The sequence below is a fragment of the Haemaphysalis longicornis genome, unplaced genomic scaffold, assembly GCF_048455015.1.
Source record: "Haemaphysalis longicornis isolate Haplotype H1 unplaced genomic scaffold, Haemaphysalis longicornis Haplotype H1 scaffold_7, whole genome shotgun sequence".
Classification (NCBI taxonomy): Eukaryota; Metazoa; Arthropoda; class Arachnida; order Ixodida; family Ixodidae; genus Haemaphysalis; species Haemaphysalis longicornis.
In genome coordinates this window covers 85,338,311-85,482,489 of record NW_027526422.1, presented here as the reverse complement: position 1 = coordinate 85,482,489, position 144,179 = coordinate 85,338,311, and the positions used below count along the sequence as shown (strand labels likewise).

The window sequence follows — 144,179 nt, the reverse complement described above, 5'->3', positions numbered from 1 at the left end:
AGCGAAGATTGGTTCATGTTAATCTTCATCCTGAATTTGCTTTGAATTCTGATCTCTTAATTGTTTATCTCATTCGTATGCCTTGTTCCCATAAAAAACTGGAAATTTCAATCGCCTGTACTCATGCCCTGCCAAAATAAATTTGTTGCTTTTGATTTCAACAGCACTGTAACTCACTTGCTGTGCTTCCGTTCCCGCCCTCGAACTCTCCTACCTATAAGTTTTACCTCCGCCGCCTCTTGAGACAATTTACAAGCTTTATTTACGATTGTAAAAACTTCCATGTCCTTGCATATTGTACACGAATTATCAATCGTCGGTAGAGGTGGTTTAAGCATTAAGAATCATCTAGGTGAACGATGATCGACCATTGAACAAGGTCAAAAGTACCAACTAAGTCCTTCAAAGGGAAACTAGTGTGCCTACGCCCGCAGTACGGGTGGAGGTAGAGTACTGCCACAGCGTAAACCTGCTGAAACCGAAAGAAAAAAATGAAAAAAAAAAGAACGAACGTGAAGACTTAGAGACAATAAAGACAACGTACCGTACTACTGAAAAGTTTGAAAGTTCTCATTGCGTTTTTCGGATTAGTAGGTGTTTCCAGGAGGTGTAAGTCAAAATTTGGACCTTTAAAACAAACAAAAAGAGGACTAAGCGAACTCACCTACGGCGACGAATGCGATGAAACGCTGGCTTTTTCTTGATGCACACATTGCTTACAGTCTTTTAAGCGTTGAGTACCTAACCTTGTCAGTCCGGTATTCAATACGCGCTCCACGAACTCGGACGACCTGGAAGCTCCCTGGCGCTCACCCTTTATGCCGAAAGCGCTCTGTTCTTGTCGTTCTTAAGGGCTGGCCTATCAACGAGAGGAAAGAGCCTCACGCTCGCGTCAACGACGCAACGCATTACACCTGGTAAGCGCTGTATGCATGTACAGTACCGCCAGCCAGAAGAAGCTCGATGGCCGTCTTCCAACTTCTAGTCTCATCGTCGGGCGCCGCGTCGTATACGAACAGCAGAGGAGGAGAAAGAACCCCTTGAGGCCGGGCAGCACGGCGTTGATCTACAATCGATTCTTCCTGGGCCTTCTTCCATATGCCGCTAGTAGGGTACACACAAGCGACGTCGGGGCCTGGAAGAGAAAGTGCCGGTGCGTAGCACGTCTACTACGTTCCGCATGACCTTTCTTGCGTGCCGTGATGGACGTCGCGGATCTAGCGCCGACGCCCAGCATTGAATGGGCCCCCACCGTCCGTATAGCTGGCTGCGTGGCCTGATGTCAACGGCAATCTATGTCAGTGTGTGGACCTTTTCCTATAACGCACTCGTATGGTGCGAGCGAGACGTGTGACTCAGTGGTGTGCGCAAGTTGCTCTTCACTTTCGTTCTCGGCTGGCAACAGCGGCGACGAAACGAACGTGGGCGCCGGCAAGAGTGCCTGGGCAGGCAGGCTCCTTTCGCTAACGTGATTTCCGCTTCTGCCGTGGAAAGGAGCTAACGGGACACAACAGAGTCACGTGTTCGCAGCTCATCCGTTGGCTCCTGAGAGGCGTGTTGACGTACCGAAAGTGGGGTTCTTTTATTGCCTTTCTTATTGAGCACGCGCATTGTCTAGCTATTGCTTTTGTTTCTTGCATGTCTCCGGTTATCCCTTTCAGTCACCGTGTCTCCATATGGAGACGCGACTTTCTTCGTCGTTTTCCTCGTGAAAACGAAAATAATTCATGCTGCAGAGCCGTGCGGCTGATGTTCGAAACCTACGGGAAGTGAAAGGTAGCACCGTGTGATGTGTAATGGCGGAACCGCACTCATAAACATCGTTTCAAAATGGACGCCACCAAGTTTTGTGGGAGCTCCGGTGTGTTGCCGCCCTAAGTTCTCTTTTACTGCGGCGTAAATCATTCATAAAGGCTAAAAACACCTCTTTCACGTGCAGAAATTTCATGTGCACCTCCTTGTTTGTAACCTGCCTCAGGATATTTATTATTTTAATAGAGAAAAGCAGGATTGGTTGATTGTAGGGTTTAACGCGCCGACGCAACGCTGGCGATGAGGCGCGCCGTAGTGGAGGGCTCCGGATTAATTTTGACCACCTGGGGATCTTTAACGTGCGCCGAAATCTCGAACACACGGGCGTTTTTGCTTTTCGCCTCCATCAGAAAAGCGGCCGCCGCGGCCGGGAATCGAACCCGCGACCTCGTGCTCAGCAGCGAGAAAAGCAGGATTGAGTAATGATGTTGTCGCCAAGGGAAGTGTCGGTAAATATTACAAAGACCAAGAAGACAAAAAGTCGTTTTATTCTCAAGCGAGCATGCAGGTTGCCATCTTTCACTCGAGCTTACATGAAATCAGTAGCAATTTGCACGCTTGATGCAAAATCTGAACTGTTACACTTGTCGTCTTAATGAAAATGTCCTCGCTACATGTGATTAAAATACGGTCAATGCACCATTGCGTTGACGATACCACGACTATTAGCATTCTTGCTGGATTCATAGGAACCATGAAGTCCAGCTGCGATATGTGCTCGACCTGTTCGTAGAGCAAAGCGGAAATGTCTTCCTTCAGCATGGCGAAGCGGCGAAAAGGACTCATAGGAGTGCAGGTGGCATAATCGTACAAGTTCACTCGAAAAAAAAAAAAAAACAAGAACGGCGACTTATGGTGCACCACATTGCGGTTGTACTTTGTCTTGACGTCACTAGGCTCCTCAAGCCAATCGCTGTCGTTGGTTTTATTAATTACACCCGCCGCGGTGGCTCATTAGCTGAGGCGTTGTGCTGCTTGAACCCAAGGACGCGGGTTCAATCCCGGCCGCTGTGGGTCCTTTTCTGTAACAGGCGAAAAGCGAAAACGACCATATGTCGAGATTTCGGCACACGTTACAGATCCCAAGGTGGTCAAAATTAATCCGGAGCCCTCCACTACGGCTCGCCTCATGGCCCGGGTGTAGCGTCGGTGCGTTAAACATCATAATCTGAATCTTTCGTCCGGTTTTGGGTTTGATTAGCACAGGCGCCTCAGGCCTTTTCAATGAAAGCTTAATCTCTTTTTTTTTTCTATTACGTCCCGAACATTTATCCCAAGCCATTTTTCGTAGTTAAGCGAATTTGTCGACTTAAACTTTGCTACCTCCTATGGGCTTTCCGTTAATGTCACGGATGAAAACAAGTATCTGTGCTGAATGTTTGCCGTAGGTACACCTACCCTACAAAAGAGAATAACAATATCAACATTTTAAAAAAGGAGGGGAAGAAATGAAAGTTTATTGAAGGAGCAAAACGAAGAATGGTTGAACTGTTTCTTTGCGTGAGTGACGTCCTTTGTCCAGAATGTCCTGGCCGCGTGCAGCCAGCTGCACTCATGCGATGCGTTAAGGCTGGTCCTCCCGGTGTAAGCTGGCCTGCGGCACCGACCTGCTGCACTTTATAAAGTCTTGGGAAGGAGGCAAACTTGGGGATTGAGAACACTTACATATTACGGGGTATAGGCTGCAGGGAAACAGGCAAAAGTGGAATAGCGCAATAGCGCTGTCGTGCAGCGATAAAAAAACTTGCAAACGCCTTTAGCTATAAATATTAGAGGAAAACAACAATAGCCTGGTGGCCAAAATTCAGGATGCAAGCTTGAGTGAATATTCTAACGCTTGCCACAACCGCAATCAAATGAAACATAAAATACCTCTTATCTAATCAAATCATACCAATACTTTATTCTTCTTCTAAAAAGAGAAATAAAGGGTACGGGAAATTGCTGCAAGATGGAAGCTCGTCAGAGAGTAGATTTATGCGTGCAGTTCAACCACATGAACTCTTCCACCCGAGAACTGACGACACTTGTGCAGCGACTAGCAACAACAATAAACAATTATGGTTGTCGCATACAGTCAGAGAAAACCGCAAGAAGACAATTGCCCGCGTATCTGCTCCTTTCGTTGCAAATATCGACGACAGACGATAGTCGACTGGCGCCCCTGGCAAGTACATGCCTCCTTTTCCTTTCCCGCTCACCTGTCATGCTGTTCCTCGCCCGTCTCGTTCGTCGCAAGATAACACGATAGAGGTTTGCTCAAGTCAATTTAAATTTACAGCGTTCCACTGCTACAAGTCGGGTGCCTTGATGCCAGCGCTGCCGTACGGCGGAGACGCGCGTGAATCGAGGCACCCTACTACAACGTTTATAGAACCACGTTGCCCTACTCCACGGGCGTTCCCAGCGGAACGTGGAACCTTTCGCTGCTGTTGCCGTTTGATTTTTTTTCAATGTCGCCAGGTAGCGCGGGCAATAGCAGGCGACAGTTTTCTGTAGTTGATGTATCATTTTATTCGCTATCGCAAAAACCAAGCACCGTGAATTTTTTAATAAAGGAACACTGCAAATATCACTCATATATTGATTTTCTGCCTTATATTTGCGTAATGTCTTCTTCTTCTGCAACAATGTTGACAAGTATAACATTAACATCGGACTTTGACGTTTAGATTTGGCTGTGGGTATATAATACTATTGCGCAGTTTTTGTTTCATTTAGCCGGGCGACTGAACAGACGGACAGACAGACAAACAAACCAAAATTTCTGCGTTGAAGTAGCCCAAGAAAGTCTATCGTCTTTAAAAAATTGACGCAGCTTGCTGTAGTGGTGCGAAGCTGGAGGAACAGCAGAGCTGGGGGTAAACCTAGCTTCTACCCACACTTACAGTGGAACCCAGGAGAGAGGGAGCAGCCGGACCGCAGTAGTGCAAAGCCTGTTTGGATGGCACTGTAAAGTAAAGACTATTAAAGTATGCACAGTGTTTTATTCAGTAGCAGTCGTCGTCGTCCCTTTCGTCGTCATTTTCCGACGGCACTGCCGCGTAAGGCAAATCCTCTTGTAGCGCCTCCTTGACTCGGTAGACCTCCACTTCTTCCTCAGCTGGTCCGGTGGCCGTGTCCACGTGTGAATTGTGAAGGGATGCCTTGATCTGCTCCATTACCTGGAGACGACCGGCCTCACGCAGCTGCTGTAGCCCGGAGTGCAGTGATTGACTGATGTGCCCGGACTGACAGCTTTCTAGGACTGACACTCTCTCTCTCTCTCTCTCTCACTCTCTCTCTCTCTCTCTCTCTCTCTCTCTCTCTCTCTATATATATATATATATATATATATATATATATATATATATATATATATATATATATATATATATATATATATATCTCCACTTAATCCTATCACTCCCCCTCTACTTCCCTTCCCCTGCACTGGGTTGTATGCAGGTGAGTTCCCTGCCAAGCTCAAAATATCCCCAGAACATTTCTTTTCCTTTTCCTGTCGCAAACCACAACCACCACCACCTTGACATTCATCGTCATGGTCTTCGGCGCGGCGGACCCGTGGAGCTGCGGTCGCTACACGACGACGTCGTCGAAGGCGGGAGCTCCTCATGTGGCACAAGCCTACGCGCAAGCCTGGACGACGCCGGGCGGTCGCAGCAATGCACGCACTCACGTGCGTTGCGTATTTTTTTTTTTTTTTTGCTAACGCCATTGCACGAAGGTCGTGCCGGGCGGCTCGCGCCGTGGTCGTCGGGCGGTCGCCGTGAGGCACGCACTCACAGTTTTGGGTTTGTGGGAGGATTTGTGTCGTCCTAGACAGCACTGTTGTTACAAAACGCCAAGGACCCCTATTAGCACTTCTCGTAAGTAGTGAGTTAAAAGTATTAATTTCCAATTGAACGCTGCAGAGTGACCTTTGTCGGCCCTGCAGCCAACAGCAACTGGTGAATCCGCCGTGAGCAGCGATACAATCCCCTTTAGTGGGCATATCAGAATTTTGCTTAATCATGTTGACGTCGCAGCGAAATGGGAATTCAAGAATCGGCCATGTGCTTCTGATGACAGATGTCGTTTTCATCGTCCAATCCGTTTCAGTGGGTATACGTTAGAGTTGTGGATAAGCATGTTTACGACGCAGCCAAATGGGATTTGGTTAGACGAGTCGCGAGCTTGTGACGACAGTTGTCATCGTCACTGGCCAATCCACTTTAGTGGGTACGTTGCGTTATTAGCCCTTACATGAGATAAACCTAACGTTTAGCCTAACGACGTGCTCAGTAACATCAAATCCGTTGGAGGCCGAGCTCCGCTTACGAGTTATCGATGCTTTTTTTTTTTAATTCGCCAGTTACAACGCATTGAATAGACCCACCTTCAATCAGCTAGAGCCATATATATACAGGCAAGCTAAAGCTAGCAAAAAATAAAGGCAGAAAGGGAGGGAGTGAGGGGATGAGGGGAATTAATCTCTTTGGAATCCCCAAACGCAGGCGGCACGATAATTTTAATGACGCAAGTATATGTAAAAACAGTTTCCGTGAAGGTGCATAACATCACGCTGACAATGGTCGTGCGCACAGAATCCGCTTGCGTATACTCGTATGTTCAGCTAACGAACGCGGGGCTGAGGATCTAGCGTCCGCTAGCGGTAGTGGTGAATCGATTCACTAGATGGCGAAGGCACAATTGAGCCGAGAGCCTTCCATCTCTTCTGTCTAGGTGAGCGTATATCCCAAGTGAGCAAGGTAATGCCTGAGTGATGCTTAGGCATCAAAAGCAAATTGAGCAGTTTCGCATGCTGGCCGTCAGGCTGCGTCATCGTGATCGGGAAGACAAAATGCCAGTTCCGCTCACGGAGGGCGCTACTTGTCTTAAGCTACCCGCCGCGGTGGCTCAGTGGCTAAGGCGTTGCGCTGCTGAGCACGAGGTCGCGGGTTCGATTCCCGGCCGCGGCGGCCGCTTTTCTGATGGAGGCGAAAAGCAAAAACGCCCGTGTGTACGAGATTTCGGCGCGCGATAAAGATCCCCAGGTGGTCAAAATTAATCCGGAGCCCTCCACTACGGCGCGCCTCATCGCCTGCGTTGCGTCGGCGCGTTAAACGCCACAATCAATCAAATCAACTTGTCTTAAGCTTTTGTAGGGTATGCGTCTAACGCTCAAACATGGCCGCATGAAGGGCTCTTTTATTTGTTATTTTGGGCTGATAATAACTGCTGCAAAGCAGCTGCGTATTTTATTTGCCCATAGAATTTCCGTTGCGGGAGCAGTTTTGTACTGCCCAGGAACTTCTCTCAGAACAACTCTGTACAGGCAAATTGATACATATTTTCTCAAAGTGGTGTTAAGCCCGTTCTCTATTATAATGTGGAGGGTTGGGATGATGATGGTCAACGGAAATTCGTCTAGAAGAGTGAGAAACACATTAGGCGCACTGGCTGCAAAAATGATTTCTATATTTGGAGTACGTCGGTTCGAAAAAGGTTAGAGAGCAAGCGAGACATAGAGAGAAGGGGGGAGAACAATCTTTAATGAAGTCTGGTGACGTTAGCGGGGCTAAAATGACTAACTTGCTATGCTCTAAGGTTCACATGCTTCAAAGTTAATATGTACATAAGAACAAATGAAAGAGGCCCAGAAAGTTTATTTTCGATATTTATTTCAGCCATTTAGATATTAAACGTTGTGCGGGATAGCAATGATGACCCTCCGCGGTCTCGAATGCACTATAAATGCAGTATAATTTTTCTCCGCTAATGACAGTGAGATTGCATTAGGCGTATAATTTGTAAACACCACATTACTTTTTAATGTCACGGATATGAGCTAACTTTTATTGGGCTTTGCTCGGGAGGAGCTAACGCATTCGTGTGTTCGCGTGTTAAGAAATACGCGCCGGTTTTCGTTGCGAGCGCACCGGAAGAGCGCAAAGGCTACCCGGTCGGATCAACCGACGCAAGCTTCGTGATATTGCTGGTGTCGTTGCTGAAGGTATTGTTGGCGATATTGATGAAATCAGGGTTGGATGTGTTCGTAGACAGCGGCTTGCGGGTGGAGTGGGGAAGCACAAGCAGGACAACGATGAGGATCACTACGAGAATTACCAGGACTGAGCAGCCCATTATTACCATGCGTAGCCTGCGAAAACAGAAAAGATGATGCAAGGGTATTAAAAATTTCGTTACAAGCACCTAACTAAAATTACAAAAATAGCTGCCATGAGATTATCGACCCGACTATCTCAATGAAGCGTGATGCGTTATTAAAAGTGTACCGCAAAATTCAAGGTTGCCGTTTATACAAATGACGATTCACCGCCAAACTATCTCGTAACTCCAGGGTGCGATATTGCCAGGGACACCACATGGAAGTCACCGTCTTACAAAAGCACACCAGACCGAATTTGTTCGCCCAAATTATACCCTTCTTGCGGTCTGGAAAAAACGGCAAATTACGACATGGCTAGTGAGGTGTGGGGTGCTTGCCGTAAATTGATACAAAAAATAAATTAACATGACAACTTTATACGCACCAAATGCATAGCAATTATTACAGGTGGCCGAGGCCTTGGCGTGATACTTCCGCACGCATAGTAATTAACGAGGTAGTTAGAATAATGCAACTTTTTAGCGAGTTACTCTGCCAGAACTTTTCGACTAGACCGAAAATGCGCCACCTGCAGAAGGTTCTGCGAGGAGAGTTCCCTGAACGGTGGAGAATCAATGGCATTCGAACGAAATGTGAAGAAATAGGAGACCACGCGCAAATGTGGTGGAATCTATGCGAAGCGAAGCTTTGCTCGTGCTTCAGAACTTATCAATGTTCGTGCTAGCGTAGGTGCACATGCTTACGACACGAGTACACCAGCTGTCCCTTCTCGCTCGCCGTTTACGAGCCGTGCCCGCGTACAAAGCCAACGGTCATAGGCGTCAACTACGTGGGGGCAACGGGGCGCGTGCCCCCACCGAGCTTCCCCGGTGGGGGCGTCGCCCCCACCGGGGAAGTTCGTGTGGAACTCTCCGTCCGTCCAGCCGGGGCCATCCTATTGATAGTTGGTGACGGCGTAACCGGCTCCGGTCTTTTCGGTACAGGACGTTTCGGTACAGGACGTTTCGGTACGGTCTTTTCGGTGCACGGGCGTTTCGGTACACGGGCGTTTCGGGACACGGGCGGTTCGAGGCACGGCCCTTTCGGGGCACGGGTGTTTCGGTACAAAGACGAATTTCGGCGAGCGCTTTAGGCTGCGGGCGTTGTCTACGGGGTGGTTACAAGCACGGAATTTGTACCTATTTATTACGGATGTTCTTGTTCGAAATTATGCGTTATTTTAGGCCAGCAGTTGGTTATGCGGCCTTCCCAAAAAAACCTCTGTTAATTTATTAAATATTATCTGCGATATTTGTAGCATTCAGACAACCTATAAGTGTTCATTATTTTGTTTCTTAGCGACCTATTATCACAAGAATGTTATATAACAAATCAGTGGCAGTATCATCGTGTTTTCTCACTCGTTTTTTTTACTACTTATTATCACCAGTTTATTTTTTCGAAAATCAGTGAGGTAAATATTTTCTTTTTGCACTTTGCGGAGACCCTTCGACAACGGCTGCGGGAGTGAGTCCCACCGCACGGGGAAGGAACCTGTCCCTTTATAACGTAATGACGAAGTTGCAATTTCTTGTGTTTCTGCATTTGTGTGCGTTGCTTTCTTCTGATAACGCAAGTACTTGAGGTGTTATTAGCAACGCATTACGGAAGGTACCTATTGTAGCTTGCCGCACGCTTCCGTACCGACTTATTCGTAGTTAGCAGGGACTGCGGCGGGTTTATTGTGTTTGTGAATCAAATTTGGAAATGCTGTGTAATGACGTTGAAAGCACTCTGTAATGTTTTATGCAGCATACATACAGTTATTCATCTTCGCAAGGACTGCTCATCCGTAATTCTTGACGTTTTGCTAATATGGTCGTGACCTGAGACCAATGCCACCTGCTGCTCCCCATAATCAGTACTTTTTTGAGCCGCACACCGTTAAAATGATGTTCGCAGAAGCAGGTGTCGGCACGACATTATACATGGCATATATATATATAAAAAACCAGTGCCGACTGCAACAGGCATGCTGCAGGTTAAGATGAGCCGCTGCAACTCAAATCGCGTTGAATGATTGTAATGATGACAGCGCCGATGACCCCCGTCTTGACGATGACCCCCCTCCCTTCTCGTGGCCTTGCTGGGTCTCCCCATCCCGTGGCGGAATGTTGGGGCGGCCTCCGCCGACGCCAGCGAGTCGCAACCCTTTGTTGGGCCTCGCCGGCGGCTTTTGTGCGGCGTCGGGGGAGGCTTTCCTTTCATCTTGACCTTCGGGGACGGCCGGGGGGGAGCGGAGGTCAAAACCCTTTTTGGCATGTGCGCTGCTCTGGGGGAGGCGGCATTGCTCGCGCCCTGCTCGCACACGCTTCGACGAGTTTGCCGAGAGCTGCGACTGCAAGCGGTCGCACGAAGACTTGCTCCCGTGGCGGTTTCTGGGCGCCAGAACCCCACGCATCTTTCCAGCCAACCGTGCGGCGGTTTGGCACCTTTTTGGCCTCCGGGCCCCCACGAGGAATCGTGCCACGATACCCCCTTGCGCGCTGCGGCGCCTTTTAATTTTAATCCAGTTTTCCTTGTCTTATGTTATGTTTCGTCGTCTCTTGTAAATACGTGTAAATAGACTTCTTTTTCTTCATCACCTACTGGCCTCGTCTCGTCATCGGGTCCTTCACCACCCTCCACGACGACACCAACCACCTTCAACAACGAACCTAACTTTACTATGATGTAAGTGAAAAACCCAGTGTAACACTTTAGCGCTATTATCCCGACGGATAATGTTTCCAACTGCACCGTTAAACCATTTCATTCGTATTTATAAGATATATGTTTAGTTAGTTTAACAGCCCGGAAGAGCGCTTAGTGCGTAAGAAATATTTCCCGCAGCAAACATGCACGTCAAAGCAGCGTCCCCGAATAGGAGCCACGTTGGATCGCGGCTCATTGGTACCTCTGAAGTTTACATACGGTACTTTTGTGACAAAGAACTTCGCTAAGTACTCAGAACAAAATTTGAAAGAATGTCTAAGTAATTGGATAATCGATTCAAAGAACATTTATGCGAAAAGTAAATAAAGGATCGAGGAACTATTCTCAACAAATATTTACAGGAGAAATCGCTTGAAAAGTATGCGGATTCATAAGTAGGCGTTAAATAATCACAATATGAGCTCAGAAGCCGCCTTAAAAAAAGAAATCCTAGAGACCCTGTGCAAAATCAAATCAAAACAAAAACAAAATAAAGAACTAACTGATATATGCATGCAGCGAAAACTCCTTAAACCCGTAAATTATTTATTCTGGACCAAAATTTTGGACCGAAGGGGCTGCGGAATCCCAATGGAGTTTCCCCGTGGAGTCAGTCACCTGTCTTCCCAGAATTTCTCTGGACGCAGGGGGAGTGGTGGAGGAGCGTGCATGGCTTGCGGCGGAGCTTCCTAAAACGCTCGCCCTAAGATCGGGCTCCCGCTGACATTCGTGCCTAACCATTCGGTGTACCAAGGCATGGTTTTTTTCGCAGAATGCGCCGAAGCGCAAGTGATCACGTGGGCGAGGACGGGATGGGAAACGCGAGGGTGCAAATAAAAAATTCAGCCCTGCGAGAGGACGAATATTTTGTATTTCTTTCTATTGCAGTGTTTAACGCGCCGACGCAACGCAGGCGATGAGGCGCGCCGTATTGGAGGGCTCCGGATTAATTTTGACCACCTGGGGATCCTTAACGTGCGCCGAAATCTCGTACACACGGGCGTTTTTGCCTTTCGCCTCCGTCAGAAAAGCGGCCGCCATGGCCAGGAATCAAACCCGCGACCTTATGCTCTGCAGCGCAATGCCTTAACCACTCAGCCACCGCGGCGGGTAGAAAATACATGATGATATTGTCGCTAAAGAAACGAAGTAATGATCAAGCTATACATTTTCTGGCTACGGTTACGCAAATAAGCATTTTTTTGGCAAGGCCGCATAAATTTCTACAGGCCTAAAATAAATCAGAAATACAAGCAACAACAGTTGTAATAAACAGGTTCGATTTGCGTGCTTGCAACTCCCATGTTAACAACGAACGCGAATTTGGCCGCCTCAAACGCTCGCTCGAATTCGTTTTCGCACCGAAACGACCTGTACCGAACCGCCCTGTACCGAAATATCCTGTACCGAAACGCCCGTGTCCCGAAACGCCCGTGTCCCGAAACGTCCGTGCACCGAAAAGACCGTACCGAAACGCCCTGTACCGAACCGCCCTGTACCTGTAATGACCTCGCAGCTAGTGTCACTATACCGACCAGTACGCACCCGCTCTTTGCACGCTCTAAAGCGGTAACTACCCCTGACAACTGACATTTCGCCGGCGTTACAAGAGAAACATCGACGTCTCTCAGGCCCCTTCGACGCAGTCGCACAGGAAAACGCGTCTTTCAATACTCCCATACAAATTATCGGCCTTTCTGCTGGCAAGACCGCAAAGGTGCGGCTCTCCGCCCGTTGTGCGCTTAATTAAATTTGCGACATCTCGGTTTTCCCAGAAAAACAATGAAAGCGTGAACGTCTTCCACACAACCCTGGCTGGGTGCATAAGCGGTCCCAGAGACTGATTTTTTTTCCTCTTTTTTTTTTTTTGGGGGGGGGGGGGGTGCGAATTTCGATACCGAAAAAACAGTAAAAAAAGGCAGTAAAAACAGTGAAAAAGCAGTAAAGAAGAAATAAGAGGGCACTCGTCGTTATTATTCGATGCTCCGCAGCATGCAGGTGTAGCGGTCCCGTTTTCCGAAATCAGTTTGGGGCGAAGAGGCTTTATTGCACATCTTTGACTTGTTCCCAAGCCTGCGCTCCGCGCATAAACGTGACGTCAAAGGTCGCACCCCCACTACAAATCAGTCGATGGCCTAAAACAGTTCGTCGTGACGCACGCGGAACGTCCCGAAATGCCGCATGCTGACAGGACCCTCCGATACCCAAACGGCAAACGAACACGCACCCGTGATGCCTCGGAAGCTGCCGGCGAACTGTTCTCGGAATGCGTCCTGAGCCGTGCGCGCACGCACACACACGGTTCGTAGAAACGGTGAGGAAGCTGGAAAGGAGGCGGCCGGTGGGGAAGCGTGCGGCCTTCAATCCAGTGGGACACAGGGAAGCCGCAGTAACCCAACGCTTCAGCCTCCACGCAGTGTAGGCATCGGCAAAGGCGGAAAATGGGGCGGCCGGCTGTTCTGCGGACCCCCCAGTCGTCGGCAACTAGTAAAGGAAGCGACTTCTTTGAAACAAGTGCACGTGGTTCGGCGGCCACGGTTGCAGCCTCGATAAAGAACCGCTCCCCTCCTTGCGCCACTTCTGCGGAGGAGGCGATAACCATGCCGGCGTGTGCGCGTATGCGGTGTAACCTTACTCGAGGGCCGCTAACCTCGCAACTACGAGGTTAGCGGCCCTCGTCTTAGAACTAAATTCATTTGAATTCAACAATGAGTACTTTCGGCAAGTTAGTGGAACCGCCATTGGAACCAAGATGGCACCAAGCTACGCCAACCTGTTTATGGGGAAGTTAGAGGCCACATTGCCGTCTGAACCCACTTAAAACCCCTCCTGTACAAAAGGTACATTGACGATATCTTTTTTTATTTGGACCTACAACGAGGACGAGCTCCTCCACTTCATCGACTGTTACAATTCTGCACACCTGAACATCAATTTTACTCACACCTACTCTCAAGAGAGCATAAACTTCCTGGATGTGACCGTGAAAATTGAAGACTGTGAACTCACGATAAAGCTGTATCGGAAGCCAACGGATCGCCAGCAATATCTGCATTACCGAAGCGACCACCCACGTCACTGTAAAAATAGCATTCCTTATAGCCAGGCCCACCGTTTCAAACGAATCTGCTCAAAATCGGAAGATTTCACTACCAACGCCAAAAATTTAAAAACCATGCTGGAGGGGCAGGGGTACCCAGCGCGTGTAACTGATGACGCCATAAAAAAGGCCGAAGCACTCAACCGCGTGGACCTAATTGCGAACCGTTCCCCACAACGCGACTTACAACGAACAGACCTATGCTTAACGTACAACACCAACTTTCCTAACGTAAAAAACATTCTCGAACAAAGTGAACGCCTCAAACGGGCGTTTCCGTCCGTTCCAGACGTCGTCTACCGACGATCCCGGAACCTCAAAGACACACTCGTGAACGCAAGGACAAATTCATTGTCCGCGCATAATGAATGCCGGCCATGCCTGAAACCGCGGTGCCTTGTCTGCAAGACAATGCAACAGACAAGCACTGCTCAAAGCTCCAACTCAGAGTATTCTTTAAAAATTCGCGGGAACATGACGTGTGACACTTCCAATGTGATTTATTTGATTGAATGCAATGTGTGTCGAATGCAATATATAGGGCAAACAGGGTCCTCTTTCAGGCTCCGGTTCAATAATCACAAAGCGCACGCCAAAACGCGCCCGACCCTGCCCCTCTCCAGACACCTCAGCCTTCCAGATCATTCTTTCGATAAACTAAGCGTCACGCTCTTAGAGACGGGGTTCAGGTCAAACCGGGAACGAAAACAACGTGAATCATACCTCATATACCGATTCAATATAATCAAAAAAGGTATAAATGAGGACCCAGGCACACTTGCAGCGATTAAAACATTGTCATCTACCTAACCGTATCAGTGGCGCTGTGTATGTAGCCGGAGCCGGACTCGAAATCACATGCACGTGAGCGTTTGTTCAGTGGATTTTTCCCACATTGCTGATGTCTTTCCGTTTTTGTTTTCATTTTTCTTCCTTCTCTCCTTTTCCGCTCTTCGTGTTGACTCCTATCCTTTTCTCGTTTTTTTTTAATTCTCTCTTTTATAATATTGTGTTATAACTTTGGAAACCTTTTCTAAATCTCCATCACAATCTTACAATTAAGTAATGTTGCTTAGTGCCGGTGCTGTTTCAGCAATAACTTCTGTTTACCTTCTCCCCAAAACTGTTCAAAAATTGGTTGGGAGATTTGAACGTTCAATTGGATATGGCGCATAACACGGAAAATAAGCAATACAATTATCTCGAGCGCACATATCTTTGCCGCGGTTATCACTATTCGCACCCGCAGACTGGTTACATTTTTGACGGCTTGCAAATCTATTTTTCCCTCCCTTGCACCTACAGTCGTCTTCTAAGCCGGGCTACCGAACCACGGCCGCTGAATGAGAGCGCACGCAGTGCGCCTTTCATCCAGCGGCCGTGACCGAACCATCGGGGTTTATTTTCTCCGTTTTCCCCTCCATCCCGTTGAGCAGCTTGCGTTCTGGTTTGGCTGTTTCCCCCCCATCCCCCACTCAGCGGAGGGGAGACACCGACGACGCACGGGTTGTCGCTGAGCTGCAAAGTGGCAGCTCTTAATAAAGACCTGAAAACTCGGCCTAGCGCCCCGTTCTCGGAAGGCGTCCGTCCGGCGAGGGAACGGTGGAATGGTGGCGGACCGTTTCCTTCTGCACGACCACAAAACGTCCTTTAATTGTCTCAGCTCCGGGAAAGGGCCCATAAACGGGCTGTAAAATGCCTTGTTCGCACTTTCCGAACATATGGCGGGACACTCGCTTTCAATCAACGGAAACGCGATCCCTCCGAGCGTCTGGGCGTTTGCATGGTGACGGCTAGCGGCGGAAGATATATTGCCTTCTCTTCTTTGTTCTACAACCCCACTTTCGGGCGCTGTTGATCTTTTCGCGTTTCCGCCACCACTCGAATTCCTGTTCAGTGCTCTTTCGTCTCCCTTCCTTCCTTTTTTTTTTTTCAACTATCTTGGCGTCTCTCTCTTCATTGTTTATTTTTTGTTCATTCTTATAATAAGGAAGATTCCCGCTTCGTGTTTGTGTTATTCACGTATGTTTGTGTGTGGTATCGTTTTCCATTCGTAAACCCGGTTTCCACTCTCGACATATATGCTCTCTTCCGAAGCGACCGAAGCCATCATTCCCGTAGAAGACTTGTCTCGATGTCGAAACGTCGAAATAAACCCTCCGCTCAGCGTTGCCAGATTGAAAATACCCATCGACACCATCTCCTGGCCCAAATTTCACCAGATTTCACCAGCACTAAATACAGCCACTATTACATTGTTTTGGATCCTTCACGTCTTCTGTGCATGCAATTCTCAAAAACACAGCCTTTTGATATGGCGTTTTGGTTGCTTATGGCAATCCACCCAGCCTACCCAGGGGATGATTTGATCATCTCATAATTAAAAATCGAAGAGTGTTACTCAGTTACATATATTATTAAATTGGCAAAGTAGTTTCAAAAGAAATGAAATATTACTTCGTATTCATATACATCGCAGTACCTGTCTAAGGAACCCTTATTCCAAGTTCTATGGGCACGCTCGCCGAGCAGGTTACTGCGCATCCAATGTAGTTGTCGCTATGCTTTTTCGCCTATATTGAAACACAAGACCTGGTACAACGTAAATTTCTCTTTAGTTAGTATGTGAGGATTTAACATTGCACTTTTTTTTATAATAAACATGCCATACAAAACTTGTGTAGCTGTAACCATTTAGAAAGGGAACCTCAGGACGCTTTTGGGTACACGCCCTCCGTTAAAAAATTCGGAGGTTGTGGTTCATTGTGGTGTATTTAAAATACAAAATGCACCATTTGAGCTTTCGTTACTTTCAAGCAGTATAGTGAAAACCCAATATACTTATCAAGCACATTAGAACCCGCATGCTCAGACAGTCCAGCGGCTTTTGGTGTTTATATGCTGAAGAAGCTTTCATTCAATAAATAAAACAGTCTAGTTCAAAGAAACAACAAGCTTTTTTCACCAGTTTTCACCAGATATTGTCTGGTGTAGCCGTATTGGTACCTCAACACCAGTAGCCCCCGAATTTCACCAGATTTTCACAATCTGGTGCCGTATTTCACCATCTGGCAACGCTGCCTCCGCTGTTGCTGTTACCGAGGTTTCTTACTTTGTGTTCACCACGCCTTCGGCCCCATCGCCAGCATGCCAGTTATATATATATATATATATACACCTGTGTATTTGCCCCCACCGGGAAATTGAAAACTCTACGCCTATGCCAACGGTGCTTTGAGTTCTTCCTCTGTATCTGTGGCAAACTTTGTTCCCTTAAAGCGGCATTAGCTTCCTGTACTTGAGAGGCCGATGTAGCAGCAGCCCCGGCTTGATGCCATCCATCTCCGGGCATAGCTGAGTGGCTGTCACTGTGCTGAGTTACTGCCGCCTGTTTCAATCTGGCTCCCCTTCTTTTCCAGCTCCTCGCACCGTGCGTTAGTGCACAAAGCGATGTGCACTTTCTACTAGTTCTAATACGAAGTTAAGGGTTAAAGATGACGTATGAAGCATCGCCCATCCTCTCTGCAAGCAGACCTATACTAGAGGCTTCCAGGTACTGAAGGCCAGAACAGGTACCCCCTTTAGAGGAGGCGCACCTCACAAACGAACGTTATAAGTGGACAAGGAAGTAACACAAGTACTGCTACAAATACCCACCCCTCCTCCCTTCGCAAGGATAACCCACACTTCAGGAAGCAAGATTCCGTTCTCCTGGAGGTACAAGCCCGCCACTTCCGGTACTCACCCACGCCGTCTACTACTGGCTTACTTCTGGCACTCCTCCTATAGTTTTGAGCAACTGCGAAGAGATCCCCATGGTTTGGCTCAGTAGCCTATGGCTGAAATCTCCGGTATTTTGTGGGAAAAACCTCGGTTCGAGCACCAGCGCTGCCATTAAAAAACGTTTTTAACGGTAAAGTGTTCTTTTGGCGTACTCGTACGCATTTTCTTTGTAAATAATGGCGATTTGGTACCATTTACGTCGGTTTAGGGGCGGGGCGTGGCATATCAACACTTCTAATTGGCATTCAGGATCTCAGCAAAAGTGTGTGGCTCGTACCCATCTCGGAACGGAATGTCGCCCTCAGGAGAACTCCTAATTAGATCCTCCTGGCTTCTTCTGTTGAGAACCGTCCCCACTTCCTTTCTAGGTAAACAAAATTCCGCATCCCCCCCTTTCTCACAACCAAAAAAGTTACTCTTGAAATTGAAATGGCAAGTCCGGGTGGCAATGGCAATCATCTTGCTTGTCATTAATGTCAATCCTCTTGAGGAAAAAAATCCAACCTTCATCTATACTCATGGACTGTTTGGGGTAATCCGCTTTCCGTTAACTTGAGCAGTCGATTTCTTCACCATCATCATCATCCTCACCTTGTTTGTGTCCACTGCAAGACGAAAGCTTCTCCCAAACCTGTATTTCTATTGTCAGTCAGCCGAGCACATTCTTAACCCGCGATTTTTTTCTTAGTTCGTCGCTCCATCGAGCCCTTGCTCTTCCCCTAGATCATTGAGCGTCCTTTGTTAGTCATTTCCTTAAACGCACGGTCTGCCTTTTGTCTCCCATTCGTATTACATGTTCTGCCCATTTCTACTTCTTTCAATCAATTTGAACCAAACGTTTTCAGATTTTCATCCCCAATTCATTCTACGGGTTTTTATCGCTAAGTATTGTGCCTATAATTATTATTTTCATGGGTCGTTGTGCTGATCAAAGCTTTGTTTAAAATTGCACATTGAGATTCAAAATGTCCACCCCACATTTCACCATGAAAGTTTACATTGGCTCTTACCAATACAAAAGTGTCATCCGGAAATGTTAAGTGTCTGAAAGTATTTACTCAACACCTTCAACAATGCAGGAAACACTTGTTAAGCACCTATAAATGGCATATATAGAGGTTGATGACATTCTGATAACTTTTCAATTACTTTGTTGATTTCACGAATATGATCTACCATAGATAAACACTTCTTAAAGCCAGCCCGTTGCCGTGGTAGTTAGAAGTCGAGGGTGTCACTTACTCAATCAATTTTTTTTTCTAGGACATTGTACAAAACAAACAGTAGGCTCGTCGGGCTATAGTTCTTAAGCGCTCTCCGTCCTTGTCGTTTTTGTGAAATAAGAACCGGGCTCGTGCTTTTTTATTCCGTCGGCACCTCCGACACCCTGAGGGTTTGCGAGAATAATTTCGCTAGCTTTTCTACCACAGTGTAAAAAAATTGTCGGGGCCCTTCAAAACGCGTTTTCAATAAACGTACTTGGCCTGCGTGTGAAGTAGAGAGGACGGCGTCACTTCGGAGGGGGCGGCCATCTTCAACGACGGCCGTGGATTCTCTGAGCCTAGTGACTGGGCCGGCGCTGGAGGCTCAGCCGCCGGAGCATCCGGGAGTGGCGGGAGTGGCAGCTCTTTACTTTTGGACTTGGTCGAGCGCTGTCAGAAATGGGATGCAGCGCTGCATGTTTTTTTTTCTGCACTGGGCCTAATAACAACTTTTGTCATACTGCCCCAGTTATCAACGTGGGTGTATTCACGAGAAGCAAGTCCAAAATGGATATTTTGTTCGGATTCCTTCAGAAACATACAACAATGATCTTGGCTGGTTAGGAGATTATGTTAAACTTTTTTGAAATTCATTTTTGCTTTTTTGCGAACAGTTGTATCTAGAAGGGGTGACTATACGGCGAGGATGTAACAAAAGTCGGTTAAATAAAAAATAAGGTTGGTTTAAGTGTTCCAACATTCGAGCTGTTGCTCTCAAACCACCCAGACCTAATCATTATTTTTTTATGTAAATTCACTCTAAATATGTCGATAAAACTTTATGCTGGCAGGAAAAAAATATCAAAGAAAGCAATTCTTGTTGCCTCTGATCCTTAGTTCTTTCGGAACAAGTTGTTTCTGAAATAGTTGTTTCTGAACCTTAAAATGTTAAATTGCCTTGTACGGGCTTTGGGGAAGTTTTGAGTCTCCGCAGGTATAAACTTCAAGAAAACCCAGTTTTGATGGGTTAGAAAGGTAAGCACGCGAGCGCGAAGTGACTGCACACACAGAGAAGCTGCAAGCAATGCAAAATAGAATGATATTGGGAGGTAAATGACCGATGGATAGGTAGGAGTTGTGCGTGAATTCTCGTGAGGATTTACACAGCGACAGCTGAGTATGCAAAGCTCCAGCCGCTGGCGTTTCCCGCTGTTCGTAGCATGCAGCCTTATTCCCACTCCTCAATTTTCTTCCACAGCGCTAGTTGTATTGAGCACGTTGCGCTTGGTGAACCTCGTAGTCATCACAATTGGACGGATCGGCCTGTAAAGGGTGCACCACCGCACGGGCGGAATTAATGCGGTAAAGCAAACTTGAGTACGGCACCATCATCTGTATTCGGCGTGCTGCCCTGGGTAAACCCCGTATCCAACAAAAGATTCAAGCCATTCCGCTCTGTTATTAGGGATGGATTGAACGCGCCGACGCTACACAGGCGATGAGGCGTGCCGTAGTGGAGGGCTCCGGATTAGTTTTGACCACCTGAGGGGGATCTTTAACGTGCGCCGAAATCTCGAACACACGGGAGTTTGCTTTTCGCCTCCATCAGAAAAGCGACCACTGCGGCCTGGAATCGAACCCGCGTCCTTGTTCTCAGCAGCATAGTGCCATAGCTACTGATCCACCACGGCCGGTACTATTGTAGGTGGTCAGCGGAGTTGTGTAGAACCCGGGGGATACACACATCCGTGCTCGGTGCCACAGTTCCGTGCAGAAAAGAATCCTTGCACGTCATACCCGTTGGACGGAGCCACGTCAGTGTGGTTTTTTTTTAGTTTTTGTGCGCAAATTTTCGACTAACCCTACGACTATCCCTAACCTAAGCTCGATCCTAAGACACGAATTTGAAACTCTCTATACTTCTTAAATAATTGCATGTCGTATGTAAATAATTGAGGTTGAGTTTTTCTTCCGTATTTTTTCGGGAGTTGGTCTTCTGACATTTTCCTTCAAAAAAGCCCTAAACGTCGTACGCAGCGTATGGGCATGGAACAGTTGTGTTGGATTTCGCGCTTATTATCGCATTTGCCCCCTCCATTTTTTTAACGTTAGGATAAATTTGCTTCCCACTTTTAAAGGTGATGCGCACGATACGCCAGAAAATTAGTATAAATACAAGCTACGACAATATCGTTTCCAATGTAAAGGGCACGGAAACACTGGCGCGGAAATACGCAATAATTGAGGCTATTACAAATGAGTTTTCCTTCGAATTTCCAATTTTTATTAATGCAGCTTTTCTCTCTATAGATGCCCAAAATTTTGTCTTTCCTTCACGATTAGTTAAGGGTGCCTACTAGTGAGTTTAATTACGTTTTTTTAAGAATTTATCTCGAAAACTTGAAATAATGCGCTATCATGGTTGAAAATTTTCAGAGTGTTTTAACAACCATTGTGCACAGAAAGTTTTCCTAGCGTGTTCCGAGGTGTTTTGGGGTGCTTTGTTAACTTACCATTTAAAATTAATAGTGTAATCTACCGTTATTTTTTTGTCTTTTATCTCTTATTTAAATGGCATCATTTCTCTTTTTTTCTGCTAAGGGGAACTGTTGTCATTTCAATGTGTTCATGAGTAATATCTCAACTAGATTGGCGATATTTTGCAGAGGCTGCGCTACTGTTTGATTGTTACTGTACGTTATTTTCGGATCGCTATGATCTCCAGCTAAGGGTCTCCTCTGTCTGTAAGTAGTGATGTAGCCAATTCCTTTTCCTTTGCCGATGCTGCGGTCAAACCATCAAGGGCCCGGGAGCTAGTCAAGCTTTTTCTCCTTTTTCTCTACTCAAGCTAGTCAAGCTTTCTCTCCTGGTGTACTCTGCTTTCTAAGTTGAAATAAAGTCATTATTATTAACAGGCGTTCTTTGGGACATTAAATGAGCTTACATGGTTTGAAAGCGACAGCCTTGCGATAGCTAACAAAGAGTTTTTTGTTGCTACCTCGGTGTTCGCGCTTATTTGCAGGCTTTCGTTACTTCGTGTTCTGGTGGTAATTACAACGACAGGCCGACTGGCCACACTTAACGCGACAGCCCTCCAGAATCAGAGCTTTCCGTGGATGGCTCGAACTTGTTCTACTCACGTGCCTTCACGTTCACCTGTCTATCGGCACGCAATGCTTTAACTTTTCTACCGGTACTGACAACGTGTCGAGGTAGAACCGTTCTTAGGCATGCGGCTAGCTGCTACTCTAGGTACCCGGGTTCAATTCTGGATAGTTTTGAGGCACTGGCATGAAAACATTTACCATGCCTTCGTAAGGAAAGTTTAGAGAAACGTGAAATATAAAAGTGTGTACAACCTTCGGTGAAAGTGCGTCCAATCGATCGCTCAACCTCCAAAGACCAAAATCGGGAAGGAAGAACAAACCAATCCGACGATTTTTCGCGCATTTAGTAAACGCATCTACGAACGATCTAAATAGACACCAATACGTGGTTTGTAAGGTAAAGGTAAACTGTTGTACTCCTTCTTGATCGATGCATGTATTGTTTTATCCAGAACGGTTCCCTTTTCGCACTTTTAAGTAGCCGTTTTGACACGATGGGAGCCCAGTTTCACTGACGCGACGTGTGTCAGGAGATCTCATCAGAGATTTTCGGTCGACCAGTCTGTGCGACCGCCCGGAATTATGCGACCGCCCGGCTCAGTCACCCGCTTTTTTTTTTTGCTTCCGGATTAAGTAAACGACTGCTCAGTGCTGTTGCTCGGTAAAAGCCCGCGCCTGAAGGAAAGGATGCCCAAGAGCAATCCGGAGTAAACAACGGCTTTTCGTAAGCTCACACGCGCCCGCATCAAGGAACGTCTGTAGTGAAGGAGGTGTTTAACATTAGGGCGCACTGTAGTCAGGATTTCAGCAACACTTGTTGACTTCTTTTATGCGCTAAATTGTTTCAAAACATAGCCAACAAACACACTCATACTCAGAATAAGCGGCCACAAAGTAACTCAGCCAGAAATGTCTGCTCTACGCCCATCAAATAATTTGGAAAACTTGTTTGAAGGAATTTTCTCTCTTTATCGGTCTTTCCATTGTTCGAGCGCTCCAATTACGACACTACAGCGGTGTAGCGGCTATTGGCGGACCTTCTTTCAGTCGCAGCAATAAACACATTCGCGGGTCGCTTCTCCTTGGTTATTCTTGTTCCAGGCCAGACGCAGTACCATAAAAATTTCCAGCCAGTTTAGCCCCTTCACTGACGTCATCTGATCATATGAATTTTTTTAGTACACGTGTTTCTTTTTTTTTTTGTCTTGGAAGGGTGACGTTCGACGGCGCGAAGGAAATAAATGCGCTTTATTACTTAAAAATACCGCACAAGAAGTTATTCAAGGTCCATACTGTGCTGCCCTCTCCGCTGCCTCAAAATCAGGATAAAAGGAACAAAGGCCTTTTTTTATTTCCTATTTTTTTCTTTGTACTTGTGCGCACACCGCAGAGAAAAAAGTGGATGCTCCAAACAGAAGCGCAACCAACCCTGCCGATGCTCCAGTCTCGCTTGACTTGTTAAACACACTGTGTCACACGTTGACGTAAATTTGATTTCTATCTGCCTCCTGCGTTCAATCTCCCATTGCCATGTTAACGTCCATCATCCAGAGGTAGTCTTTGTGAAAATTTTTTATGTCACGGCGACCGTTATCGGAGCAGACGCGCGTCCGAGCAGGGGCGCTGTGGTTGTCGCTGTTGGCTAATAAGCGCGGCTAAACAGAGCGAAGGGAACTTTCGCTCTTACTTCTTTCGTGGTGTGGCTGACGCAATCAGTGCAGCGCGCGGCCGGTTTCTCTGCACAGCCACTTAGGAGGCACTTCGCGCTGTACTTATCGTTCCAGCCACGCTACGAAAGTAAGAGCGAAAGCTCCCTTCGCTCTTTTTAGCCGCGCAATCACTCAACAGCGGCAACCGCAACGCCCGTGCTTGGCCGCGCTCCTTCTCCGGCAGCGGTCTCCGTGACCTAGAAAATTTTTACAAAGACTGGACGTGCACTTTGTCGAGCTAACAAGTGTGACTGAATTATTCAGCGTTGTAGAATTACCGCAAGTTTGAAGTCACAACCAAGTTTTCCTATTTTTTTCGCATTTTTTTCTTAAATGAAAATTAAAGGATATGGAGATAGAAAATTTCTAGACTAATCTGTACATTCGAAACCGCAGAGCTCACTGCGCAGCGCACTAACTTGGAGAGCCGAGGCGTCTGTGTAACGGAGCCGACTGCCGCGACACTAGCGATTTGCGTCAGAATTGTCAGTTGGGCTAGATAATACGAACTTATCTTGGTGTAACAAGCGGCCAGGTAACATGGGCGAAGTAAGAATCGCCCTTTTAAAGCGAAAGCTTTCGTAGTGGGACCAATGGCGTCCTGTCAGGAAACTAACGCATTTCCCCATAGACCGATTGGTCGATCGAAAAGCTCTGATACCATCTCTGAACACACGGCGCGTGCGCGAAGCGCGGCTGCCATTGTGTCAAACCAGCTACTTGAAAAACGCAAAGAAAGACGGTTCTAGATAATACACGCGTCGATCATGAAAATGGAGTACTAAAGTGTACCTTTATTTTATAATCGCCACGTGTCGGTGTGCATTTAGATCGTTCGTAGATGCGTTTACTTAGCTCGCGAAAAATTGCCGCATGGATTCGTTCTTCGTTTGCGATTTGGGACTTTGAAGGCATAGAGTTTCATACTAATATACACTAGAGGGAAATCTGGCGCCACTGTCTATGGGAGCCCGCGCTTCAGCGAGCGTTCCGTCATGTACCGGGCAGGCACGTTACACTTGTCCGTGACATGGTTCATTAACAGGCTGAAAAGTTGGCTCTGGATACAAAAAACCGACACTATTACCAGAGTTCTTCAATGCCTTTCTGGTCAAGAAACTTCGCCATCACGCTATGGGAGAGCTTCGTACGCTGCCGCGCCGCGGCGCTGGTGTTGAACGGAGAGCAGCCGGGGGCGTGGTCAGAACGCGTTTGGCAGGGAACGGACCACGGAGTAAGATAAAACAGACGCTCGCCGCCTTATCAGCAGTGCGCTTTCGCTTTACGTGTCGTGGGCCGCTCAAATGGGCTTGTCATTTTGTGAGTGGCGAAAAAATTTGGTGCGAACGGGCATGCTGCTACTGCGTTCCTGCCTGCCGGTCTGGCTACAGAGCAGCGGTGGCCGCCCGATGCCCTCCGATCTGCGGTGGCGCCCCTCGCGGTAGCCTTTGTCCCCGTACAAAACTTGGCCGGGAGTTTCATGACCAGAGAAGCATTGAAGGACTATGCTATTACTGTAGAACGTTCATCAAAATTGCTTTGTTATTATAAAATTGAGCCTTTAAAGAGAATAATTTGTCAGGGATTATGTAGAAGCTTCATGCACGATGAACAAGAAAAAAATGTTACCCTTTTTGGTTGATTTTGACTCCGAGACAAAAAAAAAAAGCCATATGGCTAGCTAAGCCTAGTAGGCGAGGAACGTCGCTAGTGGCAATGGCGCCACCCACGGCGGCCCGTGACTCCAGCGACAGATTTCCCTCCAGTATATATTAGTATGAAACTCTATGCTTGAAGGTTTGACGATCGATTGGATCCGCACTTTCAACGAAGGTTGGATGCACCTTTAGCTTTCGTGCTTGCCTCAACTTTCTTTAAGAAGGGAAGGTCATTTTTTTGTCTGCTTCTTTCTTCTTCACAGTAGCTTTCACCAAGAAAACTATTTGCGTGGCTTTCAACGCGAGCGGGGAGTTTCGATACACCATTCGGCAGGTTATGCGTGCATCAACTCACCGGGTTTTTCCTAGCATTAAACCGTAAAGTAAATCTGCTTAATTTATCTCTGCTCACTTTCGGGTACAGGGGGATTAAAAGAAATACGAACAACGAAGAACACCATCTCTCCGACGCATGCCGCACCATCTGCCTGCACTGTCAGTTAACAGCGCGTGCGTAGTTCTTTCAGAGCGTTTCATAGTGTGGGCTATACTATTACGGGAAATGCTTGATAAAGAAGCGACGCCGGTCATTTATTTGAGGCATCTTTTTATGCTGTGTCGCCACTGGGCATCCTGTTATCTACTACATTCGGGAGCCAAGTGCGCAGCAGGCTGATTGCAGCTAGCATGATGCCCTTCAACGATCATCGTGCTCAGTGGCTACACAGCGGTAAAGGGCTTCTCAAATAAAACGACACGCGTCGCTTCTTGCATGAAGTTGGGCAAGTTGGTTATATGACTGCATTTTACTAGCGAAAAATAGACACGGACGAAGAAGAAGCTAGTGTCCTGTGTACTTCTTCGTCCGTGTCTATTTTTCGCTAGTATAATGCAGTCGCTTCTTGATCAAGAATTTCTCATAAATGTAGGCCACACTCTCAAACGCTCTTTAAGAAATGCGCATCCGTGCAGTTTTCTGACTTTGCAGCCTGACGGTGCGGCATGCGTCGGAGGCTGCGCGCTCCATTGTTCGCATTTCTTGCCCGCGGCACTGCGGTATTTGCTCATCGCAACAGAACTATCCGCCCTCCGGTTCTGCTTTGCTTTGTGGGGACTCTTCTAAACTGGCTATCGAATGCGCTTATCACTGCAACAGAGAGGGAGTGGCCAATAGCCGCTAAATTGCTCTAATGACGTCATTCGAGTACTCAACATCAATAGTATTGGGAAAGAAAAATTTCTTGAGCAGGTTCCCAAGTTATGTGATTCGCATAGAGCAGTAATTTTTCACTGAGGTACTTTGTGACCCTTTATTGTAAGTATACTGAATGTGGTTGTAGACTACGTTCTGAAAGCACATACGATTGAGAAAAAAAGTTGCGAAAGCGTTTCAGATTCCCTTGACATGCATATGGTCCTGTTAAAAAGGTGGTACCTTGGAAATATGCATAAGCGTATCCTTCTCTGGCTCTACAGCAGGTGCCAGCGGGGCGATCCTGTTTGTCTCCTTGTGGGGGCTCGTCCACGAATTTGTGGTTGTCACGTTCAAAGACGGGCTCGCAACAATTCCCGTGGTTTTGGGTGACGTTGTCGCACCGTGCGCCCGTTTCTTGCTGGAACGCGGGGACTTCTTTTTTCGCCGCGAAGATTTGTCGGTAGAGGCACTAGCGGCGATTCTTGAAGCAGCAGCTTTGCTCGCCTCTTCCTCCGGAGGCATCGCTGGAAAGAAAAGTTCGAGAGAGCTGAATTTTGTTTCAGGCCTGAGCAGGTGTGGTAGAGATGTTTGTCTGCTTGGTTTGGTCACGTTGCGGAAATCTTGGGTGCCATGCCTCATCGCAGGCCTTCCCCTGTTATAGGCCCACCTAGTCCGGAGCCCGCTCTTTTCGTTTTTACTTATAAAATCTATAGTATCACTTTATATAACTACAGCCTTGATAGGGACCTGCCGCGGTGGCTCAGTGTCTAGGGCGTTGTGCTACTGAGAACGAGGACGCGGGTTCGATTCCCGGCCGCGGCGGCCGCTTTTCTGATGGAGGCGAACGAAAAGCAAAAACACCCGTGCAAACGAGATTTCGGCGCAGGTTAAAGATACCCAGGTGGTCAAAATTAATCCGGAGCCCTCCACTACGGCGCGCCTCATCGCCTGCGTTGCGTTGGCACGTTAAACCTTGTAATCAATCAATCAATCAATCAATAAATCAATCAATCAATCAATCAATCAATCAATCAATCAATCAATCAATCAATCAATAAATAAATAAATAAATAAATAAATAAATAAATAAATAAATAAATAAATAAATAAATAAATAAATAAATAAATAAATCACTCAATCAATCAATCACTCAATCAATCAATCAATAAATCAATCAATCAATCAATCAATCAATCAATCAAAGCTCTAATAGGGGGCTTGAGTATGCAGTAAGGCAAGCATTCCTTGTTTTTTATTCCGCTAGATACGTTTGAACATGCGCAGTCACGACAGACAACTTCGTTATGAACCCGCGCTGATCGCGCCCATGCTTAACAAAAAGAAACAAAAAAAAAGCCTAAAGGCTTGCGTCAGAACAAACGTCGAAATACTTGCGCTAGTACTATCATTGTGGGTGCGAAAACATCAGTTTCACGGCGTTTCGAGGGGACTCGAAAACAATTCTTGAGGAGCTCTTCGCATGAAAGGACACATGTCTTATCAGTGGGTAGTGTAGTAGTGGCTACAGGATCGTTCGCGCAATAAGTAAAAACAGCCATGGAATGTGGCATCAAAACAACTACATTACGGCGGGAACAGTGGAAAGGTGAAGAAATGACAGCTCGCGCACACACGAGTGTGACTGTGGTGGTGCACCGTTTTGGAAGGAACCCACGAAAAGAGTCACGAAAGAAAATAAGCCGGGGGATGACAGTAAAGTGTGCAGCACGCTGCGAGTCCCATTTGTGGGGCCACCGCAGTTGAATGTGTAGCTTTTTCACTGAAATAGTAGCATAATCTATCAGCACCCACTCGGCAGTTTAATTGTCATGAAACTACCGCCTTTGTTGATAAACCAAGTTTACTTTAACAGCTTCCCAGGACCAAAAGGCACTAAGAAACCTTTTTTTATAACACTGCGCAAGTGTGTTACCGTAACTTACTATTTTAAATTTATGGGCGCGAATGGTATCTCCAGAAACTCATCTCATAAACTCAACAAATCATCTGACTATCCTTGAGTTCTACGTAAAGCCACAAGTTATATCCCGCTGATATCTATATAAAAAACATTCCCCAGTATTGCAGAAGGTATTTCAAAAACCTTTCCACCGCCTTCTAGCCGCAAATAGGCTGACCGTTTTGTGCAGTTTTTATCGCAGTTGCAAACGATTGAATTAAAATAAGGTGAATGAGAACGCAATTGTTTCTAAATTTGTGGGCGACAGGTTTACATACACTGTGCTGCACGGTTAGTTGCTCACTAAGGTGGCTGCATTATTCGTGCTGCGTTCTCCGTGGTATAGACAAATCTTGCCGTATTACCATCCGAGCAAACCAGTATCTGGAAATTTGTGGGCTCCCGTTCATTCCACTACGTTCAGGTTTGAAGTTGGATTCGCTGTACTTCTTTAAGAAAGTACAAACGCGGCGAAGGGGGAACAGTCGCCTCCTCCCTGAAACCTACTCCTAATCTAACGCAGCTTGAGAGGACGCCACCTGACCAAACAGGCTCTTTTTTTTTAAACCGGAGGATAAACCCGTCACCTCCAGTAGTTTTGGCAAACCACAGACAAGAAGCAAACTTCGCGGGTTAGCCTGTAATACTGGCACAAGATATGATGGTTATGGGTGTTCAAAAATGCGGAAGTGTACCTGTGGTGAGCTGGTCCTTGGGTTCAGGGAGGTCCAGGCGCGACCGGGAGTGGTTTAGAGAGGACATCTAGGAAAGCACCGAGAAGACGGTTCGGCGTGGAGAATGAAGCTGCACCAGAGGCCTTCTCCTTCCTCTTCTTCTTCACCTTGAGTTGATGGTTGGTTGGTTGGTTGGTTGGTTGGTTGGTTGGTTGGTTGGTTGGTTGGTTGGTTGGATGATTGGTTGCCTCAGAGCATGGCATTTCATTTGATGGCGTGCCACAACAGGCGAGTGCGGGCGTCTTCGTCCTTTTTTGACACTCGTTGGCATTCTCATCCCCCTAGTTTTAAGGCCTCAGATATGTACCTTCTATGTGTGCTACAGCAGGGGTCAGCGAACTTTTGAGGGGGAGGCCCGACTAGCATGAAGCGGACACGGCGTAGGGCCGGGCGGCAAATCGGGTAGGGGTGTGGCGGGGGCTTTGCAGGCGAAGAGAAAATGACCGAAGCTCACAGTAACGCTTAAGACTTGAAGGTAGCGAAGCTCTACGCAACCTTCACGACCACCACGACGATTGCAGCAATTTGTGATTGCCGCTCATTTGCTTCTTCGTTGCCACAGTGACGTTTACTGCATCATTGTTGCTATAAGTGTAAACTTCTTTCATTTTTTCGAAAGTGATAATCATTTGACGTCACCTTAAAAGGGCGTACACTATGGTGTTTCTTTGTCTTTTAGAGCAAGTGTGGCCACGATTACGGCGAACGCTGGAGTTTTCATTGGCGTTGGAGGGGGGGGGGGGGAGGCAATTTCGGCAAATCTTTCTATGTGGATATGCTCGGCTTGACAAATGTGTGCACGGCATGCCGGGCGGTCGCCGCGAGGCCCGCGTTCACATGCGCGCGCTCGGCAATTTCTTGGTATTTTTGACTGCGGACACGAAAAAGTACCATTTGCTAAACAGCTTCGCTGTTGACAATAATCTGGACAAGCGTGAAGATAGGGGACAATGCCAACTGGAAACAATGAATTCTCTGTTCTTGTCTCCCGTTTAACTCTATTTGAGGTCAAAACTGGCGCGTCGGCCATCAGATAGGAAGGGACAATGGGAGGGGTAGGGGCTCTGTCGACGTGCTGTGGGCAGCATAATAGTGCCTCACGGGCCGCAGGTTGCCGGCCGACCCCAGTGCTAAAGAATACGAACACACATTCCTGGTGTGATTTAAAGCGCATACGATGCGTACATGTCAACAGTGCGGGCTTGTTTGCTCACCTTACTCAAGAGCTTCGACTCCTTCATCAAGCTGAATGTCAATGCTGCGCCATGCATGCGTGGAAGTAGATATCACCAGGGAAGAAAGGGACAAGCGCTACAACTCTTCCTACCGATCCGGTCGTTTCTGCTCAAGCGGCAGGCGATTCCGTAAAAGCTGATGCACCTCTTCCGCGAGGTGCACTTCCTCATGCAGTGCCTAAAGTGAAGTGAAGGTTCGTCGAGCATTCCACCATCATCGCGTGAATACTTAACTCCTCAGGAGACACCCCACAGCTCCCAGCTCCTCAACTCTGGCTCCCGCGAGATCCTCAGCCCTCGGCCTGGGCTTTTTTTGCGTGTGTGGACTAAAGTAGGAACATTCGCTCTGACTGTTGGGGGATGCCCGCTAAGGAAACATCAAGATAAGCGCAGCGTAACATTGTGAGCTGGTTATATGTAAGGCCTTCAATGGGCTCAGTTTTTTTTATTCACCTAGATGTAAACAAATCGCAGCGCATTTATATGAAATCAACAGCCATAAAAATAATGAATGCCCTTGACTGTCATTGGATCGTCTCGGAATTCAAGTCGCACTGAAGCCTATTCGGCAGGGGTCACATGGCCAACAATGTTGTGACACCGTAACACCAACGAAAAGTAAAGGCTGGTTTTAAACTTATGAGGACAATCCAGTCGAAAATTTTAGTGCCCATTTGCCGAACTGCCTACAGACAGCACACCTAAAGGTGGCTGTAGATTGCAAAAAAAGTGTCTAGTTTATTTTAGGAACGCGAGGTGGACCTATTTTCTTCACGTGCACGCCCTGTAGCGCACGTAAGCCTATATATGACTTCCACAGGAGCGGCAGGCTTTAGACGATATTTCCTGCCCAGTCTCCAACTAAACGCTAGCGTGGACACAATTCAATATGCTCACTTAAAGGCAAAACGAAACTCATTGTTACGCATTTTCCATCGGGGTGAAACGTCTGTAACAGCCCTGAGGTGCCGCCTCCATAAATTAAACTTTAATTTCAACATGTCAGGATTGGCTCCAAAACACGCTTGCCTGACTTTTAACCCACGAAAGACCCTAGAGCACAATTTCTTTGAATATCGCCGCTATTGTAACAAGAGATGAATTTATCTTACTGCCCCATTTGAAAGCCGTCCGTCTTGATTTGAAAACTACCGTTCTTTCATTCGGCACAGCACCCTCGGCCAGACAAAAGAAGAAATTTACTCTTACTTGACAATTTTATCTCGTCCGCCAGACGACTTTCGCTAATAAGTGCATTTTTTTCTCGCCCCTACTCTTCTATCTTGTTCTTTTTCTATCGGTCTTTCTTTTTTTCCACTATTATGTTAACTAAGTAGCCTGTTCCAAAGCCCTGACCAATCTTTTTACGGTAATATCAGCCACTACTGCAAAATAGACGAAGAAGAGCAGCCTGGTGGAGCTGACGCCAAGTATTTCGGGGATTGAAACAATATTGTTAACCCAAGGTAAGAATCGGCACGCACAGTGCGCCAAGGGCAGTCCGTTCTCTTCTCTCCCACCCAACGTCTGAAAACCAGCGTTAGAGCCAAAGAGTAGTAAAGTGAAGCGGTTGACTGGACCGACCAACAGGAGCTGACATATATGAAGGATTTATGTCACAACGCATACTTGTCGCAATAAAAAAGAACTGTGTGTTGGTGGAGCGTCTCACGGGGTGGAGACGCGGTATAGCTAAGAGCCACTACCAGTTAGTCGGCCATGGGCACGACGTTCACGATACGGCCCAGGGGCTCTGTATTGGAGTCTTTGTGCCCTGCCGCCTTCAGAGCCTCGAACACCGAGCATACCGTATTCACTCGATTCTAAGCACTCCCCTTTTTCCACGATCGCGGTGCCAAAAGTAAGGGAAGGGGGGGGGGGGTGCTTAGATTCGAAAAGCCCATATTACACCCCCTCCCTTTTTTCTTGGCAGTCGCATCTTGACGAGGCGGGTGCAAGTAATATTGTTTTATTCGGCAAACATTCTGATAAAAAGTAGATACAGACAGTGAACCTACCGCTTACGTCTGATACTCAGTCACCCTCACTGCCATTCGAGTCCGTCGTGCCGGTTGGGATGCCGCTCTCAGTATCCCCCTGTTGGTCGTCTTCTGTTCCGCTGAAGTGGTTTGTAGTTGAAAGTCTTCATAAATTACTTGGCCACAACGTCAACTCGGGCCTGCTTCCACACGCCTAAAATGCATTTTCTGATGGTTGCTTAGAAAGGGGGTGCTTAGATTCGTATGCAAGCTTTATTTCCAATTTTTTCCTAGCAGTGGGGAAGGATGCTTAGAAAGGCAAAAATACGGTGTTTGCTGCTGTAGCAGGTTTCTGGTGAAGTGGCTCCCAGTAACATACTTGTGCCAATGAGCGCACTCCTGAACAAGGTGCGTAACCGCGACCGGTCCATGGCTTTGATATCTGCCATTACCAGAAGTTTGGGGAAACGCATTGCAAAGGCCACTGCCGTGGCGCGGACTTCGAACATCACTTTTACTGCCTGGCGTGAAAGTGGACATCCACAGAGAAGGAAGGTTCAACATGCGCATTAACTACCATAAACAGCTGCTGTCGATCTGGTCGTTTTTTCCCAATGGGCAGATGATGCAGAGCAAGCTGAGTCACCTCTTCCGCGAGGTTTGCACAGTTATACAGACTGGAATGAACGGAAGGTCCGTCAAAAATAGCGCCTCAGACTGTACAATCTTGTGAATATTTTCCTACTTATGAGATTTCCCCCTCTCTGCGTTGCATGGTTCAACTCTGTCCGCCGCCAGTTCCAGAGACTCCGGCTTGCAACCTTTTGCGTGTGTGGACTGCTCTCTTTGACTGTTAGCGGACGCTCCCTGGTCAAACGTTATAGAATTGGTGTAATGTAGCTATATGTACAATTTAAATGTGATGAAATGATCTACGTTCTTTTTCGCTTAGATGTAAACTGAAGGCGTAAACTGAAAATCTTATTTATTTTTGTCTGTTACGGAATTCTAGCCGCATTGGAACCAAATCTGCGCGGTGAATATGCGCAAAGCTATCATGACACCGAGGGACCAAAAAGAAAGTTAAAGGCGGGTATGAGAGTTACAAGGTTGCCTGATGAAATACTAACTGCGAAAGCGTTATTGTCTTCTTCTCGGAAGGTGTGCTGTCCGATTACCGTTATCCGTTGTCTTTATATTGCGTCTTTTTCATCTCCTCTCGGTAACTTTGACACGCACATACTTGTGTTCCTTAAGCCAGGTAAAGAGGACATTTAGCGGGCACCTATTTTTCTATTCAACTAACTGCTATTTCTGTAACGCGCATGTTTGGCTTAATCGTGTCAGCCTCTGTACATGTCTCACGTGTTTCTAAGTCAAACGCTACGACGCATTCCCTCGGTCCACTAGAGTAGTCGAGCTGTGGCGGCTTGGGGATACGTGCTTTTTTCGCGTCTTGGAAGCCCCTGATTCAAATTCCTAATTTACCCCATTGACCTAATCTACTCCACTACTTAACGTCGTCTACCGGAGAAGCCCTAAGAAAGTTTGCATAAGTCACAGCATTAATTCTTATACACGCTTTTCATTCCTTAAGTGGTCGGCCATTCTGCGTGCCGTTGGTGTGCCGAGAACGCTTGAGTGTTGACCCCTCTGTTAGCTGATGCTTCCGCATGGAAATGAAGTTCTACTTTCGTCGGACGCCAACCTACCACATTTGAAGGTGCTACAGAGTTCTCACCAGAAGCTGGATGGTGCAAGAATTTTGCACGCCCATTATAGGCACCCATCCGGTTATCATTTCGCAGATATGATGGATAGAATAGGCCGGTTGATTCGCATGGGAGAAGTAGACACCGAGCAGCGTACTATTTTTCCTCGCTTCAGAGTTACCGGCAGTTGTGAGGAGTACCAAACTCAAGCGGAAAACTCGGGCGTTTTATTCATGATAATAGGAGGTCAGGTGTCAGGACGTAAGATTGTCAAGACGATCCTGCAGGAACTGAAAAAAAAAAATCCAGGGCCATCTCCACTAACGTGAAACAGTGTATAAATGTATTCTTGGCACCGTGGCGTTTTTGCCCACGGAGATGAAACCGGTGGGGGGTAAAGGTATACAGCTTTGCTGTAAACGTCTCGTGTGTTTGAAGCACAGACCGTTAGAAAACGAGTGTCGCGGTGTGTTTTTTTTAGTACGCATTTTCAACTACGGAGGTAAAACGTTCTAGCGCGAGGCGTTGGAAAACGAGTGTCCCGGTGTTTTAGTACCGTGACTACATGATACGAGATGCGACGACGACGACAGGACACGCCGACAGTCCGAGCCCCTAAGGGGCCTCGCCCGTAAAATGAAACGATAACGAAGTCACGTCGCTGCCGTAGGACTTGTCACACGTAGAATGAGATGGCCGAAACGATTTTTTCCCCTTTGCTGTTCTTGTGGAGTTCTCAGATGTGTTACTAATGCAGATCAGCTTGCCATCGTTTATTTTGTTTGTGGGCATAACCGGTTATCAGGTTTTAGGTATAGTACGAGTTCCCATAGTGAGTTCCTGTACTAACAGTCAAACCTCGATATATCGAACACGGGTATATCGAATTATTGCCTTTATCGAACACTTTCTATATCACGCGGAAAATCACATACATTTTTAATTTTTTATGTCGAACTGGGACGGACATGAAATGGATATATCGAACTCCGCCACCCCAGACTGCCCAGACCGCTCTCGCTCTGTTGACAGGAGGCGAGCTATCCCGCAGTACCCTCGAGGATAGCGGTGGCGCGATGGGCGTTCCCGACTGCGGAGCATCCGTTGCACGGAAGCAGAATTTGACGGTGCAGAAGAAGAATGCGAGCTTGAAGAAACCTGGGGCCAGCTGGAGCGCTTTGTTGATGCTGAGCCACGAAGCATGTGCATTGATGACTTTGTTGGCGGTGACGACAGCACCGCAACGACGGCGGAGGCGACGGATGCGTGAGATCCTAGCGGAGGTTACTACTGTGCGCACAAACGAAGACGCTGCCGAGGTTGTACCCGCAAGCGCTGATAGTGCCCCGCTCCCGACTTCGACCAAGGCTTCAGCGGTTTTGGCCCTACCGCACAGCTACTGCAGCGCTACTGCGACGCTACTATAGGCCTGTCGCTTGTGGAACGTTTGGACTACGTTGAGGAAGTCGTGAATAACACGCCATGCTACCCTGCTGCAGTACTTTAAGCCACAAGAATAAATACTTTGAAGCATCAAGTGAGTATTTACTGCACAATTCGTTCATTTCTACCAGTTTATGATGACGCGTATTTACGTGATTTTATATATCGAATTCTGGTTATATCGAACTATTTTGCGGGCACCGCGCTGTTCGATATATCGAGGTTTCACTGTATATGTATGTCACTGATTAATATCTGACCATTCTGTTTTAATTTGATTTAGGGGTGCTCTTTTCTATCCAGTAGAACGTTCGATCTTCAGTTGGGCAGCGGATATTGGCGAACGATGCTGCAGATTGGGGCGTGCATGCACTACAGGGCTTAAGCGAAGCCAGATAAAGAATTTACCGTTTGACTGAGCCCTGCATACGCATGTCCACGAACACCGACAGCGCGCACTGATAATCTGTGATCCGAAAAAAACTACCAAAAGATTCTTAGGTGCCTATAGAGTTTTCGATTTATCTTCCAGCACATGTTGCTTTTCTCTCCCACGGCCTTCGTTCGAATCACTTGGAAGTCGTCCATACCGTAATAACTTTAGAAGAGCTTGTTTCGTGCATGAAATTCGGCTTTGAATGTGTTTGGGGTAATATGGGGATACCGTGGGGGGAGGGTTTGCTATCCCTCCAATTGCCTGGGCCGGATTGAGATATACCACATGACAACTACATGTGACATAGTCTAATAACATGAATTATAGCCAGGAGAAAAAAAACGACACGCAAAAAAGGGGACACGGACATGTCCCTCTCCTCTTTCTTGTGTGTCGTTTATTTAGTGCTACAATCATGTCCTTCGACCGTAACCAACAAGCCCAGCAACAAGTTGTCCTGATATATGTGACAGACACAATTCACCCGCAATAATCTGGTTTATTCCGCCAAGTATACCAATAGAAGACGCTCGTTTTTATTACATATTCTTTTATCATGACGAAATGGTATATCAATCTGTAATCCAAATCTTGACGGGAACTAGCGTTCTGTGGCTGCTGACTCCTCTGTCGCACCGGCATGGAATAATTTCGAGCTGAAAGACACGTGCGCTGGAAGCACGCATACCTTCTTCGCCGCCTCTTTGCAGTCACTGCCATACTGGCACTTTGGGGAGCAAGCTTCCTCTCTGTGAGTCTCGGTGGAGAGAGAGAGAGACAGTGAGACGGAGAGAGAGAGAGACAGTGAGACGAGAGAGAGAGAGAGAGAGAGAGAGAGAGAGAGAGAGAGAGAGAGAGAGAGAGAGAGAGAGAGAGAGAGGGAGGGAGAGAGAGCAAAACTTTTTGGATGCGCGCTTAGACGGGCTGGCAAAGACGAGTTGTTGGCGGGTCGCCTGCCGCCAGCTGGCGCCGCAGTAATTGCGGCGTGTTAAACTTCAGGCTTCCGCAAGCGTTGCGTCGCAGACCTTCCGCCTAGCGGAAGACTCTGCGCCGAATTCTGTCCCGAGGAAGAGCAACGACACTCGCGATGACGAGTCGACGACGACACCCGGGCCCCTGGCGGGCTGAGGAAACATACCCCCGCGGCGTACTTCTTCTTTCCCTTTTAGACCACTCCGTTTGGTACAGGAAGAAAAAGGGTGGGGCAGCGTTCTACACCGCCATTGGTTCGTCCCAAGAGTCTAAAGTGACCAGTTATACCTGCAGCACTGCTAACATTGGGCTGCTGTTATTCAACCCGATCAGCAAGCCCAAGTGCAATGCACGTGCAAAATTGTTTATCTAGGTAGTAGTTGTGAAACATTCCATCGTAAGACCGCAATGTTCCTACTCACGCATTGAAAAAAAAAAAACTTCAAATTTATTCCTCCACCATTTCCTTCTGTTCGGATCAAACATCGTCAGCTGCTCTAGAGACGTGAAGAAAAGATGACACAGTCGCCTCACCTTATCCAGAGTAACGATGATCGTTGTGCGGGTGTACATTTTTACTCGTGTGACGCCTCCCTGAAAATACGTTTGGCCTTTCACGAATAAAATGAGGAGGATTGGCCAGTGCTGCGTGGATTTTTGTACTTTGATTGTGCATAGCCGTTGCCATAGGGGTAATCTGCAAAGCTAAAATATTGTCCCCACATTTCAGCGACAAAATTTTGTTCAATAAGCGGAAATGAATGACTATGCCACGGGATCAAATGCCGCTATGTTTTCTGTTGTCTGTCTTCTGAAGCTGTTATTAGGAAGGGAAATGAAACGGTGTGAGTGAGCATATTTAAATTCGGAGTCCGGAGTGGCCAAACATGGCAGGGTAACAAATACTGGTGGCGTATCGAGGAGCTTGCGTGGAGTTTGCTATGGGTAATTGGATAGGTTCGACTTTTGGGTGTTCTTACACACAAAGGACAAAATTGGTTTTAATTTTACAGCGTCGTTAGCCACTAGAAATCAGGTATTTCTTCGCTTGTTGCAATTGAAGATTATAAGAATATCTTTTTGTTGCTTGGAACGAGAGGACTTACTGCTGCTGTGAGACCGATAGCAGCCTAATGTGTGCGAATAGCGGCGTCAAGATGATGCATCCAATCCCTCCCGAGTGTTTCGAGATATTCCAGGTTGAGGGTAAAGCTTAAAGGGACCCTGCAACACTCACCATCGACTACTCTGAATGTATTTTAAAATAAAGTCTATTGTCCCAGCAATCTCCTCCCGCAAGAATTATGAAAATCCGTTCCCTATCACCGAAACTACGCGCGATGAGAAATCACGCATAATTGTTCCCTCTCAACTCGACCGCGGACAACGCGACGAAGACTGCGCGCTCTCTCCCGGAGAGGGGGGCGGCTCGCAGCGCCTTCTCCGGCGGCCTACGATATATGACAGGCCGGGGAGTTCTCCCCATTTTTCCGAAACGTGGAGGGGTCTATTTCCGGTGTGGTGCCACAAAAAAGCAGGCATGGCTGCCTTCTCGCAAGCAAGCGCTCAGGCTGGTAGGGCGTTTTTCAAGCAATAAACGTTTGTTGTCGAGTGGTCTCCTTGAAAGGGGAGTATTGAGTTCATCACTCAAACTGCACGCGCAAACAAAACACAAAAGAAAAGTGAAAACTCTGCGTACAGGCTCAGACATAGAAGAAGTTGGTACAAGCGCCGACGACGGCGGATCGTCACAGGAAATGCGAGAAATAAGCCGTGAAGCTCACCAGCGACAGCCAATAGGCAGACATGGCCTCAATGACGTCGTTTAGGCCATGCCAGGGGTGCATAATGAGGAAAACTGGAGGGAGCGCGGTTGTTTTTTCTGCGTCTTTCACAGCGATTTGCGCGCTCACCGCTTCACGTGCACGTGTAATAGTATTCCTGGCAGTGTAATCTAAGCGTCGCGCACGTTTACTTGCACTGCTCAGAGTGTTGTAGGGTCCCTTTAAACCACACTAGTAAAGATGCTTTCTAATTCGAGGTGTGGGTTAGAACAGAACTTGCGAACCTTCCGCAAGCTTAAGATAGGGATGCACTATAGGCCAAGCCAGCCTTTAGCCGCTACTGTAAGTGATCGAAATTGTGCAAGCAGGCAGCCAGCAAGCATGGTGTAGTGGAGACTCAGTTTCTCGTGCCTATATAGGTAAACTCTAATCCATATTATACACTGTAAGCCAATCGCTCGGTTTTCTATTAACGAAAAACTTGTCGCCATTTCACGTTTCCAATGGGGCTTCTTCTACAGAGACACTATAAAGAGAACTTTACCACAAGGCATCCTTCATGCCTCAATTATATAGCGGCTGGTGGGCAAGAGGTCCTATACGCTCCACAACGTGCTACTATTTCGTACAGGACAAGCCTGGTGGATATCCCGATATTCTTCGGAAAAAGCAGTCCTGGTTTCAAAATGAAACGGTGTTTATCCAAAATGAATAATATTGCGTGTATGCTATTTCTTATTGGTTAGTTATTTATACATGGTGCATCCAAGTGGAGTGATGGCACAGTCGCAACGTCGTGTCGTCTCCCCTGTTTCTAGAGGTGCGCCACATTTGAAAGAAAGTAGACGAGAAATAAACACACAACGACACACTTCTTTTCTTTAACAAAACTGTTCGGAAAGGTGTTTATTGGCAACAGCGCACCAATAATACATAACCAGCCTCGCCGCAGAACAGTGGATGATTGAACCGTGAAAAACAATAATAATAATAATAATAATAATAATACGGCAAAAAAATAATAATAACGGATGAAGAGTGTAAAAGACAAAACAGGATGCCACCAGATCCCCTGATTGTTCCCCGAAGCGAACCACCGCAGAAAGACGTCCAGCCGCCCTTGCCGCACTGAGCTAAAACCCTCCGCTACCGAACAGGGTTGTCTCGTCAATTGCACTTGGCGTTAAGGCATGTTCACTCGGCAACTTCACCCCCCACTGGCGCTATGATGCTCACATTCGATAAGTAGAATGCGCCGATGCGTTCGTGTTCCTCTGTTTCGCTTTTTTTACATCTTGCGGGAACAGAACGTCGTCGTTGTAAAACCATAGCCCCCGTTGCTGGCAAACCACGAAGGCTTCGAATATCGTCACCAGTAAAAAATAGTACGCTGATGTGTGTTGCATGGCTCCACTTTTTAGGTACGCAACAATCATTGATCTGTTGAATCTAGAAGTGAAGCCGTACCCTCTGTCCCCCGCAGGCATGCCTAGAGTGCTCTCCGACGATGTTCGAATATTAACACTAGGCTAGCACCGTCCGAGGCGTCTGCCGTTGTAGAATAGAGGATCCGTCTTAGCTTCTGGATCCCAAGGATGGTGATTCGAGACTGTTTTTTTTTTCACCTTTAAATTGAACTATAATTTTATGGTTTCGGTTAGTTCTGGTGTTTTAAAGGACCTCTTTGGGCGCGTTAGGTCATGTTGTGTTATGTTTAGGTTAGGTTGCCTAGCTTTATGTTATCTTCTAGAGCGATGTAGTGCCAGACGCGGCAATTTTGTTACAACACGCCGGTGGACGCCGTAATAGTCGGGTGCTTATAATACGGCCGGACGGCACTCTAGGCACGGCCGACATTTAAATTGTGAGTTCCTCTTCGCGAGGTGACGAATTAGCCATGAATTAAGTGCAGGTGCTCTAAAGGTGAGATCTTTTGCATTAAGATGCCTTTCAGCGCTCCTTTCTCCGAGCAAGTAGGGACCTTTTTTTTCTTTTAGATGGGTGTACAAAACGGTGGTATCTATACTCTCCCCGTACTCTTGCTTTTCTCCTTTGTCACTCGGTGGACATCTGGCGTTTCATCTTTCTGCGATGCAGAAGTGTAGCTGCCACCAGACCGAGACGCACGGCTGCGTCTCGGTATTTCCCCGCCGTTGACCCCGGCACCCCCCAGCGTTTTATGTACAGTGGATGGACGACAGTCAGGGCGCCGATGATGTTTACATCACAGTACCCCTAGCGGGTGCGTGGCGCCACCCCAAGCTTTCGGATATTCCCAGTTGCGAAATCCCTCACACCTCTGCATGAGGTTTATGTTGTAAAACTTTAGGAGGATTAAGGCCGCCCCTGAGTTTCAGCTTCGAAAAAAATCTCTGCACCAGATAAGGCTTCACTGTTTGACCTGGTTTAGCAGGAAGTTGTGTAGTCATGGACACCGTCGTTGTGCTCCCCGTAGAAGTTAACTAAGAAACCCAGCACAAATTTAAACATATTATTGCGGTGGTTGTAGTCTGCGTTTATATTTTGGAGTGACATTTGCCGCCTCTAAGTAGACAACGTCGCTCCACTTTTAGTTCATGGGAGACTTCCTGAAAAATTCTACAGGGGCAACCTTGTCCGCGCAAAATCTGCGTTTACGGAGTTTCGCGATCGGGGATATCCAAGAGCCCAGGCGTCACCAGCTCAGCCATCTCAGTGAGAGCGCCCGGAGCGCCTCCTGTCCCTGTGAGGCTCGGAGCCATCGAGGTGCAAGTCGGGGATGCCACTCTTCACCAGCTGCACAATAGGGTCGTGTGTCTTGGCAGCCGTGGTGTCTTCCGACTTGGTGACATCTGTGCCACAAGGGTCGCCCTTGGCTGGGTGGTGGTCACCGTGCGAGGATCCAGCGTCCGAGCCGGCTGCCCCGCCGTCGGGATGGTCATCGTCGCCGGGGGACGGAGCCTGCGTGGTTGTGTACCGCGTCGGGAACGTGGTAGGCTTCGGGGATTCGGTAACCTCGTTGGTATTAGTGTCGTCCTCGTCTCCCGAAGCCGGAGACGATGGCGGAGTGGTCGTCTCTTCGTGAGTCTTCTCGGTTGTAGAATCACCGCCTTGGTCCTTGTGATCGTCGCCACTTCCAGAAGGTCCGTAGCCGTCGCTCCCTGCCCCCGCATCGCTGTCATGGCTAGGCGTGGTCGTCTCTGGTTGGCTGTCTCCCCCTGGTGTGGACGGAGTGGCGTGATCACCGTCTGTTGGCTCCTTGTGTTCAGCGTCGTCACCAGCTCCTTCCCCCGGAGAAGCAGGTGCCGGCTCCGCTGTGGGCGGCCTGGAGCCCAGAAAGTCGCTATCGGAGCCGGCTCCTTCTCCGTCAACTGCAGGAGGCTCTTCCGTCGTGGTCGTTGTCTGCTCATGCCCCGAGTCACCTTCGGTTGAACCCGGGACGCTCGGAGCATCGGTGTCAGTCGGCTTGTCACCCTCCCCGTCCCCGTGTGTGGCTCCAGCGTCGCCATTTGTCGGTACTTCGGGTCCGCTGGGATGGACGATGCCGTGGTCCAGCTCGTACTGCCTTCTCGTGTCGGGGCTCAGCTGAGCAAGCAGCTGCTCAATGGTGGGGGGAACCCTGCCTCCATGGTCGTGGTGAGGCTTGTGCTCGTGGCTGGGAGTAGCCCCTCCATTACTGCCACTTGGATGCGCTCCCGCGGATCCGCCATTGTCGGCGTGGGGTGTCGAGTCACCTCCGTTCGAATCTCCGCCCGAGGAGCCAAGGCCTGGAGTTGCCCCATTGTCATGGGCTGCGCCATCATCATGAGGAGCAGCGTCATCGTGTGGAGTGGTATCTTCGTGAGGTGCCTCGGTAGTAGCTTCGGGTTTTTCTCCTTCGTTATCAGGGGATACAGTGTGGGCCTCTTCGGGAACAATAGGCGTCTCACTCGCGGGTGTCCTACTGTCGTCGTCCTCATCATGATGCGGCGCTTCCGTGGTTGCGTCGGCTGGGGTGCTTGTGGTTTCAGGTGTTCCTTCGGGATGTTCTTCGCGCTCAACGTTTTCAGACTGTGTGCTGTCCTCACTTTTAGGCGCCGCAGCAGCGGTGCTATCGGCTCCACTACCAGCCGCGGAAGCGTCGGAAGCTGGCGCCTGCTCCGTTGTAACATCTGCGTCAACGTGACCAGCATTTCCAGAGGCATCGCTTGTTTTATCGTCAGAACCTGAGGTGTCGAATTCGTTGCTGTCTTTCTTTGGCACGGCTTCGTTTTCTTCGGTTTTGGCATCTGGTGAGGTCGCAGCGTCTCCTTGAGGCTTCTCGTCGTCCGAACCGGCGGCGCCAGCGTCGTGAGAAGGCTCCTCTTTCTTCGCAGAAGCGTCGGAACTGTCATCCCCACTTGCACCTTGATGGGGCTCGTCAGCGAGAGGTTGTTCGCCTGCCGTGGCAGAAGGAGCGCCTGTTTCGTCAGACCCAGAAACCGAGTTCTCGGCAGAGGATGGCGTCGACGATTCAACAGCTTGAGTTGTTGAGCTGGCATCAGACGCGGTCAGTCCAGCAGTGGTCGTTTTGTCGTCCGCTCCTTCGACTGATGGCTTCTCAGAAGTAGGCTCACTATCGCCACTGGGCTCAGGAGCTTTCTCCGTAGAAGCAGCAGCGTCAGGGCCGGAGGTGACTGGAGTAGCCGACGGTGTAGCTGGTTCGGCAGCAGCTGATTCGGAACCAGTTTTGCTGTCCTGATCAGAGCTTCCAGCTCCTGATGTCGTCGAACCGGTTTCTGTGCTAGAAACAGCACTACCGGCGTCGCCCTTGTTTGTGTCCGCGCTTTCGGTGCCCGTGGAACCCTGCGTAACAGCAGATGACGCTTCACTAGAATCAGATGCACCTGCAGTAGACGCTGGAGCGGCGTCGCTTTCGTGGGCTGCCCCTGTTGCTGTCGCTTGGTCGTCATTCGCAGCGGTTGAAAGGCCTCCTGTCGTTACGTCAGATCCACTTGTGTGGTCGGCGGTAGCCCCAACGGTTGCGTCCGTAGCAGGGTGTCCAGTTTCGGCGGCATCAGAAACGCCAGCTGTTGCGGCGCTAGAAGAATCAGTGCCGGTGGAGGTGGTAGCATCTGTGGAAGGAGGGAGGGGTCTTCCTTCCCCGGCGCTTTCTTCCGCAGCTTTACCGGAAGCCGCATCAGAAGTTGGTCCTGTCGCAGCGCTGCTGTCGCCTCCAGAACCCGGAGCGTTCGTTGTTTCCTTCGGGATAGTGTCATCCGTAGTGGCTAGGGTGTGAGCGGAAGTGGTCGTGTGGTCGACAGAATCAGCGTGGGCGTCGCCTGCTTGTGTGGATCCTGAAGCGTCGCTAGGGTGTGCGTCTGGTGTTGCGGTTGACTGACCTGCACCGGCGGATGTAGATTCAGGCTGCGCAGCAGGATCCGCCTGGCCCCCGGTCGCCACTGTCGTATCAACGTGGGCATCTGTGGTTCCGCCTCCGTTACTGGGAACTCCGGCAGCTTGGGTTGTCGCTTGTTTAGAGTCGGTAACTGTACCAGTGCTGGAAGCATCGCTGGGAAGCCCGGATGTTGCGGTGCCAGCGGGTGCTGACGCGCCATCGTGACTGGCTGTACTCAGAGTTGCGGCGTCACTTCCGCCAACCGTGACCGTACTGCCCCCAGTCGCTGAGCCAGTAGTGCCGTCTGTATGCGTAGCCCCGCCTAAAGAAGGTTGATCGGCCTGGGCAGCCTCAGAAGCTACTGAGTGTCCAGCTCCTGCCGGAACAAGTCCTGGTGGGGTTACGGCGCCAGCTCCTGCACCGGTTATCAAAGTTGGTGGCACCGTCGCACCGGTACTGATCGTGTGCACAGCAGAGCCGGTGTCAACTCCATCGGTAAATGACGTTGTGGCCACTGGATGAATTGGAATGGCGGGTACAACATGCGTAGTCACTACTGGTGCTACCGCCGGAACCGTAACGTCTGGAACAGCAACCGCTGGAACATGAACAGCTGGAACATGAACAGCTGGAACATGAACAGCTGGAACGGTGTCGGCTGGAACGGCGGCATCCGGAACAATGGGTACGAGGGCCGCGCCAATGATGGTGGAGGCGTCCGCTGTATCCTTACTTGGCGTAGCCTTCAGCTTGTCGTCAACGTTTTGAGTCTGCACCCCGGCATCCAGGGGTTTAACGGTGTCTGTTTCTGTCGCTCGTACGGGTGTGCCATCGGCGCTTCTGGCTTCTGTTTCATCTGGCAGCGGCAAATGAGTGGTAAATCGCTTCACCGGGTTGGTGATGTCGGGAACAGGTTGCGGGGAAGACAGGTCGTCGTACAATGAAGGTGGGAAGGCCGTCTGGTCAGTAGAGAACTGCTCGGTGTGGCGGGTTGGATCTGTGACGGCTGGGAATTTAGTACGCTGAACCCCAACCGTAGCTTTTCTGGGAACATTGGTGGAGAAGCCGGCACCAGGGATAACCGTGGGCTCGAACCGGGTGGTGAAGAACCTGCCAGTTGTGCGTGGGCTGCTGGCTCGAGACCAGGGAAGCCTGGCGGGAGTCGTTGTAAATGGGCCTTCTGCGAATGTATTAAAAGAAATTGCGCCACCAGTGTGAGGACAACTGGGTGCCAATATTCATACACTACATTCGCTGCAATAAACCCCAACATAATGTTTGCGCAAAGCTTCAAACGCACTCCTGGTGGTCAAGAAGCTAGAACTTTCCAAATGCTTATGAGGAGGCGTCGCGTTCAAGTCACGGTAAATGCACTAACGGCCTTGATCGACGTGAACGCCTGCTCGTACATTTCAATAATTAAAAAATAACCTTAAATTGGTCTCAAATAATTAGTGGAATTAAATTGTATGATGTATATTGCTAGGTGGGTGCTTTAGAAGCAGTAGGAAATTTTCCCGTGCAAGCATGGTTAAGTATTTTATTGCTGCGCAGTTTATACATTTTATGACAGCATTGGTTGATGTGCGTCGGACTCCCATAAAAGTTATTCTTTCGTGCGTACTGACATCATGGCAAGTGCATAGTCATCATTATTGTCACTACACATTCGCATCAGCAACAGAAAAATGATTGTGTACACACTGAGCAGACACTAGCGGAAGCAGAAGCAGAAAAGCTGGATCATGCGTCATCGCACTCCTGTTCCATCTTTTTATACGAATGACGTTTATTTAAACAACCCGAGAATAATGCGCCGGCCAATTTCCTTCAACTTGTAACGGAGCTTGTGGCGCCCGCGGCTTCTTAAAATGCGCCATGATTGAACCCCTTCCGTCGTGTATTGTGAACGATACAAAATGAACCTTGCAAACCGGGGCACTAGGTGGCCTTGCTCGCTTTCTTGGCCTAGACTGCGCTGGGGCGGCGCTTATCTCTCGGTGTCCTCCCGGTATTCTAAACCGACTCAGGGTCAGATTTAAACAGGTCTGCATCACTTTGTTCTTCTTTCGCGCGCGACGTAGCGAACACTTCCGCCGCAGTACACGATGCATCGCCTGCCCCGCGGCCTTTGTGTCCTTGATGAGAGGTGTTTATTCGATATGCGCTGTGCAATGGCCACCCGGCACGTGTCGAAGGAATCAGTGACCGTTAATATGCATGCACGTTAAGAACTCGCCCCGATCGATCGGAATAGCGCGCGTACACGTACCGGTGGGCGGACAGTGGTCGTAGCGCGGGCAGCACTCGCCGTCCACGTATCGCGGCTCGCAGTCACCCCGGAACTGGCAGGCCACGAGGGAGCAAGTGATGGAGCTTCCTTGGCAGTAGCACACGTAGCACGGGCTCTGCGGGCTTGGCACCACTTCGCCGTCCTTGTACAGCTTGCCTTCCTGCTCGCAGCCTGCGTAACAGGACGGAGGCGCGATTCTTAAGGAGTCCTTGTTGCCTCTCTATCTCTCTGCTATTCATGCGTATATTCTGTCCCGAGACCATGGGCTGCTCTTGCACCACATCCTCAGTTATCAAGACAAGAAGCTACCAGCCTGAGAAGAATACAAACCAACTCCTATCCTCATCGCACCATTCTTCACGCCATCTGCCCCACCATATACCCGGCCACCTGTAATTTCTGCCCCTTGCCCGGCACCCTACACTACACAGTATGGGAGTGCGGACAAACCCCAGGCCTACCCCCCAACCCGTCCCACTCTTACGAGCAGTGGGTGGCCTGCCTGAAAAGTCCGAACCCTGGGACCCAGCGCATACTGCTGAAGAGGGCCTGGACTGCCATCCAAGGTCAGGGCATCCCGGACTAGGGACGCCCCCCACCAGGCGGGTGCCCTAACAGCAGCACCAGCGCTCATGGAATAAACATTTATTCCTCCTCCTCCTCTTGCACCAACAGTTACCTTTTTCGCCCCGGAACGACGACCAACCCGTAGTGCGATAACTGTTCTTCTGTAGAAACTGTCTAGCATATTTTATTAGGATGTGTGGCCTACTTGGCACCAAGATCCCGTTTTTTGAAGATATTGAACGCCTAGATCAAGGGCCGGTAACTTTGAAGACTATCCTAGCACCATGGACTTGCCCCTCAAAGCAGCGTCAGGCTCTAAAAAGTTTGTTTTCTCTTTTGGAGGACATTGGTCACATTTCGAAATTGTGAATTCCGTGACAAAATCTACAAAATAGTCCGTCAAGCACGTCAAGCCACCCCAGTGTTTTTTTTTTTTTTTCTGACCACCTCTTTCTAGGGCCTCTTTTCCATACATCCCCGACCCCTAGCAGAGAAGCGTGTAGGCGATTGCAAACGCCGGCAAAACTCTCTGCTTTTTCAATAAAGAGCTTTCTCTCTCTTTCTATCTCTCTGTCTCCCTCTGCAAAGGAGTTTGGAGAAACTGAGCATACGTGGTCGGGATGCCTATACTTTGCCATGTTGACGCCACATCTGTTCTGACAGCATCCCCCGATGAAAGCACTCCGTCACCACATTTTTGTTACAGCACGCCGTGTAGCACATATAGGTTTAGTGGACGGAATACGTAGTAGTTATCTGCGACGACCTGTCACATCTAATGTGGACTGATATAACCACACAGCTTTGTCCATGCACAAAGCTATGGCAGTTGCAAGAAAACACCACTAATAGAAAGAATCAATACCAGTAGACAGAAAGGACCAGTAAACGCGATATTGTAACTTACTGGAAGTAAAAACATGTATGATGGAGCCTCCGGCGCTCATTTAAGACTTTCACGTTGTCTAAATTAAGAAATTGTTAATTGTCCTACTACAGCACGTCTCATAGCCCAGGCGTCGCTTCCCTCGTGAAACTTCAGCTTACATTGAAAAAAAAAAACTGGGAACAGCCTGTATGGCGTCACTTAGGCATCAAAATGTGCACCTTTTTGTAACAAAATAGCAGTGCGATTCAGGCGGCCGCACTGCGGCTTTCTATAAAAACTTTTTTTCACCACGACGCGAACTTCCTAGGCATGTTTTGTTGTCAGATCCTAAAATGCATTGGTTTCGGTTTTTCGTTTTGGAAGACACACGTTTGAGAACTGAGTTATTTTTCCGCGGCGTTTCATGCCATTACAAGTGTTCTGACATCTGTCTGACTCCGAACGCACAGCATAATAACTTATTTCTGGAACCACGAAAAGGCTTTATTCGGGGATAGGTGTTCAGGACAAATCCCCATTACCCCGACTAAATGACTGTAATGTCACCGATGGAAAGGCGTGTTTTGTTGCTTAACAATTATTTATCAGGTGTGTTAGCGTTATTGTATTCATGTGGTAGCAGCTTTTGTATAGACACATTTCTCTTCCGACATTTTGTAAAGTTCTTCGCATTATCTTCTATACAAAACGTTCATTTAATAAAGGTAAATTAATGTTTTTGTCATCTGCCGCTTACATAATGCTTTCAGTTGGCAATAGGCGAAGAGGTACACAACAGGTTTGCTTGCTAAGTCGAATATTAATTACAGACACAGTGACACTTGAACACTACCGCTAGCAGGGCCGGCCTCACCAGTTCCCATTAAGCATCTCTCTCTCTCTCTCTCTCTCTCTCTCTCTCTCTCTCTCTCTCTCTCTCTCTCTCTCTCTCTCTCTCTCTCTCTCTCTCTCTCTCTCTCTCTCTAATGCTGCCGGTCATTACTCTGAAACGTCATGCGTTCGTCTACTCTATATATCGACCAGTCCTCACGCTATCAAGCCGTACACCTGTTCCGAGAAAACGTATCAAGGTAATGGTGAGCGGTGGCACAAAGCAAATAGGAAAAAAAAAGCGCGTACAGCTATTGAACGCTGCCTTTCAGAAAAACGTTCGCAATGTTCAGCCTCGTATAGCATTGCTATTGCGTTTTTTTTTTTGTTTTTTTTTTGTGACGGTGTCCACGACGTATTTTTATTTTCATCTTCTCGGAGGCACGCCGCAGTTCACACTTTCGTATGCTTCCGCTTTCTAGGAAAATATACAAAAAAAAAACAGAGTTCGGGGAAAGCACGGCACTGAACAGGAGGAGAAAGGACAAGGCTCGATGGGGGCGTGTTTGCTTTTTCCGGTAGCAGCAGCAACAGCGACAGCGAGCAATTTTTCTTCCCGGTAAAGCTTACCGCAGTGGTATTCGGGGCAGCATTGACCCTCGCGGCGCACAGCTTTGCAGTGCGGCTTCACGTCACACTCCCGGAGCGTGCAGGCGAAGCCAGGTGGCCGGCACTTGCAGGTTTCGCACGGGTCCTCGGTCGGGATGGGATCCCCGCTCTGGTACAGCACGCCATCGACGTTGCACACTGCCCGATCGTCGTGCGTATTGGAGTACGAAGGGAAAGGGGGAAGGGTGGAGAGGAAAAACAAGCAAAACTTTGATTAGAATCACTGCACGCGCCAAGTTAGAGCGCCAATGGGGAATAAACGTCCCTGTGCCGTATGATTTCGATAGAGGAGGAGTGCTTAACGTGCTTCCCACACTTTCTGTGCTTCCTCACTTCAGGTGCAGACCCAAAAACATGCAAGAAATGATAGTGTGCTCTTCAAAGCCAAAATAATAGTTCATTGTAAAGCAACAATAAAGTTTTTACCACAATAAAGTTTTTACCAACCAACCAAATTGTAAAGCAAGGGCACTTTTGTAAAATTTGTTCGGAGTGCTTTTGTGGGCCATGATAACAAATATTGCCGAACGTTTACCAGTCATTCAGTAAAATTAGAATACCTGCTTGTAAGGTAGCTTAACTTGCTGTTACATAGGAGCTGCTTCTGTTGTACGCATTGCGTTGTAAAAAGAGAACAAACGCCACAGGGTCTAAGTTGGATAGGCCTAGAACTTGGGCCACTTGTGTATACTCGGGTACAACTTAACAACGACAACGGAAGTGGCCTCGCCTTGCCACCGCAGCCGGCTATTCCTCCGCGCAGCGCGAAGAGTGCATTACTGCGAGCGTTACTGCCGAGATTTTTCTGACTGAATCCGCTGGTGCACTACTGCAACGACGAGAAACAAACTAGGTTAGAAAACGCAGACGACGTCACACATTAAGCGCTATGTACTTTAAAAACGCGCGCGTTCGTTCACGTCAAGAGTCTGTCGTTTTGGGCGGAGTGATACACTACAGGGGGATGTACCGTTCTTACCTTGCTACCGAACGTAGAATCATGACTGTTCCGGATTTGTTATAAAAATTGGAGTGCACTAAGCACAACAACGGAGAATAAAAACGACGGGACGAGTACTCGCTGCGGGGTGCTTGTCCCGTCGTTTTTGTTATACGTCATTGTGTTTAGCGCGCAAATTTTTAGAACAAGCGCGCACCAACTTGCCGAACAACGTGTTTTACTGAGGAGCGGATTTCTTATCCAGCCCCGTGCGGAGTTCCTACGCCATTCTGTCAGCTCCACAGACGACAAGTTACGTGACTTAAGCTTCGCGAGAAAGACAGATATTTCAAGCTACGCCGAAACGTGTCCTCCTCGACACCCTTTTACTTACCAAAGAAAAATAACTGAATCGACATAACCGTTGCCATCGCCCTATTTATGCCATGAAAAACCCAAAACAGCGCGAACGAAACAGGACCGAGGAAAGAAACACGTAGAACACAAATGGGCGCTGCAGAAATATGACTTAGCAGGACCCTGGTGCGAGTTAGTTTGTTCATGTTCATGAAAAACCCAAAAAAGCGCGAACGATCCTCGGTCTTGCTTCGTTCGCGCTGTTTTGGGTTTTTCATGAACATGAACCAACTAACTCGCACCACAGTCCTTCTATATATGCCCCCTGCAGGATGATAGTGTTGACATTTGCAAAGCTTTCAAGTATATTTCCCTACTGGTGAGTTATCGCTTCATAAAAAAGCGATAGAAGTTCCAAATCAGCGTCGTTCAGTAAAGGCAAGAATATTAATTAAATATTCCTGGTTGTTTTTAACGCTCGTGGACGGTTACGGCTGGGTGAGCGGGAAAAGCTGTCTGAGCAAGGCTCTGCGTGGACACGACGTTGGTGCGCAAAGGATCTGCGCTGTTCATATGTGCTGATTTCACATATCGTTCAGATATTTCAGAAGAGCTGATTCCATCTGTGCTGTTCTTTTTTTATGGTTGCTTTATTACGCAAACACTTAGACGTGTTGCTAACATGCTATAGGTAGCAACTTGTTCATGCGCTCTTTATACTTCCTTCATTATGTTATTACCCATCCTTCAACGGGCAGCATCTTGACCGGCAGTATGAATAAATTACTGAAATGAAAGGAATGAATCTGTTTTCATTGTTATGGTTACTATTTGCAGTAGCCACGTTCTCCGGACCGCTGATCTCAAGAATCCTACGTAGTCTAAAAAAGGGGCACGATAAAGCTGAGGCTATATTAATTTTCATCCATGACAATCCAGCTGCACTGAGCTTTCTTCCTCGGGTCCAGCAAACAGTCGCTTCGAATACCGCAAAATAACACGTCCCCTTTTCGTTTTTTCACCTTCTGTAAGCAGCGCTGTCCCCGTTATTTGCTGCTGAGTACCAGCAACTCGGATACTCCGCAGATCTCGATACGTTTAACAGCTCACCGCATATGTTCAGTTAAGACATTTTCGGAGTAGAATTTCGCTCTTATTCTGCAACACAAAACTGTGAAATATATTATTGAAAATATACAGAAAAAAACAATTTTTTTTTTCAATATTACTTCACCAACGTTGTCCTGGTTTATGGCTGTTTTTCTTTCCAGTTTTATTATTTCACCCGTACAAGGCAATTCGTAGCATATCTATGGTCTCAATAAAGTGGTCGAGAAATTTTTCTTTTTATATTGTCGCATGAGAGTTTGGTCATGTTCCATTTCAGATCGTGTATGAATGCCTTGTAGACGCAAAAATAGTTTCGTTCAGCGGGCTGTTTATTTCTATTCAAATGCCAATACAAAAACATTGAAATGGTTTTTCGGCACGTAAATACGCACGTGGCTATTCTTATAATTCTTTGTTTAACCGACAAAACCCAAAATATCAAAGAGGAACAAAGCACTAGCGCTGACTAAATAATAAACCACACTCGCTCACGTCCGCAGCAGACCACTTAGCAGTCGCGTGCCTTCCATACATCTTCGTTAAGGCATGAGTTTATTCGCTTTCTCCTACCTTTTTGGGAGCAACAAGAAGTCTGAACGATGTGGTGGCCTCTCGTGAGCGGAGTCGCCGACAACTCTCGAAATAATCAAACTGGGATGCGCCGGTGGCACGCGTGGCGCACCTTTCAGCGGGGCGTATTAATGGTCCCCGCTAACGAAGAATAACGACCCCGCAAATTGAGATTAAGGACGGCCCGCTTCTTCGAAACAGTGTGACGCGGTCATCGTGCAATCCATTAATAGCCAGGGCCGATCTGTTAACCTCGCGTGGGAGTAAAATAATGTCCGCATATAGCAGCTGAAGCGCGTGCTTGAACTCTGTCCTTCTATTCTCAACGGGGGGATGAACCTGCCGGCGAAGTTCACGCATAAACCCGCCGCGGTGGCTCAGTGGCTAAGGCGTTGCGCTGCTGAGCACAAGGTCGCGGGTTCGATTCCCGGCCGCGGCGGCCGCTTTTCTGATGGAGGCGAAAAGCAAAAACGCCCGTGTGTACGAGATTTCGGCGCACGTTAAAGATCCCCAGGTGGTCAAAATTAACCCGGAGCCCTCCACTACGGCGCGCCTCATCGCCTGCGTTGCGTCGGCGCGTTAAACCCTACAATCAATCAAGTTCACGCATAAGCGTGAAGTGTACGTGAAGTTTACACGTGAAGTGTACACGTGAAGTGTACACGTGAAGTGTACGTGAAGTGTACACGTGAAGTGTACACGTGAAGTGTACGTGAAGTGTACACGTGAAGTGTACACGTGAAGTGTTCACGTGACGTGTACACGCATAAACTTTTATCCTAGCTCAGGAATTTTCGTATTTCGCTTTTTTGCTGTTGTTGCTCGAGCGTTGTTGTGTATGAGGTTACTGAAGGTAGAATACGGTTCGGAAAAAGAAACGTATTGAAGAATTGCTTTTGTTCATCACAGGCTTTGCCGACATTTCCTCTCGGCCGTTTACTCGTCTTGAATTGTTCATACAGTGTTGTCAGAGTTTGGTTCGTGTTTACGCAGATGACGTTTGCTGCCTAATAAGGCTTACCTCCAGCATTTGGAGACACCACATTATCATCCCGGTTGAGCGCTCTGAAGTTACTCGGTGTTTGGCGAACTTGTCTTGTCCAGTTAGCCTAACAGGTTGAACGCTGCCTCCTGATCGCTTTCTCTTAAAAGATCGCTCTTCTGTGTTCTTGAGAGATTAGACATCAGGCTTAAACGTAGGAGCAGCAACTTTCTTTTACTATAACTTACGTAAACTTCACGCGGATGCGTACAAGGTTTTCTCGCTAACCGAATATTTAAGGTAGAAGCTAGTTGTATTCGAGATATTGTCTGTACAGAAGAACTACATGCCAGGCTCCTTAAAAGGGGAGCTAAACGCCAGGAATGGCTTAGTGCTTTGGGGCCCTGAATTTTAACCCCTCTTCCCTCTTACCGATTCCTTTTTTACAGTTTGCTTCCGGTACTTTGAGAATGAACGGGGCTAACATGACGTGACTGATGTTTGCCCAGTCGAACAAAATAACTTTCTCTTTCTCACCAACAACTACGTTTTACTGCACGAAGCCAAACAAAAAAGAGTAAGTGGGGCTGGAATAAAGTTGCAGCGGAGAATAGAGGAGTGACCGTGATGAGTGTCACAGTAGAGGTAAATGCGCTAAAAATTACGTCCAACGAAAATAGCATCATCACAGGAGCATCGGCTTCGTACTGTGCTCACGCCTCCCCATCCCTTCAAATGTTCGAAGCTCGCCACACTCGGCTGAAAAGGGAATTGCTGCGAACTTAGATACGCCGTGTGCTATGCGTCGGGCCCTATAGATAGTCCCATCTGTATGTGCATGAGTGCACCTGCTATACCTGGATTTCACATGCGAAGTTAGGATAACGTATCGCAAAGAGGTAGCACTTTTCTTAGAACAAAATTGCACAAGGTCGCCGGTCGGGTTTTGCTTTTCGGCGGCATAATTATTGTCTGCGGCAAAACGCGTTCATGTCCTGCCGCTATTGCGCGTTTTACGTACGCTCCCAGGTGGCCCCAACCTTTCCGAGTCATCGACATCGATTTTCCATCAGAAACTTCATTTGGTCCGGTACATGCGCATGCGAGAATACTTGAATTTTTATATTCGTTGATAAACGACACTAACCAGATTTATTTTAATTCCAGTTGTTTCAAAACAACGGGAATATATGTATATATGCATGTGAGTTTTCCACGAGGGGGAGGTCGAGGCAAAAAACCAAAAGATAGCGCTATTGCGCTTTCAGTTTTCGCGCGGAACACTTCGTTAAAAATGGCACGTTAAGGTAGTTTGCTTGAAGCACACGTTGTCTCACGACGTCATGAGTTCAATTTAATTCCCCTTCGTCGGGCTTGCCGTTAAAAAACGGAAATCTGCTTCGCCGGAAGAGCGAGAAATTGGAGATAACGCAGAGTGCGCTGAAGCGCGAGGAATCTAGACGAGATAAAATGGGAACGAAATGCAGACTGACAGTTTCTTTTGTTCGGGTTTTTCTTTTCTGTAGATTTGCATGCGTAAGTCTTCCGTGCTAAGCGTAGTGAATAAAAAAAACGCTTAGTCCTCGAAACTATTAGCGCATCGTGTTCCGTCGTATCGATTGAAAGCCTCTTACTTTTTATCGTTCCTACAACGGCTTTCAAAACTCCGCCGCGGTCGACATCGCGCGACACCACAGTCAGGCGCAAAGTTTCGCAAAAACTCGGTTCCATGCTTTTTGAAGCCCGCAACAACAACAAAAAAACTGGATATGGAGGGAGAGTGATAAAACGAATAATGTTCTACAACAAAAACATCTTCACAAGATGGTGAAAGATTCTCATCACGTTGACCTCCGGGGCGGCTCCGTTGTCTGTTTTTGTTTAAAGTAAAACCTCATCTCAAATGCAAATCCTACTTCCGTTTTATGCGTCAACCGCCGACACAGCCATTGGTATATAAGGACATGTACAGTGCCCGCCGCGGTAAACGTGTTTGTGTACCTACATTCGTGCACCGCCTAAAGCTCGCTTTCTCTCCCTATTTCGTAAGAAACGAATTATAGTACGTAAGCGAATAGGGAGGCACGTTGTTGCCTGTTTTTCTTAAAAAACGTATGTATTTATAAGCTGCATTCGGGACTGCTGTTTCGAGAAACGTAAACCCTTGCTCCTACCACTCGCGGTTGCGTGAATCTTTTACGGCCTTTGAAAGGAGATTCTCGCGAAAGCAGGCATGCGGGAAAGTTGCGTTGGAATATACGGAACCGTGAGGGAAATTTCCACCGCGTTGGCATTGGTGCCACGAACGGAGACGGGGGTACATGGAGCGCCAAGCATGGGTCGTTTGCCTCCTGTGCGAACATCCGGGTGGGAAGTTGCAACGCCCAAGCCCCAGCGTAAGCGGTGCGAACAAGCACTTGCGGATCCTTTGCTGAGCTTTATTATATGGGTGAATTTCTCGGGATAGCTTGTCGCAACTCGTTGCGGCAGCAATCAAGAGAAATGGGAAGGTATCTCCTGCCCCCCCCCCCCCCTTTTTTTTTTCTCGCTTTAACGATCTCTTGCAATTGCACAATTCGTGTAAGTTTGCCGAACAAAAAACAGATTCGGAATGGGACATACCGTTGAACTTGTATGCAGTCTAACTGTGTACGCTTAGACGTTTGCTACAGAGTTGCTTCAATAAGATTTAGCAAAGAAAGAATAAACCAATATTACGGGCGTGCAGTATGAGTAGCGGTGCCGCATACTGCACTGAGGCCTACTGCGTACATGCGAGCGTTCATGGAGCAGTTGCCACCTCACTCGGTTATCATTGCAACGAAGCATGAAATTTAAGTTCAGTTTTCTCGCATACTAACTTTCTCGTTTTATGCCAATCGGCAACACGCCTGTGGCGCATCCGGACATTTTTTGTGCATTGTAGTTGGACCGAATCAAGGTTTTTGGAAGACCCAGAATGGTCCCAAGATGGGATTAGGGGACTGGTGCAGAGGGGTACGGAGCGGTTTATTGGGCGAATGCTGCGCTGTGGCGGGGCCGGGAATGGAAACGAGCCATCAAGGGATCTTACTAGTGCTGCTGCAATTGCGAATCTTTCTTGAAACGAGGGGGAAGGGGGGGGGGGGGAGCAGCACCTACGCGCTCCTTACCTCTGGATTCATCACTCCTTCTGCGTGAGTCACCATTAGATGTCAATCACCAAAGTAGTAAAATGAAAATACGCGCATTTAAGCACGTTTGTTTATTCAATAGAAATTAGCGTCCTTCCATTCAGTGGAGATGGATGACCTGCGAAGCTGGACGCAGTCGACGGGCTGGATGAACTAGACCACGTTTGTTTGTCACTTGTGATTGAGCATACTTCCTATCCATTTAGCTGATTGAAACAAGCAAGGACTCGATCTTTATTTTAGCGAACAAACATGAGGCTTCCTGTTTCCGCACCCCGCGTCTACTGTCTGTGTAACACACAACCCAACCCGCTCGACCAGTGAAGACACCAGAGAGGTCGCATTCGGCGCCAGCACAACGGATCACTGAAGGCATGAACCTATAGCTTAGCGTCAAATAACAGTTTTGAAAGAGGGGTCGGCGATGGCGAAAATGAACGCGGGAGCGGCGCTGAGTTAATCGGCTTCACCGGGGTGGAAAGGGGGAGGGGGGTAGACATATACTGCTTCGAAGCAAGAATGCCTGACGCAAGTATATTTCAAGTCAAGTCAGTTTGTCAACAAATTCACGCGGCGACGTCGGTTTCCCTGAAAAAGCCGTCGAGACAGCTCTCGATTTCTGTAGTTAGAGGGGCCATAGAGACAAAATACAAGTTTGTTTTTTTTTCGAAAGATTTCGTGTTTTATAGTGCCACTAGCGCTTGTCCAGCAGCTAATGGTGCTGTGTTCATTGAGAAATCGACCAATTTAGGTTAAAATTTTGATTCTCACGCCAAATCATGTGTTTTCGTGACGTCTACCACGAAGTCATATGCTTGGGTATTGAAATGAACTTTCACTGCATCATTTGGCTCTGCAGCCTCGCTTACCGTCAGTCCTCCCAGATAGAGCTACCATACTATGCCACGGACCATAGTCCGCCGTTGCTTTGTTTTCGCCGTATTTGCGCCTGGCTTGTTTTTGTTACTGTGGAAAGTAATTGTTCGTGAAGCATGGGGTATCCTGGACAAACAGGGTCATGTAAAAAAACGTCGCTTATTCCAATCGATCAGTGTCGTGTAAGACAACTCCAAAGCGGCGGACTGCTGTGCAGTTAAAACGTGTATAGTGCTCCCAGTACCAACAGCAGCGCGCATCGGTACTTCTATGTTTACGAGTATTTTCGTAACTTGCATTGTTTACCCCACCATTCTGACTGCTGCAAATTGAATATGCATTACATTTATGCGCGAAATACCTTGTTCGGCAAACTTATAAGCCCTGCCTAATTCGCGTTTGCTTTGGCCGGCCTCAACCAATCACACAGCTGAGCATATGACATCGTAGGTTTTGTCTCGGGAAATGAGCTAGTGGGTCGCATGGCCATTTCCTTTTTTCTATTTATATAGGTTATTTGAGCGCAGTTCGCGTTAATGTAAGTATGATTCTAACGAGCCAATCTTTCAAATGAACCAGACTTGTGTTTTGTCTGCATGGCCCCTTCATGGCTGGTTACCCGGACGGAAAGACCGGTGAAGGCTGGTCAGTGTGCTTACCTTAAAGCATCGCCATCGCCATTGCAGACAGGGAAGGAAGCAGGAGGGTTGTTTGTGTGACGTGAGGGAGACGGAGTCACTCGCCGAGAGAAAGCGAAGGTGGAAAGGGAGCAGTGGCTCATGGGAGAAGGCGTTGTTGTTACTCGGTCACGGGAACAGAGAAAGAGAACACAAAATAGAACAGAAAAGTTACGGTGTGGGAGAGTGTTGACACAACCTTAGGTTCTTCTCATTCTCTCTTCTAATTTTGGTTATCTTCGTGAGGGTGTTTGTTGCTTTGAGCGGAGTTGCAAGATATTTTTATAATATACGGTATTCAATTATTCGTTGTGTCACACAAATACTGTAGATTTATAAAACACAGGGTGACTTTGGTAGTTGAGGCTATGTAGTTTTATGATCTACTCTGCGCAAATCAAGGCCACTTCAAGGTCATCCAAAGTAATAATGTTCAGCAATGAATTAGGTAATATGTATTGCAATCGATGTTTTTGTTTACGCCTTGCCAGGTCCTCTTTTCTGCAACGTGTGATGTATAAGTTCTTATTAGTTCTCTAAACTCAGGTAGAGGGAATAAATTTTAAGCACATATAGGCATAATTTCAATTCCGGCTAAGATCTCCTTCTCGGTTTTTGTTCACGCCTTTTGTTCATTTTTGTTCACGTCTTGCCAAGTCCTGTTTAGGGTAAGGTGCGATGTATAAGTTACTATTACTTGTTTAAATTCAGGAAATGTAAATACGGGTTTATGCACATATAAACACAACTTAAAGTTTATGTGGATTATCGTCGGTCTTAGTTTGCTGTGCAAGTCTTGTTAAAAAAGCAGGCTACGGAATTCCGAAGGCCACACTGCAAGCTTAATTGGGTTCAGAAGCTTGCACGCGCGGAATTCTCGTTCGGAAGTCTATCGTACATCTTGAACTACGGAAAATAAGCACTAAAAATATTATCATCGTCAACCGCTTTATTGTCGAAACAGGTACAAGGGTCATAGTAAAACAAAAAATCAACAATGGGCCCGCCACGAGCTCGTGGTATTCAACTTCAAGCTGCTACAGACTCTTTCACTGTGATCAATACTTGAGTTCCAAACATAAGGACCTCAAACATGGCTTGAGACCGCTTCCCGTTCTGCTAACTAACGCCTTAAGAAATACAGGTGCTTCCAGGTTTTCCTGGCTACAACTACCGACATTACGGCTGACGTCTGACTTAGTTCAAGAAGGAGCCATGACGAGCATAGCAAGTTTGGAAATTGACTCCATCAGCCGGCTGTGTTTGCGAAAATAAAAACAAACGTACTAGAGAGATATGACCCCGTATTCCTAAATGACTCTACATTGCAAACGTCTTAGCTTAAAAAAAGAGAAAAAAAAACGGTAGAGTAGCTTCAGCCAGAAATGTTGTGGGCTGTCAAAATCACGCTGATGGCCCAATTTTTCGAAGCTTTGGCGCGGAAACACCGTTATGTCTCCCTTATTCGTCGCTGGGGGGAATTTTCCCATGATCTCGTTCGTACTGCCTCCTAGTGTCGGGGCTAAGTCCGGCAAGAAGTTGCTCAATCGACGGGGGCACCCGGCCGCCAAAGTCAGGATGCGAGTGGCCGCCGCCATTTCCATGACCTCCGTCACCATGACCTCCGTCACCATGACCTCCGTCATCTCCATGACCTCCGTTGTCACCATGACCACCGTCGTCACCATGACCACCGTCGTCGTGACCTCCGGCATCACCAGAGTCACCCCCGTCGTCGTGGCCTCCAGAACCGCCGGAGTCCCCGTCGTCGTGACCGCCGCCGCTAGATTCTGTCGTTGTGGGGACACCTTCGCCATTGCCATCGCTGCCGCTTCCACCTAAGTCGTGGTCTTCTGACGGAGTGGTTTCCTCGTGGGGAGACGACGTCGTAGTAGTCTCCTCGCCATGGCCGTTGCTGTCGTCTGGCGGTGGAGTCGTTGTTTCCGCTGGGTGGCCTCCATCGTCGTCCCCTCCGTGGAAGGACGGCTCAGTCGTCGTGGTCGTCTTGTCCTCGCGCTCAATGTTGCCCGTCTTGTCCTCCGGAGCGTTCGTGCTGCTATCTGGGCCACTGAACTGATTGCTGCCTCCCGAGGCGTCCGCGCCCTCATCCCCGTGTCCAGAGGATGCTTCGGTGGTGGTCGCGTGGTCGCCGTTGTCGCACGGTTCGTCATGCTCGCATGAAGTACCATCGGGTTTGGACGGGGTCTTGGATCTTCCGGATACGCCATCGTCATCGTCGCCCTTCGGGATGGCCTCGTTGTCCTCATCGTGGCCCACAGGGCTGTCGGCTTGAGGAAGTTCGTTGTCTAACTCGTTCTTGTCCTTGTCCTCGCTGGCCCCTTCCGTGGGTGCAGCTGTCGTCGTCGTTGCAGCCGAGGACTCGGTCGTAGTCGTTGTCGCAGCGCTGTCATCGGCAGGTGCAGCCGAGGACTCGGTCGTAGTCGTTGTCACAGCACCGTCATCGGCAGGCGCTGCCGGCGACTCAGTCGTAGTCGTTGTTGTCGCAGCGCTGTCACCACCAGGTGCGGCTGGAGACTCAGTCGTAGTCGTTGTTGTCGCAGCGCTGTCATCAGCAGGGGCGGCTGGAGACTCAGTCGTAGTCGTTGTTGTCGCAGCGCTGTCATCAGCAGGGGCGGCTGGCGCCTCCGTCGTAGTCGTTGTCGTCCCAGCGCTGTCATCAGCAGGGGCGGCTGGCGCCTCCGTCGTAGTCGTTGTCGTCCCAGCGCTGTCGTCGGCAGGAGCAGCTGGGGACTCAGTCGTAGTCGTAGTTGTGGCAGCGCTATCATCGGCAGGAGCCGCAGCGCTCGTCGTGGCCTCCTCGCTGCCGCCACTTGTCGGGTTGGCAGTTGTGGTTGTTGTAGCGGACTCGCCAGCTTCCGTAGTGGCGCTGCTTTCGGCAGTGGCGGTGGTGGTGGTAGGGTCGTCGCCTCCGCCGCCTGCAATCACACACCAGGGCGACAAGTGTATTCGCGTGGCGTCCTCGACAAGGGATCGGGCGTGATGCGCAGCAAAGCGTCCCGGTGAAGCCTTCTGCGGGTGCAGCCGTCGCGGTAAAGCAGAGCCGCCATTCCGAGTCCAGCACCACCACCGTAGCACAAAGCGGCACCGCTGCTGCGTGACCCACGGATTTAAGCATCCATATATGCGGTTAGTGCGACCACTTAGCACGTTTGTGGGGACCGACTCAGCAGTGATGGAAGCGTCGAAGATGCTCAGCAGCAGAGAACGGATGAATGAGAACGGCAAAAACCGATTGCGGGATTTACAATAAAGGTATAAAAAACACTCAAAAACTACGTAAAATATGTTGCTCGATGATTGCACTATTGACCAGACATTGCAGGGCGGTAACAGGCACAAAAGCGGTTTTTACACAAGCAAAATATAGATCACATTTGCATGCACGCGCGCAGGCATGCACACACAGGAATACATACAGTATACGCAGATTAACACAGCCTAACTCCAGTCGAAACCTTTGTAAAATGGGAAAATTCGCATAATCGAGAAATGTGAGAATGCCGACTGAAAAGGAAATGTCAATTCTTCACTGGCAAAAAAAGTGTTATTACGCCTTCCGTGACGTTCAGAAACACCACTGTTAGGCTCTCCTTAAAAGGTGCGATGTCTATGACTGCAGTAGTTATGGTATGTGGCAGATAACTTAAAAAGATCGCCGGTATACATTGTCACACTAGCTCTTGGAAGTGGAACACACTCGGCAGTGCCTGTATAGACTGTATTCAATAGCGAGGCACGCATGCAGGCAACCGTGTGAGTTCGCCGTCACTGGTTACGTCGGGCTCCGCGGGATGGCGGTACTTGTCCGTGGTAAGCGCATGATACGGGTTGGACATTCCAAGCTCTAGCCCGCCGAACGCAAAGTAATGCCTCGACTCCATTGTGAGTGCGATTAATAACAACTCGGTTGACACCACCGTAGAGAATCGGGTTGAAACGGAACAGGTGACGCACGCCGGTGTTATATTTTTCTTCGGCGTGCGGCCGCAGCGGCACAAGCCGCGCCATGTCCGTGGCACTTAGCCATGTCCGTGGCCATTTCAGTGTTGCAAAACGAAACAATTGACAGCTAAACTTTTCAATGAATACCGGCTATAAGCATCTTGCGTTCAATTCACTACCTGGGTATACGGACTCACAATTCATGCATCTTCATGCGCCTCGGTCCCGTCAAGGTCACCACTTGCATTATCGCATAAATAGTCAGTCATTCTCTACTCCGGCGGAATGGCATCATTTCTGTTATTTTTTTATTGTCTATACTTACATCCCACCCATTTTGTTTTGAAAAGCTTCGTAAAATCTGTTCAGGTGGTCAGTTTTGTTTGCACTCTCCAGTAAACAAAGGCCTTAAACCCACATTAAAACTTCTGTAAATCAGAGTGTGTTCGCAAAATCAGGGAATTCTTTAGTGAAATGGAGTCTCGCAAACTTGCGCTTCTACTCTGATTGCAGCAACCAATTGGCCGCAGATATGTTTGTGTAGTAGTCTGATCGCTACGTCATAGGTTTTCTTCAGTGGGTGAATGGGCTTTAATTTTGCGTACGTATACATATACTCTCCGTCGTAATGCATTTTCGAAGTGGCCCCACGTCCCCTCTGCGTTTTTATTCTGAAGATAGAAAAGGCTGGGACTCAGTTTCTGTAGTGCGACCTAACTGTTCATGTAAAAAAAGCCAGCTGCTGGTAATGCAGCTATAGCAATGTAACACAGCCGAGGCATGGTTACAATTCATATATATATATATATATATATATATATATATATATATATATATATATATATATATATATATATATATATATATATATATATATATATATATATATATATCCGTCAACTGACTGTCAGCTGTTTGGTGTAAACCCTGGTCATAGTCAAACCGGTTTATTCCGAACTCACTTTATTCGAACTGTTTCATGGTCCCAACTTCAGTGCATTCCAACACATTATTTCCCTTTTTAATAAAGTATCACCTATTACTAAGCTAGTTTACTGTCCCCAAGCCTTCGTTATCATGAAGGTTTACTACTTGTTTTTCAGTGCTGTTGTCAGCCGTTTGCGCGACGCTCCTCACTGTAGCAGTAACCTCGGCGTTAGCCCAATCTTTACGTTCTCCCTTACGTAACCGTCGCAGTATAAAATCGGGCGCGGCGGATCGGTAACTTTCGAACGCACTCGCATGCGGCTCGGGTCTCATTAATGCGTGGAGGTTATCGCGAGATTGCAGTGCGCAGTGCCATCTCCGAGCTTCGGAGCGTGCATACAGGCCGCCGTACCTGCAGGCAGGACCGTTTTTGCATAAATCCTATTTGAAACGCAGCTGCCGCACGCCGCATTCGACAGTCATGGCACACTTTTGTTCAAGCACCCGCCTCGCCCCATCTTTATTGCCTCTGCGTCTTGCCTGGCCACAGGATACATTGCGTGTGGTGGTCTGACCTCGCCGGCCGCTCGCAGCAGCGCAAGCTGCGATTAAAGCGCGTCTAAACGTAGAAACCTTGCTCCCAATGCGGCCTTTCATCTGATATGTATCTCGCTTCTTCTTTCCCAAACCGGTATGCACCGTTCGTCCGGGGAGCCTCTGCGCTGGGATCGAGAGAAAAGTCGCGATGGCGCGAACCGATCACGCTCCATGTCGCGAATGCCAATGTACAGGGTAAGTTCGCTGAGAGAGAGAGAGAGAGAGAGAGAGAGAGAGAGAGAGAGAGAGAGTAATCGAAGTTTTAGAACTGTGTGTGGCGTTGGCACGCTGTGCGGAACGTCACCTCGTGGCGTTGTCGACGCTAGCACCCTCCTAGTGGTGACTCATCCCAGGGTGTCGTTCTGGGGACTTCCGCTTTAAGGAAGTCACGTGACCTCTTCGATTTTTCTCGCCACTTGGAGGCAGCTTTCACATCATTCCATCCGGGAACGGTGCACTAGATCGCACGCACCTGTCGACGGGGGCATATGGAAGCGGTGCAGTTTTGCTTTCTTACCGCCATTCCTTCGGCGTTATCGAGTGCTATATACCATGCGCGGCTTAATACATGTAAATTAGGTTCGTGTATGCTAAAAGAGTAGCGGTACTTTACTTAAACCTATCTGGTGCGCGCTTTCTATCAGCACTGCGAACCCAGAAAAAAAGGAAAACTGCCGAGACGTTGATCTTATTACCGCACGTATCTATCTGCCCTTATAGCGGGAACCTTGATGAAAAAAAAAACGAATAGAAGGTTGCTTTCTAAGGTTAGTAGAGTGCTAAACTTACGATCATGTACAGTACATGCGGATCGTTCACTTTGTGTAACTTGCCGGTATAAGTTGCGAGCTCCACCGGTAGTACCTCACTGCCATCCACGAGCAGACGCAAAGTGCTTTGGCCTGGCACTGTTCCTTTCTTGAATTCAACACCAGCCAGGGAATTTTTCGGGGCGTCTTTTCGTTGAAACATGAAGTGCTTGAAGCGGAATGATCCCCCTTCAAAAATTCTTGTGCCTCTGGACCATTTTGTCTGGGAATGTCAACTAAACCCAGATCTTTCCCTCATCCCCACACCCTCACGCGAGCAGTGGGAGAGTACGCTGGGTAGCTCCTGCTCTTAAACGCAGCGTTTGCTAGCGGAAAGTGCGAAGGCAGCTGACCGTACCAGCGGAGTCTTGCACTGAAGACGCCAGCCACAAATATGCTCACTTCAACTCTGATTAAAGTTTTCTCTCTCTCTCTCTCTCTCTCTCTCTCTCTCTCTCTCTCTCTCTCTCTCTCTCTCTCTCTCTCTCTCTCTCTCTGTGGGGGGTGTGTGCGTGCGTGCGTGCGTGCGTGCGTGCGTGCGTGTGTGTGTGTGTGTGTGTGTGTGTGTGTGTGTGTGTGTGTGTGTGTGTGTGTGTGTGTGTGTGTGTGTGTGTGTGTGTGTGTGTGTGTGTGTGTGTGTGTGTGTGTGTGTGGCATAGTGTACGCAGACTTACAAGCAAGAAGTTCAAAATAAAAAAAAATACTCCTGCGCAATGCTGGAGTCGCTTGAAACTAAACGCAGCAGTGATCGTGATGTTGAAAGATACAACCCTCAGACGCATGCTATAATAAACGCCGCGCAGATGGTGCGACGGTCATCATCATCATCATAGTCAGCCTGTCTACGCCCACTGCAGGGCAAAGCCTCTTCTATAGATATCTAATTAGCCCGGTGCTGCGCTAACTGCGACCAATTTATTCCCGCAAATTTCTTGATCTCATCTGCCAATCTAAATTTCTGCCGCCCCCTGCCACACTTGCCTTCTCTAGGGATTCACTGTGTTATCATTGATGACAACCGATTATCTTGCCTTCACATCACATGCCCTGCCCACACCCATTTCTTCTTCTTAATTTCTACTAATACGCCCTTAACACGCGTTTGTTCCCTGACCCACTCCGCTCTCTGCTTGTCCCTTAAGGAAAGGAAAATATTCCTAATTTACGACTGCGACAGTAACGTCACCTTACTTCCACTGCTCTACCTTCGCCTTCTTGGTTCATGAGTGAACGGCCCAGTCAAACGGCAGTTCTCCGTCCAAATTCATGCCGCAACTAACAGCTTCCTGACAAAACATGTCATAGGTATCTGTACATTTATATTAGATAGTCCATTTTAAGGATGATGGTTTATTCCGAGAGCCGAGGACCAGGGAAGACCCCCTTCATGGTCAGGAAGCGATGATGATGATTCGGGAAGCTGGGAAAATGAAGATGAGGCGATGATGATAGTGTGTCTTAAAAGAGGAGGGCGATTTCCCCAGCACTGCAGTTTTTCTGGCTCTCACAATATAAAAAGCACTTCTGGAGACATCTCTTTCGTTCCTGTCACACGTAATCTTGTGTGTTCACACAGAATTCTGCAAAACTGCAGAATTTCGCCCCACTCGCAAGTCTTCTCGAGCATATACACCTCCGTAATCGCCGCAAATTGCTACTCCTCCCTTATTATCCCATATTCTGTCACCATTTATCTTAATTTCAACCTGATTGCTGCGCATTCAAACGCAACCTTCCAAAACAGACGTACTGATCGTTGTAGGCATGGACCTGCCCGTTGTTATGCTCCCAGGAGAGCTTTTCCAATACAGGCGTGTTTGTTAAACCACTTTTTTCTGTCCTGGTGGCTGCGATCATAAGAGCGATTTAATTACAACATCCACTCTCGTTTCAATCTCTCTTCGGTGGCAGAATTCGCTGTAATTCGGCACAGCGCATCGCTCTTTCACTGCGCTTCAATATTGTGGCGAATGACGTCACCAGGACAGGACGCGATGTCACAGCAATTTGCACGCCTATCTCCCACTGTATCACTGACGAGCCAATCTGTGTTGTTACATTGTTTACAGTCGTGACACCATGTTTGCGGTTAGAGGTTCCATTTAGCTTCTTCTGCCGTAAGAAAAACATCTTGTGCCAGTGACCTTGAGCGCGCTATCGATGACCTTGCGTGGAATCTTTATCTGCGCTGCTCAACATGGTCACGTGGCGGACTGGACGATGTTGATTACCAGTGCATAGACAAGGAGATGTAAGCTGCGTCAGCTTTCCCAGAGTCGCTCATCACTTGTTTTGCTTTGAGCGAAGCCCTGGATATGCAGCTTCTCTTCAAAACGCTGCGATACTGCGCGAAGCCACACAGTGCGTGACAGCATTTCCGTTTCACGAAACTGGGCCCACACCTTTTTGCCTAACGCGGGTTTTAATGCATAGGCATAATTTCTTGGGCTACCGATCATCCCGAAATCTGCCCGTCCAATGATATTTTCTCCCCTGCCATCAATAGTTCGGAACGGCATATACCAAGAATCCCCATACCGCTTCGCTTTAAGTCGAGACGTACAGTTGTACGATTAACGTAAAAATAACCTGCTGGAAGTGGGTATTTTAAACTCCGAGTACTTCACCTTCTTACGAGTGCAGCAAATCATAGCTGACGCAGGGTGATTTGCATTGTGACGTAGTATCCTCGAACGTGTGAATGTTGCTTGAATATTTTTGTTCCCAGCGGAATATTATTCGGTCACGGGTTGCATTCTAACACGAAAGTCATATATATATTCCGAGCGGCGACCTTATTTGTCGTGACCAGCGCCTACCTGAACCAGTGCGTGCGCTAGAATTTCGTCGGGCAATTTTGAGTCCCGCGGCGACGTGACGCCTATGCACGACAGCAAAGAATTTAAATTTCTGCTGTTTTTCTATTCAACGTGTGTCGGAGGCTCCGCATGTATATTAAGATTTTAACCTGTGCAGCACTGCACGGCATGGCACGAAGGAAAATTTATCACAAGGGTTTCTTCTCATTTCCAAGTTTTCCCGTCTCAGCGTATCATTTTCTCCCGAGGAAAGTGTTTTTTTTTTGTCTTGCTATCATTATTTGTGGTAGTATATTACCGCGTCCCGGCGCCATCGTTTTGATTCTGCATCGATTGAGGCCGTTGGAGGGACGTTAATAATACCCTGTCCAAGTGTCGGTTCTGACGTGGATTGATTGTTTTAATAGGCCGCTCCATAAGCGTAACTAGAAAGAACAGTGACCGCATTCGACGTCACGAAACAACCGCTCATTTTCTTTAAAATCCTGTCGTATCAATCAAAATTGCTGGGTACAGGGCGTGGTCGTATTACATTAAATAAAAGCGCAAACAATAGAACAAGAAAATGACGGTTATGCTTATATATACAAATACAGGCAACGGCGAAACCCAGGAAATGGCGGAAAAACAAGACAAATAATTTTGGACGAGGTAGCGGCCTCAGTCCCGTGCCGTGTCAACGTTTCAATAGGACATGCCATCGTCATATATATATATATATATATATATATATATATATATATATATATATATATATATATATATATATATATCTGTGTGTGTGTGTGTGTGTGTGTGTGTGTGTGTACGACAGAAATTAAGGGTTGGCAGTCAAGAAAACCTCAGAAAGGAATGGGGAGGTTGTGGTGGGTCATAGAAACAGATGAACAGATGAAGAATTTTTTGAGACAGAAAGAAGTTGGTGAAACGGTGAAAAGCTCATTTCCCATTTTCTGATTCGCTATATATATATATATATATATATATATATATATATATATATATATATATATATATATATATATATATATATATATATATATATATATATATATATATATATATATATATATATATATATATATATATATATATATATATATATATATATATATATATATATATACACACATGGTCGAGGAATTAAGGTTTCCAATGGTCCAAAAGAAATGTCAAAAAGTAGAGTCCGACGCCAGTTCCAAAAAATAAAAACAAAAAGGTTTACTAACGGTTCGACTGGAGGACCAGTCTTCATCGGAGTAACAAGTACTTTACACTGCAGCACGCTTTTAAAGGTGCGTGTGGAGAGAGGAAGTTGCGCTACAGTGCTACTTCCTCTCTCTACACGCACCTTTAAAAGCGTGCTGCAATGTACTATACTTGTTACTCCGATGAAGACTGGTCCTCCAGTCGAACCGTTAGTAAACTTCTTGTTTCCATTTTTTGAGACGGGCGTAAGACTTCACTTCCTGATATATATATATATATATATATATATATATATACATATATATATATATATATATATATATATATATATATATATATATATATATATATGTATGTATATATATATATATATATATATATATATATATATATATATATATATATATATATATATACCTGCGACATTGTACACTTTCGCAGCTACAGTTATCATTTAGAGCCTTGGCCTGCGCTACTGCGCGGCATAGCTTACAAAAACATCATAATATAAGAAGTTTGACCTGTAGCGACGAATTAGACGCCTGCAGCGTCCATCTGCAGCCCACACGTTTACGCATTCCTATACAAAATACACTGGTCCCCGATTGAGAAACATGTCACGTAACAAACGTAAGCGACGACCTCAAATATTTGAACGCACACCCAAGAAGGAAAAACAAAGATAATGAAAACAAGAGAACAAGAGGGAACAAGACGTTCGCAAGGCACACATTGGGCTCGCGACTGATGAGAAATTCCAGTATCGCAAACCCGCTGAAATTATGGGAATAGGAAAAATTCCTCATTTACCACCGACGTTCCAGGGGCGCCCCATCGCACGGGTTATTACGTCTCCTTCTCGCAGGCTGCAAACGTGTTCTTCTTATTCAGGGCGACGTTTCTATACCTACAGGCTTATTTTCCTATTTCGTTTCGCTACTGGAGTCCCGAGATTGCGTGACGTAATAAGGGAATTTTCCGAGCAAACACGCGTGCACCGTTTCTTATTTTACCTTTCGTATTCATAGCTTACTCTTCAGTTTTCCAAATAGTTTTGGCAGACGTATAGAGGAGAAGGAGGCGACTATCGATGGCTTGTACTTGTGTTTTTCATTTCATTGATTACAGTAATTTAACATGTCTGAGTCTTCCAGAAACAAACACATGTAAAACAAACGCCACAAAGCGCAAGCACTACGAATAAAAATGTGGCCGGAATGACAACGGGCGTGACCAGACCTCGCTCTCTGGACCCTTATTATCGAAATTAAAGGAAACGTAGACGGAAGGCAAATGTATTTTTCCTACTGAACCCTAACCGTTGTTCTGACCACACACAGATATTTCGCCCTTTGATGATGTCATGACCTAAGTGCGACGTAAAACCAGAGCACGACCACCCCTGTCCGTCGTTTGCGTAGGGAAGGATAAGAGACGTCCAAAGTAGACCGCAATAATTCTAAATTTAAATAAAATTTGTCCATCAGATACTAGGCCAAGCACAGACCTGAAACCCGACGTTACAGGCGAAGACAATTCTGAATTTCGGTTAAGATAAATAAAGGCGCCATCGTGGCACGAGCTGTCGTTGGCCCACATATTCGTGGTTTTAGTGCACAATGCGTTGATTGTGCGCAGGCGTGAAGGACTGGTCCTTTATATAAATTACTTGTTTCCTCAACAAATAATCCGTTATCACTAAGCGCTGTGACCTTTGTTTTATGTGCCCGTGACTTTGTCTTCGTTGTATTCGCACTGAAATAAAATTAACTCGTTCATCCAGTCCACAGTACTCCTAAAGGCGATTGACTCCATGATTTTCAAATTAGGTATGACTAGTTTACCAAGAATTGAAGGTATATTTGTGCTTTAAATACACTAGAGATGAATCGTACGCACAAGTGATGATATAAAAATCAACATAAACCATGCTGAATGCATCGTTTTTAAATGCAGAGCATTTCAGTAACTCACGATGTCACCCGCGTTGGCGTCCGTAGTCCGCACGCTCACTGCGCATGCGCGTCGAGTCGAGGCGAAAGCGAACACATCTCTCGCGAGGGGCATTGGATTGGATTCGAACACTCTCTCGCGAGGGGCATTGGATTGGATTCGATTGGATTGGCTTGGATTGGATTGGATTGGCTTGGCTTGGCTTGGATTGGATTTGGATTGGATTGGATTAAAGTGGATTGTGTTGGATTGTGTTGCGTCATAGCCGCGGCACGTTGCGTCATAGCCGCGGCAGACGCGCTTGGGCCGGCGCATGTGCAGTACTCTCTCTTCCGCGGTTCCCTCTCCTTCGGGCGCGCTGCGCATATAACCGCTGTGCCGTTCTCCGGCCAAGCAACATCCGCGGTTGGCTCAAACACCTAGAGTCCACGCCGCTTTACAAGTACGCCAACGTCGTCGACTGGGACCGGCTTACGCAGTCCCCTCAACGTATATAAGCGGCGGAGCGCGCGTTCGGAATTCAGTCAAGGGCGTCTTTGCATGGCTTACGCTTGACGTGACGCTTTGCTTGACTGGAGTAGATGCGACGCATTTACTCGAGTTCCCCCCGTGGGAAGATGCGGGCGGCTTTTTTAGATAGAGATTGATGGTTCATATGAATCATTAGCGTCAAGTTACTGTTACGGTGAAGTATTCAAAATATATAGAGCATCATAACTTTCGTTTTATTTACTCCTTCAGATGAGCTTCATTCCGAGGGTACACGAAATACCATCATCCGTAGGTACACTGATGAGGCGAAAAGTTCTTTAAAATGCTAATTTTCCTATGTGCCTTCCCGCTCGTAAGAAAACCGTGAATTCCTCTACGTAGAACTACTATGCACTTATAATTGGCACGTTTCGTGGATATCTTCCCTACAGCGGTAAGAGCCGTGCCACCGCACGAATTTCGGCGACAAGGGAAACGAGGCGAAAGATTACTTAAGAATTGAAAAGTCGTAAGCGCTGGCGATGAAGTAACAGGATTGCCGACCATTTTTAGCGAACGTGCACCTGGTCGTATTTAAATTTAGTAGGCATCCCTGCATCCTGTAAAATGAGTAACCGGATAATCGGAAAAAAAGTTATTATGGTCATCTCGCAACGTTATATCCATTCAATGGCTGCTACTTACATTTTAAGCACGTATATAGAGTACATATGACGGTTCCGGGATCCCAAGAAGCATAATTTCACCGAACGAGCAGACAGCGAACTGTACCTCACGTCACCCTCCCGGATCTCCATCTATGACTTATCCTTTCAGCCGATGTTTCAACCTAATACAAAGTCCCATCACGGGACGTTAATGGAGCCTGGACAACCTCGACACATACCCGCAAGGCTCGTTTCAATCTCCTAACCTAACCGTCTCCACAAGCAGCTATAGCCAGATATCGAGAATTGTCGCAGCCGACGACACGTATACGTATGCCCCTCGGCGTCCTTCGGCTCACTCGCTTCATTTTTTTTTTTGTCACCTTCAATTCTCTCGGCAAATTCTACCATTTCCAATTCCAGACACGCGTCGTTCGCCCAGCTGCAAAGCGAAAGAATTTCGTCGGCGCCACCAACGATTTTTCCCGGGGCTTCAATTTATAGGATCTTCCGGTCCCGCGTGTCAGGAGGGACTGCGACGTGCTGTCGCAATGAATACGTGGCGTACGTTCCACACGTCTCGCGTGCCAATGCGCAACTGATAAAGATATAATAGGCGAGAAGGGGCGCAAAGTTGATTGATCAAAAGGAAAGGGAAGCGTATCGATTTGATCGCGCGGAGGGGAAAAAAAGAAGAGTCGGTGGATGGGGGGTAGCTGTGGCAAGGCGTGCCGCTTCTGGAATAGAAACAAAGGGTCTGACAAGAAGTACTAATCCGAAGCGACGCACGCACAGGCAGGCAGGCACACACACACACACACACACACACACACACACACACACACACACACACACACACACACGTATATATATATATATATATATATATATATATATATATATATATATATATATATATAGCAGAACAGAGAGATACGGGACGAGGGACTCGGTAAAGATACATATCAAGGTTGCAGTCGTCATTGCCAGTGCTATTCGGCTTTTTTTTTTCGAAATATTTAATAGGGCCGAATGACGTGTGCTTGTCACGTTTCTTTGATTCATTGATAAATAAGCGAAAATATAAGTCGAAAAAAAATCCGCCGTTTTCCGGCGGATATATATATATATATATATATATATATATATATATATATATATATATATATATATATATATATATATATATATATATTGCGTGTGGGGAATAGTGGGAACCGAGGGGAATGGGCGGGGCTGGGAATGGGGGATTGGATATAGAAAAGCATCTGCTGCCTTATTCCGACCTCGTCGCGTTTGGCATCGGCGAGTCCTTGGGGAGCAGGCACGCGTTGTCCTCGACGAGAAACAGAAAAGACTGAAAGGAATCGTCCTGTAGCTAAAAACGCGGCCTGAATTTCAAGAGGAGTGCGTCCGCTTCTTGTCGCTTTAAAATCGCCGGGTGTTCGGTAATTCGAGAGATCCGGCCTGACTCCTGCAGCCTGCTGGAGGAGACAAATTTGAAGGAGGCTGAAGGAATAAGAAGAGAGAGAGAAAGAGAGAAACGGAGAAGAAGCGGATTAACGTGTCTTAAAGAATTCAGCAAGATGAGCAAATCTTATATCTGGTCCATCATGTACGACCGTACGTGTGCGATCCTAAATCTCTCAATCTATCCAGTACCATAGTTGCAACGCCCGTATATATATATATAAAAAAGGCGTCACTTCAAAGAATTAAAAATCAGCCGTCTCCTTTAATAAAACTCTCCGAACTGCATCGACAGCAGTCTTCCTTTTTATGTGGCGCGAATTATTAACGAGAAGGGGTGACTGCATAGCTCTGATCAAACGACGTGCGTGACGGGCGAACTTGGTATTCGAAAACAACGAACCACGAAACGTGACATCTATGCGGAATTCGGGTGCTAATGAAGGGGAGATGTAGAGAAATGTGTTTTTTTTTTTTTGTCGCCCGCAACACACTGTACCGGTTATTCGTCCCTGCCTGCCTAATTGGCTCTCAGTCAGGCTTAACTCAAGCCACTAACCCAGCCATTTCGAGAGCACTACTGTACAGTGTTAATTTGAATTCACTTTCCCGCCACTCTCGCGCTGCTCACGCTCGAAGCCTCGGGCGCGAAAACCGCGAAATGGGCATTCAGACTGCGACAGGCGATTTTTCGCGCCTTTCATTTTATACATGTACTTCGCGGTTATCTCGCGATCGTATTTCGATTATTATTCCACAGGGTCTATCGAGAGCGGGGTCTTCACTCGCCCCGATCGCTCCTTATATAGGCGCGTGTGGTGGTGGTGGTGGGGGTAATAGCTGTGAAGTCCGGTATTAGCTGCGAAAATTACTGGCATTACGTAGGACAGCACGCCCATCGCCAGGGGACCCCATTTCGCGCAGTCCGCGGACTAAAGTGTCTCCGCCCCGTTTAATGCGGCGCTCAATCAGAGGCGCTGCGACGACGTCTCCGTTCGCCAGCCAAGCCTTGTCTGCGTACGCTCGAAGAGCCGCGAAACGCATTATCGCACATTTCGACATCGTATAACGCCTCAATTTCTATCTCTCGTCTTGCCGTTTAGATTTGCCGGACGATTCAGACCCGTTCAATTTGTTTCCTTCCTTTCTTTGGTTTTATTTTTTCTTTGATTCGTTGTTGTTAGCGTACGTGTCCCTTTTGGGAACTAGACCCGCCTTTTTCACATGAGCTAGTTAATTGATGCCTTCAGTTGGTACATGCCAATTTTCTACAGTTAGATACATTTAGGCAGCTCATTTTTTAGTCATTCAGTGTAGGTTGGAGTCTCAATAAGTGCCCGTTTTATGTGCATGGCGCCGACACGTTGCAGTTTGTAATCAAGTCTAAATTTATGGACGCAATCAATATTGTTGCAAGCAGCGCTTGTCTGCAATTACGGTTGAATAAGAACGTTAAAAACCGATAGCTGACCAATCTGAGCCGTCATGAAGAACAAAAAACAAAAGCGCATTGGGTTATAACGTGTAAAATTTTGCATGGGCTTAAACCGTGCAATAAAGCAGTGAACAAAGATGCGAAAAAGGAATCCATGCAGTCAAAAGCACCGCCATCAGGAACAATTAAATTTTGGTTGGAGCTAAACTCTCCAATAAATATTTATTCCTCTCTATCTTCAGGGGGAATGAAAACATGAATACAGTACTTTGTTTGGAATCTGGCCCGGTCGCAGTATGCTTAAAAAAAACTTTCTGTGACGTCAAAACCTTTCAGCGAGGAGCGTTCTGTATTAAACCTGTCTTTAACGTTGGAAAAAAAAATTATTGTTTTTTCGGCCATGGTCCAATTATTCCCATAAATTTTCTGCTCGAAACAAATGCGCAAAGCAATACTTAATTGCTCATAAAGATAACCATCTCTCCCAAGCATTGCGGACAACTAAAAAGCGCAAAAAAATGATAGCTAAAATAAATGGAGGGAAGTGAGACCTCCCTACAAGACGGCGGGAAAAGTTGCGATGTATTGAACAAGTAGTTTATACAAGCTTACACTTGGTAAAATGGATTAGGTAACGTTTGGAAAGATGTAACTAAAGGGCACCGTTAGCTTGGATACCATTCCTTCCGTTATTTTGCATGCATGATTTAGCTTACTAGTATTCTTCGTGCACTTTGGTGCGCCGTTAACTGCCCGACATGTCCCTAAAAATCGAGCACTAGCTCTGCTTTAAGCATACTCGTTTCGAGTACTAGCAAGAGTATCGCGCACACCGCATAGCGGTCGCAACTTTCTTTCGAAATTCCTGGCAGGTATATACGGCAGGACCGGAACTGCGCTCAATCACCACACTCGTGGCGCAATAACTTCATAATCGAGCGTGGGCGCCAGCTTTAATGTGGCTTAATAAATACAAGAAGGAAAGCGATTTCTGGCTACCGGAGCACTGTAAACCCTCTCGAAGTTTCCTTTTTTTCTTAAAAAAAAAAACCGTGGAGCTAAAGAGAAGCTAAAACAGTTTCTTATTAGCTGTCTGCCCACGTTTCAACGCGGCTTGCCACCGCACTTGGGCGTTGGAAGTGCCGCTGATGGGCAGCATCCCAAAAAGAAAAAGAATGAAGAAAGAGGCTTTCGAAAACTCCGAAGCGGGGGACTAATCCCCGATTTTCTCGCTGGCATTTTTGTTGTTTGATTTCATGCTATAACTTTCAGGTGCCGCCGATTCTTTCGGATTCAGTTTTTTTTCAACGCCGGAAGCCGCCGCCCCAACGTCCAACTAAGCTCACCGGGCGATTCTTGCGGCACGCCCGTAGGTTTATAATTTGTAACTAACTTCCATGAGCAGAGATGTCGTTTCCGCCTTGGCTCTCAAGAGCTTGGGGACAGTGTTTGTTGATTTTATTATCCTTCGAAGTCTTCGAGCTGTTCAACCTGCTCAAGGCTGGCCTGCTGCGTTTGAGTACTGGGTTTCGAAATCCCGCATAGCTCGCATTTGATGAAATCACGGTGAATAGGCATGTTTGTTATGCGAGTGAAGTCCGGCAGTAGAATTCACATCCCCTACAGAATTCACGTGGCATAGCCGGACTTTATTTCTAATCTTTATGCGTATTCGAAACTCGTTAATTAAATGAATTGAATGACACTTTTTGCAGGAACTAATATCGGAGTTTCAATGATAAACTGGCCGCTTGCCACTGGCGTAGGTATAGTAAAACTATAACACTTGAAAATGTTTGAGCATCTAGCATATGGCATTAGCGCTGGGACATTTAGAAATGATAACGGTGCCGTCACTCATGTGTACAATACTGTAAAACAAACGGAGAAAATTGAGCTTATAAACTTGTATTCCCCACACGTATTGGTTTCGATGCGACTGCGGCAATGTGATGGAATGTGTAGGGATTGGCGGGGTGGTTCGAAGTGTAAAAGAGTATTAGAGGCGGCTTAGAGGCCTTATTTTAGTCCTAAACATAGTGCACGTTCCTCACAATTTATACGAACAAAAAATACACGCACGCGAATACTGGAGTTTTCGTATATTTTTACATGATTAACTAACTGATAACAAGTCTGAAAGAACAATAGGAGTGATTCGAAGCAAGGCCTGCCCTGTCACCTACAAGTCTACCTCCCTTCCGTGCCCAGTATGTTTATTTCTCCCATCATGACGTGAGTAAATTTCCCAAGAACAGCAAACATTGGTTATAGCGAAATCAGCGCGACAGCGTTTGGGCTCCGTTATAGGGGACATTTCGTTAAAAACCGGGATGATTTGCTCCTTATCACAGAAGTGTGGGCCGCAAAAAAAACTTCGAATAAAGCAGCAATTCGGGTAAAGCGATTACCTTATAACGAGGGTTTAGCTGTATATCAGACATATTCATACTCTTTCTCGTCCGGGAAGCGCCACCTACTGGTACAAAACTATGCAAGAAAACCTTCTTGTAACAACATCCTCCGGAGAGCGAACTGACTTCGTTATAAGCGATACGTCGTCCAAGGCGGGGATTATTTGCTGTCAGTGTAGTGCAGTGGGGACAACAGAACATTACGAATAAAGCGGTTTTATTTTAACGAGGTCGCAGTTTAAACGTTTCATTCCTGCACGTAGGCGGGACTGTCGATCGCGATTAAGTCTTTCAAGCCCGTTGCTTTTACTGCCCCCATGAGCGATGTTCAACGGAAAAGAGACGTCGAGAGCCAAATCCGTCTACACGTGCCAATGCAATACAGGTAAAAAAAAAAAAAAGGCACAGACACCCACACCCATGCAGAAACCTTGAAGCCGCCCCTTGTACATCCCTGCCAGTTCAAAGCTTTCTTTCCTCTTTTAGCGACATCTTTCGTTTTTTAGCGTTTCGCAGCGTTTTCTTTTTTTACGAAAGTGAAAATATTTTTGTGCTTGTTTGGTTTTGGCATCTGTGGAATTTTGTGCCCCGAGCGATGGAGACGCTCCGTTTCTCACTAAAGATTCCTTTCTTTCTAGTTTTTTTTTTCGTTTCAATAACAAAAAAATAAAGGTGGATGCCAAAAGATTTAAGGCAGCAACGTTGACCAAGTACGTACCTTTCTCTACCTTGAAGTGTTACGATGTGGCTTGCTTGTGAGTGTCGTTAGTACTCACTCGCCTGCGTTGTCCGGGTCATTTTGAGTCCCCACATACCAGAGCTCTTTCTTTTGGACAACTACGCCAGCTATGTTACCCGCTGGGGAATTTGTTATATAAATACTCATGTGTTCGCTGACACGCACGTGACCCACTCGTCGGCGTTATTTGCTGGCATTTGGCGTAAAACTTTAATGTCGGCGCATAACGTTAGTGCTGTCGTACAAACTAAAAGAAAGTGATGAATTTGCGCTTAAATCCATGTAAGACTTTGGTATCCCTTTCCTTCTGTTTGTTTTCTACACTACGTTTATTTCCATTGCGTTCTTTTTTTTTATTAAATGGTGCACTACGTTAACGCACCTGGCAGCAGGTATGCCAAATAGAGAATACGAAGTTCATTTTGAGCCGAAGGCTGCATAAACACAACATGGTTCCTCCGTGCAAACGGTCGTTTTCCCAAACCACCTCTTGCTGCAGACTGCCTAAATGCGCCCTGAATGCACGCTGACAATGCGCCGTCTTACAAAATGCGCTTGAGCTGTCGACCTAGCTGCTAGCTGCTCCCCCCCTCCTTAATGAGCAAGGAGAAGGACGGGAACGTAGCGGAATAATGGAATGATCCCCACTAATGAGTAACAAAGAGAAATGCGTGACGAAATAAGACAGGGCAGCGATGCTCCAGCGCACAGAAAGCGCTGTGAAAGCCAGGGAAATACAGGGTTGTACGACGATAATTGTAACACTTTAAAATTTTTTTCCCTGAGCGGACCGCTGTTCCGTTCGCGCTCAAACTTCACACGAAGGTCGAATTCTCTGGTCTATTTTGTTTGACACCAGGCAAAACGACGTACTTCGCTGTTTATTCAGAAAAGAAATAAAAACGGTTTCGCCTATGGGGAAACGGCGCCCCATTTGGGCATACGAGCCAGTGCTAGCTAATCTTAGAACAAGGGCGCCACCTGGGGTATGCAGAGCGAAACGGATCATGGGGTTTCACGCTCCTTCCACGGCAAGAATTAGGAAACCAAATGGGGTAGCAAATGACAAGAAAATTGAGAGTATGTTTTCTGATGGTCTGCTACCGCATTTGGCTCCTTCCACGGCGGGAAGGATCCAAATGACGTAGCAGACGATCAGAAAATGTGAAAGTAGGTGAGATACAAATCCAACGTTTATTGGCAACGATAAACCGTGTGAATATTTTATTACGATTGATATCAGCTGTTATGAAACTATTCGTGATCATCGTAAACTAGGGACGAAAGAGATGTTCTGGTCGCCTGCCACCTCATTAGGTTCCTTCCTACCGTGCATCCCCATCGTCCGTTTCGCTCTGCATATCCCAGGTGGCGCCGTCGTTCCAAGATCAGCTTGCACTGGCTCGCATATCCAAATCGGTCACCATTTTCCCATTGGCGAAAATTGTTTTTATTTATTTTCAGAAGAAACAGGTAAGTGCCGTCGTTGTTTCGGGTGCCAAACAAAATAGACAACAAAATTCGACCTTTATGTGAAGTTTGAGCGCGTATCGAGCAGCGGTGCGCTCAGGAAAAAATTTTGAAGTTGTCCAATTATCGTCGTAACACCCTGTAGTCCACTACCTTGTACGAACACCTTGTAAAAATGGCGAATTGTGTCGATTCTAAAACCGACCTCTCATGAGTGATGCTAAAAATGAACGTCGGGGTAGAGGGGAGAGGAAGTGAGGAGGGGGTCATGTTAAAAAAAATGGCGGGGGTTATATAGTCAAACCCGGCTATAACGAACCCGGATACAGCGAATTATGCTATATATCGAACAAAAATAATTCAGTTACGGAAATACATGGGAAACATATTCCTTATAACGAAGTTCACATCCGGTATATCGAACTCTGGGCGCCTAGAATGGCCGCCGAAATGCATGATCTCGGAGCGGCGATTGAGATGTGGATTAGCCGCGACCACGGAGCAAGAGCCGCAACTTAGACATTGCGCCTCGCACAGAGCGACGGGACGCCCAATACTTTCCATAACTGTTTCCGACGGGCGGGACTCGCGACGGAACCCGCCCAGTCGTCCAGTCCGGACCAAGACAGCAGCATCTGTGAACTGTGGGAAGAGCTAGCCAACGTTCCCGATGATGTCGCGAGTGAAATCCGTCCGACGCTTATAATGAAGCGCTTTCACAGTCGATGTGCTCCGCCAATGCGTCCTAGATTTTTAAGAACGCGGACTTGAACTGGTGCAAACAATGTTTTGTGTAGAGAATTCTAGGGTTGTTGAAGCCGGCAAAACGAAAGTGAAAAATAAAATCACCGCTTTTTTTGCAACGCGGGCAGTTAAGGGGGAAAGTAGCTTTATTACTTCCAATAAATGGATTATTATGGTAATGGCTACTGTACTGTGTTCGTTTCTGCATACGCGGAAGGCAGAGTTGGGGAGGGACGGGGGGGGGGGGGGGGGGGGGGTCTTGCGGATTGCGAACTCGTAACAATAAGCTTGTTATAGGCGGGTTCTGCTATATCGAACTATTGGATATATCGAAATAATCGCGGTGCATATTGCAGTTCGCTATAAACGGGTTTGAATTGGCTACTGTACTGTGTTCGTTTCTGCATACGCGGAAGGCAGAGTTGGGGAGGGACGGGGGGGTCTTGCGGATTGCGAACTCGTAACAATAAGCTTGTTATAGGCGGGTTCTGCTATATCGAACTATTGGATATATCGAAATAATCGCGGTGCATATTGCAGTTCGCTATAAACGGGTTTGACTGTAAGTACTTGCATTGGGTAGATGAACGTTTCCATCGGAATGTTAGTTTTCTTTCTTGAAATTGGCTGATAGTAAAACAGTGAGTGATACGTTGAAAAAAATAAAAATAAAAGGCGGCCAATGTAATATTGGCCAGCATGGAAAAAAATAATGTAAAATTCGCTTGCACAAATCGCCTGGCAAGAAAGGCATTTAGCGCAAATTTATTCGTTGATTGTTTCCGGCACTAGTTTCTTCTCCCCAGGGTATTACAGTAAGGAGCGCGAGGTTGCAATTATTACCAACCTTCTTCATTCCACGTCACGGTGAGAAAGATGACAGCAAAAAGAAAGCATAAAATGTGGTAAAAAGCAGAACAAAAGTTAGAACAAGAACACTATGCATATAAACTTCACGTTGCGCATATTCGTGACTGACACTCGTCAGGGCCGCAAAAGAAGTCATCGGCAGCCTGAACAGCATCCCCCCCTTTACTGCAGAACCCTTTATCCCTCTTCCATTTTCTTGCTTCGTCTTGTCACGCACGGGCGATCCTAAGCCTTCCGTGTTATTATAGGCACGCCCGACGTGTGAGGCAGAGGGCGAGAGGTGGCGTGCACCCTTCCTTCCCTTCCGGCTCATTATTCGCCGGCGCTCAGCTCTTAGAGCTCCAGTAATGGCGCCTGCGCTCTACACAGTATCCTTCCTTGTAGTCACGCCCTTAGCGCGGCCCTTGTCCGGTCCCTCGCGGAGAAAACACCTTCTCTGAGAGAGGAACCTTTCTGCACAAGTAATGCCCGAAAGTTTGGTGTTGAGCACTACTGTTCCCCGACAACTTGCTTTCTGTTTCTTGTTTTATCCCAAAAGAACAGGACGAAAAGAAATTGGCGTGTAGGCGATTTATTCCTACCTTTCCCTTTGAAGACTGAACGCTCCTTACGGTACTGCTTATTGTTGCTGTCGAATGACTGGTTCATATATACAGAAGTAGCTTGAAGGCATCGGGAAACGATATCGGCGTGTTCTCGCGCGTAATGTCGTTGTGTACAGCAATGAAACGCTACAAAGTAAATTCAGGTAACGATACTTTCACATTTCCCTTCGTTAGTGTGCTTTCAAACGCTCGCCGCAGGCTGCGTTGTTCATAATTCTTTTGCGTATTTTATCTCAGCAACGCCTTCCACTTCCCCGGTGGGCGACACTGCAGTCATGTGAAGCTGGTTCTATAGGGTGTGAATTTCGCGTGCGAATTCGCAGCTGCGGCGCCGCTCCTGCGACAAAACGATATACGCTCGTTGCTGCGACAAATTGTGAAATCTTTGGAACAGTCGAACTTCTGTGAACACCGTTGGCATTTGTGGATTCGTAGCAGCCGGCAAAATAGGAAAATAGATCGTTTTGCCGCCCGAGCGACGCCGCAGTTGGGAATTCGCGGACAAAATTCGCACCATGTGGAACAAGCTTTAGAAGGGGTTTATGTCGTTGACGAATTTATTAACATTCGGATTTCGCGGCTCCCAAGAGCTTGGGAATTGGCTAAGAAGATGGCTACGCGTTGTGATAGCAAAATGCGAGCACCTTGATTAGCCCTTATTGTAGCACCTGCTTCGCTCCCTGTTCACCTTCCATATCCCGCGCTTTTCTTTTTAATTTCCGGATGAATTCATCTCGTTTTTTTATAACCCTATACTGTTAGCACCGTGGTAAACTTGTTTTACAGCTGATGGCACGACGTCTGTCGTCATCAACGTTTCTTTTTCATTGCGTCATGTTTGGGGTAGTGGCATCCCTTCATTTTCGCGGTTTGAGATAATCACAACTGAACGATGGAGGGGGGGATAATTTCGATTGTCTGGGCTAACAGTGCAATTTCGGTGGTGGGACAGATTTCTATTTTCCAAATTCGTTTCTTCGTCTATAGCGCTAAGTTGGGCGAGTTGGTTACTAACGAAGGAATTCATCGTACTAGCGAGCATTAAGACATTAACATTAAGAACCTGTCTTTGAATGTTCGCTAGTACGATGAATTCCTTAGTTCCTTCATCCACCCTCCCCCTCCGCTGCGTCTAAACATCCTCACGCTCCTTTCAACCTACTCGCGAATCTGTATTCGTGTTTACTTCCAAGGAGGCTTAACACGTACAGACAACAACGCCGACACCGGATTTTTGCGAAATGGCGTCAGTGTACTGCTTACGTAGTAAAAGAGTTCTCGTGACTTTCCGATGGAGGAAATATTTAACGTCTTCTTCCATTTAAACCCGAGCGCTCCATGTCAAAGCAAGCTGCTTTTAATGCTTTACAGCTGTTACGGGCCAGTCAGTGTACTAATTAAGGGCCGGCAGTTCGGAAAGTCGACGCAAAGCTCATTGCGTAGAATATGTATGTCATGTGTTAAATGTGTGTGCCGAGCAGCAAGACCGCAATAAACGCACAAAAGCGAACGGCCAAACAAGCAGAATCATGCAGAACAAATACGACGATTGCAAAACAAACACAAAACAAGTACCGCCAGCGCATGCTTACAGGGAGGTAAGTGCATCAAGATGTAAGCTGCAGACACCGTAATGCGAACACTACAGCCCTCACGTTTGCGTTGCCCGCTTCAACAAAAGCGAATTAAACGTCACGGCGAACTAAAACAGGATAGCCTTCAGCAAATTTAATGGCAAATTATTTCTTCCGCGTTCCTGAATTTAAGAAAGAAAAAAAAAAACAAATAAAACGAGACTGACAGAACAGCACTGCATAAACTAAAATTAACAGCGTTCCATGATTGTAGATACCTACTTAAAGCCGCCATTTCTCGAAAATACCTCGCTCGATCAAAGTCGGCTCAGGTTGCAAAGTTGTATATTTATTATCCCAGGGACGCGTACTCTTTCGGCGGTCGTACACGGGAAATGTATACGTATTTATACCTCTTTTTTTTTTGTCCTACACTCTGGGCCGGAAGAGCCCTTTCCGTCATTTAACGAGAGCTTAGCGATTTGTCCCCGTTCTATCTATCTCCAGGACGGCGGTAATCTGGCCCAGAGCTGAGCCGAGGGAAACCACTTACCGGTGTCGTTGGCGATGTAAAAGGCAGCCCTCTTCCTTATCGTCAAAGCCCCTGGACGAAAAAGAGAAAGGAGAACACGGAGTTAATCGCTGGCAACCGCTACGTCTTTCGGTGATTGGCTGCGTAATAGCGTTTGCAACAGCGCCAACAAGAGCAAGATGCAGGCTACTGCAGGGAAGTCGTTTGTCTGAGCACGCTTATTGAATGCACGTGATTCAAAAATTCCAAATAGGACATATTGTGCAGCATTTCTGCTGTTATGATAAAGGGAACAACCTGACCGTTTTAAGACCATTTGTTCATGCGCAGTTTCCGTTATTAATGAGGTGTGGTATCTTTAATAAGCGGCATAGCTTTTCTGGAGACGCAGTTCTCTAGATACACAAAATTCATTATGGCCCGTGTCATTCATTGCCATATATGCGTTCTTGTTTCATCCGGTTTAATGTGAAGTGTAAGTACTCACTTCGGGAGTATCAGGCTAGCCGACTTTGCTGGGCTAGCTCCGCCAGTTTCATTAAAGATTGTTCGTTTCCTGTAAATATTCACGGCGTTGATTCTATGCTCACGTCTCAGGTTTGTGTATTTTAGGAAGGGTGCACAGGCACCGAGAGCCCTATCGCCTGAAATTTCATCCTTAAAGGGAAGCTTTGTTTGCCTCTCTCGCGACATTTAGAGGGGCTGCTGCTGTTGTCTCCCTGGCTAAATGCGCCGCTCGTACCCGACGCCTCCTGCTCGCCGAACGGTATGGTGAGAAGGAGCAACCCGCGGTTCTCACAAAAGCACCAGATGGCGCGCTGGTACCCGCATTCATTCATTCATTCATTCATTCATTCATTCATTCATTCATTCATTCATTCATTCCGCCATCACCAATGCATCCGAAGAGGTGCCAGCAGAATAGCTCAGTCACGCAGAACAGAAACGTCTTCGCTAACAACGAAACGTGGAGCGTACCGCAAATGTATGCTGGCTCGAATACGTGAGTCAAAGCAACAAAGCGTGGCTGCAATTAAAGGACGACGAGCGTCCCGAGAACTACGCCCACAAGCGACTAGTGAACAAAAATGCCACACGTACTTTCGTCTCAACCCGGTTTTGCCATGACGCCCCCACGATCCTTTTCAAACGGTGCTTCCAGAACTCCATTGTGCAGTTCAGAACAGTGACCTTAGCTAAATCATTGGAAGCTTCGCTTTACATCGATCCCAGCGCATGCGTGGGTTCGCCAATTTCCTAATCATCATACTAGAAATAAACATTGCGTCTTGTTTCAGTTTGTCGTGATATATATGATAAAGCGCGGTCACAAAACCATGATTTAAATTTAATGTAGCGTTATAAAGCGAAACGTTCAAACATAGACGCTGCATGGGCAAATAAATTACGTTCAGAAGAAAAAAACCTTGCGGAAACCTTGATTCACAACATACTCCGTGAAACGCACTATAGCTTGTGTAAGCCGATATTTCTTTATCCCTGATGCTACTGACGCCCGCGCCATGGGCACACTTTGTAGCGTAAATAATTACTGACATACGAAAACCGTCGACTATTAATTGGGACCTGCGCCGAAAAGGTGTGAAAACTAGGCAGCGCTCGATCAATACAAACTTGATATCGTTAACCCCTGCAGCCTACTCTAAAAAAGCTTGATAGAACGGCGATGAACTCTACGGTATAATTAGGCTCGAGATTAGCGGGACCTCACTAAAAACTGGACATGACAGACTAAGAGGATTATTTACGTTTAAAAAGTAAGACTCGAAGGGCTAGTCAAATCTAGTTTGGGACGGTCCGCGCATTCAGTTAGACCTCGTGTTCTACGAGAATAGTGACCTAGCCAAACTGGCAGAAAACATCGTTAATGCCGCCTGGGCGATGTCATCGAGCGACACAGTGTCGGTCATCAAAGGTCAGATAAAAGTGCGTTTTAATTTACGGTAATGAAGGAAGTTGGCTCATTAAATTTCGAGCGCTACAGCCATGCCGTCCTGTGGGCTTATCCTATTTGACATTGCTATCACATTCGCCCCCCCCCTTTCCCGCCCAGGGCAATTTATCCTACCTCTTTGCTCGCTCCTGGGATAACCTTTCTGGCGATGCAGTAATATGATTGGTCGCGATAATTGTCTCTCTGGAATCTGAATGTATAGTGAAGTTACGAAAACCTACGCGTGCAACACTGCGCTACGGAAATCGGCGCTCGGACCAAGGAAATGCTAAGACTTCGACGAAACTTTTCCACGTGCTGGTGCGACAATAAATCTCGGGCAATATGCATAAGGAGAATAGGCGCAACTTTGAGCAGTCACGGAGGCATTCGGATCGGTGGGGGCGTAGAAATTTGGGATTATGCGTCATACAAGGGATCTCCGCTCGCATAAAGCAGCTTAAATTAGCTCAGCGTGCGCTGCTCGCCGTTCGCTTCGGTCATTTATATACGGGCCGGGCGTAAATGAAGTTCTCTGCAAATTGCATGAGGAAACGTACCGTTACTATTTTAAAGCGAAACCTTTGTTAGTGTGATTGATGCCGTTCTGTGGAGAAAGTGTATTTCCCCGTAGACTGGTTGGTCGACCGGAAAGCTCTGATAAGATCTCTTGACACACGGCGCGTGCGTGATTAAACCGGGCTTCCGTTGTGTCCAAATGGTTGCTTCAAAATCGCGAAAAAGGAACGGTGCTAGATAAGACAATGCACGCATCGATCACGAAGAAGGTGTACAATAGTATACCTGTATCTCATAAATCACGTATAGGTACGCATTCAGATTGTTCGTTGATGCGTTTACTTAGTGCGCGAAAAATTGTCGCATGGGTTCATTCTTCGTTTGCAATTTGGGTCTTAAGACCTTACAATTGTAAGGTTTGACGATAAATTGTAACCTAACAATTGTACAATTTGTCGATTGTAACCTTACAAATTTTACAATTGTAAAGTTTGACGATCAATTGTAACCTTACAATTGTACAATTTGTCGATTGTAACCTTACAAACCTTACAAATGTAAGGTTTGACCATCAATTGTAACCTAACAATTGTACAATTTGTCGATTGTAACCTTACAAACCTTACAAATGTAAGATTTGACGATCGATTGGACGCACTTTCAGCGAAGCTTTCGCGTTTCTCTCAACTTTCTTTAGGAAGTAATGGTGATTTTTGTATCCTTAAATATTGTTAATGCCTGCTTTAAAGATAATGTTTTCCCAGTCTTACGTGCGTACCTCAAGAGATTGCAATTGCCATCGGGGTCGTCACGATCAACCACTCCCCGCAAAGAAACCCAGAAAGACAAATACATCTTAGTTTTCATCGAAACATTAGACCGCGCATTACTCATTACAATTTTCCCGCAAGCGAAATGATATTTTCATTACACGTGAATTCGCACCGTTTAAAAGCGAATATTTCTGGAGCTGTGAACAGAGCTTGCGGCTAAAATGGCCACTTTCAGCACAGACTCGTCGCGCGTTTACGTCGTGCTACGAAACGAGCATAAAAGTCCTACATTTTGGATGGCTGTGGAACTTACCAAGCAAGCTGCTCGTCAATATACTACTGACGTCGATATAATGCTGTTATGCTGTTTGCTGTTATAATTCAAAGTTTGCAAATCTCGTAATGCGTTTTTCGGCTGCGAATCCATTCTCAGCCGCTTAGGAGCAATAAAACGCAATAAATACGCTATTTTTTATATGCGCTTTCACTCAGGGTTAGAGATTCACAAAGAACAGTTTCCCACACTAGTTGGACTTACATAACAAACGGAGCAGTAAGGCGTTCAGCGGCATGGAAGATTTAAAAAACCCTCTCTCGGCAGACTTGCATATTTAACTTCAAAAATCTCTTTAACGACGCTGCCGGTCGACGAGGCAAATAATTCGATTACCAAAGAGCCTGTTCCTCTTTATTCATTTTCATTTTGTCTTCCGCTGTTATTTTGCGTGATTCCCCCCTAAGCGTTACTTCTCCGCGATGCCGCCAAGCGCGCCGCAATGAGAAAGCCGCTCCAGCGCTTCCGAAGCTGGCCGCGCCGGTCATCGAGAGCGTCATCAAAAATAGAGCCAGAGCAGGCATCCTCCTTACGAACACCGCGACAGCTCTCCAGCCACCACTTTTCCCGAAAAAAACAAAGTTCCGTGCACTGATATTCCCCAAAGCCGCCGCCGTCATAGCTCGTTGGGTCAGGAAACAGGTCGGGATAGTTCCGCCGCCGCGTGTCGTAAATCCCGGGGACGAGAGTTTCTGGTTGTCACAAACGCGATACGCTGTTCGCTTCAATACGGAGGTGCCAGTGGTTCGGCGGAAGGTATACGAGGAAGCCTTTTGGCACGCCCACAGCCTCGGCAAACGCTGCACGCAAACCACGAAGCGGTGGGACGCTGAAGCGGAATGGCGACGGTCGCACGCTCGTCCTAGTCGTGGTGGTCGTCGTCGTCGTCGTTCTCTCGGACGCATTGCTATAACAAGTCGGCCTTCCCTCCTCCCCTTCCTCCGGGCTTCCAAGTCGTCGGGAGATGCGGGGCGGCTCATTACCGGAACCGCCTCGCGCGACCGCTAATGAGATCTAGGGGCACCGTGATGTGGAAAGAGCAGCGCCGCGCTCTTCCCTCCATCCTCCCCTCCTCTTCCATCCCTGTCTCCTCCGCGGCTTCCCCAATCTCCAGAGTCTTGCCAGAGTCCGTTCGGCCTGGGCTGCAGCGGCGGCGCAGTAATCACGTGCCGTTTGCAATTAGGGATGAAACGCCGCCGGAGGGTGCGTCGGCGGGAAGGCACGGCCCGCCACGGCTAAGGCCAGCACTGGGCCGCCGCTGTCCGTCGCTAGTAGTTAGGGATATGGGTCGGAACGGAGCCGATCCTCCGCGAGTGACACTTATCGGGATGCAGATAAGAAGCTGGAAGGCCCGCGCGCGCCCGGGCTCTAGCTGCCCTTTGGACCTTCTTCCTCCCTTGTGCATGCATAAGTGCGGTGCTGGGAATGCTCTGCTTGCACCCTGATTGCGTGCCCTCCTCGTTTTCTGCGCTATTTCGCGTTTTCCTCCGCACTTAATGGGTGGAGAAATACTCGATGCTAGTACAGCTAAATTAAACATAAAAGAAGGGGAGCTTGAACATCTCAAGCTATTATGGGCGTCTTTGCGGCGAAGAAGCGCGTAAGTAACTAAAGCGAATAATTTATGAGTTAAATAATGCACGTTTAATTTGAAAAGGAAACGTAAGATAGCCGCCCCGAGCATGCTGTTGTTGTCTTCCCAAACAAAACAAAATGTCTGCTTTCTTTTGCCATTCCGAAGGTCGGTTTACACGCTTTTAACACGTTGCTACTAGCAGAAACCAAGGTTCGTTGTAGGGGGCATTGATTAAACATGGTGTTATTATTAGAAACTATTTTCTGGTGTTCAGACGGTACATAATAAATTAAAGTCCAGGAATCAAAGCCTAGGAAGTTCATTAAAGGCAATCTACCAAAATCTGAATTCGGCGTATAGGCTTTTACTTTTATGCTGCACGCTCAGAAACAAAACGCAAAAGTTACAAATTTCAATAGACAAACTTTGCGGGCCCTTTCAAGTGAGGAAAGTGGTCTTAAGTCGGTTCTTAACTCCGTCGCAGGTCGACTTGCCGGCACCTATATCAAACTCTTGTCTCCCTCCCTCCCTCCCTCCCTCCCTTCCTCCCTCCCTCCCTCCCTCCCTCCCTCCCTCTCTTGTTTACTCGCACCGCATTTTTTAGAAGCTATATGATAAAGGCAGGGGTCAGAATATATTTTTTTGGGGGGGTCGCAGAATGTTTTTGTATACCCTTTGGTCCAGGGTAAATCTTACGGCACCCATGTTACGTTAAGTACCTTCGATTATATTTCCCCTCTGGATGTAACCAAGTGCAACATGCATATCTTGTGCCCTAATTGTTAGCACCAGTCGAAAACCCAGTTTAAATTCCGTACTTTTTCGACCCTTCGACTGCTTCACTGCAGGGATCGCCCTGTGGTGTAGCGGGCAGAAATCGCCGCCACAAAGTGGTATAAGTGGGGAGTACTGGGCAAACATCGTCGCTACACACGTATGTACGTACGTATGCGTTGCGGCAGGAATGGGACACTAAACCGCAATTGTTGTGCACATGACTGCTAACACGGCAGAATTTTACGATACGATCCCGTAATATTTGCGAAAATTACACACGTTGCCCCAGGCAGAATAGTTAAACGGTCACTTTCGTTGCTCGTTTGCCATTTCTGTGCTATCGGTGTGACCCCCATATCGCGTATTCTTGCGTCAGATCGCCCCGATTACGCTACAGAGGCCAACGCGCTTAAGCAACTGCCTACCAGTCGAATTATTTTAACGTCTCCGACGTTAGTGCAATGACACGCGTCCCCAATCTCCTTACCTCACCGTCTGTAGAACCCTCTTACAGCGCTAGCGAGCAAGGCTCTTCTCGCAATCCCCTCCGAGTCTCGCTCGCCGAAATCAAAAGGGATTTCCTATCTCGTGTAGTCGCTTCTGCCGGCCAGGCGACAGCCGCTCTAATTAGCGCTCGTGCCGAATGCACGCCACCATCCCGAGGAGAACCGGCAAAGACGCCCGGTACGGTTCTTTTTCGATAAACAAAGTTTCACCTCTCAAAAAAAAAAAAAAAAGAAGAAGAAGAAGAAGAAGAAGAAGAAGAAGAAGAAGAAGAAGAAGAAGAAGAAGAAGAAGCCAGGAGAGTGGAACAAGATTGTGGAGTAGCACGCAGGAGTTAGTGGAGATCCAGTAACACAGAGGCGTGTGTCTGTTTGATATACACCTGCGAGCCGCCGGGCACAAAAGAGAGTCGAGTGTCCTATAATTAGAAACTTCTGCCCCGCTGCCTCTCTCGACACGGCGCGCTCCACTCAAGGAGGGGTAATCTGGAAGCCATCGACGGTGACCCGCTGCTGCTGCTGCGGACCAAGTGGCTCGCACTCAACGGTGTATGCCTGAGTCTGGTCACGGCGGCAGAAGAGCAGCGAAAAGGCCGTGTAAGAGCGATGGATAGAGAGCATCAAAGCTATGCGCTACGCTACGCAAGAGGCTCCTCATACGCAGGCAAAAGCAACGGTATACTGCACACGCAGCCAGACAACCTGAAGGCGAGCAGGACGGTAACGTGGCTGGCACCGTTCGAAGACGCAGAGCACGATCCGTTTTCTTTCAAAACTGGCCGCTGCAGCAGGAGGCCTTGAGCGAGATGGTACGATTCGCAGCGACTGTATTATAGGAAGCGACACGGAGAGTCGTCGCATTGGCGAGTTAATTTCCTCTCCGTCTTCTCTCCTCCTCTCTCCCTTGTCTTGCTATTGCGACTTGATAATGGAGCGTTTCAGGTCGGCTTCCTTGAGGCCACACCGGCTTCAAGGTCGCACGGTATCGTCTGAGCTCGTCGCCTAAGCACTGCACTGGCGTGAGCAAGCGAGCCAGTGTATTGGAGATGGAGGCTGCAGATAACGAAGAAGAAAGCGAACGAATATTTCGTTCGCGGCGTCACAATCCCGTTCGATTTCTCTCCCCCTTCGTGCGCCGTGAAAGGGCGCCGACTTTCGTTCGCCCACTTTTTTACTGGTTTATACTTCACTTTTTCGGTTCACTTTCTGGGTTTTCATCGCCCACAACTCCTCTGCAAGCCACGACACAACGCGCATCAGCCTCGGCGCACATGAATGGCGTCCTCTTTGTGCACACGGTTCAAACGCCCACCCACGAATGGGCGTTTGAGCGCGGAATTCAGCTGCTCGACTTGCGCTAGCAGAACTGTCGCACCGCGCCCACGCCTTTTGCCCCATGCACAGTTCTTTCTCTCCTTATTTTTTTTTACATTGTTTCCTATTGCTCGCAATTGATCGGAGATGGTATGCGCTTCATGTGTGTGTCTTCGCGCGGTTATTCGGGCCTCTCGGTTCGTTTTCTCGCTCACTTCAGCAACAGTCTCGGGACGATTGAAAGGAATGGGAGTCCGCGCTATGGCGCTTTTTCCTCGTCTATAGCGAGGGGCCGCCGAGTCATTTGCGTGGAGCTGCCGTACGAGAGGAGTCCGATAAAGTTGGCAGGCAGCAGAGACTCCGACTCCGACTGCGCGAACTGTGACCGGCCGTTCGTCGACGTCGTCGCCGGTATCGCAACCGTTCCTTCTGCGCTAAGATGGGGGCTCGCTAGGCAGACGCGAAAGAATGACTCGAAATGCGTCGCTCTTTCAACGCCAAGCTCTCTCATTTCGGGCTGCCGCGGCTTCCATTTGTGTTGTTACTGTTCGCCATTGCCGCCTGCCGCGAGTATGCTCGATGAAAGAACGCAGAGACGGCGAGGAAACAATTCTTGACCGCCATAAAACGCTCCCGGTGTTATTGTAGCCAGGACTTTGCGGGCCGAAGCGACGGGCAGTAAATCTTTTCCTTCATATATAGAGCGCGGCTTAGGGACTGCGGCGACGGCAGGCTTGACGGCGGGGAAAGTAAACCGACGACTATAATTCCGCTGTTTCCGTCGCCACCGTCGCCGCACGAAGCCAATTTCTCGCTTGTGGGTTTCGATTAAGTGATACGTTGGATTGGCAAACATCGCTGGGATAATGAATGGTTTGTTCTTTTCTTATGTCGACCGCTATGTTTATTTTCTTTATTTCTCCCTTCCAACGGTGGCGGATGTTATGTGTAACAACGAACGCCGTTAATCCTGACTGAAGTTGTTTGACCATGTTTTGTTTTGTACAGCGTCCGTGTGTACTATGTGACAAGTTTTGTCCTTGAAGTCCGCTTGACGTCCCCTCGGGCATCACTGAACTTTGGCCTATAACATCACGCTCATTCTTCTCAAACGCGAAAGCATCCCGGACTAAGGATGCTCAGCCCTCCTGAATGAGAAAAATTTTTCATCAATGAATTGATCGATCTACCGAAGCTAAGGCTCAACCAAACTGAAGACAATATCACGAGGGTTAACCTGTAAAGATGGAAAAAAAACGACAGAAGAGGCACCTGTCCAATATTCATCAAGGCGTAGCTTGATGTTAGACTTGCGACCTCGGTTTGAGCTTAACGTTACGTAACCTTCATGTTGAGTCTTTAGACGTGCCAAGCAACGTCACACTCATTGTACTTTCGGGATGCGGGTACCGGTTGAAGACTTCAGAGCTCAAAGCTTTACGTTAGGCTGGACGTCGCATACCCACCTTGCCCCCTCCTACAACGCAACAGCCCTTGCTCAAGCGAGTTAAAAACCCTAAATACGAGAGGCTCCGCCGAGTGAACGGTTTTATTTCTCCATCCGTGAAATTCTTCACGCTGTTTCACTGGACGTTCGTTTACAAAAGAGCTAAGTTTTTTGTCAGTTTCTTATTTTTTCTTTCTGTTTTTTCACACTTGTTTGACTGTTTTCAGAAATATGTACCAATTTACCATGCGGATTGATGCTTTTTTATGTAATTAATCCCTGCCCACCTGCTTGGTCTTCGGACTGCAGTATGTCTTAAATAATAATAATATTAATAAAAATATTCCCGTAGATCTTCACCATGTTTCAGTATTGAAGAGCGCCGGTATCGAATTTGGCCATGTTGCACAGCAATTTAGCATATTAGTAAAATCAAGTGAGGTTATCGAAGCCTGTGCAAAGGCTCAAAAATGCAGTCAAAATCCGGCCTGCTCTTTTCTTTCCTTTTTTTTTTTTGGGGGGGGGGGGTCAGGGGGTGAGGGGGTATACATGAACGGGAGAAGGTGATGGTCTTTTTTCCTCTCGGTTGGACAGAGCGCCGACCGTTTCGGAGATATTGCTTCTCCACCCTATAGCGCTGCAACATGTGCTTTGTTTTCTTTTTTTTTTTTTTTGGTCTGTGCAATTTTTTTTGTGGGAAAGGGACCAGTTGCCAATACGTTATTAATTTCGTACCGACACGCTCATACCACGCGTAGCTTTCTCTCCGAGAATAAAAACAATGAAACAGTGAATTTACGAAATAAAAACTGCAGGAGCTTGAAAACCGGACTGTTGCCGATGATTAATGAATCTGAATAAAATATCGCGAGGGTGCTTAATATCCCCTGCCTTATCCATTAGCAAAATCCTCTGTACTGGGTTTTAATTTCCATCGTCTGCAAAAATATTCGCCTCAAGCTCCTATCGAGAACGGGAACAAGAAAGTAAAAGAAACTAGCGAGGGTGAACTAAAATATTTCTGTTTTCCGCCGCGCGGCCGTAATTTGCGTACTTTTGGGAACGACCACATTTACAGAGGCTGCGTGCTTGCATCTACAGGCGAGAAAGAGACGTGTTGTTCGCCATAGCGGATTTTTTTAATACACCCGACGATATTGCGTTGCCCACGCGACGCATAATAATTCAGCGATTTGGAATTGCATCACAAGCAGCACGAGATGGGCGGGGGGTGGGGTAACGGTAAAAACAGCAACAAAAGCTACAAAAACTCGCCTTCGTCGGCTTGTCCGAAGCTGTGGCAGGGCGCATTTCATTCGTGTTTTGTTTTGTTTTTTAATACTGTGAGCACCCTTTGTCATTTCTCCGGTGCTCGTTGGCGTATACACTCTCGGTGTGGTAACTCTGGACTGCTTGCCGTGCCTCCTATTCATCTGTGCATTATCATAGCCGTTAGCTTAAGCACCAGTATTTCGTGAATACGCATCATTAAAGTATCTGCTCATTGGTTCTTCGATCGGCCTTTCGAGGGTATTTTGGCCTCTCAATGCAGTATTTTTTAACGCTGAAACCACACCACACGCGTCTCGAAAAAGCTCGAGGAACCAGGCTATTATAATGAAGTTTAATTTAGATATTGACGCTGATGGCGCGAGCGAGCGTTTTCTTTTTGCACTTTCAGTAGAATGCACAACGTTTTTAACACTTATTTAAACCACTGCACAGGGCACAAACTGACAAAGACGAAGCAATTCGACACGCACAAAAGCGCTGGTGGGTGTCGAATTTCAACACGGGATTTATATAGCCTTGGCCAATCCCCCTTGTGGGTATGTGCCAAAACCTTTGAGGGCATCATCATCATCATTATAACTTTTCTTCGTCTTTGCCACTTTCTGCGGTGTGTAGCGGTATGGATTACCAACTATCCGGAACCCTTAATCACTTAGTTAAAACTATGACCCGAAGAGTAAATTTTTTGTCACAAAAAGGAAATCTCTGTTTTAGAGGCTGTGTTTGAGTAAACGGTTCGCCGCCTCTCGTGCTGCCATTGCTAATTGAGTTTGCATTGGAAAAACAGCTCATTGGTGGGCCAGTCAATATATGCGCAACAATGCCGTCGGTCTTGATTTACAAACGTGTTGTGTACCATCTAAATAACCGTAGGCGTTACGGGTGCGTGCCCGTTTGAAGCATGTTGCTCGGCCCTCTTGTTCCTAACGCATGTTCGGCAAAAATCCCACTGAAATGCTCCGGTAATGTGCGGGCGACAAGTGTTTCCGGTCATCTTGTCGAAAACCATTTTTTTCTTGCTCGTTGTTGTAGCGGTGCAGTTCCTTCATACTGGTGTTTCCTTACGCGTTAAGACGTCCCTCTTCGTCTCCCTTGCTCCCACACTCACTCATTCAATCCACCACTATCCCAACCTTGCTCAGGTATTTTCGCCCTGTTTGCTGTGTAGGCGAAAATGATATAAAAATTGGTGAATCCCACGTAACGCGAAGCTTTCATCGCAGCATACACATTGGCTAAAATGAACTTGCGTGTTACATTTCTTAAGCGTTGCTGTCATTGATGTAGTTGCTGATTTTTCAGGACTGTGAGCAGTGGCGAGTGCCTCGAGCAATACGTGACGTAACGGGAAACGTTCAACGTCTGAATCGCCGTGCCCATGGCGCCACCAGCCCAAATCCCAGAGAACGGGTTACACGCATGAACAGGGCACTTCCCCAGGTATCCCCTACCCCGGCGGGTCGCTTCCCCGGCCGGCCCTTCACGTGCGATACGCAGAAGGCAGAGTTATGTTGTCTAAGGCAAAACACAGCGGCGCATCCGGCAAGAAAGCAGCAGCAGCAGCAGCTCCCCATAAAACCGGGAGGAGAACCAAAGAAAGCTTCGCTCTCTCACTCACTCACTCACTCACTCACTCACTCACTCACTCACTCACTCACTCACTCACTCACTCACTCACTCACTCTTCCCCGTGGTCCGATTTCTCCTCATCCTCATCCCTGTGCGCGAAAACGTCGAAACAAAGCGATTGCGCAAGCGATTAAGAGAGGTAGAGGGGAAAGGAGGATCCCGGATGGGGAACTCACTGCTCTCGGCCTGTGGGATGAGCAGCACCGCCGCCGCCGTCACGGCCAAAATGAGCGCGACAGGGCACGCCAGTCTCCGGGGGCTCGCCTGCAAGGCAGAGGGGGAGAAAGCATTGTCAGCACCCGGGCCAGCTCAGCACCGGGAAGAATGCCTCAATTTGCGAAGCGCGTGCCGATACACGCGGCACAGACACCAAACAAAAGGACGCAACGAGCGTGGAAACGCGCTCCGGCGGGTAAAGGGGCACGAGAGAGGGCGGCGCGGTGTACAAATGACACTCCCATTTCCCGCCACCCGGCGAAACTTAACGGCCCGCCGCCCGGCGGGCAAATTCTTTCCGTATACACGGACGCGCGTGTGCGCGCGTAGTTTACTATCTCGTTTGGGAACAATATAAAACCGAAAGCGTGGCGCGCAGTTTTCTTTGCGACATCTTTCTTCTCCCGGCTCGCGCACCAACGACATTGAGTTTGTGATGGCTGGGGGAAGAAACAATTTTAAGGCACCTGCGTTCCTGGCGCGTGCAGGTAATCTGGCGTTCCCGTGCGCGGCACAATACTGATGCTAGTCGTTAAGCGAGCTTTTTTCTCTCTGTTTCTTTTCTCGTTTCGTTCGGCTCCCGATTCGATGGTTTAAACGAGCGAATCGAGCAGAAGTTTCCGCTCGGTGTCGCTCGCATATCCGCCTTGCATTCGCGCATTAGTCGCTTCCGTTCCCGTCTGTTGTCCTCGCGCAAACTGAACGATTCGTGTTATAATTTTAAGCGAGTGTATCGGAGGCTAACCATCTTCCGCGCTGAAGCAAACTGCTGCTGTCTGACGTCCTCCATTTTCGTTTGCCCGATGTGAGGAGTCTGTTAAAACGACATCTTCTCCTTATTGCTACGGACGCGATCAAAACAAATTGGCACGAAGAGAAAACGTGGGTTCGGTTTTATTTGCTCCTGGAGATTCCCCCGGGGCGTGGAATTTAAAAAGCAAACACCGCACACCAATTCATTTCTCGTAGCCCAGAGAAAGTACGTGTTTCACCGGAAGCAATTTACGGGAAAACGGCAATCAACCCTGGGTCCGTTTCTCCTTCGAAACACCCAATATCGTTGCGTTAGTCTGTGTCCCTCGCATTGTAAACGAGCATCGAGTTAACGAGTAAACAGTGAAGCAGCTGGTGCACGGAATTCATTTCCCATGAAACGCAGCAAACGTGTTTGCGCGTTGAAAAGGCTACGTTGCTTAAGACATACTGGGCTGCATCAAAGTGCACTTTGTACGCACGCGTTCCATTTCTTACAACGCTGTAAATATGGCCGGGACGCAGAAACTATTAAAGCAGCCCTCGTGCTGGACTCGTCTCGAAAAGTGTAATAAGCATTTCAACAAAGATTCGTTCAATATGAGCGTAAGATATAACCGGCCGTGTTATTCTCCAATTGATTCCGTGACCCCTTCTCCTCCTGGTTTTGTTCCAGTTTGAGCCGTTAAAGTTTACGTCCTGCGCGAAACGTCGGGCCTTGTACATTTGTCGTGCATGAATTTTAATACTTGCTCTCTTTGCGCAGTGCTTCAAAACTAGCGTTCGTACCGTCCTGCACACTACGTAATGAAACAACTATACACTTGTTACGAATTTCATAATTTAGGCACCAATACTGTTTTAGTGTAAGAGTTGAACCAAATTTGAGCTGTGAGTGTTTCGAAGAGTTGCGACTTGAAGCGAGCTTCCACAAATTTGTTATGATCGGCTTGTGGCACTTAGACAAAAGCCGACAGTGCATAAACCACAGGGGACTAAAATTACCAAAAGAAAAGAACCAATCAAGAGGGCGTCATAATCGGTTTTTCCCTATCTCGTCGGTGCCTAAATGTTTGGAGCGTTTTGCATCGTCTCATCCTACAGAAAACTTGGGCGACGCGAGCCCCTTAGGCTGCATGAGCTTTAATATATTGCAGCATTTGTTTTGTGACTCGCGTAAATTACAAAACTTATCTGCGGATAAGCGTGAGCCACAGTGTGACCTTATTTAGCATCCTGTAAAGTATCGCTATGCGCGGGCAACTCCTATCCCTTTTTCCACACACGGCTTCCTACTTAGCTAACCCCTTGATGCATCGGCCAACTTTCCGTTGGGGAAGCTGCAGAGAGAATCGGAAACTGGGGAAGCGTGGAAACAGACGACGAACGTTGGAACTACAGTAAACCCTCGTTTTAACGAACTAGTTTGGCCAAAAAATTGACTTCGTTAAAAGCGATCCTTCTTTCTAAGTTGGATTAGTTTGCCCTCCACGCAGTGTAGTTATGACCGTGAAATACTTCTAGTGAAGCGAAAATTTGAATGACTCGATTTTATCATAACGACGACTTTACTGTACTTCTTTTTGCGCATTACTGCCAGAACCAGTTCGCCCGTCGCAGCTTCTATACCACAGCGCGGGTGTAGTCAAGAGTTTGACGGTGTATACCGTCTAGTCAGGACACATGGTTGAGGTAGTTCAGTGATCACTGACCAAAGTAAAAAATATACAAATGACGTTTCGGGAGCACTACGACTCCCTTGTTCACCCCTGAAGCGACCAGCTGGACGTCCCCAGTTTATGTAATACTCAGCAGCGTTTTTAGTGATTTTGCATAGGTAGTAGGTCCAAGGCGTCATCGGTCCTGTTAGGCGTGCTAGGAATTGTCTGGATGATGAGGCACTCAGTTTCAGCGGGTTGATGCATCCTTTTTGTTGTTATTATCTGAGGTTCATCCCAGTTAATCTTTTGTATATTTCTGAGCTTTTTACGCTTTGACTTTTTTACATTTTTGAATTTGGTCAGCGACCTGTAAACTACTTCAACCACTGCGCGAAGTTAACGAATCAGGTAAAAGTTAATGAAAGCCGAACGTCGAGCTGCGAGACCCTGCAATAGGCATGGGTTTTTAGCGGCGGCGTTGTAAGTCACTGTTCCTGCCATGATCATCCTCGAACCGTAACAGTCTTGGTCCAGTAAAAGGCAAGCGCTGTTTGAGATATCCTTTGTGCGAACAGGGATGACTCGGGGCGACAGCGTTGTGACGTTAATGTCTTCTTTGAAGCAATGCACTTGCGCGATTTTTTTTTTCTTTTTTGCTGTGGCACCATGAGTGCGCCACTTTTTGGTGAAACATGGTGATGCATGCGCAAGAAAATGATTATCATCATTCTTGTTGCCTGTATTGGCAGAGATGACAAATGAGTCCTTATTGGCGAAAACCATGCCCCGTTCGTAAAACTCAAGGCTCACAATCCCTCCCCAAGCAAAAACGCCTGTGTGTTCGAGATTTCGGCGCACGTTGAAGATCCCCAGGTGGTCGAGATTAATCCGGAGCCCTCTATAACCTGTGTAGTCTCGGCACGTTAAACCCTACAATCAATCAATCAATCAATCAATCAATCAATCAATCCCCCCGTATTACGACATCGACTTGAGGGAGTCTTCAAGCGAAAACTCGACAGTGCTGTCTTCAGTAAACAAAACATGCATCGGGGCAGGCTATGCGGGTGATTGGCAAAAATATTAAATCTTCCTTCACTTTCGGAAGCATATTCCAATCCTCTGGAGCTCATCTCCTATTTACTTACCTTTTTTTAATGACATCTATCAACAAAACGGTCACTGTCGTAGCTCCCTCCTCCCCCCCCCCCTCTCTCCACTGTTTAGCTACGCGAAATTGAGAAGGTCAGGATACTGCAATGATCCTCTAATTCTCCGCAGCGCGCATAATTTATACTGCGTGTCCGCCACGAAACAACGGCAGCCCCCGCAACAGGCAATCACGCGCGTTTGAACCGATGCTCGCTGGAGAAAGTTGCCTTAATACATCGGCCACTATACATCCGGGTGGTGGAAAGGAAGACCACCCAAGCGGCTTTGTTTGCGCCCGACACTATTCCCGGTATGATACCAAGAAAAGAAGTGAAAAAAAAAGTGCGGTGAACGCAAATCGGGTTCATGCATGAGCTTTTTATCCTCCGCACGGGGTCCCGTGATAAAGAGAAGCAGAAAAGGGGCGCCTCAGGTAGGCACAAGAGAATTGGTTCTGTGCTGCAGAAGCGAAATGCAAATTAACCTGCTGTAGTCGGGAAAGAAAAATATTGTTTTTTTTTCTTGATCTCAGCTTCGCACTAAATTATTCCACCCGCTTGTTTCTGGGGAGAAATGAAGCGGCCGCGATAAAAGCTGCCTCGGTGTTTTCGTTCTTGTTTTGCTTCGCTTTTCTCTGGATTTTATGGGTGGGTGTAACCACGCTGTAACGAGTCGGGGACCGCTAAGCTTTCGTTACTTTTGCTTTTTCTTTATTTTCGTTCCGCTTTGTGCACCGCTAGTTCAGTTCAATCGCGCTATTAACTAACTTGTTACTAACCCACAGGCTGTGCCGATGGGCATAACCTGCTCACGGAAAATAAAAGGTAACTCATACTAAGGTTATTCGCGCAAATCTGTCTGTGATCTATGACGGATAAGATACATATAAGAAGAAAGGAAAGAAAGCATCAATGGCTCGGGGAAAGTGGCGAGAAACATTAAAAAGCAGCACGAGAGATGAAAGGGTTAACGCAGGTTGGCGAAGTAGGGCAGCCGCTGCTTTGGGAGCGACAAGCTTCCGCGGTTACAATATATACATTTTTTTAACAGCGTAGTTGTGTTAGCTTAGGTTCCAACTGTGCTGTGCGTCGCTCAAAACCCGGCGTAGCAAAGCGGAGAGGGCGAATATGCTAGACCAAGACGTTTGAGGGGAAGTGGCGAGGAGGCAAGGAGCCGACGAGCAGGTGTGGGGAGTTCGCGTAGCGGCGCAGATGTTCGGGTGGGGAGGCACGCGTCGGGGATTGGCTGCGCCTAGTGATGACGTAAGCTCTGATGTGCACGTGTTTTCCTAGTTGAGAGAGACGGCGTGCGCTCGGCGTCAGTGATCGATCTACAGATAAGGTGGGCAGACCTAAGAAAATGCTCTCTCCCGAGGAAGAAGCCGAGCGTCGGCAAAGGAAGCGGGAAGTTAAAGCTATGTAGAAAAGCCAAGTAAAGCTTGTGAAGATCACCAGCTGAGCTGTTTCTTCAGTTTTCGCATCTCAATTGCGAAGGTGACCGAATTTTTTAACACGAAAGTGTTCTATTCCCGGATACACAAAGATTTCGGTGACGTCATATCCGTCACGGAAGTGGCGCCGTTACAACGAAGCAAGCGGACTGTAAAGGGTGCACCCCTGCACACAGGGTCTTCTTGTGAGGAAGCAACCTTTAGTGCTAATGGGTACCTTATTCTTACGGTTGTGCGCTTTTTGGTTTCATATTTTAACGCGAAAGTGTTTTATGCCGGAATACACCAAGATTTCGCTGACGTCATACCAGTCACGGAAACGACGCCAGTACACCTTCGCCGAGGCGACCCGCCAGCAGGATGTTGCTCGCCAAGCACAGACACAAGACAGCAGCCGACCCGCAATTCATGCTCGGCTGCAGATTTCGCTGCACATTTCACCTTCCTGTTTTAGCGATTGCTATGACAGAGGAACCAACCAAAGTTTTTCAACTTTTCTGCAGGCACTTTTAAGACATCTGGTGATTCTGAAAAAAGATACTGCTGCGCTTTATTGCAACATATGTGGCGTTCGATCGCCATGAATATAATAAAGGACCCCCAGGACATTAAGCGGACAAACAACCGCGCTTCAGATAGCCTCCTCTTCCAAACAGAAAAGGGTATAAAATAAAAAGAAGAAAGCTGTACTGCTATTATGTCGTTCCCCTATCGACTGACACCATCTCGGCCGCGGGGAAAGGAGTGACGACCATTTCTTATGCCTATCCCTTCCTCGACTGTTTGCTCCCCCACTTTGGCGTCCGTTTCTCCTTAGCCCGAGTCCGAGACGACAATGGGGTCCCTCGCGTCGTCGCACTGAATGGTGCGCGTCCGGGGGCCACTTTGCGGAACCGCGTCGAGATCCGAGAGGCGCGTGCCCTGGCGACACAATCGCAGCAGGCTCTGTACACGGGCTCGCCAGTGTGTTTTCGATAGGGATCGCGCCCGTGTGCGTTTGTCTTGGACGGAGACGGGAGCGGGCGCGAGCATTGTGCTCCGAGTGCCCGCGTGTCAAGACGACGCGTCGGTGTCGAGCTACGAGGAAGCCGGAAGGAAGAGGAAGCGCCGTCCTCGTCGCTTGAGCGGTTTGCTCGCTTCTCTCGGGCGAATGGCGCTGCTGTCGGATCAAGTTGCAGCGCCCGATCTGTAGTTGCTACGAGGTAGAGTAACCCGGTTCGGTAGAGCGACTCCTCCCGTAAGTGCGTTCTCATGCTCCCTCCCAAAAGGGGTGCGGTTTTTTCGCGGAGCAAGAGTGTAGGAATGGGCGTAAGTTGCTACAGTGATGACGATGGCATTTATTTCGCCGCAGAGGAGTTTACCGCTGGCTTTCTTTGTGAAAGACTCCGCTCTCATCGAGATCATTATTTTCTTTCCCCTGAGTAGTGGTAGATACTGTTGACTAGCGGTCGCCTCGAGGACAAAGCATTCCTTGTAATCCGGGTTAAGACGGTGCGGTAACATATGGCTTCCTGAACTAAGGATCCACTCGCACCTTTAGAGCTCAGTAACTGTTTTATCTCTCTCTCTCTCATTATTTTCTCACGCTGTGAGCGAAGCAACGATCCTACTCCCTGTGCAATATTTGTCTTGCCCTCTCCTGACCCCGTAGTTTAATTTCGAAGCCGTTTGTTACTGCCGGGAGACTGTATCAGAGTATCCGGTGCCTGCCTCTGGACGCTCCCATGGCTTCTGCAAGCATGCGCGCCGAGAGATCTCTGAACATTCCTTTCCCCTCCCGCCCATCCTTTTCCTTTGTTTCAAACGTTCGGTTCGCAGACTTTGTATAGGCGTTCACAAACGTGTTCCAAGCCCACGAGATGTTTATGATAAATGAGAAGCAGCCCGACTCGCATTGTGGGAAGATTCGGCATAGTAATTAGGGGTTCGCGAGAGAGAACGAGCTCTTCAATTTGAACTGGGGAGGTCAGCCCAGCTTGCGGCAGGGCTTGCTACGTTAGGTGGAGTTAATGTGCGCTCGTAGCATCTCTTTATACGGCGCCTTGACGGTCCGGCTACATGCCTCCCAGAGGAAATACATCGGCGAAAGAATTCCAGGTTAAACTTCTTTCTCTGTCTTGTTGGTAATCCGCGCGCACCTTCTTCCAACGGGCCGGAGACCGGCCAAGTTCGCTCCGGTCCAGTCCATTTCGAACTCGAAGGCAAACAGCGCATTGTTCTTGCGAACGCAACCGTCCCTCAGCTCAGCGCGCCTCACAACGCCCACACATTGTCTTCGCGGCTCTTATCAAAACAGCGACAAAAAATGCCGAGTTCAAAGCAGCTACGTTGTAAACGCGATTGGCACGCAGTAAATAGCGGCGTGACGCGAAAAAATAAATCTCCCTTTAGGCTCTGTCCGAATTTGGTGTTCCTGCTGAAATTCGAGTTCTTGGCTCCCCCCTTCAGCTTGCTTCCTCTGGGAGGGTGTGGGAGAAGAGGAGGGGAGGGGGAAGCTTTCAGCTTACGATTATACAGCGTTCAGAAAGCGGGACGCGTGCGTGCGAAACACGAAACCAGCCAAGCAAGCACGCGCCAACAACGACGGTGGTGGAAGGCATTTGTTGGCGCGGAAAAAAAAAACCTCCGGAGTTCGCGAGCAGCAAAATTCTCGCGCACTCTCTAGCAAACCCTCTGGGTCAAACTGCGAGAGCTTTGGCGCGAAATTTGAACGAGAAGAAGACAATAACAGGGACAAGTAAGGTGACCAACGCTTACGCAAAGCCCGGCCCACCAATCACAACACACCAAACGACTCGCTTCCTTCCTTACTTCCCGCCTTTCTCGGTTCCTTTCGCGACAGTCGTTTATTCTAGTTTGTTTCCCTACATTGGACCAACAAAGAAACAAAGAATAATAAAATGGACATAAGCGTACACCCTTTGCTCCCGGCAAAATGCTATCTTCTCCCCTCCCCCCGCGCAAAGTTCGCCACCCGACGACGGGAAAAATAAATTGGTTTTTACTTCTCGAGGACCTACGTTGCAGTAGTGTCCCCACAGGAACGTTTTTCCTATGATAAATAGCCCGGCCTGTGACACGTGGGGCCGAAGGCCGCCGGGAACGTCTGCGCGGCCGAAGTACACGCTCCGCTGCTGTTCCCCGCTACCGCACTTTTTGCACGTTCACTTTACTCGGACAACAAGGAAAACAAAGAGGGGGACGGAAATAACGGCTGGCGTTAAAGTAAGGGTTCGCTTTGTATTAATGTGCTTCGCTTTGTTGTGCGTGACAGTCTGTATTGCGAAAAGGGACGACTCGGCGGGGAGCTTGTATAAAGAGCTAGCAAGCATGAATGGCTGGCCCTTCACAGCACCACGCGTGAAAGAATGCGCCTTCTTCACACACTGTTGAATACGATGTAATGCACGCGGAGCGCCGCTGCGGTATCGGAAAACGCTCTGCGTCACCCCTTATCGCGATCTTATATCCAGCGCCTCTGACCTTTTGTTTGCCTTCTTGGGATGGAACAACAGAAACCTGTGAAACAACCACGCGCACAAAACAAACGCTTTGCAAGACGCAGAAAACGACGCTTGTCCGCAGTTTTTGTTGTATTGTGGTGTAGTGTTTGTCTTTCGCGCACATTTTTTCACGAAGTATCTTTTTGGTACCAAGGGCAGTGGCTGACCCGATAGTTTCAAATTTCGGTAGCGTGTCGCGTGTCCGCGGCACTAATAATGACGATTGTCACAATTTAAACATCCTTAAGCAGGATAAGAGAATCTTGCGGTTCAGCTTCACCACTAGTGCCACTACAAAAAATAAACGTCGCTGTGGCACGCAAGTGAGCAACGACGGCCATTTTGTTGTTTATGAGTGTTGCAAGATTGCCGCTTCTGCGGTTTCACCGCTAACTTGGACGAGGTCACTTGTAAACAACACTGCCGAAGAAGCTGCAAAACGGCATCTTCGGGCGCAATTTTTCAGGTGAAATGCTGCGAAACGCGTTATCTTTGACTCGCATTCTGAACGACACCAGTCGCGCGCAGCCGCAGAGTAGGGAGGACAAGGTGAAGCTGCCCCAGTTGACCGACACAAAACGCATAAACAACAAAATGGCGGCGCCCATGAACCGTCGCAGTGTAAACAAGTGTCACGTGGTGCGAACTGACCAATGATCACGGCGGCGGCACGGTACAATAGGAGAAAAGATATACTCTGTAACCTTATCTAGCGACACTATTCACCACTATGCGCTCGATTGACCAATCCATCCAGCCAGCAGCCAAATTTTGGTGAATGACGGCGTCGAGCATGCGGCTTGACTCATAAGTTCGGTTTGTGGTGTCGCATCACGCAAAGCAATCTTGTAGTTGTGCATTGCGCAGTGCGTCAGCGCAGACATTGTTTTTTTTTAAACACGAAAGTGTTTTATTCCCGGATACACCAAGGTTTCACTGCCGTAATATCCGTCAGGGAAATGAGGCCTGTACAACGTAGCAGGCGACCTCTAAAGGGTGCACCCCTGCACACAGGGTCTTCTTGCGGAGAAGCAACTTTTAGTACTAAAGAGCATGTTATACTTAGGGTTGTTCGTTTTCGGGTTTTATGTTTTAACCCGAAAGGGTTTTATGCCGGGATACACCAAGATTTCACTGACGTCAAATCCGTCATGGAAATGGCGCCAGTACACCTTTGCCAAAGCGACCCGCCAGCAGGACGTCGCTCGCCCAGCACACCCACAAGACAGCCGCCGGGCCGTGAATCATGCTCAACTGCAGATTTCGCTGCACATTTCACTTCCGTGTTTTACCGATTCATATGATAGAGGAATCAACCACACTTTTTTTGAGTCAATGGTTAGCACGTTGCCTTCATTCCCTGAATTTGTTTTGTTGGCAGCATTGACTGATCACTCGAGGGCATTGGGGTGAAGCTGAACCACGGGATCGCCTTCGTGTAGACATAAGCTTTTTCTTTCCAGAATTTTACATCTAAAGAAAATGGACATAGCATTCAGAAGTTGCATGCCCTGATCCACAAATACGGCCTCGTAAGTCGATTCCGAACCTCAAATAAAAAAAGGGCCACGATATTGCGTGTTAACGGTTCGTCAACACGCAATATTGACGGAAGTATTTCAGCGTATGCAATACACACGTGCGCAACTTTCACGTATGCACTTACCGAGTGCTAATGGCGGAAGTTGCTAAAGGCGTACATCCTTTATTTGCTGTTTTATCTCTTGCCATTACGGAACGGTGGGCTGTGCATACGATGGTGGCCTAGCTAGCGGTTTCAGATAACCCAAAGGATATGTATGGCCCTTGTATTTACACTGACTCCTAAGAGCTCTACCCATAGTGGCCAGCAGAAGCAAAGATAGGTGTGCGTGTTAGTGCGGTTCTTTTATTTACATTATCTCGTGAGAGCTCTAGCGCAGAAGGCCTGGCAGACATAAAGCTACGCGTGCGAGGGAGTATGCTCTCACATTAAGCGGTTTCTTCGTCCTTCGCCAGCGTCAGTTCGCGCTCTTCGGTCCATTAAACATTAGGAGCGACTTCTTTCTATTGCGGCTTACACTCGTCGTTTGGAAAGTCGGCTCCAATGGGGCCGAAAATTCAGTAATAATATTAAGTCACTCGGTAGCAACTAGCACAGTGGACTTTCTTTTTCCCATGAGATGTTTCATACGCATTCCTTTGCATTTCCATAAGAGCACTTCCATGTACACCTAGTGTGCATGGAAGTAGGGAATTTCGCACGGAACATTGCAAGAACAAAAGCCTTATTAGGTGCACCTCGCGCGAAAATGTAGTGAAATCAGCAAACGAACTCAGTGCAACACAGCCCCTATGTTTATTGAAGGTTACGAGAGAGAAGGAATTATGCAGCCTTTCTGTGCGACGTGTTTTTATTAGGCCAATGTTAACCTGGTCTATTTCGCGCTTTTCGAGCACAACGTTCATCCAGGGGCGTCTGAACAGGTTGACATATACGCCCTTCTGTAAATTTTGCTTTTTTTGTCTTTCATACAACTCTCTTCACGAAAAAACAAGAGGTGAAACCGAGCTGTGCATATATGGCCGGTATTATATGTAAACGGTGGTCGAACTCGGGGATATCAAACTAAAATGAAATTAGGAAATAGTTCGATATAACTTATAAGCCGATATGCGGAACGCCCACGCACTAACTAAAAAAATGTTCACGGGAGAAGTTCATATTCTTCATTACAAGCAGCAATTTGAAATTTTCTGCTTCGACGTAGGCGGGTTCGACTTTATCATAATCAACTAAGGAGCCGTCTGGCGGCGAAGGGAGCGAATGTAAACACATAAGCGTATAGGGATTTTACTGTATCGGAAATCAAATCAGTATACCTTAACCGTTAGGCCTTAATATGTAAGTCCTCCGCGCCCAAAAATAACATTCGAGAAATAAAAACGATCTCATGGGTCCAAACATGGAAAGCACAGCGCCAGGAGAGGGGTGTGAGGCGACGCCTCTCCGTGTCGTCGATCGATTTCGCCAGAGCGGAAACTCCAGCCGGTGAGATTGATAACGTCGCCGAGAAAAATGACCCGCTCCAGTCAATCGGCCGGCCCCCCGTGTCCGCACGCGTCGGCCGCTGTGTATTCACGGCGCGTTAAGGCACCTACGAAATTGATCGCCGCCGTTGTTTAACAACGCCACGGAGTCAAAGTCCGCGCACCAAACAAGCTCCTTCCTCCTCCTCCATCCCTTCGATATTGTATCCAAGTTCCTGCGCGCTTGTTAGAAGTTTCAAAAAGAAAAAAAAAAAAAAAGAAAGGCGGAAGTGTTCATGCTTCTATTTCGCGTATCGAGGAGAGTGCTTTGAAGAAACGAAGTTTTCTATAAAGGTAAAGTCTGCGCTAGTAGCTTGCGCCATCTCTGAGGAGGGGCCTTGTTTTTTTGTTGCAAAAGTTTTCGGAACGCAAGAAAAAAAAAAGGACCCGATCGTCGCAAGATCCCATCAAAGTTTACCCAAGAATAAAGAGAGAGAGAGGGGGAAAAAACGCGAGAAGGAACGCACAACGCTATAACGTTTCCCCGGAAACGTCGTCACCTTGGAGAAAGCTCTCCTTTTCTTAACGTTTTATACGACAGAGGCGCGTGCCGGCACAAGGCCCCGTAGGCAATAAAACGAGCCAGTGTAAACAGAGTGAAATTGGACGTAACGAAAACCGCCCCACGGAAGACTCAGCAAAATTCGAAACAACAAAAAATATAACGATAAGGCGCTGCTGAGGAAGAACTCGGTCGGCGGCGGTTCACGACAGGAAAAGAACGCCCGCCGCCGCCGCCGCCGCCGAGGTCTCTCGTATACGCTACACCGGCGAGTGCGCGATAGATATTAGCATACGTAGCGCTTGCTGCTGGCGAATGTCGCGGCTTCGTTGGGGAAATGGTCCGGAAGGACGAGCTTACAGCGAGCGCCGCTTCTCTTGCGAGCACTGTCGCGCGCAGCTACTCTCCGACCGACGTTTTGGGTCACAATTCAGAAGGAAAATGCGTTAGCGGGGGAGGCAGTGAGGTTTTATTGGCATTGCGAAGGCCGGAAACGCCTACTCTGTCTGTCTGCTCTGTTTGGAAGGAGATATGGAGGGGGGGAGACATTTTTTTAAAACACAGTAGGAGTTCGCAGTGTTACAACCGCAGGCGGTACCTCCAGTTCTGATAAAGAATAAATCTAAACCAAGATCGCACTCATTGAAAACAATGACCCAGAACAGAAAGATAGAAGATAAAGGAAAGAAAAAAAAAACAAATAATGATGATACAAATGCTGTATTAACCCGATGGAAATGGTATTATGCTCTTACTGGTAAATGAAATACAACAATACGCACAACAAAATACATTTTTGGAAATGTTGAGTATAAATACACTATTAATTAGACAAATAAACACAAGAAACTGAAAATGGAACGTCGGTCATAATGGAATTTCGCAACGTGCAAATGCCGGTTTTGAGAAGAAATAAATGCGCTACTGAAATTAAATAGCTCATTTCCCCAGGACACTTGTCAAACTATGCTTGGGGACGAAGCACTTGAAAAGGCAGCTCACTACAAAGCTCGTTTCCCCAGGACACCTGTCAAGCTATGGTTGCGGAGGAAGCACTTGAAAAGGCAGCTCAGTACACAGTACAGCTTTAATTAAACTGTACACTTTCTTATTTCGGCGTAGGAGGCTGTCTTAACTGCCGGCCTCTGGGGGCTGGGATGGATACTAGGCATCTGATGCGGATATACCATGGTACAAAGGCAGCTAGGGACAAAGCGCTCAGACGCGCTGGTCTTCGGTTGGATAAACCGGATGACTGAAGCCACGGGGTGCAAGGCAACAAATATTGCAAGTGGCTACTGGACTTTCTGCGCAAAGCTGGACTGGATGCATTCCTATGTATCTGCCTTCCCACCCGAACAGTCTTCTTGCTTTCCTTACTATATATCTAATTTTCATACCCCCTCTTTCTCTCACTTTACACGTAACACGTACCAACAACAACAAAAAACAATTTTGAAGGTTACCAAAACAGGAGTATCGAAGTTTATTCGCTATACCTTTACATTTCTGATCAGAAGATTCTGTAGAGCATTATTTTCCTGGAGCTAAATGAATAAAGAGCAGTAATATTTGCTCCGATAGTAGTCACGACAATAGTGGCGTGAAATTAAGGTGCAAGTAAGATTTTGCGAGCAAGATCCGCTCCTCGAAAATTAAAGCCACCTCAAGTTGTTTAACGTGCGCCTCGGTCTCGCATAAAAGTCTTTGTTTTTCGCCGTCATCAAACAAACACACCACCACGTCTTAGAATGGTGTCCAACCCGCCTCGGTGGTTCAGTAACTAAGGCATTGTGCTGCTGAGCACGAGGACGCGGCTTCGATTACCGGCCGCGGCGGCCGCTTTTCCGATGGAGGCGAACAGCAAAAACACCCGTGTGTATTTCGGCGCATGTTAAAGGTCCCCAGGTGGCCAAAATTAATCCGGAGCCCTCCACTACGGCGCGTCTCATCGCCTGCGTTGCTTCGGCGCGTTAAACCCTACAATCAATCGAGAATGGCGTCCACGGCCACGGTCTTGTGCCCAGCAGCGCAACGTCCTTAGCCACTCACCCAGATCGTAGAGCATTATTAGTAATACTAGCGATAGCAGTGTCACCAAGGACAGGGGAAGTAGTTCTTCCTCTCGTTATGTTTTGATCACGACGGTGTTGACGGAAGTCAGTGGCAGCTCCGTACTAAACGTGACGGTGACTAAAAAGGAGAGAAGTGAAGACTTGCGTGCGGATAAAAAGTAATGCAAACAACACTCAAATCCCACCAGGCTCCAGCAGTGGAACACCCCTGGGAATTAATTTTGGAGTGCCGATAAAAAAAAAAACTAAAATGACAGTACCCAGGCACCGTTCCAATTACCAGAGTCGATGTCACGCCGAGAAGCCCGCAGGGGCATCGCCCGACGGGCACTTGCCGGGCCTCTATGGTAAGCGCCGATTTAAAAACAAAAATAAACAGTGAAGGTAATGGTGGAAGACCGGAGGAGGAGAGCTGGAAAAATAATGTCATTGCGTAGAATAATATTACAAAAAAGAAGTCCCAAGTCGCGCCTGCCAAGGCATGGTGTGGGCGCGTTCCTTGACACGCAATTTCGCTCATGGAGAACGTGATGAGAAAGAAAGACAGCATGGATAATGAAAAAGAAAAAAAAAAGGATCCCCAAGATAAGGCGTGAAATGAAGAAACGTCGTCGTTTCTATCTTTTGCTTCTTCATCCTCTGCTGCTGGGTGCTCCCGCTGATGATGATGATGATTACGCCGAACAACGGCGCGGAGAAGACAGCCGCAGCTTCCGAACTGTCCCTCCCATCGTTCTTCCGGATTAATTAAGCGCGAAACGGAAGCTTCCATCCTTACTTCCTTTCTTATAGGCGTTCCGCGATCCCCTCCTCTTCCCGCACACCCCACCCACCTCCATATGGCGTGCGGGCGTCTGCGGACGTCAGCGAGTATTATGTGCCCCCGCTATGCATGCGTGCGCATACGAGCCTCAACCACTGCGACTCTCGGCCCGAGCGGAGACTATACTTTGATCCTGCGTGTCTCTGGAGCGCCTCCACCATCCTCCAACGCCCCTTCTTTGGGCTTCCAACGCGCTTTTTGTTTCACTCTCGGCTTGTTTTCATCGATTCGTGTTTGTGCCTCCCAAGAATTTTCCCGATAAAGCATATGCGAAACCTTTAGCTAGCGCAGACATTTAATTTTTTTTCCCTTTTGTCTCCACGCGTCGGAGATTCGCGGAGGAATTCTTTGACGCTTCGTCGAGCTTCCTAACTTTCTTATCTGTTTCTTACGAATGTTTCTTTGTTTTTTTTTTCTTTTCTTTTCTTCTAGGGATTGCTTTGTTATTCCTTTTGGCGGCACTGCGCTGTAGTCACAGCAAGAGTTGGAAACTACGCTCAGTAATTTAGTTAGGGCTTGGGGAAGAGGCGGGAAAGAGTGGATGTCTAACACCAACAACCAAAAAATATTGAAATAGTCCGTCGAGGACGGGTGGCCTTTCAAGACTATTTTTTTTTCTTTTAATACCAGCACAGCCTTGTACCGACGTTCCCGTTTAACCACGCCCGGTTGAAGAACTTGCTGAATCTTACTCTTTGCTTTCGTCTATACTGTTTGGGTTTTTCAATGAGCTCCATGTAATAAAAACAAAAAAACAAAACGAAAAATGGCGCTAAAAGACAGCGCATATCAGCCGCAATATTAAGTTTTAACTTTTCTCTCACTGTGGAACGCCTTAAACTTATGCCCGTGCGCCCACGACGTTCTTGTTGGATTTCCTGTGCCTCAATGTTCGGCGGATTCATACCGTCTTTTTACTTTTTTCGTACCCTCGTAATCTTTCTCACCAGCGTGGCACGAAGCGTTGGTTATCGTGCAAGTGTGCATCTTACTTTTGTATTACTTCGCAGACCCTTAATTTGTAATATTTCTGCAATTGAAGTGAACTAGATATGCTGTAATCATCGATAAGGGCTTTCATTTCTTTTAATTTTTGTGATTCATGAGCGTAGGTATTGCAGTAACATAAGCTGCCGTGTTTCTAGTGTCACCGGTAATTCTTCAAACCACTTGCTGTTTATCTTTCAAACTTTAATCAAGTAAATGTTTCTTCTCATTGCTCCCCTACTCTTCCCTACTGTTTCTTTTTCCGCGATGAAGGGCTGTCGTCATTCGCGGGCATGTATGCCTCAATGCGCCAGCTAACCCAGCGCAGAATGGACCTTGTGGGGGTTCGGTTTCCTATGCTGCAGTCATCTCCGGTGTTTGTAGAACACATACATGTCAACTTATTTGTGGCGTGCTTCGGCAGGTACGGCGTCCGTCCTGGGTGAGTTAGCAAAGCACCAGGATGCCACTAGACCCGTAAGCGAGGCGAGGGATCACATCATCATCGTTGTCGCCATCACCCTCATCACCATCATCATCATAATAGCAATCACCATTTCAAATCATTTTTTAGCAACAATCATCGGCAGGGACGCGTGAAAAAATGCACTTGGCTGCAAAACCTACCGCACTGAGTTCCCCCTAATAATCAGGACTTTAACGCATCGCTAGCTCCGCACGTTCTTTGAGTTTGTATACGCAGCTTTGAATGAATGCTATCTTTTATTAGTGCTTTGATTTCTGGAAGCTTTGAGTTCATTTCTACCACCCCTCCTCCCCCTGATCCGCCATCTCTTGCCGCTGGCAATCCGTTCACCTACATAGCCTCCCATCCTGCCCAATAAAAAAAAAACAGTACAAACGGCCGTCTACGAAATCTTTTCCTAATCTGCGCGAGAATCGCCTGAGCACGCTATTTCTCGATTATGATTTTCCTTCACCGCAATGGGTAGTGTCTTCGAGACTGCCCAAGACGACACAGGCACGCTAAGGGACACAGCCCTCATGACAATGAACGTTGAGTTTTAATAGACCCCCTATTATGTTTCTATAGAGTCAATAAAAAGTCAGTTACAACTCATCGCTTGTAGACTGTGCTCGTTAGAAAGTCAACAAACTTTTTATTGCACAAACTCAACCAACATTTCATTGCCTTCAAGTCATTGAGTTTTAATACACTTCATTTTGCGTTTCTATAGAATGAACCAAATCTCCCTTCTTAAACACTGTAGCCAATATAAAATCAATTAACTTTTTATTGCAAAAATGCAACACGCATTTTATTGCCTTCACTATATTCAGTTTTAACAGACTTTGTATTGCCTTTCTCTGGGGTTGATCGAACTCATTATGTGTGGGTTGTGGTCATTAGACAGGCAATAAACATCTTATTACGAACACGCAGCAAGCATCTTATTGCCTTCATCGTGTTGACTTTCAATAGACTCTGTATTGCGTTTCTATAGCCCACCCACGGAGGTCTGGTAGTTTATCCGCGCATATATGTGGGGTGCCATTGCGCCGCCTGCCTCGCCGCATCAACAGAGATCGCGCGATGGACGTCCCATCACTTCGTCTTGAGAGCACTTGGGAGCAATGGCGCCTGGGATGACGGACATCACCGCCGGACAGTCCGAGCCCCTACAAAGCTCCTCTGTTAAAACTTGCCAGAAAACCTGACTCACAGACAACAGGATATTACGACTCTACTCAATAAGAATTTTATAGAAAGCTGATACAGATAAATTTATAAAAACTCACCAGAAAATCAATTCAGACTTAGCTTATATGCAACAGGTTCTGATGACTGGCCCAATAAGAATTTTACAGAAATCTAATAGAGATAAATTTAACAGAAACCTGTCAGAAACTGCATTCAAAGCTGACTCACTCGCAACAGGATGTTACGACGATTCTGAATGATAATTCTAAAAAAGCTAATTCAGTCACATTTAATAAAAACTCATCAAAAAGTTTATTCAAAGTTTATTCACAAGCAACAGGATGTTACGGCTGTACTCAATAACAATTTTATAAAAAAACAATTGCCATAAATTTAATAAAAATCCGCCAGAAACTATATTCAAACCTGACTCACACGCAACAGGCTGTTGCGACTATACTCAGCAAGAATTTGATAGAAAGCTTATTGAATTTTTTTATTAAAACCCGATAGGAAACTCATAAAAAACTACCTTCGAAAGCGATAACGTCTATTGACTTGGCTCTATAATTAAAGCGAGCTGGCCAATTTGTAATGGAAACTCAATATAAATATTTCATAAAATGTTGACAAAATGTTTGTAGGATTCTTTCGAGCAATCTCTATAACAAGTTTACTAAATCTCGTTAAACATTTTTATGAGGGAGGCTTATATTTTATCTATTTTTATCGTGATTATTGCCCCTGAAGACAGTACCACATTATAGACAATTCGTAACTCAGCACACATGCATCGCCGCTGAAGACGTAACTTTATTTCGCCTCCTCTTCTCCTAATAATACACCTCAATGCAAGAGAACGAGGTCCAACATGAAACAGCGAACCTTATACATCGCTTTCACTTAGTCTATTTCCTAGAAGCGCCGCCCATCTATTGAAACGAGCTAACCAGGCAGCGCACAGAAGAATCGCGAAGCGAAGGGAGCCGAAGAACAGGAGGAGTTATCTCTACAGATGCAGACAGGCAGGCGCAATTTCCGTGTCGCATTAAGCCACGCGTCGTCGAAACAAAATGGAATCTCGCAGAGGGGAAAAATGGGAGGTCTTATGGGGAAGGTGCGCTCTTCTAAAGCCCCCGTATACCAGAGGATTCTCCTTTCGCGCATTTGCAAATCTCCTCTCGTTTCAAACAGGGATGGGAGGGGAGGGGGAGGCTGCGAACGAGCGGAAGACCGGAAACTGTTCATTTGGGTCGTAGAGTCTCCTTTCTCGATGCCATAGGAAAAGCCGCGTAGCACTCTGAGGAGAAGAAGAAGAAGAAGAAGAGGCCGGTGAAACAAAGGGGGCGGACAAAAAGATGGGAGGAACCTCGGGTAATTCGATAGAGACTCCTCGACCACAGCCGTTTTCAACTTGCGCACGCGCGGATCTCGCTTTAAGACGCGCCGGGCGTATATAAAAAGAGCGGGGTGGACCGGTCGGATTTTTGTCCCGAATCCCCGAAACGAACCGCCGCGTATATACACTTACCACTTGGCGAATGGTAAATTTTTGTTTGCTTCTCTGGCTACTGTAGCCTCGACGAGTGTAACAACGAGTGCAGAAAAGAAACATGGAGCTTGGAAGAAAAGGAAGAAAGGGGACTGACCGACGTCGCCTGTCATTCGATGAAAGAAAGTTAGCTGCTTCAATAGATATATACGAACTTGTCCGTTGTTCGTTTTTTTTTTCTTTTTTTTTTTTCTTAGCGGACCGATGGCCGGTCACCGTGTATCGAACCGCTCACTGCTCGCCGGCGGATGCTCGTACGAGAACGCGAGCTTGCTACGCGGGGGGCTGAGACAATAAAAAGAGGAAAAGAAAACGGAGATCACTGTGGGCGAAAGAAAAACGCGGGAAAGAAGGAGCGGTGAATTGGATAAGACAAAGGCTACACGGTGGCCGCATGGCTACAATCGACGACAACCAGAGCCGACTTGCGGAGCCTAGGAGAAAACTGAGAAAAGGAGCAAAGAAGGGGAACACTGGGCCGTGGTCGAGCAAAAGGTGGGTTGCTCGAGTTTGACCGATCCTGCCGCCGAAGAATCGGTGAAGGGAGAAGGAGAGGGAGGAGAGCTGTATCGAATTCTTTCGCCGTCACCGCATTGCGTACACGGCTATTTTGCGCCGGCTGCGGTGCGGAAATGCAGGTATACGGCAGGACGCACTGGCCCTGAAGGTACACATAGACCAGCCGGAATGCTTTGTGTTGGTTTCGAAGCTTTTATTTACTGGCGCATTTTGGGTTAATGCAATTGCGCGCTACGGACATTGCCGATGAAAAACACTTTTTTAAGCCATACTTGTTGTTGAAAAAACAAAACTTCTAACATATCTTGACGAACAAGAATGGCGATTTTTGCAGCCACAGGCAACTTTTGAGCTTGTTCGCGAGCCGTTCTTGGTAAAAATGGAATGCTTTTCAGTGGTTCATAACGCCACACTCATTGAAGCTCGGCTCGCCTATAGCCACTAGCGCCACATTTTTCCCTAGTCTCTAAAAGTTTACTGCCTAAAAATGAAAAAAATAAGTTCAGCCACAGATTAACAGAGAGAGACGGGGAGCTAGAGGGGCCAGACAAGCGGGGGCATTCGCGATCGATAACGGATAGTTTTCCTGAGCCCTCTTTGGGTCCTGCATTGTAAACGCCACCAAGTGAGGGACGAAATTGGTCAGCAGCCATCGCCACTGGAACTTCGTGACCGGGCACGCTCTTTTCAGCCCCGAAACGTGCTCCGGGTCACCACCGGTGCGATAAGCAGCGGGCAGTGAATGCCTCATCACGCGGCGAAACTAATTTGCGTCCGCGCCGGATGGAACACTCATTCATCAATCGCGCGCACCATCGTCAGCGGAGAAATGGCCCCGTCCGCCCTTCGCAGGGATTTGGATGCGAGGATTAAACGAGCCCGGGCGGCATCTGAATTGATCAGGCGTGGGTTCGACGACAGCATCCAGGATAGAGGTGATTTATTAAGTATTTTGGCCAGTCCTACGACATATCGTTAAGGTATGCGCTTTTGCCACCTGACGGCGAAAGAAAGCGCGAAACTTTTTGTCCTACATATAGTATACTCCTAAAATTGTTTTTGATCACTCCAAGGTGTGATTTTTATCGCGTTTTAATTGCAGAAGTTTTCTTTCCTCTTTATTTCTTCGTAACGATATTTTTCTCTGCGTCACCTCAGGGCGACACGTCGTCTGCGCGAACCGTTATAACGCTGTCCCGCCCGAGCGAAAGTCTAATCACTCACCCGGAATTATGTAGGATATCCGTTCGTTCTATTGGTCGCTTGATTTTTTTTTTCTTCAAGCTGTGCGTCTGCATTCGAAGCTCGTATTTCCAGCCTGTTATTACCGCGTCCTACGACAGGACCCAACGAGGGAGACCATTATCTGAACGGAGCGGTAAAATAAAGAAAGAAGAAAGAGCGAAAATAGAAAGACAAGGGCAGCCTTTTTCTCGCTTTGGGCACCAGCCAGGTTTTATTAAGCTCGACACGACGGAGGGCGAAGGAAAGAGCGAGAACCCTTTGTGGACGGTGGACGACGAAGACAAAAAAAGAACAAAGCAAACTACTAGCCCCGCAGGAAACAAAGAATTGACTCGATCCGGGGTGAGTAACACGACCGCACCGTATTAGACTTTCTCCTTGCAAACGAACTTTTTCACAACCGTTTCATTTGGCTTCTCCGTCTGGCGGATGGCCCGCGGTCTTCGTCACTCCAGGAGTGATGGTAGCTGCCGCTGCCTTCGGGACTTCATTTACCTCCTTGCCACCTCATTTTTGGGTGTTTTCATGTTTCTGCTAAGCGAGAAGTAGAAATTTTTCTTTCTTTAAGCCCTGATAAGATTTCCGCATGCGCAGGCGTGTGACCCTGTCGAGTGCGCCGATAATTATACTGCTGCTCGTACGAGGAAGTTGAAAAGGCCTATTTCTGCTGCTGTGCCAGACACTATGTCACCGGGCGGCGTTTTTTTCCCGCCCCCTTTCGCGCAATGCTTCGTATTTGCAGCAAGTTTTGATTTCCCTGAGCGCGTTTATTAAGCAAACGGAGAGTTGTAAAAGAAATAAATTGAGTGTTTGTAGTCGCTTGCCTTGTGTGTTCCCAGTATCGCCTCGGACGTGTAGCTTATCGTATCTCTAGCGTGCACATGGCGCGGTTTCTGAGATCAGTGTTGGAATTGAGATTTCACATGTCCAAGAAGTGATCCGGCCCATCATGCGAATCATAGTGGAGACTTATCATCATCATCATCATCGTGATCATCACGACTGGTTGTGTCTAGTGCCGGACGAAAGCCTCTCCCAGAGACTGGCAGCCACTTCTATCGAGTGCTAGCTGAGTCCACCGTTCGCCCCGAATTTCTGCAGTTCGTACGTCCATCCATTGAGGACTACGCAGGCCTAATTTGAATCGTCTAATACACTTTTCAGTTTTTGTTTCGACATTTCGCCATAAAAAGTGGCCTCCTCTGTCGGGAACCAAACTCGTCACCCTACCTCAGTAACGGACCGCCTTAATAACTCCGCCGCTGCGGTAAGCTCAATTATGATGATAAACGATTACATCGGTAACAATAATGGCTATTCGCTTGGTTTCAATGCGTAGTATTCAGATCTTACAAATGGAACCCTTAACAAGGCACCGTTTGCCTGCACTGATTGTCCTTACGATACAATAACGCAGTGTGTATGGCACTGATGTAAGCAAACAATCGAGGTTGTGCAAAGATTAAGCCGACATCTCTAAAACGTGATCGCGTGACGGCGTTTGAATCCTAAAGATTCCTTCATTTTAGCTTACATCCAAGTAAATGTAAAGGCCTCCCTATGCACTTATGCAGATAGGGTTCTACCACAAACCTCCCCGTGTGGTACACACGTGTATAGGTGCAGTGTAGTGCCACATCTGTTTTTTTCTTCCCTGCCTTTTTTTCTGCCTGCATAGATTACAGGGAGGAGTGGAGACAGGCAAGGGACTTTTATTGCAAAGTGGCGCAAAAAAAAAGGGCGCGCCCTTACTCGGTTTACGGCCTCCCTTCCCGGAAGCACGCGGAGAGTTCACGTTATTGACGCCTTCTCTTCCGCGTGCGCGGGAATTACACGTTACTAAGTCGGAGCTGAGGGGCATTGCAGGGCTTCGGAGGAACTTCCTGCTCCAGCAGGAACAAGCATCGATCGTACTTCCGGCTGTGCTCGTCATACGTCAGTAACGCGTTCCAGTCCACTCTTGTTACGGTTCCTGTATACTGACAGACCACCCTCGGATAATAGTGGCGCCGCCTTGCAGATTTCCGTGTATGGTGCATGGGCCTTTGTAACTGCGCAGCCGAGGGCGAAATTTCCAAGTCATAGATGCGGAATTAACGATCTTTTCTGCTTAAAAGTTTTAAAATCAGTGCCCTAGTTGCTGTGCGTTCCCTGGGAATAACACTGAATTCGCTGAATTGCATGAAGGGCGACGATTAAAATGAGAACCGAGACTAAGGTTTGGGTCTGCTTAATCTTTGAATTGCATGATGTTTGAAAAAGCCTAGGCCAGGTGCAATCTTCTCTGGAATTCTAATGGTATCGTGTTGAGGAGGAAACAAAATTCACGCATCTCCACGAAGTGAATCATGATGAGTGGGTGAAGCACTGGAGATCGTTCTTACCGTAAATCACCAGTGAGAGGGCTTACTGCTGCTAAAACGATTTCCAATCCAATCCAATCCAATACAATTCAATTTAATCCAATCCAATCCAATGCTCCTCGTGCATACGCAGCACGGCTCTCCAGGAGCTCTCTCTCTCTCTCTCTCTCTCTCTCTCTCTCTCTCTCTCTCTCTCTCTCTCTCTCTCTCTCTCTATCTATCTCTCTCTCTCTCGCCCTATATATTTAATATATATATATATATATATATATATATATATATATAACCTTTTGTGAACCTTTTGTTCACAGATGTTTCGATTTACACGGTGCTGTGACGTGAGCCTGGACGCCGGACAAGCCTTAGCCTTAAAGTGTTTCGCCCCTAAAATTCAAAGGAGAGCACAAACACGACTAATGAATAACAAACTAGCTGCTGCATGTGTCTTGATGAGCTTAGTTTTCACAAATGATTGTCCTTTCGAGACACTTGCTCCGGGCTAAGGATCTCGCCTTTAAAAAAGGAGGGGTTTTCACCTCGCGTGCCCTATACCGTTTCGTTGAACTCTGTTTTAATTAGTTTTCTCGTTATATAAAATTCAGCACTTGCAGACTTTACGATTCCTTATCGTTACGATTGGCGCTTAATTCTGTCATCTCGCTTGAACAAAGGGCGTTTGCGGGCGTGCGGAAGGTCGAAACCGTGAGGTGAATTTGCGAACCAAAAAGAGCGCCTATTGACTCAACGACTAAAACGTGGAGGGGCCACAACGCACTCCCAGCCGTCATCCTTTGTTTTACCGTAGATTTTATGGCACGATTACGTCGGGTGGTAATGAGTTCCGCCGTCCTTTCTCGTCCGAGTTTATTAGTCAGGCGGTTTACGCACCTTTCATTTCTTTTCCTGGTTCCTCGCCTCCCAGTGTTCCCAATGCTATCACGGAACAACAAGAAGCGCACGAAAATCCGGGAAACCAAGAGCAAACGGTCTTTCCTACCAGCTCACGCCGCGGCAGCAGCATTCCCTCCGTTTCTCGTCCTACTCGTTCGACTCGCAGGCACGTTACGCGGCTCAGCGGTTTCATGTTTATTCTGGCCGGCGCGGGGGGAGGTACGAACGCTCAGCTTTCGTCTGGTTCGGGTCAAACTACCGGGTCTCCGTTAACGCCTCGCTCAGGCGAGCCGTGAATGCTGGCTTATACTTCGACACGCCCTCTTCGCCCCCTTATTTCTCCCTCGTCCTCGCGGCTAGGCCCCCGTGAGGCGCCTGCCTGACCGGTGGCAGCTTCAGGCCGATCCGAGCCTAATTTGGAGGGACTTTACGTGCCGCTCGTCCTCTTCTCTCTCCGACCCCGGACCCGAATTCGATTCACGTTTGATACGGCGCGTCCGCCAAGTATGTGCCGTGCCGCTTTAGCTTTTCCCGCCGTGCACACGCGCGTATACGTATACGAAAGCGCGGCGGCCGGCGCTGCCTGACCAATTGATCGTCCTTCTTCGTACGCGCGTCCTTGCGCGAACTTCCGATTTTTTTCTCCGTTTTTTTTTTTTTTCGTTCGCGTGAGAGAGTGTTAAAGACAGGAGGGTGTGTGTACGCGGGCCTGGCCTGGACGGTCGGGGAGTTGAGCTGAAGAGCTTCGATTCTTCGCTACACTGGGGTTTTACTACTTTGCTTTGTTTCGTCTTCTCCGTCTTTTTTTTCTTCTTGCTATTTTTTTACCGTTCGAGCGGCTTCCTGGAGGACTCCTCTGTGTACGGTCGAATGCCTCTCTGTTCGTGTTCCGAATCTGTGTTTTTATGCGCGGGACTTAGTTAAAGGACGAGGTTCATTAGCCGCCGGCGTAAATCAGGCCTGAAGCCCCGTGGGGGAATGAAGCAACAAAGCGTGAAGTGGAAGTGCAAGACGAATAGGAAAAAAAAAACTAATAATGAGGGTGATAATGCGTAACAGAAATAATGATGAAGGCAGGAAGATAACAAAGAAAGCGAATGATAATTCCTTGCACACCTCGTCGTACGCCTGGGGTAGAGCAGCGGTAATAAAAATTGTTCCTTGGTGTAAATAGACATAAACTGCGTTCGTTGGGTGGAGAAGAAGATCCACGTTACACGTATTCGCTACTCCTTGGAGGGCGTCTTAAAACGTGTTATCATTTGTTTTTAATGCGTCAGCTCCGCGCGTTACTTGCATTAGTTGGAAGAAAACGCAGCGCATCCGCTTCCGCCTAACCGAACAGTGGGCCCAAAACCTGTCGACAGAAACTGTGTCCGGAACATGGCAGCAAAATAACGGTGCTGTGGTGATTAAAAAAATATCCTGGTGCCTTATATATTACAGCTGCTTTTATTTCCCATGAAAAGGTATTTTTAGCAATGCAATAATGTAAAATTGTAACGCTAACTATAACAGTGCAAAGCTTGGCGTAAACTGTGTAAAGCTGCCTTTTTCACGTGCAGTATTGTTGTGAAACTCACTCTTGAGAAAATGTTCAGAATTCTCGTGTTTCGCGATGTCGTATACATTCACGCAACACAATGCTCAGCAGCCCAGAACTCAGAGACACTAAACGCAGTGACGTAACTCATCGAGAAGTGATGGTCAACATCACAAGAGTAAGATGCGGTGCTCCCATGCCATATCCTTTAACTAAGGATTGAAATGGGGCTGCAGTATTGGATACCAGAAGGCGGCCAGTTTTAACCTTGGGAAGTAATTCTACCTTACTTTTACATTGAATGTCCTGCTCTATCTCTTGAAGGTTATATGAAACGAGCGGGGGAAGCAACACGATATCACTGCGCTATAAATGCAAGTAATGTCTATCAAACAGGAAATCAATGAGGGTGGACTCCGGACGACAAGGTAAGCTGTATTAGGGGCGCACTTTGTATCTTCGCAGAATGCACGGCTGCGACGTTTGCATTTTGGTGAGTCTTTGTATTGATGAACTCACTTTCTCGTGCAATAAACAAATTCTCATACTGCATGCCTGCGGGTCAGTTTGCGGCCGTTGAACAAGCAGTAAATGTTGCAAGGAGCAATTTATCTTCGACAACTGCGACTTCTGGTTTTTTGGCACATTGGCAGTGGCGAGGCCCTGGCAATTTCGTTATCAGAAGTGTATGTACAATATGAACACTTTTTGCAACCCACGCCAAAGTGTCGGGAGGAAAATACGGCCCTCTACAGACCACCTTGTGCGATACTAGGTAAAGTTCGGCTCTCTTTTGTTAATATTTTAACGCCGAAGCGTTTTATTCCCGGATACACAAAGATTTGAATGACGTCATATCCGTCACGGAAACGAAGCTAGTACAACGAAGCAAGCGGCCTGTAAAGGGTGCACCCTTTCACAGCAACCTTTAGCTCTAGAGAGTACGTTATACTTAGGGTTGTTTGTTTTCGGGTTTTATATTTTAACACGAAAAGGTTTTATGCCGGGATACACCAAGATTTCACTGATGTTATATCGGTCACAGAAATGACGGCAGTACGCCTTTGCCGAAGAGACCTGCCAGCAGGACGTCGCTCACCAAGCACACCCACAAGACAGCCGCCGACCCGCAAATCATGCTCAGCTGCAGATTTCGCTTCGCATTTCACTTTCATGTTGTACTGATTCCTATGACAGAGGAATCAGCCACAGATTTTGTGTTGTTTTCCAACCACAAACGCGTTTTTCTATTCTTTTTCATTTTCGTATTGTACTTGCAGCCTGAACACACTTGTTTCGAGGAGGGGGAGGTAGCGCATTCAAAGACCCACCAGGAAGAGCTATTGATCGACTCATCTCCAGAGGCTCGTCCTATCAGAGCATATTCACGGGCGGGCATAATCTAGGGCATAATCTAGTTCTTTCCAGCCTCCCTTCAGTCTTTGTTGCTCGAACAAAGCACCGAACTCCTCTTCCCTTCACATAAGCTCTGCCCGACACGAATAACCAAACGCTGCGCGTTCCGATGTCGCGTCTAAGTCCCACCGTGACATTGCTTCGAATCTCGCGCTCGAAGGGGAAACTTCGATAGCGAGCGGAACAGGGACTAAAACAGGATAAGAACAAACAAAAGCAGCTGAATCGCGATTCTGGATTACCCAGGGCGAGGATGTACGCTCGACTCGAATAAACGCTTCGTTAATTCGTTTTCCCTTCGTTATTTGACATCGCTGGCGCATATTTCCGGGTATAGAGTGTATATTTTTTTAATCGGGGCTCGAATTGTAGTTCCAGTCGGCCGGTGTCTCATCAAGGCTGCACGAGCACTCATTTGGGGAAGCTCCACCCTAGCTCGTCTCTTTCGTTGCGTTTCTCGTAATCTCCGCGTGTCGGGTCCGCTTACTAGCGTGAGCGCGCCGCTTCGCTTAGAAGGTGCGCACGCTGTTCCGCCAACAGCGCGGAAGGGAGTTGTTCTGGTTGGCCGAACTCGTGTCGTTCGCGATCCCGCTACCGCATCGCTTCGCTACAGTTCGCACCGTGCTCGCTCTCCCGACCGGTAAAAAACGAAGAGAGACGTCCGAAGGGAAAGAAGAAACACGCGAGTGCGAAATGGAAACATCGGAGTGTCGCTGTCAGAATTGTTCTCGTTAACGCATGGCGTAGCTGTCGCCCCGCACATGCCTAACGTGGTTCGATACGCTGGCGTAGTGGCTTTGTTTCTTTTACTTTATTTTTGTGTGTGTTCTTTCGTATTCCGTTCCTCTTCACAGGTGCCGGACGTTATTTCTACGCGTGTCGCCTTTGTCGTCGGTTGAGCTGAGAAGCGCCATTACTGACAGGATTCGACTGGCGCTTTCATAAGTACGGTTGTCTTCGCGGATAGAGACGTCATTACGCTCGGCGATTATGTAAAGCGGGATTGGCGGAACGCTGTCATAGGCAGCCCACGTTATGTAAGTAGCAAATGCGTTGGTGATTGTTCGTTGAGATCGTGCTCACAAGTTCAATGACCATGCCGTCTCCAAAATGCTCTCCCTGTACTCACAGCACCAAAGCTGCACATCTCCAGCTTTCTTGATCAAAATTCCGAACTCTCTGGAACCTGTGGCACCACTGCAGGAAATTGATATTTCACATGGAGCAGAGAGTCGACTTGGAAATGAGCACTGTGAAAGAACTTTCCACAACTCTAAATAGTTTTTGCTTGACTCTCTGTCGATGGTTAGCGCCCATACATTTCAATGGGATAGTTTCTTTGACTCTGGGACGTAGTAGAGTTAAGCGCAGAACTCAAACGTCACACGTTGCAATCTGTCGCCCTCAGTATTAGCAGTGCAAAAATTCTTTAAATTACGCTAAATAACTGCAGAGTAATTAATTCTGAAAGAATTGCGATGAGCCGGAAAGCTGCACATGTCTTGGCTACGTGTAACGTGCGTTGTATGTGGAAGGCTCCGAATTAAATTTATGACTACGGATTACATTAGCCAACATGGTGCACTACTTAGTACCCAGTAACGCGCACAGTAATGTTTAGTTTTTTTTTTTTTTGCGTTTCGCCCACGCAAAATAAATATATCCTCTGGAGCCAGAAGTGGTCATTAGTAGATTCCTTAGCGCTGGGTATTAGCCAAACTACCATGGCAAGTACGATGCCATTATATGACACCCCCCACATCCCGGTGAAACGGTCCTACCCGTTGATTTGCTACACTGGTTATTATAACAGTACAAAAATCGCTATTAAGGCCGTTAACAAATCTTCCGAGACCTATATAGTAGTGCACTGAAAACTGAAAGTGGTAGACCAATAACGAAAGTTATGTCCGAAAAACGTTTCGCCTAAATGTAAAAAAAATAATGCTAATAAAATAAGCTTTCAATTATTTACTACTGCAGTTTAGACTGTCTCGGAGATTCCAGTTAGCGGCGTTATGTCACGCAGGAACGTGCTTCCCAGATTCCCGTCAGACACTGCGTCTGCAGATCGTATATTGTCCCTCCAGTAAACGCGAAAGACGCATCAAGTCAGCTTCTCGTAGGTAATTACTCTTCCGACAAAGAGAAGTCAACTCCCAAACTACTCAACTAATAAGTACGCTGCACGGAAATACTCTGTGCATAGAAGTTGCGCATCATTAAAGTTTAAAGAACGCGTGAAGTGCACGGAACAACGGAGCGTGCCGGTTCCTAGGCTCCGCATCCAGCGTGCGTACGACAAGCCTTAAAGTCTACAAGAGCCGGGCGGTTATCGCTGTTTACCGGCTACTTCCGCTCCACCTTAGACCTCGATCGGAAGACAGCGTGTGTACAGCCGCGCAGAGAAACAGTGCGGGGCAGGGTAGGCACATTTAACGGGGGCGGCGACCCGGTTCAGAGAACGCTTACGGAAAATGTACACGCTGTGTTTGAGCAGCCGTCGGGAGCCGCTAAGCAGCACGCGCACACAGAGCTGGAGATACACGAGCGCGCCCATTGCATCGCGAATGACCGACGACCAGCTTATGCTGACCTTTTGTCTCCTGTCCGACATCCAAGGGTCACTGAGCAAATTTCTCATTTCTTCATTTGTCGCTGGCTTCAGCGGTGACAGTTCGCGACTATATCTGGGGCTTAGATCTTTATTTTGAAGCAAAGCTTTCTACCTCTAGCAGCCAATGGTCTCGTCATGGCGTGCGCCGGAAGAAACACCCAACCAGGCTAAATGAAAACTACTGGCACCGCCAGGGATCGAACCTGCACCCTATGTGAAGCGGAGCGTCGCCTTAGCGAGTAAGCTACACCCACATGAGGAGACGGGGAGACAGACGGTGGTTTTGATTCAGCGTCTGAGGAGGAGGAGGACGCTTTTTGAAGGCGACACATGAAACAAGAGTGAGGGGGAGGCAGTGAGAAAGATGGCAGCCGCGCGCGCCGCCCTCCTCCTCACCCTTCGAAAGACGCTGCTCTCCGTTTTCTTCCGGCCGGGATGTAGCGGCGGTGTCCGCCCCTCTAGCCCGGCCGTAGCCGACGCTGTTACGTTCGGGACGCCGCCCCCGCGGATCCCAGGTAACGGCTGGCAGAATTTCTGGTTTCACTCTTTGTAGAGCCACGTGTGTGAATTCAAGGGACGTCGCATGGGCAATTGTTGTGGGTGTTGTTTACAGCTTTGCTTTCCAACCACCTTCACAGTTTGGATGGGCCCGCATGTTTTATTTTTATTTTCTGCAGCGAGGTGAAATAGCGGTAGTAAGAGAGAAAGAGAGAGAGAGAGAATAAATGCTTATTCGTCGAGCCGAGGAATGCACACTCTATTCCTTTAACTTCACTAAGCCTGCTCAAATGTAAGTTACTTTGTCACGAGTAAAGGTATAGAAAAAAAGAGCACTTCGTTGGTACGGCTTTATCATTTTCGCTTCAGTGATGATCATGGTGCGACCAATCCTTTCTCAGAGTTATACTTGGTTTCTATCGCAAATCTCGCGAGTTATGTGTTTCGCTTTATTTTTTTCTTCAGTTAAGCAAGTTGCTTTACCGGTGGGGGATTTGGAGGTCGAAGATACCACAGTAGTCTACCCAAGCTAAAAAGTCCCCCCCGCAGAAGGCAGCGAGAGATTTTAAAATCAGATGGAAATCCCCATCCCCGAAGATAAAGTTACGGCAGTAACCTTATCATGTTAAGGTCCCCGATGGGCCAAGTATGGTTGAATTGAACAAAAAAAAAAAAAAAACGAAGCGCAACCTCTGGGTTCTTCTAGTGAACGGGAAAGAAAAAACAAGATGGAAACGGGGGGTGGACGTGAGCTCGGTGCTATTTGGAAATATATGAACTCCTGATTCGCTTAAGTCAGAGATCGGGGATTATTATTATTTTTTTTTTTTGAAAAAAGAAAAGAAAATACGGTCCTTTCGTTCTCTCGAGGAGAGCACGGAAAGAACAGGCCGTGCCTAAAATGGAGAACATCTATAAGGTATATCGAATGTAGAATTACCCGATTCTGCAAAAAGTTCATGACATTATAGCGAGCGAGTAATGTACAGCTATTAGTATACTTAATCCCTTTACGCATGGTTGCTTCTATCAAAACTCCTCAGTTGAAGAGAAGCAACAAATCTGTAGCACTCAGAAATTCTGTTACCAAAAAATCGAGCTTCCCAGGTCGTTCTAAGGAAAATAAAACCTTTTGAGCTTTTATAGGAGGTATCCTAATTTCGTTGACCAAATGCAAGTCATATATCGCACCCTCCATTTCTTTCTGTATAGATTTTGTTCTCCATTTTCGCGAAACCTAATGAGGTTATTACAAATTAATGCATATGGCCTCTGCAGGAGGAAGAACTGGCCGTAGGTTCAGTCTTAAAACTACGAAATTGTTGGCTACGCTCCGCTTGAAGTTCCATCATCGATCGATGAATGCGACGCTGAGTAAGGGAAGCCTAAAAAATTGCAGCATGGGGAAAGCACCGTCATTGCATTGACGCGAGTAGAAAGCTCGCAACGAGACGGGAGTCGCATTCGCAGAGCGCATTTACTGCACATGGAGGAAACAGGCTGTTACGGCCGCCATTTTTCCTCTCTGAAGATAGCTCAAAACGTAGTGTGGCGCTGTTCACTCGAATTGCGCAAGCCGGGACACGTTCGCGCTCTGCCCGATACGCTCGAGCGTAATCCTTACAAATACGCCGCTTTTGCGACTTCGCGTTCCATCTTCAGGGAATCAAAGGTTGTAGGCGTATAGGATTTCCCGTGTTGTCGAATGGTAGACGGGTTGCGCCAGTGCTTCAAAAACATCAGCTTGCAGGCTCATCTCCCTTGGTAAAGCTTTGTGCTTTTTTTTTTCTTTAGTACCAGAGCAAACCTCTAAAAGCCTCTTTCTTTATTGTTTCCAGAGTTACGTATAGATATGTTGCCCGAAAGGATGCACTGGACTTGCATTTTTTTTATTTTGCAGGATGTACTATGCGAGTGTCCGTATGTGTTTTTTTTTTGTATTCCTAAACTTCGCGAACTTTTATTTCTTTCGCGTATAGGCACATCCAGAGCATTCTTGTTTGATTGCTTCGGCAAGGCGGACACCTGGAGCTTTCATCAACGACGAATTTTATGTTGCAACGAAAATTCCAACACGACGCTTTTGAATGTAACACTATCGGAATGCTTCGGTTCGCACAAACTAACTGTGCTAACGAGTAATCTACACACGCGAATTTTAACCTGCCAGTAATCTGCCTGTCGCGGAACGTATAGGAATTACATAAAGTATGAGTAACGTTCTATTCTCAGAATAGTTCATCTTCCCGCTAAACTCGTCACCGCTTAGCCATGATCCTACCCCAAAACAGACGCCGTAAAATCAAAGTTCTTCTGTTTGCCAAAATGAGCTAGACGCTTGAGTTTAAGAAATGAAGACTACTTGTTTTGAAATCACTGAATCGTTGCGTCTGGTTTAGGGACGGAGATTCCAGAGCATGTTTATTCCTCGTGCACCTCCTGGCGGAATTGTGCGAGGAAAGCCTACTCAGTGCCTTGATAATTGCATTTTCATTAGGCTATAGCTCGAATTATTAAACATCGTGTATGCCGCATGCGAGCCCCCCACTGTCCTTAATCGGATAACAATATATGCCTAGCCGTCGATCGTTTCCGCACACTAGGATGCGGAACGGGGCTAACCAAATCAGCATACATGGTTAATAAGGGCGTTGTATTATTCAGGGATCGTAAATAGCCCGTTCTCTTCTCCCCTAAAGACTGGAGTTCGCATCGCCGTCAGGCGCGTGGTACTGGTAATCAATAAACCGAGTAACTCACACTGCTTCGAATTGGTCCGGTTTCCGAAGACTGAACGAATGAACTTCTTGTGAAGCTTACATTGTGCCGTCATTCCCCCCGTTGTGCGATCAAAACGGAGGGGGGGGGGGGGGGGGGAGCGTGGATTGGAGAAGTCCCATTGTACCCGCTGGGAACCGCGCGAACAATGTTTCATTGCAAGCGAAACTTGAAGAATTAGTTGAGGCTAGTATAATATGCGTTGGTATGCGGGCCAGCGTGCAAGGCCTTCGTTTCGCAAAACAATGGGGCCTTCTTTTAAACAATGGCATGTAACCATCCGCAGGCATTATAGGAGGAAGGATAACAGTCGGCCTTGTCGACAGTAGAGGCATTTTTTTTACCTGAACTGGTGCAGATTAGTGCAGTGTCGTGCAGACCAGTGCAGAGTGCTACTGGGGATATCAATTAGTAAAAAAAAATGAACATATGCTGCACTGCTTGCACCAGTGCAGCCAGTTCAGGTAAAAAAAATGCCTCTAGTGGAAGGTATGTATGTATGTATGTATGTATGTATGTATGTATGTATGTATGTATGCATGTATGTATGTATGTATATGCATGTATGTATGTATGTATGTATATGTATGTATGTATGTAACAATCGTGGTTTCTACCTGGTTCTTAGTTTTCTTATATATATATATATATATATATATATATAGAGAGAGAGAGAGAGAGAGAGAGAGAGAGCAATGCAATTTGGAATATGGTAGGGAACACAAGAAAAGAAAACTTCGGACAAGGGCGCGACCACAATTGTTGCCAACGTTTTTCAGCAAACAGACAAAGGCAAGGCTCCTTGCTTGAACGTTGGGAACAATTGTGGCCGCTACCTGTTCGAAGTTTTCTTTATATCGAAGCTTTCTTAACAATCCCTGTTAACTCGAACTCGGATATCTCAAACTGTCGGTTAAGTCGAGACTTTTTTTTTATTTACCTGCCATAGGTGCCATGTGCTTGCTCCCCTTTATCTCGAAACGTTTTTTAAATGCAGAGCATTTCAGTAACTCACGATGTCACCCGCGTTGACGTCCGTAGTCCGCACCGCACCCCTCCCTACTATATAAAAAAAAATACTATCCGGCGTCCGGTTTCGATCCCTCGACCCTGCGGGCGGAACGCAATGTACATGGTGCTCTACCCACTGCGCCACAAAGCCGACACAGATTGGAACGCTACGAACGCGCTTTATATCGTTGACTCATTCAAATTACTGCTGACGAGCGCTCTCTCGTCATCAATTGCCACAAGTACAACAACATTAACGTAACGCAAACTACTTAACGTCGTGCGCCCCCGGAAATGCTCTGCATTTGATCGTGCCCCTCGCGAGGGGGATGTTTCTGGGACCCCGGATATCTCGAAACGTTGACAGAGCGGACACAAGACGAATTCCGCTAAGACAGCTGATAAGTTCTCTGTTCTAGCGCTTAGCTCCCATTACTCTCCGAAGGCAGTCGTAAACGGAAAATTAACGTTGTCCGAGGTCAGTTTTCCCATTACGGAAATTTTCTGGCCGTCGCCTAGATCGTTGAGCGATCTGTGAACAATGCAGCTGATCATGAGGATGAAGACGAGCCTCTATAGTTCATCTCACAAGCTAGCTGCAGCACTGTGGAGGCTACATTGTTATCAATAGTGCGTCCACTGAGGGCGCCTAATCCGCCGTGAAGGGGGTCCTGAAAGGACACTCCCTTCTCCCCTCTCGGCAAGTGGCACCGCACGGCCCCGGCGCCTTTTGTCGCTTCCTTTGTGGTGAGTTAGGCGCCCTGAGGGGGACAACAATGTAGCCTCCACAGTGCTGCAGCTAGCTTGTGAGATGAACTATAGAAGTGCGTACAACGACAGAAACAACAAAGTTGCTGCGCCTGCTTAGCAGCAAGGTCAAACGTAGAGGCGGCGACCAACAACGGATGCGATGCAGTGAGCAGCTCGAGAACGCTTTTTTGGGATCAGACGCGAACGCGAAACGGGCGAGCATCACGCAGTTATTTCTTCCGCAGTTATAAAAATCCGTTTTACAGACGAACTTTCTTCGCCTTTATTACGAAAGCTCCTCTGTGCGTGGAGCTTTTATTACTAGCACTAGATCTGATTTTAGTGATCTGGCCACAAATTTTCGGCATTTCGCTTAAAGGGACCCTGCAACACTTGCCATCGACTACTAGTACTGTATTTTGGGATAAAGTCTATTGTCCCAGAAATCTCCTCCCGCAAGAATTATGAAAATCCGTTCACAATTAACGAAACTACGCGCGATGAGAAATCGCGCATAATCGTTCCCTCTCAACTCGAGCGCGGACAAGGCGACGAAAGCTGCGCGCTCTCTCCCGGAGAGGGGGGCGGCACGCGGCGTTCTCTTCGGCGGCCTTTGATATATCACATGCCGGGTAGTTTTCTCCTTTTCTCCGCAACGCGGAGGGGCCTATTTCCGGTCTGGTGCCACAAAAAAGCAGGCATGGGTGCCTGCTCGCAAGTGAGCGCTTGGGCTGGTAGGGCGTTTTTGAAGCAATAAACGTTTGTAGTCGAGTGGTCCCGTTGAAAGGGAAGTATTGAGCTCATCACTCAAACTCCGCGCGCACTCAAAACACAAAATAAACGGCAAAACTGCCTACAGGTTCAGGCATAGAAGAGGTTCGTACACAGCGATGACGACGACGGAAATGGGAGAATCTAGCCGCGAAGTTGACCAGTGACAGCCGATCGGGCAGCCATGGCCTATGTGACGTCCCTTAGGCCATGCATAATGAGGACAACTGAAGAGAGAGCGGTTTGTTTTTCCGCGTCTTTCACATCGATTTGCGCGCTCACCGCTTCACGTGCAAGTGTAATATTTGGCTCAGGTATTCCTGGCAGTGTAATCTAAACGTCGCGCAGGTTTACTTGTACTGCTCAAAGAGTGTTGCAGGGTCCCTTTAACTCGAAACTCCGTTTATCTAGAAATTTTTAGCGGATTTTACGGCTTCGAGTTAACGAAGGATTACTGCGTATGAGTCAAACAGTCAAACCCTGATCGCACAAAACTTTGTTATCGACCCTGCCTTGCTCCGGGCAATACCTACGCCAACCTCAAGCACCTAACTGTACACAACCGACTTCCGTTTATCCCAGTTTGTCTTTTTGTTACACTACTTTTTGGAGCACAGCCCGAGTCTAAAGCAAAAACAAATAATTAGGTGAAAGTATTGCCGAAATTTATAAACTTTTGTTATCATAAACCATTGCTGATTTCCTTAAATAAATCGTGAGGATCACCTCAACCTTTCCTTCCACAACGCCTTTATGCGCTGTGAACTGGTACCCTTAGCAACCGTGAATTGATGGCGGCTCATTTCACCGGCTTTACCGAGTCTGCTCGACAAGCACCCTCCGCATATTTCCGGACCTTTGTGCCTAACCCTGTGCCGGTTTAGTGTGCAACTGATCGGAACTATTAACGCCCGGTGGACCTTGTTAAGCGAACGCGGCGCGCCATCTGTTATCTTCCCCGGAAAGCAGCGTTTGCCCCAGATACTTATATCGCCGTACTTAAAACAAAAGGTAGATAAACCGGATGCGGATGGGTCTGAGGGAGCTGTATAAGGCTTTTAAAGGGACCTTGTAAAACTTTCGATAAACGCTTGCAGTCTTTCCTTCGCGAATAGAAGCAGTGCGAAAGCTATAGTTATCACCAGCTCGGAGCCGCACTGCGTGATGTGCGCGTCGCACCAGAAACGCCTTCCGTTTCTGCTTTGTTTTTGTGTTGTTGTTGTTTTTTTTTTTGCAATAGTTTCTATCGAAAAGCATTCATTGCTGCAACTGAAGGAAAACCGGCCAACAGCCGCTACACGGCCTTAATGACGTAATTCGAGCGGTCGAAGGACGTCAACACCGGGAAAGAGAGAAAAATCTTTTGAGCGAGTTTCCAAGTTATCTTATGGGCATAGAGGAGTAATTTTTGGCTGAGGAACTTTGCGACCCGCTAATCTAAGTACGAAGTGTGTTGGGTGACTACGTTCTGCAAGCATTTAAGATTTAAAAAGAAGCTGAAAAAAAGTGCTGCAGGGTCCCTTTAAACATTCACATCTCTCGTTCACTAAACCGCTGTAATTTCCTCGTCCATTCCTTCTCGAGCATTTTCTAGTGTCATGTATTTCACTTCCGTTATGTACTTGGCACCTTGGGGCGTATATTTAGTCAACGTCAGCTTTACGGGCTTCTGTTTCTAACTGTGTGGAGTTCTGCATGAGAGGTACCAATGTTTGTATATATAGAAAGTGATGAGATTCAATCCTTGTTTGTCTATAGCAAACACAGGGGCAGTATTTTTGCTTTGGAGGCCGGTATGCAGAGGATAGAAGAAAGAAAAGGGTACCTCTCCTGCCAGCCTCGCTAGAAGAGATTCCTACGCAGCCGCTTTTCTGCAGCAACTGCGTGTGCTTTACCGTATCACCTAACGCTATCGCACATGGTTCTGCTCTGATATTTTCTAAGAGCACTGACGACTGTTGTTTGTGGTGTGTGTGTATCAGTGCGGGAAGGAAGGCGGCGGAAATATATTATTGAATGAGTAATTTTTCATCTCGGGGTCCTACATTTGCCCTAAGGTTACTCTTCTAGGCAATGCGAATTGTGAGCCCAGCTTTTAAGATATTTTTTTTTATTGTGACGATATACGTTTCACACCAACCCGTAACCCCCGGCAGTCACGGCGATAGTTTGGAAATATTGGAAAATAATGGATTGCCAAACGCGTTATTGAATCGACAATTTCTCCCGAACTTTTGGCGACTAATTCATGGCGCTCACGCTGAAACCTATCACCAACGGTGCGCTCTAGTGGACCGTTTTCGCAAGCGAGTCACTCGGTGTTACCGTGACAGCAGAACTTCTCCATTCTCGCTTTAATAGCAGCGTGCGTTTTCTTCATAGCCGCAGTGGTAACATCGGTCAAGCGGTCGGCTCCGCAATCGAACGAACTGGATGGAGTGAACAGATGACTGCACGCTCCTCACCCGCTTTTCGCTTCTTTATGCCGCTGTTTTCCTCCTCAGCTACCTTCCTGATCACGCTTTACGGTACTCCCTTGTTTTGCCTTTTTAAGTCATAGTTCATGCACTATTGCCGTACCCTGGTCCTACGATGAGCTGTGTTGGCTCTCCTATACAGACATCTTAATATACGGACAAAAGGCGGTTCTATAAAGCAGGACGGTGTGCTACAGCCGCTGGAGAAGCTTCGACATGCAGAAGTCTGCTTCGTTGCATTACCCACAAGCTTGGCTAGAAAGCTGACCTTGTTCCTTTTGTTGTACTTTGTTGCAGCACCGCAGCCATTACAACCGCATTCAGATGTCAGCAGCTAGCCCAGTTAACACCCTAAAAATCTTATACATGGTGTTGCAATCATAAATGAACGCACTTGAATATGTTTTCGTGTGCATACGGCTCGTTTCTTGGGCTCAAACATTGTAAAACGGACAATCGCACAAACAGTCCATTTTGTTTAACATCAGCATCGACGACTGAACTTATCTGGTTATTTCTTGAACGAAATGGAACCTATTACCCCTTGTGGGAATGGTGCCGGCCGTTATAGTAAAATTACCACCGTGGAACGTCGACGCCACCTGTCTTATTCAAAGTCTTTCCCATGGGCCTTGCTCTCGTTCATGTGCGTGGTTATTCTTGTTGTTTCTGACTCCAAAACCGTTCGACGCGTACGGTGAGTTTGGGCGGCACACTGACTGAAACGGGCTTAACAAAACACTTTTGTGAGGTTTGTTTTTTTTTAACGAGGAGAGTGGCGGAACGGTTCCACGGCGATCTTTTTCCATAACAGCCGCCACCATTCCCATAGACGGAAGTCGTTTTCATTCTATGTAGTGTTAAAAAGTTATTTTCATTACCGGGCCTGGTGTTAAAACAAAATGAACCGTAATTTCGACCTTTGGGCACAGTTTGAGCGAGCAAGCCGTTTGCCAAAGAAAAGTTTTAAAGACACCCAATTACCCAGTGAAGAGTAAATAGGAGAGTAAAGAACCAGAGCTTTTATATATATTATATTTATTTATTTATATATAGTATAAGTAAAGAGTCGGATACATAGCAAGGAGAATAACAAAGGAAGTTTACTCACGTAGCGGCAACGGCACCTTCTAAATTATTGTTCTTGCTGTGTATCCGACTCTTTACTTATACGATATATATATATATATATATATATATATATATATATATATATATATATATATATATATATATATATATATATATATATATATATATATATATATATATATATATATATATATATATATATATATATATATATATATATATATATATATAGCGAATCAGAATAGGAAATGAGGGGCTCGTAGAAATAACACAGAAATAAGGGTTGGCAGTCAAGAAAACCTCGGAAAGCAAAGGGGAGGCTGTGGTAGGTCATTGAAACAGATAAAGAATTTGGAAAGAAAGAAAGAAAGCGAAGAAAAAATGCCCGCCAGGTGGGATCCGAACCCACGACCTCCAGAATACCGGTCTGGTGCGATAACCCCTACGCTACCGGCGGGGCGATTTTCCTCCCCGCTTTCTGGGGTATTTATGTCAATGTAATTTTGTTCCTGTGCTTGGGGGTGGTAGCCAGCGCCACTCTGACTTCTCGGGGTGAAGGGGACCTTCTTTTTAATCCCCGCGCCGTGACTCGAGTGTCTACGACATGTCGAGAGTGGTCAACCAGCGCTGAACCCTCTTAAGCTCCCTATGGCACCAAGACTGCCAGAACAGAGGCCCTCGCTATGCATGTAGCGAATCAGAATAGGAAATAAGGGGCTCGTAGAAATAACACAGAAATAAGGGTTGGCAGTCAAGAAAACCTCGGAAAGCAAAGGGGAGGCTGTGGTAGGTCATTGAAACAAAGAAAGATAAAGAATATATATATTTGCGTGTGTGTGTGTGCATGCAGAACTCCTAAGGAGCTCGTTTGCGTGCGACAAAACGCAAAAGTACAGCCGATGCCCCCGAACATGATGCGAGTAATGCTCCATCATTTCGACTGTTCCACCCGTGGGAAAGACACCATACGGTGCGCAGAGTTTCCGTCCTTGCGCTAAGAGTGCAGGGGGTGGTTCTTTCTTTAATAGGGGCATTCTTAAAGCAACAACAAAAATTACGATCGAAATCCGCGCGTTTCGGGTTTCCTCTGTCTGTTTGCTGCAAAAGCACAACTAGAAAGAATAAGAAATTTTTTGCGTTCAAGAGAGAGAGAGAGAGAGAGAGAGAGAGAGAGAGAGAGAGAGAGAGAGAGAGAGAGGCTGGATTACGGAACCTGCAACGATTCTTCGCCGTGGCAGGAAATTCCCGTTGTTTGTTGAACCCTACACGAAGCGCCTCGTTACGCTCTTTTCCGGTATTGCCTTCCCGAAGAGAAACGAACCATTTCTTTTCTTTCGGGATGCGGGTCGGCATTACCTCGGGAGAACTTTCGTATCTGCCGGCTGTACTCGCTTTGCGAAAGGGTTTGATTGGTAGTACCCCCCTAGAACGTACACAAGAGCTGCTTTTGGAAGCAACATTGTTTGGAAGGTTAAGGCGAAGCATGTTAATCACAAGCAGCATTGCCGTGGCAACAAGCGAACATAGCCGTTAAAAGACAGGCTGATAATTGGTGGGAATAGTTCTGAAATAACGGTTGGTTTAAATGCATACGTAGCCATTCAAAGAAGGGTTGGTAATTGGTGAGAATATTTCGGAGATAACAGTGGGTTTGGACAAGCAAGTTGCTTCGTCTTCTCCTAAGCAACGAAACTCGGAAGCTTAAATCGTAACTGCTCGATTCACGAGTCGTTAAAGGGACCCTGCAACACTTTTTTCACATCTTTTTTGACATCTTAAATGCTTGCAGAACGTGGTCAACCACCACATCCAGTACCTATATATTAGGGGGCGCAAGGTACCGCAGCCAAAAATTACTGATTTATTCCGATCAGATAACTTCAAGCTGCTCAAAAGATTTTTCTCTCTTTCCCGGTTTTGGCGTTCTTGTACGGCTGAAGTTACGTCATTACAGCAGTGTAGCGGCTATTGGCCGGCATTCTTTCAGTTGCAGCAATGAACGCATTCGATAGCAACTTTAAAAAGAAAGCTACAAAGCAGAGTCAACAGAAGACGTATCTGCTGCGGCCAGCAAATCACGCAGTGCCGCTTAGAGCTGGCGATACCTATAGGTTTCGCAGTGCTTGTAGACGCAAAGGAAACAGTGAAAGCGTTTATCTTAAGTGTTGCACAGTCCCTTTAAGAACAAGCAACAGACTAGCTCTGCCAGCATAGGCTGGCTTGCCCGCACGACACCCGCGCTTGCAGGTCGGCGGCGGAACGCATGTGTAAACCGAGGAAAAGCATGTGCGCCTTCGGTTTCTGCTTCAGTAACATGGAACTCGTCAACAAGCATGAAGAATGTGCTCATCTATGCATTCCGAATTTTGTGGAAACATCGCGCGAAGACGGTCAAGACACAAAGGTGAAATTTGAACATATTTCTCTCGTTCATGATCGTGCTTAGCAGAAAAGCCACCTTGCGCTTTCCCAAACCAGCGCGCTACGTTTCATCGCGTTTTTTGAACTTTTTTTTTTAACCAATTCAGCAAAGTTTTGCTTGAACAAACTTCCTTCGAACGAAAAATTCAATATTTGAAGATTTTCTGATATTTGCTGCCTGAAATGTTCTTGCACAATAAGTTCGCTTCAGAAAAATTCCTTTTTAACTAACTCGTTAAAAACTCGTCACTGGCACCGTTCGATTTAACCTCTACCCTTTTAGTGCGTTATATCTTTATTTTGGTTTTTTTCCTCATAGGAATATCTAAATTAGTATTGAAGACTGCAGCAAACCTTTGTTGTAAAAATTTCCACGTAAGAAAAAATGACTTCGTAATAAGCGGCATTTCGTTACAAGCGGTCATAATTTGCTCTTACTATACTACTTCTGGGACCATTCAAAACTAAAAATAAAGCGAAAATTCTAATACAGATATTTCATTACAACAAGTGCTTACCGTATATCGACCCAGCCGAGCACGCTTAGCGTTACAGAACTTGTTTAATTTATTTTCCAGTTTGAGTGAACTTAGCGATAAGTTATCGGTAGTACGGAATTACTCCGCTTTCCTTTACATTCACTTTTTTCCTACCGACGTGACTATGTTGTTAGATGTCAGGACGGAAAAAACTATAGCCGGCTCTTAGCACTGCGTAATATGACTACGCTGCTTGCGAAGCTAGGTTGTCACGGGGATATTAAATGGTTGACGCAAATGGTAACTTGAGAACGCAAATTTTACTGGCGTTGAGCTTAAGTTACTTACGAAGTGCGCTTCGAGTGAGGCAGTATACTGAGCGCAACTGCAGTGAAAACCGTTCGACAACTCTCACAGACGTTCTTCCCAGGTAGAGATACACATGTTACCCGAGAATGCGTGAGACACAAAAGAGTGCATTGGAAGTGATGTCACAGCGATCTTTTAAGTGGAAATCTGTTGAGTCAAGCTAGAGTTTTGTCACGAATTTTGCCATTTTGACTTGCAAACATTGCATTTTTGTATTGTTTTTACCCTTCACACTGGACGTTTAGTCTGGTCCAATTACTGCGAAAAAAGGACAGGTCTTGCGCACTTTACTGAAGTGACATTCTCTGTTCGAACTTCGCGGCACCGCTATTATATCCGCGTGCACAAGGCACCTATTTCGATCAGACCAAAGTGCAACTTACCATGTTGTTCTTGCGAACCTGGCGAGAGCACGCTCAGTTGTCAGCCGCGGAATGGACGAAGGAGAATGCAGGGGTGGAACGGTGGCGAACTTCTTTCAACACCGCGTTGTGGTGTCGGGGTGCGCAGGGTGAACGTCGAAACAAAACAATAACCAAAACAAAAAAACTGCCGAAAAAGATGTCGACGTCAACAGAATCGGTCGTCTGCCACCAGCTCAGCCATAGAGCTAAAGAAAACCGTCCTTCTTCCCCGTGCCGTACACGGTCGCCGCTTCGCTCTCCCGAGTCCTCCGGTATCCCAGTGGCGGTTCTCCACAAGACTGGTCGCCGACGGCGCGAGCTGCTCTCCTTTGCCCGCTGAGCGTCGATTGACCAGCATCCGCCGAGGTCCACCTGTTTTTAAGAGGTGTCGTCTGCTAGCTTCCGCGCCTGAACGCCGAAACCGCGCATGCGCGCTGGCGGCGGACAGCGCTCCCTCCTCTACCACTCCAACTCGCTCACCCACCTCGCGCCCCCCATCTCCGAGCGAAACACTACGCACCACCTCGCCCCACCCCCTCTCTCTCCCGTCCTCTCTCCCCGAGAGCGCGGCAGCGGCGGCGGCCCAATCGAAACTGAGCCTTAGCAGACGACACTCCTCGCCCAAGCCTCCCTGTCTCGTATTATCCCGCCGATGAGGCGCACACACTGCCTAAATTGTAAAAACTAAAACGAAAGTAAATCCCAAGACAAAAGGGTGATATTGCTTTCACCTCCCCCCGATCCTCACGAACATCTCCCGTCCGAAATGAACCCTCAAACAAAGAAGCTTCGCGTTCCGAAAGAAGAAAAAAAATCTCGACCGTGTGGCAGACGACCGAGCGAGCAGGCAGCGCGGCAATTGCGGCTCGCCAGAAAACACCAGCAAAACGTCGACCCGCTCTCGCACCCGCGAGATCACTGTTGCCCGCTTCGTTGTTCCGTAACTTGCGCTATTGCTCTTCTTTTCCCTTTCTGCCGCACTTCTTGGGCCTTCCCTTCCCCCACCTCCTCGCAGACAAGCGTACCTCGGGGCACGCCAGGGCCGTTGTTTTCCCAGCGAGTCCGCCTCGCTTTTCGTCCCACTTCGATTCACGGACATTGTAGGGAGAGACCGGTTGACTTATCGTCTCTGCAAGCAACGAAAACACGCCGGTCGAAATGTGGTAGCAACAAACGAAGTACACCACCACCACGATGCCGAGACGACGACGGAGGGTAACTGGCATGGGAGCGGTTTAAAAAACAACAAAACAAAAAGTGGCTTGGAAGAGAGAAAGGAAGGGGAAAGCGATGTGCGGTGTTTCAGTTGCTTTCATACACGGATGCCGCGAGCGCCGCTGTATTGTTTAGTGTACACCACTTTCAAGAAGTTGAAGGGGGTGGGTGGGGGGGAGTGACCTAGCCGCAGCTATGGCGCGCTGCTCTGGGCACTGAGTTATCGTCCCGAAGAGAGAAACGTTTTCTGCGCCGAAAGTAGGAGGGAAGGAAAGGAAGCAAGCGGCTAGGGAAGGCAAGATGGAAGTTTACGGAAAAGGGTTGTGAGGAAGGGGGAGGTCTGAACGGCGGAACGGAATTGAAATCTGACGTAGACGCCGAGAGGGGATGAAAAAAAAAAAAGCAGGAACTACAAAGGGAAACAAATTAAGCGCGAGAAAAAGAGAGCAGAAAGTGAAGGCACGGCGTCTCCGATTGTGCTTGCTACGTCGTTCTATACAGGCTATTTCGAGGACGAAGGCCAAACAAGGGAAACAAGAATAAACGTATGAAGGTTGCGCGAAGGGACAACGTAACGAAATATTTGGAAGCTGCCGCTGCAGCTCCGAATGAACGTGGGCCAAAGTAAAGTTATAAGCGCGCGCGCCAGGTTCTCTAGTCGTAGAAGAAGTCGTTCTTGTTTTATTAACATTATTTTTTCTCTTACCTGGCCGTTCTTTTTTCGCATTTGTGTCAGGTTTCATCGGAGGCGACGCCGAATAAGAAAGGCGCGGGAGCAGCGGGGGGAATTCTTAAATCAGAATTCGAATCAAGCCTCGCCGTCGCCTCCTGTGCTCCGGCACGTCGGAGATGCTCCGCAAATTCCTGGGGTCCTTTTTCGACGGCGCCTCGCCTTTTTATTTTTCCGTACGCGTTTTCTTTATCGAGTTAAAAGCTCGTCTTTATAATCAACGTGTTTTTTTTTCCCTTTTTGTATTTTCCCGCCACCGCTGCTTAAATCTCCTTCATGGTTCGCGGCGTTTTCTGGAGTCGTGCTTGGCGTATAATACATATAGTGTCTTCCTAGTTCCCCGGACGGAGCGCAAAACGTCGGTGGGGACATGTTTATTAATGAGCCCTCCTGCCGGGTTACCGTAACCGTCTTGTAACGTTCACGCACGAGTTGTTCTTTTAGGTTAGGCCTTATCACCATAAGAAACGGGGAGATAGCGAAAAAAAGATGCACGGGTTGATGTTCTTGCTCTTGTAGCATAAATTACAAACAAAAGGCGAAAAGCAACAAGACAGTAAAAAAAAAGAAAATAAAAAGAGGGGAGGCGGAGCGTTGAGAGGGATCTTTATGCCGACGTCTGAACTGCGCAGTTGACTTTGGTCCCGCCGTGCATTTATTTAGATTACGGTAAGTGAACAAAATCACAACACGGCCATTCTGTTCTGAGTGAACATATTTCGTCGCCTACTGAAGGTAGTTGAGTTGGAAGATTCGCGCATAAATCAAGCCTGGAGGCTTCGCTTCAGGGCTTAAGCCTAAATTTTAAAGTGAAAAATGAACGGGTGGATTAGGTTAGCCTTTCCATTATTTTTCCCCCAAAATCTCATTAGCCCACGTTCCGATCAATTTGCCCGAGGGAAGGCGCAAAGCCGTGCGAAGTTTCCAGTTACTTGACTCTCGTTGTTTCTCTCTCTTTTTGCCAGCTTAGTGCCGAGTTCAGCGGCGAAACTGCCGACTACGTGGCGTGCCGGACCATTCCCAGTTCTCACGCGTTTGAAATGTCGCCGTTATTTCTCGTGTATTTGTTGATTTTTCCGTATGCTCTGGAGCCGCGCGTAAAGCGGGTCGTCATCAAAGACGTCCATTTAGGACCTAGAGTTTTGTACAGTGGTGAATCATGGGCGCAAATTTCGCCCTCCCTTCCCCTCCCCCGTCCCCTTTCACCCCCGCGCATTACCCAGCCTAGAATCCGTATCCTCCCCTCCTCCACCACGGATGTGTGCCATGGTATCTACCCTACCAATCCGCACCCCCCCCCCCCCCTCGTTAATCCTGTATCCGGCTCTAGTTTCGCTTCTAGGGGCGAAGCCCCTTAGAGGCTTGGGCTGTCGGTGTCTCATGTCGTCGTATTCTCATGTGGTCACGGTACTAAAACACCGGTACACTCGCTTTCCAATGCCTCGCGCTACAACGTAAGGCGCCCTAAAAGCGTATAATGAATGAAACCTGTTCAAAATAAGCCAGCATGATTAATTATTTGTGTAACGCTCCCTGTACGCTTCAGAAATCGCCAAGCACAAGAAAAGCTGTTTGCAGACGGGCTATAGTTTATGTTACACTCAAGTACCTCCCGGCTCGATGGAAACAAGAAAAGGCATACTTACCTGGTGCCAGGGTCTCGTTGATGAGCCTCCAGGACGGGAGATGCACTGCGCTCGCGTTGACACCCGCCAATACCCCAAACTGGGGCTGATGGGGCATACAAATTGCATGAATCCGGTTCAACGCGAGAGGGCGCCACCGCCTCAGCGAGCGCGCGATTCCTCCTCTCACCTGTGTTTCTCCGGCGCCCAATCAGAGCGCGCCGTATGGCAAGGGAGAGACTTACAATCTGAATATACACTGACCACTGCATGCTTCGCCTTTCCCCAGGTTTCTCGTTAGTGGAGATGGCCCGGGATTTGTTGTCGTTATTGGTGGTGGTGGTGGTTCAAGCAATCGGAGGCCTCTGTATATGCTCGCTCACTCACCGCATCTGTCAACAACAATGCGCTGATAGAACGTACTGCGTCAAGTTCGGAAGGGCTGGGACTATCCTCGCCTAGTGACAACTATCTTTTAATGGTTTTTCACAGCTCACATGAATGAACATGCATTTGCACGCACGTACGCGCACTGCATGCTCGTCACGCGGTAAAAAGGTATTATCAGCACATACGCGTGCGGACCCAGGGAGTGTTTGAAACCACAACTTAACCCGATATTTTCAAAGCGGTTTTCAAGGTTGTTCGGTTCAACAGCTATATCGCTTAGCTGCGAAACACAACGGCGCGTGTTACTCTTCTCCGGGACAGAACGTTCACTCTAAACGGTTTGTAGACTGAAATAAATGCGCAACTTCTTGCCTTCTTAAACTCCTGGTTAGAAAGAAATTGATTTAGATCGTGTTAATGTCTTCTCTACAGAATAACAGTGACAAGTTGGTTGTTGTATACGACCTATTATTAATAGCGTAAAAATAAAATAGAGCGGAATTAGAGAGACGGGAAAACCACGAGGCGGGAATTTTTCTCGAAGCTGGGTAGATGAAAGAGAATATGCAAGAAAGCATTGGGATCGAAAGAGGAATAAAAAGGGAAGATTCAGGACAGTACGTCTAGCATACATCATCAAGTTTATCAAGGTACATAGACACACGCCGCCCAGCTGCAGCGTTTATTCGATTATCTCCACCCGCGGTTCGTTTCACCGAGGAGAGGCGTAGCACGCCGGCTGCATCAGTACACACTAGACCATTTTCTGTTTGTTTGCTGCGGTTGTTGTTTCTTTACTTCGTTCCGCACACTATCCCAAAAGCCTGAGGCTGTATACGATGCCCCGGAGCGAACGGGGCACTGTTGTTGCTTCCTCATACGTTGTGCGATTTGCCTGCGTTCAAGCTGAAAAGCTTGAAGGGCAGAAGTTTCCTTCTTATTTGTGTTTCGAGAAATTTGCCGTTGAAGACTGGCGAACAGCTGCGCTTTTGTTCACGGCACGGCGAGTTCGGAGAGCCGACGCGAGAAGTTTCGCTTGACTTTCGGTTTACACTCGAAATCGAATCAATGAACAGAAAGGACAAACTGTCGACGCTGACGTGAATCGACAGCCTTCGCGGCAGCTGTTGCGTCGCGGAAGCCGTAAAAGCGGGCTCGTGCTTAAATTTGCCCTCCTGAAAAACATATGCTAGGAGTACTTTGTTTACTTATGTTTTGGCTTTTTCTTAGAGGGAGGCACGTTAAAGTGGTGTGACTTCGCGATTGTTGTTTGAATTCAGTGCTGACTTCGTGCTTCCGCTCATTGGTCTAAACATTTTGTAGGTGTCTGTTAAAGCTCCTGGAATAATGTGACGTCGTGCATTTTCTTTGACTCCTTGACAGCCCCCCTCGCTTCACCTTTAACCAAGTGTTTTTTTTTATGTGCTTTCAAAACGATATCTGGACGTCGGAAGAACTGCGGAAAACTCTGCTTCCTCTGTCCTTCTAATTGTCCCACAAATCACCAGATAAAAGGAAACAAATGCCGTGTATGAAATCCGATTTTCAGTAGTGAATAAAACTGCGAGAACTTTCGTATAATCTAGCTTTCCGCAACGTCGGCAACGGGTTAAACGCGCATAATAACCGTGGGGAAAATAAGAATGTTTAGTAAAATAGCTGTACTAGAAAACAACAATAACAACAACAACCAAAACAAAAACAACAACAACGACAACCACATCAAAAACAATGACAACGAGAACAAAACAGCAACAGCAAAAATCGCCGGCGATAACGTTACGGAGGAGGCGCCCCCAGATACAGGAGCTGACGTGTGGCTGTGTGTTTGTAATAATGCTCCAGGAATAATATTATAAATGGTAT

General features: G+C 47.4%; 2 protein-coding genes across 4 annotated transcripts in view; both read right to left on the bottom strand.

The window, feature by feature from the left end:
- LOC144146034 (uncharacterized) overlaps positions 1–1,260 on the bottom strand; it is a 17,176-nt gene extending 15,916 nt beyond the window's left edge. The window contains exon 1 of one of the 2 annotated variants that reach the window (XM_077677954.1): positions 665–1,260. In XM_077677954.1, coding sequence (XP_077534080.1) covers positions 665–713 — 49 coding nt within the window. In that variant the 5' untranslated portion in view covers positions 714–1,260. The remainder of the gene's footprint in view (positions 1–664) is intronic. The other variant, XM_077677955.1, reaches the window with a different exon arrangement.
- Positions 1,261–39,539: 38,279 nt separating this feature from the next.
- On the bottom strand, positions 39,540–138,769 carry LOC144146032 (uncharacterized). Of its 2 annotated transcripts, XM_077677952.1 has the most exons (6): positions 138,333–138,769; positions 95,480–95,567; positions 83,206–83,256; positions 49,192–49,368; positions 46,275–46,466; positions 39,540–45,182 (listed from the first exon to the last, which is right to left on the bottom strand). In XM_077677952.1, the coding sequence occupies exons 1-6, from the start codon at positions 138,333–138,335 to the stop codon at positions 41,359–41,361; spliced, it is 4,335 nt and encodes a 1,444-aa protein (XP_077534078.1). In that variant the 5' UTR covers positions 138,336–138,769; the 3' UTR covers positions 39,540–41,358. The 2 variants fall into 2 exon arrangements, with proteins under 2 accessions (XP_077534078.1, XP_077534079.1); XM_077677953.1 differs by lacking the exons at positions 39,540–45,182; positions 46,275–46,466; positions 49,192–49,368 and adding an exon at positions 58,847–60,851 and having other exon boundaries at positions 138,333–138,743.
- Between the last annotated feature and the right edge of the window lie 5,410 nt (positions 138,770–144,179).

Coding starts and splice junctions, on each gene's coding strand:
- LOC144146032 (XM_077677952.1), bottom strand. Junction 83,257..95,479: donor CATCCCACAGGCCGAGAGCA/GTGAGTTCCCCA, acceptor TTTTTCGTCCAG/GGGCTTTGACGATAAGGAAG. Junction 46,467..49,191: donor CTGCCCCGAATACCACTGCG/GTAAGCTTTACC, acceptor CCTGTTACGCAG/GCTGCGAGCAGGAAGGCAAG.